Source organism: Cygnus atratus, chromosome 3 (genome assembly GCF_013377495.2).
Source record: "Cygnus atratus isolate AKBS03 ecotype Queensland, Australia chromosome 3, CAtr_DNAZoo_HiC_assembly, whole genome shotgun sequence".
Taxonomy (NCBI): domain Eukaryota; kingdom Metazoa; phylum Chordata; class Aves; order Anseriformes; family Anatidae; genus Cygnus; species Cygnus atratus.
Window position 1 is genome coordinate 104,531,942 of NC_066364.1, and position 144,179 is coordinate 104,676,120.

The 144,179-nt window shown below is 40.0% G+C and overlaps 3 protein-coding genes across 8 annotated transcripts; 2 read left to right on the forward strand and 1 right to left on the reverse strand.

The window, feature by feature from the left end:
* Positions 1-4,708: 4,708 nt before the first annotated feature.
* Positions 4,709-35,153, forward strand: PPP1R21 (protein phosphatase 1 regulatory subunit 21). Of its 6 annotated transcripts, none has more exons than XM_035565218.2 (22): positions 4,709-4,818; positions 7,535-7,603; positions 7,968-8,114; positions 9,215-9,316; positions 9,992-10,156; positions 10,248-10,306; positions 12,719-12,813; positions 14,808-14,860; positions 16,994-17,143; positions 20,184-20,285; positions 20,361-20,449; positions 21,140-21,276; positions 21,846-21,938; positions 23,518-23,645; positions 23,994-24,146; positions 24,942-25,034; positions 25,811-26,044; positions 27,545-27,580; positions 28,776-28,892; positions 29,749-29,847; positions 32,102-32,230; positions 33,982-35,153. In XM_035565218.2, the coding sequence occupies exons 1-22, from the start codon at positions 4,762-4,764 to the stop codon at positions 34,009-34,011; spliced, it is 2,337 nt and encodes a 778-aa protein (XP_035421111.1). In that variant the 5' UTR covers positions 4,709-4,761; the 3' UTR covers positions 34,012-35,153. The 6 variants fall into 6 exon arrangements, with proteins under 6 accessions (XP_035421111.1, XP_035421101.1, XP_035421138.1 ...); XM_035565228.2 differs by lacking the exon at positions 4,709-4,818 and adding an exon at positions 5,173-5,257; XM_050709384.1 differs by lacking the exon at positions 4,709-4,818 and adding an exon at positions 6,402-6,546.
* An 8,451-nt stretch (positions 35,154-43,604) lies between these two features.
* STON1 (stonin 1) lies at positions 43,605-86,632 on the forward strand. The gene is made up of 12 exons (XM_050709831.1): positions 43,605-43,825; positions 54,579-56,545; positions 64,938-65,140; positions 74,772-74,924; positions 76,452-76,553; positions 76,863-76,986; positions 78,560-78,615; positions 79,846-79,939; positions 81,027-81,631; positions 83,106-83,399; positions 84,170-84,259; positions 86,214-86,632. Exons 2-12 carry the CDS (start codon positions 54,628-54,630, stop codon positions 86,319-86,321), a joined length of 3,747 nt encoding a protein of 1,248 aa, XP_050565788.1. The 5' UTR covers positions 43,605-43,825; positions 54,579-54,627; the 3' UTR covers positions 86,322-86,632.
* A 5,398-nt stretch (positions 86,633-92,030) lies between these two features.
* On the reverse strand, positions 92,031-117,304 carry LHCGR (luteinizing hormone/choriogonadotropin receptor). The gene is made up of 11 exons (XM_035559626.1): positions 117,153-117,304; positions 109,600-109,671; positions 104,280-104,354; positions 103,063-103,137; positions 102,410-102,484; positions 102,244-102,321; positions 99,890-99,958; positions 98,989-99,063; positions 97,822-98,007; positions 95,315-95,395; positions 92,031-93,285 (listed from the first exon to the last, which is right to left on the reverse strand). Exons 1-11 carry the CDS (start codon positions 117,302-117,304, stop codon positions 92,031-92,033), a joined length of 2,193 nt encoding a protein of 730 aa, XP_035415519.1.
* Positions 117,305-144,179: the final 26,875 nt, after the last annotated feature.

The following is a 144,179-nucleotide window of genomic DNA, read 5'->3' on the forward strand; positions in this document are numbered from 1 at the left end:
TTCTTCAAGTTCACGTTTCCCATCCCTGCCTGTGATGAACAAATAACTGTTTATTACGCTCTCCTTTTGCATTCTGTGTTGTGCCTTCTCCTTGTGCTGTGTCAGTGATGAACCCTGCTCCCTTGTCCTCCATGCCTCTTCTCTCTCCACAAGAGTTTTGATGTACCAAAGACCTGGTTTTGGCTCATTCCAAAAGTCCAAATTATTTTTGGAGATGCCATATTTTTATAAGTGCTCATGAACAGCAACAGTTCAGATTAAAATATTCCCTAAACTACTAGTAAATCTGACAGATCTCTCTCCTTTCTCTGCTCACGTGTCTGTCTCTGCAGGATTTAGAAAATTAAGACAAAGCCATGCCATCTTTGCTATGGTTAACAGCTCCTGGTTTGCTGATGTCACTCACATGGGGGAGTAGGGCCTGTTTCCAAAGGCTTGCAGGTCTTTGTCCACAACTAGTATACAGGAAAGACTGTTGACTTCTCACTTCACAGTCTTCATAATGCTCCTTCTCAATTCTTTTATCTTTCTCTATGAAACTGGTTAATTTGGCTCTCTGGAAATAATGTACATTGTCTTTATTTTTCTTTTTCCAGTAAATGTGCAAGACTCTAGAATTCGAGTGCAGGTGGTCTTATTTGTTAAACTTTTGTTATGTTTGTCAATCCATACTGATATCCTTCCTTCAAGGCTCTTTTCACAGAATCGCAGAATCGCAGAACCCTCTAGGTTGGAAGAGACCTCCAAGATCACCTAGTCCAACCTCTGGCCTAACACAAACAAGTCCTCCACTAAACCATATCACTAAGCTCTAAATTTTAACCGTCTTTTAAAGACCTCCAGGGATGGTGACTCAACGCCAGGACAAGAGGCAATAGGAACAAAGAGGAACACAGGAGGTTCTGTCTGAGCACCAGGAAGCACTTCTTATTGTGCAGGTGATGGCCCACTGGAACAGGCTGCCCAGAGATGTTGTGGAGTTTCTCTCCTTGGAGATGTTCAAAAGCAACCTGGACGTGGTCCTGGGCAACCTGCTCAAGGTGTCCCTGCCTGAGCAGGAGGGCCTGGCCAGATGGCCTCCAGAGGCCCCTTCCGACTTTAACCTTCCTGTGATCCTGAGAAATAACAGTATGGATTTGCTGTGAGGACACGAAAGTTGTTGCTGTTGCACCAAGGGCTGGTATGGGCCGTACTGCAGCGGAACCAATCTCCAGGGAGAAGGCTGAAGCATGTGAAGAAAACTTGCACAAGCTGCAAAGTGAGCTTGGAATGATCACAGGCAGCTGCTTGCTCAGTTTTTCCATCTTCTTGCTCTCAGTAACTTCTTCCTATGCAAAGACAGCACTCCCCCAGCCATGCACACACCCTGGAGTTGACTCAAGCTACTTATCCTATGGGCTGGGAAGGGACGCAAGAGACAGAGGGATTTGTTTTCACTGCTATTTTTAAATGCTACATAAACACTGAAATTATGATAATGAAGACTACAAATAATGAAAAAAAATGTTCTTTGAAGTGCATTTCTGTACATTTAAAAATTTTTTTTAGTACTTGGCTCTTTTTTATTTTAGCAGAATAATCAGATTTTGAGAGGTGAAATGTTATAATATAACAAAAGGCTTGCTACAGAGTCATCATGAGAAATAATGAGTGCATATCGTGAGCACATATCCTGCTGTTCATACTTGCCGTTGCTAAGATAACAGAAACAAAACACCAGTTTAGGGTGTTTGCAGCTTCCGAGGATGTGGTTTTTGCATTTCTTGTGATAGTCTGATGACTGAAGATGGCTCCCTTCCAATCATTTTTGAATTTTTTCCAGATCTTAGAAACCCTTTTGTTGTGAATACTTGTAAGCATGCAAGGGATGGCAACAAAGTTTATTTTCCCAAAGCACAGAAAACATCCTGGATGACTGAAAATATATTCTTTGTTTGTTTCTCTGTCTGCACCTATTCACAGGATATGTGAGGTGCAAGTTATGATTAACCAGACAGCACTGTTTGAGCAGAGAAGGGAGGACAAATGAGCTTGAAAGGAGGACATACCAAAACAATCACTGTAATTCCTAAATTAATTATCTGTCTTGAGATACCACCTACAATTCAACACCCACTGGGCAGAGACGTAAGAAAAGGACAACCTCTGATCCACTGTATATTCTTTGCTCTCTATTTTCCCCAGTGAAGCCAACAAGACAAGCAAAAATGCCATGACCTTGGTAAGGTTTTTTTTGTTGTTGTTGTTCAACATGTCATGTTTCAGCTTGCATCAAATTCTGCTGGGTAATGTGTTCTTTTATTATGTGGGTGGACCTTGCAGAAGACAATATTTTGGGGGTTCTGTGGCAACCATGCCACACTGCTTGGCATTCCACTCAGCTGACCTCTCTTGCTCTGATCATCTGATGACAGGATCGGTCGGTCTTTTGCAGTCACGTACTAGGTCAATGACAGGCGAGCATCACTGCACCACACTGCAGCTACATGCACTGTGCACCTCTCTGGTGCAGGGGTTGGACAAGCTTGCTTTCTAGGCAGTGGGGAGTATTAAGAAAGTGCTTGAGAGGGAGCTTCACAGTAAAGCCACTTCCCCTTCTTACAGCTATGAAAAATAGCACCGCATTTGCACTGACAAATCAAAAGGATGAATCTGTAATTTACTGTAAGAAAGTAAAAAATTAAACCTTTTGTTACCTGTATGCTCAGTGAACGTTGACTCAACCTGTTTACCAGGCACCACCCCAGAACAGTGATAAATTACAACATTATATGTTGCTAACATTATATTGGACTCCAGGATCCATGAAAAGCTGGTTTAAAGGCAGGACTTTAAAATACAAGAGGCTGGCCTGGTGGTGCTCAAAATACATTGAAGTAGACCTGTTTCTGATGAGCCTAAAAATCCTGCAGTCAGCTGTCAGCCTTACAGCCTTTAAGCAGTAAGAGCACCGATCTTTTGATCCACTCAGTCTGCTTGTGTTTCAAGAAGCTGGCATGACCTTCTATGATAAATGTCCTGTATAACGTACATTTGGATCTGGCCATTCTAGATGGCTGCAGGTAAATAAAGTCCATGTTATTCCACCCTGAATACAGCTGCCCAGTCAGAATCGCTGTCGTAGTCAGTGTGGAAACAATTCACTCTGGTACAGCTATGCACTCTAACTCCCTCAGCATCCTTTCCCAGCTTTCATCTGTGAAACCCCTCTGCCAGCATGCACTGCACCAGATACAAGGAGAAAATGCTATCACAAAAGCATCTTTGAACACATGACAAAACAGGAGTACCGCGTTTTGCAGTGTATGCTCAAAGCAATTCAGTCTAACATTTCATGAAAGATACATCCTAGAGAATCAAACCTCAAAACACAGGCTTAGAATCAATTTTAAATGTTTTTAATAATTTTCCAGTATAAAAATTACCATGCTGACATGTGAAGACATACCATGTGAGGTGGGCTATTATTAACCCCGGTATGCTGAACAGCAATTGCAGTGTACTTCCAAGTACTTTCTTAGGAACTTCTGTAGGGAATACAAAATGGAGTAGAAGGAATAGACTATCATGGCTCTACCGTTAAAAATTAGAGCTTCCTTATTCCAGTATAGCTATTTAAGCTCATTTGGTCATGCAGAACAGCATCAAGATCATTTGGATGAATAGTGATAACACGTATTTTGCTTTTGCCCCTTTTTAGACTTTCTAAAAATGTGCAGTCTCTGTTCCTGGCAATATGGGTCAGCGATACATCCTCCAACCTAAGAACTCCTCTGGAGATACAAACGTATGTGCTAATCTACCTGTCATGTCCTATTTGTGTTTGCCACCTCTGCTACTGTGATAAGGAAAACAATAGCAAACACCATCAAAGCTACAGACTAAGACAAAGGATTAGCTTCCATTGTAGGTGGCTACTTCTTACTTCAGGGAAACAAAGAGAAAAGGAGGTGAAAAACCAATGATTTAGCATCCCTTGCACTACCTGCGACCGAGGAAGGACTATGAAGACATTGTGCTAGAATTCAGCAGAAAAAAAACCAACCATAGATACTATTGAAGCTAAACAAAAATTATAAATTGTTTTTACATTGCTATCCTAGACTAGGAAGCCCTTAACCTGCAAATGACCAGATGCTCAACATATGCTGTTTAAGTATCATTAATGTTTTGCCTCATTATTTTTTTCCTTACACACCTGATCTCAATTGTTTAAAAAAAAAAAATCTTTATTGGATGGGCATGTCACAACCAAATACACCAACTACAATGTCTTCAGATTCTGCCTGGTAAGTGCTTATGGTGTATACACGTTTAAATGTACAGCAAACGTACGGGAAAAAGAAAATAGGAGATAATTAGTGTACTAGTGGGGAAGCTGCAGGGAGGCTGTTGAACAAAGGGTCCTGGCAGCCAGCTGAGGTGGCAGTGACCCCCCTCAACGCCCTAACGACTGCCCCAAAATGGCGCCCGCGCCCCCTGGCGCCTTCCCGCCCGCCGGCGCCGCAGCTTCGCGCTGCAGCTTTCTGTCCGCGGCGGCGCTCCGTAGCGACGAGCCCGCGCAGGGCGCATCACTAGTTGCCATGCCAACCGCGCCCGCCCCCCCCGTGCCGCCATCTTGGAAGTTGCGTCGAGATGGCGGCGCCGCCGGCCGAAGCCCCGCCTCCCCCGCCCCGCGCGGCCGTCAGGGGGCGGCGTGCTGACGTCACCGCGCCCAACCCGGAAGCGCGTCCGCCCGTCCGTCCTTCCTGCGGCGGGGCGATGGCGGCGGCGGAGCTGCCGGGGAAGTACCAGAAGCTGGCCCAGGAGTACTCCAAGGTGCCGCCGCCGCCGCCTCGCGGGGGGCCGGGCCCGTTCCTGGGGCTGGGGCTGGGGCTGGGGCTGGGGGTGCGCGGGGCTGCGGGCGGGGGGGCGAGGCGGTGTCGCAGCCACAGGGTGCGGAGGCTCCTGTCCCACAGCACGGCGCTTTTCCTTCTAGTACGTGCAAGATGCTTAATCCAGAGCTCTTTTGTATTTGGTCACTGAAAAGAAGATGGGGCCGTTGGTCTTGAATGGCACAGTTCTCCTACCGCCTTGGGAAGGAAAGCCAGCGCTTAATTTTTGTATGTTCCAACCGTCAAAGAGCTTGGCGTGAGATACTGACCATGTCTGACAGCTTTCCTTGGGTTACAGAACGAGGCGTCGTCAAATACTCTTTCCCCTTAGAGCTGCTATAAAAGACTAGATGGAATCTAAAGTGTTCACAGCTGTATATTTTGTAAGTGCTTCCACATGTTAAGAAAACCCAACTTAAGAGTTGTTTCTGTCACTGTTTTTGTCTGTTCTTGTTGCTTTCTCCACTGGTCCTCCTGTACCTTGGACATTAATTTATGGCTCAGGATAAGGTAACTGAGGACTTTTCTGCTTGATTCCTGGATGACACTTTGAAACATGGACCTTTTACTATAGCTTTTGAATGTTCCAGCTAACAGATCCTCTCTTTTGTTATCACGTTGTGCAAAAGCATTCTCTGAACTTCATTTTGCAGCTGTCAGTTGCAATGCTTCATTGGTTCCTCACGGGAACTATTTTTTTGGTCTCATCCTGTTTCTTGTGGAGCAGCCCCAGGACATTGTGGGATCACCTTTGTAGTTAACTCTTTCATGCGAATAATCAGTTGTTGAATTGACAGGTTATTGTGTGCAGGTGGAAAAGGAGAGTGGTCCTATCAAGCTCTTTACCAGTTCACTAATGGTGCTATGGAAGCCACGGAACGGGGCAGATGAGCGCTCAATAGATATAGGAAGCGACAAGGGAAGTACCTGGCAAAGGATCACTTTCCTTCTTGGTTCAGAGCAGTCCAGAAGGGTTTGTGGCTTCAGAAACTTTTCTTCCCTTTGAGTTGCAGCTTCTTACTCTTTCACGCACCTCTCATGGAAGCAGGACTCAAAAAGCTCTTTCAACTTGTGCATCATGCTTCAGCTTGGATATCTTGGTGCAGCACGATTGAGATAGTTCATTCTGTTTTATCACTGCACCCGACATGTTCCTGCGTTAGTAGCTGTGGTGAAAAAAAAGGAATAGAAAGCTGCTGCGCTGCTTTTTCTTGCTGGGGGCAGCCTGTGCTTGGAAATCTGTGATGCTCTTGAAAGTTTCTTCTCTTGCCTTTGTGATGTCTGAGCAGCACAATGGGAATACTGCAGGGCGAATCCTGTCTTTAGTGATGCCAATTGCCTTTTGACCTTTTGAAATATATTGAAATATATTGAAATAGATATATATTGAATATATAAAACGATATATTGTTGCTGTTTTACATTGAATCTTGCTTTTTATCCTTCTGCCAGACTGTACAAGCCCCTTTAATTTGTATCTGCAGCAGCTGGAATCAAACATGTCAGATGAATACAGACTACCACTGCAGAAACTGGGGCTCAAGCAATCATCAAGAAATGGAGAGATGGGACTGTTGGTGGCCTTAGTGCTGCAGAGTAGAGGTACTCTGTAAAGTGACTGGCAAATGGGTGTCCTGACTGGCACTTTTCACCTTAGTGATTTTTAGCTCAGGTTTGTGAACTTCATAATTAAGTCTGAGAGGGCTTTTCCTTGTATGCTTTTTAGATGTTTTCCTGAGGCTTCTGTCAAGGCATTGTCAGGATTATCTGCTGCTTCTGGTAATAGGTATTCTTCTTGAATTGAAACAGATTTTGACTTCATTCTGAGCTTTGCTTGTGTTCCAGAGCCAGTCACGAACAGTTCTGGGGAGAACAGGGAAGAGGCAGAAGTAGCAATAGACACAGACACAGACACAGATTTCTAGGTTGGAAGAGACCTCAAGATCATCGAGTCCAACCTCCGACCTAACACTAAGTACTCCACTAAACCATATCACTAAGCTCTACATCTAAACGTCTTTTAAAGACCTCCAGGGATGGCGACTCCACCACCTCCCTGGGCAGCCCGTTCCAATGCTTAATAACCCTTTCGGTAAAGAAGTACTTCCTAACATCCAACCTAAAACTCCCCTGGCGCAACTTTCGCCCATTCCCCCTCGTCCTGTCACCAGGCACGTGGGAGAACAGACCAACCCCCACCTCACTACAGCCTCCTTTAAGGTAACTGTAGAGAGCGATAAGGTCGCCCCTGAGCCTCCTCTTCTCCAGGCTGAACAAGCCCAGCTCCCTCAGCCGCTCCTCGTAAGACTTGTTCTCCAGAGAATCTCCAATGTATCTGAGTAAGAAGTTGTGACTTTGCTGTAACTGTTCACAGTTCTTGAAACCTTAACTGTATTTGAGTTGTTCATTTTCAAAAGAGTTATTAAGTTTTACTTGATCCAAGAAGTTCAGCTGGTTAAATAATGTCTTGTTTCTTGGCAGTTCAGAATATGAAACTAATACTTTTTTCAACCTGATAACTACCTGCTTCAACAGAATTCTTTAAGAAGCACATCTAGTGCTGTCATGACTGTATACAATGTTTTCTGCACATTCTAGTGAATTGCTTTTTGTTGTTTTTTTGTCTTGCTTAGTTACTGGCATCTTTTTTTTTTTTCCAGCTTCGAGCTCAGAACCAAGTACTGAAAAAAGGGGTTGTAGATGAGCAAGCGAACTCTGCTGCTCTGAAGGTAATCCCCAGAAAATGCTCATGTCAGATGTATTAAGCTGTGACAAAATAGTTAAAAGGAAGGTTTTTTAACTCAGTGTTGTGATTAAGAGAATGAAGGAGGAAACTGATTCAGTTAAGAATTTCTGTTCTGCAGCTACTGTGGTGATTGTTCTGTGTAGGTACTCACTTTGTAAAAGTAGAAAGTTGCTTCTTAATTCTTCTGTTTTTTTTTTTTAGCTTATAAGAAATTCTTTATGCCTCATCAGTGTCCAAATACTGAAGAAAGTAATTTTTTTTAATGAGTGCTTATGATACTTTTTAATAAAAGCATGTATGAAAGTAAGTGTGACAGCTTTAAAATCTATTTTTTTATGGTCACTCAGGAGCAACTGAAGTTGAAGGATCAATCACTGAGAAAACTGCAACAAGAAATGGACAGCTTGACCTTTCGAAATCAGCAACTTGCCAAGCGGGTGGAGTTACTTCAAGATGAACTTGCATTAAGTGAAGCTAGAGGCAAAAAGAACAAGGTATATGCTAAAGGCAAACTATTTGCTTAGCAGATGTCTATTACTGACTTGTCACTGTTTTATCCTGTTTTCTAGCAGCAGTTATGTTGCATCACGTCTTTAGATTAATGTTTTTTTTCAGAACTTAAAAAAAAAAAGTAGATTTTTCTTCTAAATGCATTTTGGCCATTCTGTTCTTTTATTTCATTTTATGTAACTTGCAGCTTCACTAGATGGATTTCCAAGTTTTGAAGGGCCTCAGCCTGGCTTGAGTAGGCTCTCAAACCATTGCCTCCAACTTTTCTTACTTGTTCAATTGTTAGAATGCGTAGTTCTCTATTATTTTAAGATGTTTGTATTACCTTTTAGATATGTTCTGTTTAGTTTTAGCTCTAGGGCCTCACTGAGTACATTCTTTTGAACATAGGCCTACTAATTCAATGTCATCCTTACTTATGAGAATTGCCACTGGGAGACCAAGTAAATCACATACAGAACTACTTAAATTAAGTTTCTGCTAGATGATCTGCATCAGATCAGTCTTTTTAGAAGGAGGGGAATGTACCACAGTATTTCTGGTATTCTAGTTCATAGATGTTGTGTTCTCCGGTGCTGCCTGCCATTATCCAGTGGCAGGCTGTAGAATGCTTCTTGTGATTATCCCTGGTGTGACCATACCAGCTTACACATGGACACCTGGTGCAGGACAGTGAGCCTTTTACTTGGTTCCAGGACCTGTGTATGCCTTTGTGTGTGGGGGTTAATATTGCCAACTGCTTGGAATCATGAAGGATTTAAATAATGTCAAATGGGAACCTGCCCACACTAACCATCTTGTGTGTGTGAATGTGAAGTCTGAGTAGAGGCTTCCTTAGCCCTTATTAAATCAGTGTTCTACCGCTGTACAATAACAACAGTGCAAAGGAAAAAGTGCTGCTTTTAAGCTAATGCTGTGCGCAATACGTGTATCTTTAGATATTTCAGTTTAAGATGCATATTAATGTGCTCCTACTGGGAATTAGTGACCGGGAAATGTTTTCATACACTTGGGGTTGTGCTTTAGGATACCTCCGCATACTTGGGGATAATGCATCTACCTGGTTTTTTTTTTTTTTTTTTAGAAAAGTGCAGAATCTTCATCTCAGTTGAGTCAAGAGCAGAAAAGCGTCTTCAATGAAGATCTTCAGAAGAAGATAGAAGAGAACGAACGACTGCATATACTTGTGAGTAAAATCTTTTAGTCTTTTTTTCTACTTGAGAAAACTAGTCAGAGAAAGATGAAGAAAATACACCTGAATACTAGTGGGTTTAGAGGTTTAATTACATGCAAAACAGCAGATTAGATCAGCCACTGTTGTTTACAAGTATGTTCCCCTGCAAAATGAGAAAGTATCCTGACTTCAGATTCTGAAGACAGTGTGTTGAATATATTATATTATATACGTTCTTCTCACTTAAATTTTTAACTTTTTGTGACAGCTAATCTACTGAAAGTAGTCATGCTTGGTACTGTGTTGGAAGCTTTTTAGTTCACTAACAGTTTACAATTTGCTTTAAAGTGTAAAATGTTTTCTGCAAATTACCATAATCAAGTCAAGAATGTACTTCACTTTGGTTTAGAAAACTTCAGCAAAAAGCCTTGTGGTTCATGTTTAATTTCCCCAAATTACACCATTAATATTTTAAGTATTTGATATTGCAGGCCTGTAATAAACACAAAGTACTTTGTTTCTGAATCTCTTTTTTCCCTGTAAATAACAGTATAAAATTTCTACTTGTCTGAGAATTAGTATGTATGTGTTTTGAACCTGGAGTGGCTAATTACATTAGTGTAATTCATAGGACTAGGTTCCGTAGTAAAATGAAACTTTAATATAAGATCGCTTTTCTTATTTTAGTTCTTTGAAGCAGACGAGCAGCACAAACGCTTAGAAGCAGAACTGAGAACTAGACTTGAAGTTTTGGAAACTGATGCTGCCCAGCATCAGGCTGTGGTGGACAGTTTAACAAGGAAATACACAGATACTATAGAAAAGCTGCAGAATGATAAAGCCAAATTGGAAGTAAGGAGCTTTTCTGTTACTTGACAAGTTTAAAAATGAAATGTTTTCCTGTGTCAGTATTTACATTGTGAGATTATTTTCTTGCATAAAGATCAAGTCTCAGACACTAGAAAGAGAAGCTAAGGACTGTAGGCTTCGAACCGAAGAATGGTAAGTGTTTTAAGTTAATATAATGAAAATTTGCTTTAAAGAAATGACTGCTGGATTGCTTTTAAAGAGTAATAATGTTTTTAAAAAAAAGTTGATAAAACTCAAAATATGGGGCAGTAGCACATTAACATCAACACCATGCAGGTCTGACCCATTTTTCTTCTGCTGCGTATGTAACTAGACAATCAGTTCCGGAGTCAGCTCTCACTAAGAGCAGTTCTATCTGCCAAGCTATTTTAAGTAGCTGCGAAGCTGATGAATGATTTGAAAAATTTCTTTGTCATGGAACATTATAAAATGTAAAGAAATCACTGAACTTCTATGAAACAGAGATAGGAGTTTGCAAAAATGGCGGGTGGGGTGGGGGGGGAAGGCAGGGAGCCAATGGGTTGGGGCTTGGTGAAGTTATGCCAAGACAACCAGCTGAAGAGTTTCAAGAATCCTCTCTCTCTTCCCACCCCCCAGTGCCTTTTGAGCAATAGCTTTTGCTATTGGTATTTGCAGGTAAAACACTCAGCTAGAATATTTGAAGTTTTTTGCTCAAGGATTCTATTGTTAGTTTTGGAATGCTTTCATTGTTTTCAAGACAAGTTGTAGAAAACTGAAGAAGCTGAGGACTGCAGGCCAAATCAAGTTAAGGTGTACTTCTCTGAAGTTCACTATTAAGGTGCATTTTTTAAAAATTTGCAGTATGGATCTTTGATGTAAAGGATAAATGCACAGTAAATGGTCAGATGAAAAGTTCCTTCTTTCAAATGGTAATCTTGAAAAATACTTGAATTCATTAACTCAACTCTAATGAAGATCAGAGTTTCACTGAGAATGTGACTTGTAAAAGAGGGTGAAAGCTATGTTTTGCTGTTACTTGCTTTTTTGTGGCGTTTAAGAAAATGTAGTCTTAATCTGCTGCTATTTAATTTAAAGCACATCTGTCATTTTTTACGATGACTGCAAAATTACTGTCGTAAGAAATTGTCCCTACCATTTAAGAAGGGTGGCTTTTTAAAAACAAAGCCTGACACTTACTGATTTTTGGTATTTAAAATTAAGATATAATGAACACTAGACAGAGGATGTCGTTATGAAAGTACTGTTCTTCTGTTTTCCCAAGCTTTTTGGCAGAAGGGATCCATTTGCCTTTTAAATCCAAGCTTTATTCTAGAAAGCAAGGGTTGGACTAGATGTTCTTAGCCGTCTTTTCCAACCTGAATGATTCTGTGAAGGGCATACAAGACTTGACAGCATGCATGCCTTGAAAATTTAAAGGATAGAATGTAAAACAAAATATATCAAATTACTTACTATCCATTCCTTTATAGTACAAAAAGGAAAAATATGTACTGCAACTTATCTGAGTTTTTCTATCATGCCCTATTCCACTGCAGTTTATGCTGTGCAGTTTCTATGCGATTTTGGGGCTGCTCTTTAAGAAAAATCTTAGTTCGTGTGTGTGAGCTACTTACTGGGCAGTTTCTCAATATCATACTTGTCTATTTGGATACTTCTTCCCTGTCAGTCCTGATTAATGATTAAATTCCATGTATTTGAATACTTTTTTTAAGAGGAAAAAATAAAGAGCTATCACTTTGACACTTTCCTCCCACCCTCCAGTATGTGTGCAGGAGTAATAGATGTCAAACTAGAAACAAAACAGTGAAGATTTTGAGGGTCGCAGTTGGGTAAGGTGTAGAATTTAGTCTGAAAATCAATATGCAGTATAAATTAAAAAAAAAAAATATGTGCTGGAATATTTTACTACTACTACCTTTAATATACAGATGAACAGTAATAATTCAGATTCACATCTGTGTATGCAATCAGATGTAAGTGAAGCACATCTAAGTAAAAATAACTTAAGAATGCATCAGAAACAACTGCCAAACCTTGTGTGGACAGGTGGTATCATAACAATGCTCAAATACAGGACTTTGGCTTTTGAGGTGTTTCTAATTATGATGCGACAACTTAGTGAATTATCAGCAACTTGGTATGAAATACCATATCAGGTATAAAGTAACTAACATAAAGGCCTTCTTGCGTTCCCCATTCAAGTTCCAGCAGAAAAGAATACTTTTCTTATAGCTTACGCAATAAATGTGGACCTGGAAAATAATGTAAAGATTATAAAGAAAATTGAGTTTGGAACCCAATTTGAGTTTGAGCTAATTGAGAATGGAACTTAAGATTTACAACATTTTCTTGCATCTTTCAATGCGTTTGTTAGTGACTAAAATACATTGTTGTAGTCTAAATATGACACAGGAGAAAGAAGACAAGATAGGAGTCATCCTAACATCTAGAAAGACAGATACCTGTACACTCAAGGGTTGCTTAGGGTGAGCTAAGGTGGTGGTGATACAGATCAAATTTTAAAGGTTTACATTGAATGTGTGTGCTTTTTTGTTTATTTAGTCAGCAACAGTTAAAGAATCTTCAAGCAGCTTTGGGCAGTAGACTGGAAGAATCTCTATGCATAATCAGTGAAAAAGTACCTTTTAATGACACAAGTACGTATTGCCTTGTCTGGATTTTTTAGTCCTCTTGTTTAATTTTATAATTTTAGGTACCCATGTGGAGGAAATGCTCTTTAAGAATTAAAATGCATTAGATGTAAGAAATTTTGGACATCTAAGCAGATACCTCGAGCTAAATGTAATATATATTCATGTTGCTAGTCACCTTTCATTCAGTGATCTTAAATATATATACTTAAAATTTGGTATTTTATGTAAAGTGAAAATTAAAAACTTTAAAAAGCCTTTGAGTAACTTAACACTTGTCTTACTTAGTGTTGACAGAATATTGTGAAAGATGAGGAAACACTGTCAACTTACCAGTTTCTCCACAAAGCTGCCTTTAGGTACTCATCTCAAAGAATGATATTTTTGTTGGGGTAAATTTAAGAGTTACAGTAAGTTGGGAATAAACTAGTGGCTGCAGTAATACTGACTCAATGAGGCACTGCATAAATAATGTTGTGTACTTAGTGGAAAGCCTGTCAGTATGTCGCATCTCTGGTCAGAGAACACCTAGACTACAACTTACTTATTGTTTATCTTGGACTTACCTTTTCATGAAAGAAAGTACTCTGATTTTGGGACAGGGACTTTAACCTGAAGGAGTGCTTTGGTACCAGAATCAGTCAGTATATGCAAGATCAGTGCTGTTTTTGAATAGACTCAATATGAGGTTGCACTTGGGTAGGGAGTGTGTACTATTCTAGCAGTAATCTTAATGTTTTGGACAGCCTTACATTCTGTAAAAGCTGATCTGGCTGGTTGCTACAGGGGTGAGCCATCCAGGTTCTCCACTGGGTTGGCAGTACAGTGAGTCTTGGCTTGGAAAAAACAGAGCTCCTTAGGAAATGTTGACCCTCATACAGCATATTATGCTTAGATAGCAGTGCTTTGAGTTGATAATCCTTATTTACCTCCTTGCCTCTTACAAGTAAAGATCTTTGCCTGCTGTCTGCTTCTTGCTTATACTTCTCTGGCTGACATCTACAGGTGGTTATACTTCTAGCAAAAACTCTGTACGTAATTTCTCAGCTCGCTCAGCTGCCATGATCACGTAGTACACTTTTGCTTGTGTAGAAAACAGTGCGGAAGTGGAAAGCTCTTTAGTGACAGAATAGCGAGAGAAAGTCAGGAAATGATTGTGTACTATGGATTCCAAATATCTTGCTATTGGCTCTGTAGTTGGTTTTAAATGTAACTAGTAGCTGGCTTCAGTTTCAGCAACAGATTACTTGATTATCAAGTGTGATTTCAAGAACAAGAAGATAAAGACCAACTTTCTTAATCCCTTCCTTACAGGTAGTAGCATTCAGTAATTTCAAATAGTGATTTTTAAAGAGTAAGAAGTTGAATTTTTTATGACAGCTTAGATAGTGGTGCTTATTGCACTTAATTGAGAATGTGCATGTTCCTTTTTAAATACGTAAGACTTTGTAAGCTGTTCTCTGGGTTCCAATTTTTGTCTGAATAATCATCCCACGTGCTCTGTAACTGAAACAAAGGCTGAAATATATGGGGAGTAGAACTTATTCTGAACAATCAACAAATTGTGTACATAGAGGAGCTCTTTAAAGAAAATACATTGATCTTGTTTGACAGTTGCTGGGATGTAACTGAAATTTCAAATTAGTCTTGGATTCTATAAGGATTTTTTTTAAAGACTTCACTCTTGTGTAGTGAAGAATATTGTTCTTCTGGGCAAGAAGATTGTACTGTTTGCTATCAAATTTAGGGTGTTCAGATAGTTAAACTAGATTGATAATCTGAGGCAAGTATAGGAAGACTTCCTGTTTAGTCATAGTAATGGTTCTTAACTGAGGATGGCTAGTCCAACCTCATTACGTCCATTGTTCTAATGTTTATAGTTATTACTTACATAAACTCTACTATTACTGCAGTGAGTTTATTTAAATCACTGTATATCAGTAAGTTTTTTTAAATAAAACATGATTTAATACGTATGCATCTCAATTTTTGTTCTGTAGGATCAAATCGGTATAATGCTCTGAACATACCATTACACAACAGAAGATATCAGGTAAGTATTTTTTGACTTTGTATGTAAAGAAGTAACTTTCTACACAGATACTGAACGAAAACAATTGTTTCAGCAACCTAAAATGGCAGAAGATAGACTATCTTTCTTATTATTGTGGTACTTCAAGAAAATTTCTGTCCACAAAGCTTCTGCACTTCTTAAAGACAGTCTGTACTCTTATATGCAATAAGTCATCTGCTTATCTTACTCTGACCTAGAGCTAGTCCATTGACTCCCAGTTGGTGATTGTTGTTAAGTATTAATAAAGTGACATCTTTATAGAAAGAATGGCAAAAGTGCCTATATAGTTCTTATTAAAGATAAATACTTGAAATACTGTTTTACTATGTAAACCAGCAGTAAGTTAGAACCTGAACATTTCATTTTTAAAGTTAAATCTATCTTAGTTTAGAGGATTTAATCTTTTTTGGAAAAAAGGTAGCTTTGATATCTTTAGTTTCCCTCAAATTCAGCTTCTTTGGTCACATCACAAGCTCTGAAAAATGTTTTCATTTGTAAGTTGGTGTATACTAGATAATATATTAATATTATTTGTCATACGTTGTAATCTTTTGAAGGAATAAATGTTGTAATTCTGAGAGCTTTAGTTCACTCCCATTTTATGGGATATTTCTGACCAAAACACAGCCCAATTACCCTTATTAATTTAAATACTACTAAACTTGAAATACACAGTTTCAGTTCATTACTGTAACTTCATCAACTTCCTTGGGAATGCAACTTCGTATTAAAAAGTGAAAACTAGTTTTCTGTGAATATCTAAGAGTATTGGGATTTTTACTGGAGTAAATCACGTACCTTGGTGCAGTCAGTATTTTTCTGCTGTGCTATTAGTGAGGGTAGGTCCCTCAGTGCACAGTATTTTCGCTTTGCTTGTATGGTATATCTAGAACCTTCAAGGTAGTGCATTCGGATGTCACTAGAAAAGTTTCAAATAGCTGCTTTCTCTTTTCTTCATAAGTATGTCTATAGGAGACCTTGTTCCTTATGTCTGTTGTGAGAGTTGGTGACCTAGTGTCCAATTTTGTGATGGAAATAGTCTTAATTTGGCCTGTTGCTGAGTACTAGAAAAAAAAATCTGAATAACTTCATGCAGAGTTTATCCCTTTACTGTTGCCTGGTAGCACTCTGTCAGCCAGCTTCATGCTTCAAGATCTGCAGTCTTGAAAATGTTCCAGGACAGATTTTTATGACTGGCTCTGCCAGTGGAGGCAAAACGCTACTGTATTAACACAGGCTGCAATGTAAAGGACAGCAAAACAGTAGTATTGTCTGTTTTCCTTTCTTGCATAGATAATTAAGATACACAAACTGAGTATAATGACTATTAATTATTTGCAGCTATCCCTGATCCACAGTTGAGATTCACTTCATTTGACACTTGAACTATTAGCAATACGTCTCTGAAGGATAACTCATTCTTGGCTGAAATGTCACTTTACCCTTATTCTGTACTCCATATTCACAACAGAATAAGGTTTTCTTCTCCATTGCCTTTGCATTTTCAAAATGCCCCATTTTTGATTTGTTTCTCGGATATCTTCCAATTGCACTGAAGCTAAAGAACACCCTCATGCAAGCAGCAGCTCAGTTCTGTACAGGTGGGAGAACTGCATTGCTAATTAGAGAAGCAGACACCTTTTATTCTTGGAGAGAACCCCAGAATAAAATACTTGTTTTCTTTAGTACTTAAGTTTCCTTCCAGATAGTTGTCACAAATTCCTTGCTTTCATCACAGTGAAAGAACTGAGCTGTGGTCAGCTATCAGTCTATTGATCTTGAAGTATTTATTTCAAAGATTGCTTGTGTAGTTGTGACAACCTCTTAAGTGTTCTTGTGGCCTGTAGTTTGAGAAATACAGCAAAAGCAAGCATCATCTGTTGTATGGAATACAAACACTTCAATGAACAAAAACGTGCGTTTCGGAATGGAATTGTAGTTTATAAATTCACTTTTAAAGTTTATAAGTGGATAATTGCTGTTATGTGTCTTATGCTGAACTAGTGGCAGGAAAGAAGTCAGCATTTTTTTCTTGTGTCTAACCACCGAATATTTTTCACGTTTAAATAGGTACGCGTCAAATGCAATCACTTCTATAACTTGTCTTTACAGCTCAAGCTGCGAGACCTTGCTGGCCAGGCACTGTCTTTTGTTCAAGAGCTTGTAACAGCTCTTTTGAACTTTCATACATACACTGAGCAGAAGGTCCAGATCTTTCCCATTGATTCTGCAACAGACACTATATCACCATTAAATCAGAAGGTAAAGCTTACTGATTTCAGCTGTAAGTATATTCAGTTACGTAGACTTTACTGAGTGAATAATCTTAGTCATTGAAACTTCTACCTCCTTTACTGAATGCTGTAAATGTGTTTCTGACAGGTAGCTTTTCCTGCATGAGAGGTCTTTTCTGTTGGGTAAATTGTCGGAATATGGGGAAAGGGCTAGTTGCAGAGAATCATTTTCCCCTGTGCCTTTGTTAGAAGTATGATAGGCAAATCAAAGTTTTGCTTTTTAAATGCCAAATTAAAGTGTATTCATTAGTTAATGTAAAAATGCACTGTGTAGCATGGGAGATAAGAAGACAGAAGGTCTTGTGTTTGAAGTGTGTAACTATGATGTGAAATAAACTGGATGTAAATTAGGTTTACAAAGGTGAGAACTTGGACTCTGCTTGTCAAATATCAACTTTATAATCTGATTTTGGGCTATTTATGTAAAGACCCCTCCTGTAAGTGTGCTGAAGCTTGAAGTCTGATGAAAAGCATGTTGAAATTATTGAGAAATGTGACCTGGCTCTTCTTATGCAACTCCATGGGAAGATTCTTTTATTTTATTTTTCCTTTAGGGTGTCATTCAGAGTTCTCAAGTTGGACCTTTTGAATTTTACCTTCTATGCTATGAAACATAGAAGATAATACTGCGCACAAGTGTTTGTGCAGGGAGTTCATATGTGGGCGCTATGGAATAAAAATTGCTTTAACGTCTGACTTGTTGACTTTACAGTGTCAGTGGACAAACGTGCTTTAAAGTTGGTAGCTAGATGACCTAGTATTTTGTGGTTCAGATGAAAATCTCAATTTACTGGTTTGCATGGCTCAGACTTAATTTAGAGATGGATGTTATTTTCCGTATATTGAATGGCTGCGTAGTACCTATATAAGCAATGTTAAACTGTCATAAAACTTTCCTGTTCTTGGGAGGACATCCTTCAGCCTCTTTGGAGGCAACAAATATGCTTATGTGGGTGTTCTTCTGGAGAAATCCTGTTACATTTACCTTCTCAGTTTTTTCACGTATTTAAATCAAGAATGAAGTTTTTCAGAGTTTCAGCATAGCTCTTGGTTTGAAAACAGTATTTTCTTGCTCCTGCCACTAGCAACACTCAAAACGGCATATCCTTCTTGTGAAGGCCATGTAGTTTTGTTATCTTCCAAGTTTTCTGGGGCAGGAACTGTCTTTGGCCTAACAGTGATTGGATTCTATAAACACTATTGCAGTTTACAGTAGGCCAATAAAATCAGGTTTCATAGACATCACTTCTCATGCATGTTTTTTCTTAATGTCCTAACTAATGGTTCTTTGTTTTTCAGCAAAGTGCTTTCACACAGCTGAAACATGCAACTTAATCAGAACTGTAATTTGATTCTCCTTTTCTGATGATGGATTCAGTTCAGGCTTTGTTTGTCGTCATAATTGTTTTCTTGCAGCCTGCCTCTGTTCCTGTATATTTATAACCTAAATGTTTCAGTGCATTCTACCTTACAGCTTTTGCTGTGATTTTTTTTCCAGCAGCAAAATGTCTTTTTTGCACTTCTTGAAGCTGCTCTTGGTCCTATATCTTTGATTAACTTATCTGTTTGGCAGATAATTCTCAGTGTGATCTTAGCTCCTCCACTGAGTGTTTCAAAAACCTCCCCATAATGCAGTAGAGAAAATGAGACAAGTGTCATGTAGTGGCTTAGCACACTTGTGCTGATTTATTTTTCCCCAACTCCAGGTCTTGTCTGGCGCTTTCAAGCTCTTTTCCACACCAAACACTCAAAGTAGATGTGGACAATTCTCTTCCAGGTTCAAGTATTTGTTTTCTCTTTAAGTATTGGATTGCTGGGTTCTACTGGGGCTTCAGCATCGTGCCAGATAACTCCAGTCCTCTCTCTTGCAACAAGGCAGGAGCGTTCTGCATGTGGCTCTTCCTCCTTAGATTTAGGAATTCTCCTTAATTCCATCCAGACATATGCATGTATGAATGAGAGCTTCGCATCTCTCTTCTTGTTAACACTGTGTTACTGCAGCATAATAATAGCAAAAAAAAAAAAATTACTAAAGTTTCTTGTACCCTACTTGCCTGGGATCTTTAGCTACTACTGTAGTATAAATAATCAAAGGTGAAGGTGTCTTTTGTGGGATAAATTAAAAAAAAAAACACAGTATCACTTTTTGATTGCCTATGTCAATCTGTGGAAAAGGTTTTTGTAATTCTGTGGTGTTTATAGTCACATTTATAAATGTTAACAGTACCACGAGTGTTCATTTTGAAGAGTTTAAGTTTGAATGCCTTTGTTTCCAGGCTTTTTTTGAAGGAGAAATTATCCATAAAATTAATATAAGTAATTTTTAGGAAAGTCAGGCAGTTCTTTGACACCCGTGTTTCAAAACTGCTCTAACTTGACATAGTTCCTGAAAGCAGCAGTTCTCCCTTTGCTTAATTACTCCTCCATCCTCCATACTTTGTATTGACAGAAGTATACTTTTCCCCATGTGTCAAACTGGACTGTGAACAGATAAAAATTAAAATATATTTCTCTTGCTGTCAGTTTTAACTCAGTTTAGTTCTTCAATACTTTGCACAGCATGTTCAAATAAATGCTTGTGCACAGGATGAGGGCTGACAGGTGAACAGCTGGGAGGAAGGTAGGACAGTTTGTTTTGGTGGCTTAATGGGTGCATGGATCTAGCCTTAATTTGGTGTAATTGAATAAATAATGAAAGTGTTTATAGCCAAAAAAGCAGGAGTTTGGTGTGCTGTGCATGGCAGTTAAAGGGAGATACAGGGTACTGTGGCAAAGTCCTGGATGGGGTTTTGCCTGGATTTCCAATATAGTTTTCACTATTTTTCACTTTCCCTCAAGGTATGTGTTTGTGTGCCCTGTAAGAAGAGGGGGCTGTACACTTTACTGTTTTGTTAATGATGTTTTGGGGATCATTTCAAGTTACAGGTACTTTGTAAAGTGTAAATTGTTATCTTAACATAGTTTGAGAGCCTTCACCAAGCACCATTTTAAAATCTCTCTGTGCTTAGTTCTCACAGTATCTTCATGAAAATGCTTTGTATGTTCGCCCTCTGGAGGAAGGAATGCTTCACTTGTTTGAGAGTATTACTGAAGATACTGTGACAGTCCTGGTAAGATTTATGATTTTCATCATTGAAAAAGATCTTTACAGAGCAAAAATACCAATTTGTTATCTTTCTTTCCAGGAAACAGCTGTGAAATTGAAGGCCTTCTCAGAACATTTAGCTTCATACTTATGCTTTTTAAGAAAGATTCTTCCTTATCAGTTAAAAAGGTACTTTTGATTTAATAGATCAAAATAAAGGGTCACTATGTCAGATTTGCAGCATTGGCAACATCTACAACTCAATATTAAGTCAGTCCTTAATGCACCTTGGATTTAAAAGCGGAACTTTCTTCTTTGCCTGCTGTTTTTTGAGCCTTTAGGTTATGCTTTTTCCATCTGTGCATTAGATCTAAAACCATATACCTTAAAATTTTTATCCCCTCACAGATGAAGCTCTAATACAAGCTGCACAGACCTTTAATGTTCTTTAATCATGTTACTCAGTAGCACTGATACTATTCAGATGTTACGCACTTAAACTGTTAATCTTTGGACAGGCTCAAGAAATTATTTGTCATGCAGCAATTATAGCAATTTAGTAAAACTTGGTCAGATGTACATTCCTTCTGCAGTGAAAATATTTGTTCATGAGTCGTTGAAAAGGAAGGCGAATTATCAGTGCAAAGGAATACTTAAAAAATAGGTTTGGCTTAAGGAAGAAGGAAAAGCTTTTTATGCTTTCTTTGTACCTTTGCTAAGTTACTCTGATAAGTTAACCTTTCTAAAATAAATTCCCAGTTTATTGTTGCTTTGGATTGGGGATGTAGAGAGTACTAGCTGTCTACCCCCAAAAATACTGATCTTTTTTAAAGATACTTACTCATTTGTGTTTTTTTTAAAAAAATCATATATTCCTAGTTTGGAAGAAGAGTGTGAGTCTTCTCTTTGCACAGCTGCTTTAAGAGCTAGAAATATGGAACTACACAGAGACATGAAAAGGTTGACTGCTGTCTTTGAGAAGCTACACACGTATATTAGTCTTCTTGCTTTACCAAGTAAGTGCCAGTTTTGGCTCACTTGCATTGAGGCTGGGATGTACTAGTATTCCTTTTGGGCCAGTTTTTTAAATAAATAAACACTTCCTAGATACAGGAAGAACAAGATTGTGGCTACTCTTTAGGTACAGTCTAAACTATGGGGCAAATGAGTTCCGCAGAATGCTGTGTCATATTGGACCCTCTTTTATCCTGTCTGGGAGTGTGTGCTGTAGGGTATTTCTTTAATGCTCAGCACTCTTCCATCTGGATAGACATGGACACAGTGCAGGCCTTAAAATTACACTATAATCCCATGTACCGCATTTTAGTTGCAGTTCACTGTAGAGGAGAAGAAATGGTTGTAGGTTTTTTATCATACTATTGACACTGGGTCATTTGTTGTCTCTTAATCATGAATTTGTTAATAACCTGCATTTTATATAGTGTATGTATATGTTTAATATTAAAGGAAGAGGTAATTCAAGCAAATATATTTTCAGTAGGTGAACGTTAGGTGACTTTCAAAGATATTTTTTTCATTGGTGACTGAATGCTAAGGTTTTTTCCCTTTTGACATGGTACTTTAGGCACAAAACCAGAAGGACTACTTCGAACAAATTACAACTCAGTGTTTACAAGCATTGCAGCAAGTCTTCGTGGATCTCATGACATTTTAAAAGGTGAGACTGCAGAAGTAGTGGTTGTTTTCAGCTTTGTTTCTTTGTTGATTCCTTACAATTTTTATGTTGATTACTTTTTTTTTTTAACATGACTATATAACCAAAGTTTATGAAGAAGACACTTTCAAAATTAAAGCAGAACTTCCTGCTTGTAAATGGCTTTTCTTTTATCAACAGGTTGTGGATATGCTGGATTTTTAGTGGAGTGCTTCTCGGTTGCTGGATTTTTAGTGGAGTGCTGTTTGGTTAATTCTCAGGGAGTTTTAAAACATATGTTTAGTCCATGCAAATTCATATATCCAATAGCTTCTGTACTATGTAGCTGTTTGTAGGGAGAGTAATTAGTATAGTTGAATTGTTTTGATACCAGTCAGCTGTATAAACATTAAGGTCTTATTTTAAACAAAATGTATGTTTTTGTTCAGTCAGTTAGCAGTAATGTCAGTAGCACTGACCCATTTTACAGGGTCCTGTTTTAAAAAATTGGTAATATTAGAGACTTGTAGACTTGAGACTTGTAGAGACCTCAAACAACATGAGGTACTACTATGCCAGAGAGTATTGTAGCATAGATAAGTTTTTTGATACATACTCTAGGTATAGTTGCTGTAATGTAATCTCAATACAACTTAATAAAAATAAAGAAGACAGAAAAAGTACTGAGGTTTTCAGAACTCTGTAGTTAGCAGTAGAGATATATGCAATGTCTCATGCTCACATACTCGAGAATTCTTGATTTGTAGTTTCTCTTTACCCTCCTTTTATAACTCAAACAGTTCTCCAATTGCTTAAACTTGCCTCAAGTTAAAATTTCTGGTGCTGATGACCTGGGATTTCTCCCTTTTGTAGCAAAAGTACTTGATTGTAAAATAGCTGTGAAATGTTTACTTGTGAAATGCTTGTTCATTTTAACTACACCATGATTGAGAACGTCTGTTTTACATGATAAATACTTGAGTTTTTTATTTTGATATTGTTGAAATTTATTAGAGTATGGAAGCTAATATTTCTGTGTAAATTACTTTCAAAAAAATGTGTGTAGTGGATTTGTTTTTGTTTTTCTCTCTCAGAAGACTCTTCTGTTAATTTTACCTAAAAGAGCTTCAGATTATAGGAAGAGATATTCTGAATTTTTAATAGACTTCTAGGTTTGCTCTGACAGAATTAAAATACCCTACCCTTCTAAGTCATGTAAGCTTAAGACTCAGATACTGAACATTATTAGTAATTATATCTTTAATGCCCTGATGTAAATATGTGGAAGTGGGAAGTACGCTTTGGAAATCAAATGCCATGTTCAGTGGGAGTTTGGCTCCTCTGTATAGTTGTGATTTTGGGGATGCAGAACACAAATATACCCCTTTATTCTGCCTTCTGTAACAGACGTAACTGTTCCCTCTGGTCTTAAACAGTTGTGTAAGGCAGTCTACTGAAAAACTAGAAGCATCCAAAGTAAACACTTGTACAACTCACTTAAAGAGGGGAAAATTTTTCAAAACCCAAGGTCATTAGCTGAATTTGGAGATGGTTGCTTGAATAGACAAAAACATAATTGACATAAGTGTTTTTCTCTTTCTAGACATTTCCAAGCACTACAGTCAGAAAGCTACATTAGAACAAGACATTCCAACTGTCACACAGAAACTCATAACTACAAATGACTGTATTTTGTCCTCTGTTGTGTCTTTAACAAATGGAATGGGCAAGGTAATGGAAACTTTTGTCTTAATATAATGCTGTAACTTGAGCGTTTTTTTAATAAAATAAAAATTTTATTAGAGAAATCTGGTTGTACCTCTGATACTATTAACTATATGGTACAGGCTTAATGAAAGGTACTTTCAGGACATATGTTTAGAAACTATGTGTAATAAGAGTAGATATTGTAAAGAGGATGGTTAGTAAGGTCCAAGCTATGTGGAAGAGCCTGTAGCTTCTTTAAATTTCTTCTTGTGAAGTTCAGTTTCACTAAATGCTGTCTTTCTCATGAATGAGTTTTTTCTCTAAGTCATTCTGTTCAACTTAATTCGAAAAGTGACTTCTCTTTATGTCTAGATTGCCTCGTTCTTTAGCAACAACTTGGATCATTTCACTGCTTTGTTAAGCTATGGCCCAAAAGGAGGAACAGAGTTCATCAGCCCTCTTTCAGCTGAGTGTATGTTGCAGTACAAGAAAAAGGCAGTTGCTTACATGAAGTCTTTGAAGAAGGTTGGTTCAGTTAGCATGCTTGCACAGGGAAAGCATAATTTAGTTGCTATTCAATTATGTCAAAGAGAATACAGACCATTGGTTTCCAGTATTTGGAATGGATTTTTCTCAAGGAGAGTTTTTGGCTGAGGAGAATGGGATTTATACAGCAGTAATACTATTGAAGTGATTAGATCATAGTTGTTCTCAAAATTGACAGTATGTGTTGATTCTGTTGTTAACCAGTTCCAAAAGTAGTATCTGCACTAAGACTCTGAGACTGATAACTACTTATTTAAACTTCCTCCCATATTCACCAAGAATATGGAGTGAGTGACATCATTTTTATACTTGTATTCACTGGAAGACAGTGGGAGATCAAAAAAAGGAAAACAACAAAAATAAACAAAACTAAAAAACAGCTGAAAAGTAGGTATAGAGAAAATATCCTGAACCAAAAGACTGAATACCACCAGATCTCCCTGCTGTTCCCATTATAGTTAAAAAATAAGTTACGATGTACTTCATGGTGAAGTGATTTATTGAGAACCCTTATGTTGTGATACCTAAGTGGACCTCAGATACATTTGATCACCAAGTAGCACACAAGTAAAAGGTGCTCAGAGAACTTTGTATGCATTTTTGGGGAAGGAAGGCAATAGTTTTCTTTGATTTTGAACCATTGTTTCTACTGTCTGGTATAAATATTTAGAAAATACTTTTCTTCCCTCTAGTAAAGTAAGAAGGGCAATAAGAAAATAAATGTAGAATACTTACTCTGATCTATTGTGAAACATGTTTTCTATCCTTTCACAGCCTTGTGCAGATTCAGTGCCTTATGAAGAGGCTTTAGCCAATCGCAGAGTTCTTCTGAGTTCCACGGAAAGTAGAGAAGGTCTTGCACAACAGGTATTCTGGTATAAATTGTACTGATGTCTAATAATAAATGTTGTAAAGGAAAGTAGTATTGAATAGTCTACATATGTGTGTATGTGGTTGTTTGTACATGAAAACACATACTGAGTCATAAAATAACTACAGATGTCTCACTGATCATTTTGAGAGTAAAAGATCAGTGCAAACTGGAATATTCATTTCTAATTTTATGTACTGTCTTGAGTGTTTTTTGACTATGCACTGGTTAACAACGATTTATCAGTATATTAATAGATTACAGTTCTATCATTCTTGAAGTGTGTGTTTTTCCTTTTCTGGAAGATAAGGCAGAGGGAGACTAAATGGTATTTAAAAGGCCTTAGACGGTCTGCCCACCTCTTTATGAGTGGGACTTGCTAATTTGAAGTACTGACTAAAACTTCTCTTACTAGCTTGAATGTTCAGGCTGTTCTTGTGTTAGTGTCCTTGAACTTTTGTAAAAGAAAAAGACTTGTGTTTTTTGTAGTGGCCCATGTTCAGAGTCTATTATTTGAGATGAGCTGATGTTGAATAGAAATGTGTGGAGTGAAAGGTTACATGCTGTTCCATAGCTTTTCTTATTTGGACAAGTTGGGGGGTGTTTGTGCATGTCATAGATGATCACAGTTCAACCTACAGAAAGCAGCCTACTGCTTTGTTATTCACTAGCTCATTTGTGTTATGATTTGAAATAATTCTCTCTTTAAACGACTCCTGGGCCGTGTTTTTTCTGCGTTCGTTAATGTGAACTGTGAACTTCCATCCTAAAGGTCCAGCAGAGTTTAGAAAAAATTGCAAAACTTGAACAAGAAAAAGAACACTGGATGTTGGAGGCCCAGCTAGCTAAAATAAAACTAGAGAAAGAAAACCAAAAACTGAAGAACTCTCTTACTGGATATTTAGCTGAAACTGTACAAGAACGTTCTGTTTTGCCAAATGTAACTGAACAAAAGGAGGAAACAACAGAAAAGAGTCAGAGGGAACCTATTAAAAGTACTAGTCTGGTAAGTGACTTTTTTCCTTCAATGGGTGAAAAATACATTTTAGTTGGTAGTAGTACTAAGTACTATTTGATCAGTGAAACATTAATAATGAAAGTTGTTTGGTGTTGAAATCATGCAGTCATGCTTGGGTTCATTATGTTTGCGAAGTGGCTTGCTGATACTTTGTTCAGATTTTGGCATTTCTTGGCTTTTGAGACTTTCTTTGCTATTTAGTATAATAGAGGCATTCTTGTGGTTCTGTATTTCTGTGACTGAGGGGGAAATGATAGGTATTAACATATTATAGATATGTTAAAGCAATCAGAAGTAGGTAACTAGTATTTTTAAAAGAGCTGAAAGACTTACTACAGGTCCATGTAGTATAACTTAAAGTTAACTTGAAGTCATTCAAGTTTCCAGTATTCTCTGGATCATTAATTTTACACAACCTGCATAGGTTCATACATCTTGGGTTCATCGATTGCTTTTGGATATGGCATGCATTGTGTGTTGTTTTTTCTGTGTTGGTAAATAGCTTTTTGCTGTTTATTATGAATATTTTAAAAGGGTTGCCCTTTCCTCTGAGTTGCTGCTTCCGCAGTGGTATTAACAGGGCTGCCGTCTGTAAGACATGAAATAATCTATTAAGATGAGCATTCAATAGAATTTGTGTTTTTTTTCTTCACTGCTTTCCTGCTCCAGGATAAAAAAAGACCAGTGGGTTGTTTTCTGTAGAATCACTTAGGTTGGAAAAGGCCTTTAACATCATCAAGTCCAACCAGTTTTGGAATTACCTGTTTTGAAGTAAACCGACGTGTTAAGTTTTTGATCTTATATTTTATCCTTTAGGAGTTTGAGGAGATTTTTTTCTAGCCACAGTGCTTGATGTGAATGATAGGTCAGCATAACAAAAATATTGTTCGTAGACGCAAATCTATATAGTCCTGTTCGGGTCAGGAAAAAAAAAATCTGACTCCGTATGAAAATATTCTTACATTAAACTAGTTAATCACATACATCCCTTGGCTAGAGTTCTGTCAGGGCTTTACACTAAGCTGTCAATGAAATTTATTAGTCAAACTGCAAAGAAAGGAATTCATCAGGTACTCAAAAAATCCAAGATAAATTTCCTTTCTCTTGAAATTTCCTTTTCCTTTTTTCCTTTTTCTTAGATTTCCTTTTTCTTGTGTAATTTAGACACCTTAGTACATTGAAATATTGCTTTTTCATGTGCGTATGATGCAAGTAGTTGCATAATCAGATAAGCTAGCTGCGTCTTGTTGTTTTCATTGCTCATTCCATGTGTACGTCCTGAGATAAGGGATACTTAATACTTGGAGAATTGGTGTCACCTTTAATTCTGTTCAAGGCATTCCTGTATATTGTGGTTTATTTTATGTTACATGTGGAAATTCTTAAATTTAATTTTAACTGTTTCAAGATTGTTTTATTAAAGTCCTTTTATGACAGGTACCTATTTCTGCAATCCTCACTTCATATGTATTTTCTTCAATGTTTTAGGTTGGGATGTTGACTATAACTACTGATAATGAGAAGGTAATCCATTTTGAATGTTATCCAATTATATATGGTAAATATTTAAAGTTAATTGTTAACCTTATTCCAAAGGTGTAATTAAATATCAAGAATAACGTAAAATAATGGCATGAATCACTCAGGTAGTCTGTGTACCATATCTTCAAGCTTCTGAGAGCATGTATATATTTTTTTGTTCTGTAGAGTGAACCATAGCTTTTATTTGTGTAAGTGGCCTGGAACAGTAGGAGCTGTAGTCTAGGTCAGTTCTCTGTAGTTTCAGTAAGAGTACAGAGATCAATGCTTTCCTTAGGAACCCTAAGTGGATTCCAGGCCTCAATTCTTAATTTCCTGAGAAGGGGCTTAAGCTGGGAGTGGTTTAGGAAAAGTCATTGGCTGTAGCATCGGTGTTTAGCAGGCTATCCCAAACCAGAGGTTATACTGAAAGAAACATAGGGCTAGCTGTCAGACCAAATACTAACTCTTCCTTTAGCACTGCTATAGCATAACGCTTGCCACAGCAAGAACTTGAGAGTAAGATTCAGTGCTTTGGCTTTCTGCTCCTGCAGGGAACTGCCATGTAGTTTAGTTTGCTCCATCTTGTTTTTTTTTTTCCCTGAAGGAACGATTAAAATGGGGGTGGGAGTCAGGTAATAACTGATACCAGTTCTTAAAAGCTGCTGCATAGTACTGAACTTGGAGGTATTGAGAAATCATATGAAAGCTGCTCCTGAGTTATAAACCACCACTTCACCAAAAAAAACACACACACAAAAAAAAACCACCTTCGTGTCTAAATGAACTTCTGGAACATGCACCATTCTGAGAGTTTGTGAGCTTCTGAAACTTAGTTATGTGGATGAATTCTTCCTTGCTGGGAAAAAACAGTAAGTGCTTAGTATTTTTTTTTAAGGTGGTAGAGTGAGTTTACTTCTGCAGTGTTTTTTATCTTCGTCGGAGACTTGGTATGTTAAATCAAGCAAACCTCTTGCATCCTCGGACATTACGTTGTCCTTAGAGGAAATACGACACTAAGTAGGCATTGTCAGTTGATCTGACCTCTAATTTGTCTTTTGTGGTTTGGGGAATTTAATGCTTTTGGATATATTGGGCATCAGGAGGGAAGAAGTCAGTAGAGAAGACTATGTTGCGATGCACTGTGAAGTATTCAGTCTATTAAACTTAATTATGTCTGTTTCAATTTTTGATTTACCAGGCTCCAGATGTTGAGTCTCGTGAAGACTTAATAAAAAAACATTATATGGCAAGGATAGCAGAACTTACATCTCATCTACAGCTTGCTGACAGCAAATCAGTACACTTTCATGCTGAGGTGAGCATACAGGCAGTGTTTGTACTGAAAATTGCTTTTTGAATTTTCCATAAACAAGTGTTAAATATATAGTACATCATATCTGAGAAAAATTTGTTCCTGGAATACGTTTTCATCTGTGGTCTTGTATGCGTAACAATGGATAGTATAGACAGACTTTTTTTTTAAAAAAAAAAAAAGGCTTTTATTAGTGTTTTCTTTGTTGCATTAAGGATTACAATGTGTATCATGTATTGGTCTGCTCCTATAAGGTGAAATGGCTGGTATTAGTTACCAGGCTATTTTTGACTTCATCTTAAAATAATGCTGATATCATTTAAAAAAAAATACTTGAACATATAATGAAGTGATAAAGATAACTCTCCTGAGAAGCTGTACTTAAAATTAAGAATTAACAAAATAATTCATAGTCTCTTTAGATTCCTCTTTTCTTTTCAAATCATTAAGTAATTCTTCTTGAACATAGTGGCTGTTTTGATTTGTAGAATTAACCAAAACATCTTAAAATTAGTTTTTTAATAGTAGATGACATAGTAAACCATCTTTCTATGATACTTGAGCAATGTATGAAGTGAGTTGTGTTTTTTTATGAAATATTTTCCTAGCAATAATGTGATAAAAATAAAGTTTAGACAAGTGGTAATATAGTAATTCTGTAAAATTAAAAAAAGTTTAATGTTAACTATTTAGTTATCTTTGTATTAAAAAATGTACACAGATTCTGATTAATATCCAAATATGTAAGGTTTCCAGAAAGATGGAAACATTCAAAGCATTCAGTTAAAGATGACACAAGACAATACTGTAGAGCTAACTTTCTTCCCTTCTACCCTCCTTATCCTGCTTGAATTGACAGTGTCGAGCACTTGCCAAACGACTGTCTTTAGCGGAGAAGTCCAAGGAATCACTCATGGAAGAATTGAAACTAGCTAGTCAAAACATCAGTAGATTACAGGCAAGTAAAATATTAAATGACGTAATAGATGTATTTGTATAGTTAATTGTGTGTAAGAGGAAGGTGAAGGAGAAAAAGACCACCAAGCATGGTCCTGCCTCTTCTAGGTTCTTAGTAAGAGATGTAAAAACTAATGGTATGTAGAGAAAAGAAGTAATACACTTCAAATCCACGTATAAAGTTGAAGTGAAATATCCTTGCAAAGAAAAGGTGGTGGTAGCCAAGCCTGTGTTTTAGCACATTTGATGTCAAGGCCCTTTTATCAAAATGTGTTTTCTGTATGTCTAAATGCAGAGTTGTATGGCATATTTCAGTGTCTCGTTTCCCTCTGTGAGGGGAGGGTTAATTAATGTACGGGCAGTACTTGCATCCATTTTTTCCTCTCCTAGTGTCTTCTACTCCTTACATTATTAAGTGTGATACTGGCGAGGCTGATTCCATATTAGTTCATTTAACTTAAACAGGACTAGGAAAATGATGAAAGTGCAGTCTCCTAGATGAAACATAGAATCCTTAATCCACTGTAGCACCTGGGACTGAAAATCTTAGAAAAGCCTCTGTCATTTTTTGTGGGTGGATATCTTAATATTAAGCGAGGTAATCTTTAACTTGTTGTTGTTGTTAACAATAAGATGATAAACTGTTACAGCAGATTGCTTGTGAACTTAGCCTTTTGTCCTTCCCCTCCACACCACTGAGAAAGGAGGCAATAGTGAAAGAAAATTATTATAATTCATCTCACAAATTCTTCACTTTTCTTCATATTTAGTTCGTATCTTTATTGTTCACCAGCCTGAGATGGTGAGTGCCTAAAATACAATGAATACGAATGATAGGCGTTTGAAAGAACTGTTCATGAACCAAAAGTGCTGTCTTGATTTGTTCCTTTAGCCAATTCCACAATTAATATCCAACGTAGCATGAGATGTTAATCTCCAATTATATCATCATCAAAAAAAAAAGTAGGCACACCACTGATAATGTTTAGTAGTCTGTATAACGGTGAATCTTATTTTTGGACCTTTCCAATCTAACAAATTCTTTGAAAGCAATCTGGCCTACTCCTGGGTCAGAGCAGATACCATTTGGATCAAGTTGTTGAGTCAGGACATCCTTGTTGGCCTTCTCCCACAGTTCCTCAGCTTCCGAAGCATCGGTCTGTTCTTTGCTCTGAGGAGGTTGTCCTTGATCATTCAACTCCTCTTGGCCCTATTAACTATCACTTCCAGGGCAGTTCTCCCATGAACCTTGCCCAGCAAACCTTGAGAAGGAATTCAGAAAAGTAGATTTTGTCTAAGGTTGCTGTAATTCTACTATTCATCTTGCTTGCTTCTCTCTGGATCTTAAATTCCACTAATTCATGGTTGCTGCAGCCAGAGCTACCGCTGGCATTCACATCCCCGACCAGCTTTTCCTTACTTCTGAGTAACAGGTTCAGCAGAGAGCCTTTCTTATGTCTGTTGATCGCTGGTATCAGGAAATCCTTTACAACACTAAAAACTCCTGAATTGCAAGCATCCCACCTTCTCCTTCCAGGAGATAGCAGCGTGGTTAAAATTCCTCATGAGGATTAGGGTCTTGGTAGTGAGATTAAGTACTTGTATCAGATGCCTACCGCATTACCCTTGTTATTGTGCGATTCCTGCTTATAAGATCTTAACTGTGTTTTAACCACTCTTTCACATAGCGTGATTCTTTGGCTTCCCATCCTGTCCCTCCTAAAGAGTCTGTATCCATTCATTGGTGTGTTCTAGTAATGCACAGTATCCTCCTATGTTTTTAAGGCCAGAAAGATCGCTCTGCAACTGCACGTGAGTTGCTGATGCCTTCAGTTTCATGTGCTGCATGTGTTCATGTACAGGCAGTATTCTAATCCTAAAGATTTTACCTGTGTCTTGGTTGGAAGCGATGCTGGAAAATCTAGCTGTTCAGCTTTTATGTAAGCTATACAAAGCTGAAAAAAACATAAAGGAAACTAAACAAAATTACAGGGGAAAGACCGTGCATAAATCTTGAGGTGAAAGGAAGTAACTACTGACTTTTTTTGTCAAGTGTTATTTTTCAATGGTTTAATTGCAATTTGTGATTCATTTATGTAATTTCAGTGGTTTAAGTGCGCATATTAATTGCACATATCTAGCATCAAAAGTGTAGATTACTAAGTGGAGATAGTGACAACTGGCAAAGCAGACATTTTCTAATATTGATCAAAGGCTTCAAGTTGTGGACTTTTTTCTGTTTTTTCTCCTAATAGGATGAATTGATGACAACAAAGAGAAGCTATGAGGATCAGTTAAGTATGATGAGTGACCATCTATGCAGTATGAATGAGACCTTAACTAAACAAAGGGACGAAATTGATACACTAAAAATGACTAGTAAGGTAAGTTGTCAAGTGTTGACAGTAGACACTGGCTAGTGGAGTTCTGTGGGTTGCATTTGGCATGCCTGTGGTAATACCCTTTCACAAATCTATCGACAAGCTGTAGTTCTTACTCTTGGCCAACTGGAAAGAAAACTCCAAACCTGGTCGTGCATATTTCCGGAAAGAAAATATTTTTGGAAATGTACATGTGTGAAAGAGCAGGCACTGTATATCACCGCTTCAGAGCGTACACATTTAAAGTGTACCCTGTGAAAGATCAGCACTTTTTTTTAATCTGGTGAAAATGAAACTATTTGCAATACCATCTAATGATATAGGATGTTTATGATAATGCCCTGTGCTCCTGTCCTGGCAATTGTTCTTTTTCCTCTGCTTTATTTCCATATTCTAGTTGGTCTGTTTTTTTCATGTGGGAGTGAAAAAGTTGCCACTTAAATTCTTCTGTGAACTTTCTCAAAAGTCACACATACATTTCTTCCTAGAACCTTCAGGGTAGGATATACCGTAGTTTAAGCACTGACTGTTCAACAGCAGGCTACTATAATTTTCATCATAAAGTAGAAAAACTTGCTTCTGGTAAATGGATAAACTCCTTGCTTGGAAAAAGAAATGTATATTGTGAAGGTCGTTATCCTTCACTCGTTTGGCTGTGAAACAAATAATGCGGGATTATTTGTGGAATTAATTGTGGAATGCATGGAAGCAGGTTTCACTGAGATGTGTGCGTGAAGATCTATGTTTTGATTAGACACCCCATGACAGTGATTTTTATATGTAGACTTCCTCCACGTTTTCCTTCAGATGTTTGAGCATTTTGGCTTGACATTGTGCTCTTTAAGGTTACTTTTTTTTGTATATAAGGCCTTGTTGCTTCTAGAAGGAAGCTCTATATACTGACCATATCACTTCATGTTTTTATAAAATGTTTGGTGGAATTTTTAACCTGTCATAATTTTAAAACTTGAAGGGGTACTCTGTCTGTAAGGAAGTACGTCATAATGTCATAACAGTAGATACACTTTTTTGCATTTTGGATGCTATCAAATGTAGAAACCAAACTGCATCACTTTCATTTCAACTGAATTAAGCCATTAGAAAAACAAATGTTATCCTAAGGAAATAAGAAAACAGAGAATTACCAGCAAGTACTACTGTACTTTTGTACTACTGTACAAAATTTTTAAGCTGTATGTTTGCATTGTGGAATTGCTGAAAGTCAAATGTAATGTGGTTGTTGCGAAATAAATCCTTTTCTAAGCTAAGAATACTCTGTGTAGACTAAGCTGAAGTCAAATTTGTTTTGGAACAAAATGTTAGGATGGAGAATCAATTTAATTTGAGGCAATTATCGTATAAGGCTTATATACTTGAAATATCACTGAAGGACAAATTATGATTTAACTTGCCCTCGGTGTCCTTACAATGTTAATGGTGCTAATATAACTGAATGTTGTGGGACATAAATCAAATGTCTCATTTTCCATAGGTTTCAATTAAAGTAAGGTACTGTTGTACTTGTTTGAAAGCTCTGGTGCATTTTTCCTCTATTATGCCTGTAAGGAGAGAGGGATTTTCAAAGCAAGCAGTTGCAGGCTTCCATTATTAACACTGGACTGTTTATTCCCAGTCTTACGGTGCTTCCTTGCTTGCCGTAGCTATAAACTATTAGACCTCGGGTTTTATATGTTGTCTGTATACTATTCTTATCTGAACTATATACTGTATTCACTGTTTTCTTCTTGTTGCAGGGAAACTCTAAAAAGAACAAAAATCGATAGTTCCTGGCTCAACTGTCCATGGAGGCTGCTGCTGAACAGAATGCAGATATTGAACATTCATTGTCCAGTTCCTGCTTGTTGCAGCAGGCAGGGGTGGTATTTGATCTAGTAAAAATGGGATTGGTGCTGTAAATGGCTTTAAAATACTTAGAATTTCTAACAGAACTTCATGTTGTTGTATCTAAACCGGGATGCATACACTCTGTGGATAATTTATATAGTAATTACCTTCAGTTTTTACTGTGCACTTTTTAAAACTGGGTTTTAATTTCATGTAATAACTACAGCTTTTGTATATTTTTCAAATAGATTATGCATTAACAAATTTGGTATCAGTACAGTAGTTGTCTATTCTTGAGTTATGTTAAACTGTCAACACATGTACATTCAGTTACTTGTTAAGTTTAGAAGTTATTTTTGAGAATTTGGCCATGTAAGCTGTGCAGCTACTGTAAATGTATTCCTGTTCTCAGCCCTTTTGAATTAATTGGAATTGTGGCTTTAAATGATTTCTATAAAATCACACAAGCAAATGGGATCATTCTTAATTTAGATTGCAATAGTTCAAACTTTCTGCTTGTATTTGGCACTTTGAATTTTTGAAATAAAGAGCACAAATAGCTGAACTGGGATACTTCTATGAAATTGTTTTTAAGCCCTTATTTAGGCATTTTGTTTACATGTATATGTACTGGTTGAAATAGCTGTTTAAATTTAGAGGACAATGTGATCGTATATTCCTTCACTCTTTTGGGGCAAATTGTGTGTAGAATAGAACAGCTTACTGTGCTCTCTTATGGTAACGAATATGAAATACATAGAAAATTTAAACACTGAATTTGGAAAAAGTCTTTCATGGAATTAAATCCTGATAGATTGACTGGGGATATGCACATGGCTTTTCTTGTGTTTTGGGAAGTTTGTGAACTTTAGGCCTTTCCTAATTTTTTTTAAGTGAAGTCCAATACCAAAAGTTTTCATGGCATTGACTTTTTTTAAAACAGATGCTGTGCTGCTCACACTTTACACTGATCTTCTGTTTCATAAATTGCATTATGGCACTTGTCCCATAAGGGTTCACTCTGATATCAACTGTGTCGGTGTTATTAATATGCAACAATAAAATCAACTAGACAAAAACAGTGTGACTCTTTCTTAATTCTGGCTATGCCATAAGCCACATGCCAAAGCAGATAGCTTTAAGTGTTTTAAATAGGGTTGGAAGCTAACTGCTTTCTGCCAGATTTTTTTTTTTGAAGCTGCCTTCTCTGAGGAATTCGATCTGTCAGTTAAGGTACTAATTTAGTTATCTTTAATTTTATGAATCAAATTGATGAACTTCTTACTGATGCTACTACTTACAGTGAATACATTCAGAAAAAGACATAAGTAAAAATATGCTTTGAAGATTGTTTCAGGGCTTAATAGAAAGTTAAATATGTTATCCTCAGCTGTTTTTGCAACCAAAACCAGTGTTATCACTCTTATTTTCATCAAAAATGCTAAACACAGCATCAGAAGAAAACTAACGCTATCCCAGCCAAAGCCATACAGTATATTAAAAGTTTCAGCTTCTAATGCTGCAATGCAAGTTACTATTGAAACTACCCAACTCACATGTACTTATCTGCTAACTAGTTAGTTCTGAATCAGCTTCTGAATATCTATAACTATAGATGTTTAACACCTATACTGTAATTGAACCGTTCTGCTATTAAAAAGCTGAATGCTCTTTTAAGCATTGCAGTAGAGAATTAATCTTAGAGACAAAGTTTTCAACAAATATGAATTTGAACTATTTTGTCTATACAAAATGGCCTGTGTATTATGGGAACACAAATTGGAAACTGTACTAATATTGAAATAAGGCCAAAATATTAACTTGTAAAACAGTATTGTTAGGTGGAAATCAGAAGTTGTCCCAGTGTTACCACATTCATATTTAATGATTTTGTTACTTATATAAATATCCATCTGTGATTTAACCACTGATAACTGATTTAAAATAACTAATATTTAAATGGTGTTCACAATGTCTTGCTAATTCCTTTGGATTCAATATTAAACAGCTTAGTGCTTCAGTGATATGGGTGCCAGAAACATCAGACCTAGATCACAACTAGATGTGGTCTGGTAGCACTCAAGAGCAGCATCTGTATTAGAACTGAAACACTTCACTCCCTTGCTTGCTGAAATGTATTTGCTATTTTTACAGGGTGTTTTTCCTTTTTACCAAGCTAGCTTCACTTTCTCCTTTTGTACTTGTAATCCTGTTGCTGTTTCCACTCCAGCTTCCATCACTGACTTGAGTTGAACTTTTTTGTGGGGAGGGGTCTTTGACCCAGCATGGTTCCTTGATGCTGACTTCAGGCACAGCAGGAGCCAGTCACTGTTCAACTACGCTCCCCATACCTTCAAAGAGGGGATTTGCTGAGACATCCAAGGGATCAGTTGTGAACAGGAGAGAAAATCAACTTTATAACCGCATAGCACCTATGATATTACTATTTTCTGGATTGGTTGAGCCAAATAAACCCTTTTTATTATATAAATACAACAGTGTATTAAACTTTGGAAAATCATCTGGCCATATAAACTGGGCAAACTTGTTGTTCTTTAGTGCAGTATGTAAAGGTAATTTGAAACTACTATCTTAGCAACAGCAGGCTCATGATAAAAATGGAGTTTATTACAGTAAAAACACATAACAGCTAATTGCTCCTTCCTACAAAAGCTAGATGCTACTCTATTTAAAAACAAACAAAAACTTGTCGTGCGTTTTTTGCTTTGGTTACTATTTGCACTATTACTCAGCAGTGACTTAAATCAATGCTAATTTAAAAGAGGCTCTGTTTGCCCTAATTCTTGAATACTTTCTTTTTTAAATTTGAATTATGAGAATTAGAAACTTGTTTTAACTACACCCATCTGCAGAACTGCTAGCTTAATGACAGATGGGGACAGAAGAGAGCTTCTGGAGACCTTTAGAAACCAAGATGTATTTGGGTTATGAAATCTGCCACATGGAAACTTGCCTAGGGGCAATTTCTCATTGTTTGCCTTTGTTGTATGTGTAGGCAGCCTCAACCACATCAATGCTAATTCTGAATCACTGGGGTTCTTCCACAAACTTTCAGTACAAATACAGCGCTGCTATACCCAGGTTGAGCAGCGAAATAAGCGTATGATTCTCGTTGGGCTTAATTTGCATGTCAAGCTGCTATGCTGACAACACTAAAACAATGTAAAAAGTTAAATTTTTAATGTATAAAATGGCAGAGATAACCACAGAAATCAGCTTATATGCGCTGGTTTTAACTTATTCACATGGCAAAGTCAAAAGCCTCATAAACTGATGAGGTCTTATGCAATGAAGCAGCCGTGGAAATCCAGGCCTGGTGCTGAAACTATTTATGGTCTTCCATAAGCAACACAGGTTGGTGCTGGGAAGAGTTTTAACCACAAAATTAAAGAGTCCAGGGTGGAATTTCCAGTCACTTTAAGCTCTACCAGTTGTTATTCATTAATTCCTTTGGAAGGAGTAAATGCAAAGCACTTTATTTAAGGAAGACTTTTTACTGAAGTTACCAGGTTGAAAAAATCTGACCTGAGAACTCAATGCAGTTTCATCAACTGTAGTCACTGGTATAAGGAATTAGCTGTAGTACTGGACCTCCTTACGTGCCTTCTACTTAGAGACTTTCAGATCAGGTATAGTGCATACAATGTCTGTCACAGCAAATACCTGAGGAGAGGAGGTATCAGTTTCACTGATTTTCTTTTAGTATCTGGAAAGTCTGGTTTATGTTCAGTCCCAACAAGGGCACAAAGCCAAGTTTCTCTTAGATTGTCAGTCTAGCCCAGGTGGTCATGAGCATTTCAAGCCAACGAGCACCAAATCTCAAACAGAAGGAACAAAATGAGTATGCTATATTTCTATAACTAATTTATATGTGGTGAATACATGGTAATTAAACAGTGAATATACTAAACTTGTGAGGTTTTTTTAGGAGCAATAGAGGTAAGTGAAAACTGAATTTATTAAATAAGGGAAGGAGACAAATTTTTCTCTAATTTTTGCACTTTGGCTTGAATTCTCAGGAAGGACTTTTATGGAAATTTGTTGCAAAAATAGAAGGCAAACTAGTAGAGCAAAGAGTTAAAAATAAGTCTACAAATGAGTGCTTTTCTATTTCCATTCAATAGTATTTGGTTCTAGCCACATAAGAACTGACAGGTTTCACTTTTGTCAAAACAGTAAATATTTTACAAAAAGGTTAATATACTGCAAATCACATTGAGATCAGCATAAATATAGTTAGCAATATAAACTGTTAGCATTATAAAATGTTGAATTAATTTAATAACTGCCTGTAGCAATATGTAATACTGTATCCTCATGTCAAATTTCAGATTGTATTTACAGTAGAAATAGTTTTAATGGTTCTAATTTGTTCTGCATATGCTATTCATTAAAGTGAAATTGTATTAAGTACGTTTAAATCTCAGCATCTTTTTTTTTTTTTTACTGCTTGTATTTATATTGCACTGAATTATTTAGGGAGAAGGTGAAAATGGTTGCAGAATTTACTGAAGAACAGTCTTGTTTTGGAAATGAATCCTAAATATTAGAATACTTGTCTCTTTGATTATGTTATTTTGCAAAAAACAAAAACATTCATGTGCACACAGAGACATGGTGAAGTTCAGTGATGGACATGGTACCAAGAAACTGGTTTGCTGCAGTGAGGGGCTGGAGCACTGTCACTTCTCTCCTCTTCTAAATCTTCTGTCTCTCTGTGGTTTATCAGCATAAAGCAAAACTGAGGTCTCTCAGTCACTAAAACCAGCAGGTTTGTACGTATCTCAGCAAAAGAAAAATTTGATATATTTTTAGACAAATGCTGACCTTGATAAGGAGATACAAAAAATTAATACTCTTCCCGCCTAAAATGAAAACCATTAGAAAGGGGTAATGTAGAAACTACGAGCAAAACCTTTACTGAATGTTGTAAAAGAGTAAATAAGAGTCCTGAGGACTCCTTTTGATGAATGTATGTCTAAATTCCCTGTTTTTTGGGGGAAGATATGAGGTATCAATCTTCCTTTTCGTGTTGCTGAGGCATTGGGCGTGCTCTGAGAGAGACAGGAGAGTCATTGGGATGGAATTCCAGAGGGGAAGAAAGATGCTGAGATCAGGTTCTGGCACCCCCAGGGCCCTATGCTGTGATGGAGGGTGGCATGCCAAGCTACACAACCCAGCACTTGCCAGTGATGAAGCTGCTGCTTCGTCATCTGAGCCTGGGGGCCTTGTGCTGGCAGTACTGAAGAAAAACATTTGAAGACAGAAAAATAAAAATGCAACCATTCTCTCTGGCTTGCAAATTACATATTAAATTACGATGGAAAAAACTTCAGGCTATCAGAAGAAAAGATAACCTTTTCTCTCCCCAGTCATATCTACATATTTATCATTGATGTTTTAATGAGATATATTCAATATAAATATCACGTAGAATTATAGAATTATAGAATATCCCAAGTTGGAAGTGACCCACAAGGATCATCCAGTCCAACTCCTGGATCCAAACAGGACCACCCAAAAAATAGACCATGTGTCTGAGAGCGTTGTCCAAATGCTTGAACTCTGTCAGGCTCAGTGCTGTGGCCATCTCCCTGGGGAGACTTTTTCTGTGCCTGACCACCCTCTGGGTGCAGAACCTTTCCCTAACACCCAGCCTGACCCTCCCCTGTCCCAGCTCCATGCCGTTCCCTCGGGTCCTGTCGCTGTCCCCAGAGAGCAGAGCTCAGCGCCTGCCCCTCCGCTCCCCTTGTGAGGGAGCTGCAGGCCGCCATGAGGCCTCCCCTCAGCCTGCTCTGCTCTGGGTTGAAATGCTGATTTTACATTCCATTTTCTGTAATAGGACTTTGATGGTATCACTCAATTTATGATCTTTAGTAGGTCTATGACTTGAACAGAAAGGGAGTCCATTGATAAAAAGAAGACTGAGCAATAGTGAAGGTATAAGTAGTTTTTTTGCTCCTTAAAGGAAACTCACACCATCATTTTAAGGCCAATCCTCAAACCCTGCCTCCATGAAACTCCACCATCCCTTACACGTCATTGAGATGGAAGTAAGAACAAGAGCAAGATTCTATCAGAAGCTGGTAGGTAACAAGCCATCAGGTTATGTATTATAAATATAAATTCATTGGGAGCATAATTTTGCCAACTAGTATTTTTCCTGGTTTGAAACAATCAACACTCACGAAGAAAGAGCTGGCTAACTGTATGAGGCATTGTTTATTATTATTAAGATAATAAAAATTGATCTAAAACTAAACAAAATAAAAAACGAGAATAGCATTTTATTTTCTTAGCAGAATTCTTGTAATTGTAATGGCATTAAACTAACAGATAAATTTATTTGTAGGGAAAACTGTACATTTCCATTGCAACTGCAGACATTCAGAATATTTCCCCTGAATACAGCAAAAGATCAGGATTGCTTGGTTTTCAGAGAAGATATTAGGACAAATGAAAGTAATTTACAAAAGGGCGCCTCTCCTTAATCTCTTTAAAATGCAAGAGAAAGTTCAGCAGCACTGAAAAGCAGAGATGCTAAAATGAACACAATGCCTTATAAAGAAATTTGGATACATTACACAAGAAACTGGAATTTACTGCTGTAAGCGAGCTGTCACTGACCTTGATAGCTTTGCATACATGGAATTAGCGTATCTGCAGTCACCCTTTCATCCCACCCATTCTGTCCATGATTCCTGTCCTTTTTGGAGCATGGTACCTCTGGTAAGCGCAATCTAGAAACACTCCATGTAATGGCTGAGAAGGAATTTGTATTACTTATGGTAATATGACAATTATCCTGTTGGTAATTAAGCCAATTTCCAAGCCTTGTTCTGCATTTCTTTGACAGATCTCCTCTCTCCAGAGAGACTTTGAAGCAGAAGATAACCTGTCCTCTCTTGGAGTTGGGACCTATTTTCTCTGAGAGGTAAAGGTCACTGCAGAGGGTAAACAGAGGGCAAGACCTGCCCTGGACATGGTCTTCCAACATTGCAGCTTGGTCTTTCCCTAGCTCTATAGGTTTTTAGGAAGACTTGGCAATTTTGATGGCCTACCTTGAAGAAAATCAAAGAATCATAGAATCATTAGGGTTGGAAAAGACCTCGAAGATCATCTGGTCCAACCATCACCCTACTACCAATGTCACCCACTAAACTATGTCCCTAAGCACCATGTCCAACCTTTCCTTAAACACCCCCAGGGATGGTGACACCACCACCTCCATGGGCAACCCATTCCAATGCCTGACTGCTCTTTCTGAGAAGAAATGTCTCCTCATTTCTAACTTGAACCTCCCTTGGTGCAGCTTGAGGCAATTCCCTCTAGTCCTGTCACTAGTTACCTTTGTGAGAAGAGGCCGACCCCCAGCTCCCCACACCTTCCTTTCAGGAAGTTGTAGAGAGCAATAAGGTCTCCCCTGAGCCTCCTCTTCTCCAGACCAAACAACCCCACTGCCCTCAGCCACTCCTCACAGGACTTGTGTTCCAGACCCCTCACCAGCTTCGTAGCCCTTCTCTGGACAGGCTGCAGGGCCTTGATGTCCTTCTTGTAGTGAGGAGCCCAAAACTGAACACAGTACTCGAGGTGCGGCCTCACCAGATCAGAGTACAGGGGGACAATCACCTCCCTGGTCAGGAAGCTAAGAACTCCGAGGATAAGTGGTCTAAAGCCTGAAATGTGTTGTTGAAAATGATGTCTTTCAGCGTTTATTGAAATCTTTGTTGCTGTGTGCGTATCAAAGTCACTGCTCATCCCACCTCATGCCCTTCAATTTGCTGGAGCCTGTCTCAATTCCATTTCTAGAAAAGCCTCATAAAACAATCTCACAAGCTTCTTACCACATGGAAAGTCAGCTCCTTGTCTCACCTAAGTTACGTGTCAGTGTCTCATATCCTTACCAGAGGCTGCCCACATGCTTACTCCAAGCCTGTTCCCTAGGAGGTCCCCATTTCTAAAACAATTGTAATTCATCTCTGAATCTCAGTCTCAGCAGCTTGCCCTTCCTTAGCTCCTCTTTGACTGCAATGTATCTTCTGCAGGGCAACATAAGCAGATTTCCCTCTAGTGGTGGATCACTTGTCACCTAACTGGTTGTGGTCATGAGTCTTTTCTCACAGTTACTGTCCCTGTGACAGCTACTCCACCAAAAAAGTTATTTCCCAAGGGTTGAGGGGCATACTCATTAAAACACAGGCACTTCTTTTCTTTTAGGTGTCTCTTTCCTGGGATGTATGTTCTAGACACCAAGAAATCCTTTGCCGTTTCTTTGACAGCACCTTCCCTTTTAGAGAGAGGAAAATTGATGCTACAGAGGAGAAAATGCCTATTTTACACAAATTGGAAAATCACTCTGGCTTAAGATTTTGCTAAGAAACCAGCAAGTTTATGCGTCTGATGTAAGCTAAATGGCTGCAGAGCTCTACCCATGCTTTTGAGCCAGCACAGTGCTACAAGGTAGCCATCTAGGAGGAATACACAGCTGAAGAGAGTGATCCTGGAGTCCTTGTCAGCAGTAGAAGCAAGAGGCTCCTCTACATGAAACTCTTGGAGAAGTCAGTTTAGAAAGGGAAGAATTGAAGCACTTCCCAGGAAAAGTTTTTTTGAGCTCTGTGGCCACCAGAGACATTCTCCCTGGTCTTCCACATCTTAACACCTAAGAAAACATCTAAGAAAAATTGGCACAGATATTACCATATTCTAACAATGGGTCTAGAAAGTAACTGTTTTAAATTCATGATATATGTTAGAACAAGCACTTGCTTTTCCCCTATTGAAAAGGTTCCCCTATTCTTTGAAATTTGGTATATGCTGGAGAGTTAAATAAAGTAGAATTTCTGTAATTTCACCAACAGTCCTGCTTAAAACCATAAAGTTTTGCAGACTTGATGGTTCACTGGTTAGCACACATATTGTAAACTTGGGAAAGGGCAGGAAATGAAACAAGGTTAGGCTGTAAGTGCAGCTGAATGGCTCCCATGGTCTTGCTGTTCAGCAGATCCACTTCTGCTGTTTGAATTTCAAGATAAGAGGAAATTGCTCGAAAGAATTTCTGGGATGTGAGCAGCACAAGAGGGAAATTATTTTGCACCTTTGAAAGATGTGACCTTGAGGGCAGTGTTTGGTGCCACTGGAAAAGAGAGTGTGCTTGTTGCCAGCAGCTGCGGTGGAATCCGGTCCGCACCGCCTGCTTAACGCATCCCCGTCCCTTCTCAAAGTTTATCCAGAAGATGTGCTCAGGCATAAAACAGAAACGCAAGCACTCGGCTTGCTCATCTCAATGATTAAAACAACGTCCTTGCGATGGGAACACTATCCACTTTTTACAAAGACAATTGTTTTAAAGATAAATCCCAAGAGCTACCAGCTCTTCGACCGAGGCTCAGCCCAGCGGGATCCCGCCGCACGGCAAATGGCGGCCTTGCCAGGCGCCGCGGGGCCTGCGGGGGCGGCCGGGCCGGGCCGGGGCGGGGCGGTGAGGCGGAGCCTGGTCCCGGTCCCAGTCCCGGTCCCGGTCCCGGTCCTCTGTCGCCTCCTGCCCGGCCGGTGCCGGCTGTGTCTGCCGACAGCGGTGACTCCCTCCCGGGCGGGCCGGAGGCTGCCCCGCTCCCTGCCCGGGCGGCTGCAGCGGATGCCGCGGGTCGCCGGAGGGCAGCCGGGGCCGGCGGCGTCGCCGTCAGCAGCGGCGTTTTCCCGGTAGTTAAGGCGCAGCCGGTCGCTTGGAGCGGGGTAAGTGGGTGAGGTTCTCTGTTTTTTGGTTGAAGAACGGGATTTAATAAATACTGAGTTCTACCTTTATTTGTTTACCGACGGCGAAGTGGCGAGAAGGGGCTGGGTTTGCGCGGCGTGCCGGGGCGCAGAGCTGTGGGGCTGGGTACGGGCATCCCCCGAGTTCCCAGGACTTTCGCCTTGTTTAAGCAGGGAGCCAGGCCAGCGAGGATTTATTTTTTTTTTCCCGTGTGCTATTTGAAGCAAAATTAACTCCTGGAGCCTTTTCTCCTGTTTTCTAGTAATGCAGCTGGTGATGTTAAACTGTGTGTGTGTGCTCGCAGCGTTTGAAGTTATTGGTGCAGAAATTTCAGCAGGACACAGGGCTTTGGGAAAACAAACCAGCAGATCCAGCTGAAGAATGTGCCTTGCAGCGCTGGCACGTGTCTGAGCTGGTTAGACTGCACTCAGTATGTATAAATAAGCCCTCCGTGCAAACTCTGGAGATGCAATTCAAGCATAGTGTAGGTGACAAAGACTACAGAAAACTTTTGCTTTCTGGTTTTAACTAAGTATTCACGGAGAGGGGTCTCTTCAGTAAAGTTTTCATTCTTATTTTTTAAAAGATTTAGGTGTTCTGCTATTTGCGACAACTGAGAGCACCTCGTAAATGTGCTAGGAAAAATGCTGACTGGGGTGTTTTATTGAAGCACGCTAAAAGTTAGGTTATGAATGTCTACACTCGCATTCCTGGTTTGGGATGTTTTCTCACTGATGCAGAGTGCATCAGAAACCTGTTTTTTCTGCAAACAGGACTTAACTTTTTGGGGGAGAATGGTAACATCTGGATGGGGAAGGGAAAAGAAGTTTTAGAGCTTGAGGCTCTTACATATGAACTGTTCACCTTCCTGTTAGCTCCATTTTCCATGTCTGGAGGTCATGGCTTTTTTACATGTGTAATAAAAGCAGAAAGTTAGCCGAAGGCAAAACATCAAATAGTCTGCTTTACTGCAGTGAAAGTGTACCTACGGCAAGAAAACGTTATGAAAAAAAGCTTACCTACTTCCCTGACTACTTGTATGAGTAGCTATATGGGGAGCAGTGCTTAGCACCACACCATATAACTAGTCTGTAACTAGTTTAGAGCACAGAAGTAGTTTGTACTACTAGAGTTTGGCCACACCTTACACTTATACGTAACTGATGTTAGAGCTGTACCTTGCACTGTTGGGAAATTCTGGACAGACGCAGGTATTGGGTCCTTGTTTCATGATCTGAGCTGGTTATTCTCCTCCTTCCTCTCTCCTTTTGCACATACACTTATTTTCAATCCCTTCAAAAAATATTGGGGTGTATAAACTTAATGGGACAGCTTTTGGACGTTGCTACCCAAATCTAGATCTCTAAATAACAAATTAATGCAAGCTCTGAAGTTAATCCATGCATGAATGTTAACTCTGGCATCGTGCTTTTACCCTGTTGGGCAACTAAACTCCACCACAACCGCTCTCTCACTCCTCCTCAGAGGAAGTGGGGGAGAAAACACGATGGAAAAAGTCTCGAGGGTTGAGTTAAGGACAGGGAGATTGCTCACCAATTACTGCCATGGCCAAAACAAACTCAGTATAAGGAGATGAATATAATTTATTGCCTATCACTAGCAGACTAGAACAGTGAGGAACTAAAAACAACCTACAAACAGCTTCCCCCCATCCACCCTATCCTACCTTCTCCCCCTGAGCAGTCCAGAGGAATGGGGTGTAGGGTCAGTCCCTAACACTTCATCTCCGCTGCTCCTTCATGGTCACTCTCTGCCCCTGCTCCACGTGGGGTACCTCCCATGGGATGCCATCCTTCTGAACTGATCCTGTTGAGGATGCCCACAGGCAGCAGCTCTTCAAGCACTGCTCCAAACATGGGTCCATACCATGGGGTCCACATCTATCTTAGAGGTGCTTTTGGAGAGGAATCCAGATGAGGATTTTTGGGTAAGTGAATTAGGAATCGTACTTTCTGACATGACTGTCATCAGTAGCTATTAAAAATATTTCTATTCAATTAAGCAGTAAGGATTTAATTATGACATGCCTTGTTAGTATGAATATTCAGGCTTTGTGACAGGGAGAAACAGAATATCCTGCAGTTTAGGAGAGAATGGGCCTGTCAGAAAATGTTAGCAGTAGCTTCCATGCAGTACTTTTCATGTTAAGAGCTCTGCAAATTTTGTGTGGTGTGTTAATCTCTGGGAAGGTACTAGCACTTGTTTATTGGCCACTAAAACATGAGGTATGCTCATGCATAATATGAGCATGATGTAAATGCTGATGTAAAAACTGACTCTGAATATACCCCCCCATCCCTACATCCATCCTCCCCCCAAGTATACTGTGTGGTTCAGTGAATATGCTAAGAGTAGTATTTCAAATAGCTTCCCTGCTTCTTGTTATTCAGCGCTTACATTTGGGGAAGGAGGTTTTGAAGTATACTTTTTCATCATGTATTCATTGTGTCATTTCATCCATGGCTTCCCAGGGACACTACAAACACTAGCTGAGGACCAGTTTTAAATTTGTTTCTAAACATGGCCTGTTTAACATTTTGATATGCAATCTGTGTGCCAAGGCATTCAGGACTTTTTTGTTTTGTTTTGGTTTGGTTTTATTTTTCATCCAGAGGGCTGCATAATTCTAAAATAGGGTTGTTGATTTTAGAGAAATGACACAGCTGTACATGACTGCATTTCTGCTGCTCGGTAGCGTGTTATAAATCCCTGCCTCTGCTCATGGGGAGGAGTTTGGAAGTTAAACAAACTACTTGCTGAAGCCCTCTGCAGTTCTGCCATGACCAGAGCACTTGTGTGAGATGTTTGTGCATTCCTAATGATAACTCATTTCCCAAACACAGTTTAAGGATGCTTCAGTAAATTCAGTGACATGCCATTAGCTTGGTGACCTGCAGAAGTACTGTAAAAAAAAAAAAAAAAACCAACACATTTCTTTTCCAGGCCAGAGCACTGTGTTATGGTTTAAAGAAAAAAAAAAAAGGGAGGGGGGAACCAACAAAAAAGCCTTCCATGCAGTAAAATGTCAGCTACTGTCAATAAACAGTTTACATGAGTCTCTTCTGTAACTGCTCGCTGGCTCCCCAAAATTTGCCTGCGGAGCACGAGTTGTGCAGTCGCTATGGCAATGCTGGAGAGGGGACTGGATGGCAGCAGGAACTTCAGCTTCTTCTCCCCTGTTTATCCTCTAATTGGGGTGATTTTTTTTTTGTATAGAGAAGAGAGGCCCCATGGAGGGGTGTGCTGTATAAAGGAGACAAGCAAGCATGTGCATGAAGTGAATTAAAGATGATTTATATATCTCATCTAAATGGACAATGGAAAGAAAGAAAACAAGTGATGAAGAGAATGCTTACTAGTTACCGTACTGATTTGATCAAACTTGTTTTTATGTCTTCTAGGAAAAGAGAGTTTTTTTCTATTAAAGGTGTTTGCTTTTACATGGATTTCCATTTTGGGGTTCTTATGGCTTAACGCTGTTCTCAGCCAACTTAGCAGAAATACTCCTACCGCTTCTGACAGTGGATGCTGTCCTGTTGAATGTTTCCCTTCTGATCACCTGTTTGTCAGCGAGTGGGGCATGAGCATGGGGATGGCCCGTACCGTGTGCTCAGGTATGTACCTGAAGTCCAAGGATGCACAGAAGTGTGTGCTACCAAAAGTATACGTTAGTGAGACCTGGCCTTTCCAGCGCCTCTGTTCATGGGTACCCTTCCTGAGTCTTCTGAAGGAACCAACTGAGAAGTGAGAACCATTAATGGACCCAAGAGAGATGCTTAGACTTGTTTTGAATATTGACAGTTGCCATTCTTGTGGCTAGATGATAAATCAGAGCCTTTAATAAAAAGGCTAGATGATAAATCAGAGATTAGCCTTTTTTTTTTTTTTTGTCATTCTCATTACCTTTTAATTGTAAAGAACAGGGTTAGTCATAAGTCTATGGTTTTGGATCTTTCTTAAACACCAGTCCAGAATTGGTGGTGTGGTACAGTGCAAGATATGATCACCTTTCCTCAAAAACAGAAGAGTTCAGTGTAGCTGTGGATTGGGAAAACTTTTTTTTTCTTTATGTTAGAATCCTCATTGTAAGCCTGTGATTCTTGGATGCTTTGTTGGTGGAGATGGGCTTCTTACTGACTTCTCTGTGCTGCTGCAGTCATTGATTTACGTGTTTTATAATGTATCTGCAGGCTGAAGGAGTATTCCTGTTTTTCTAGAGTGCCATCTTCACGTTAAAACTGGTGTGCCCTGCAGCCGTGCATTTAGTTGGATCAGTGAGCAAGCTCGTGTGACTCACCCTGGCTGCGTGACCACAGGAGCAAGGAGGGAGGCTGTGGGCATCGTGGCTTACAGCATACGGGGAGATCAACTTAAGCTGATCACATTACGCTCAAGGGCAGTCATGCATGTGGTTTTGTTGTCTTTTTGAAGCAGCTTCTGCAATTACTTCACGTTTGAATGCTAGGGAAGGTCTGTTAGGGTGGATCCAGGCATGAGGAGTTCATTCACAGCACCTACTGGTTAAGGTTGGGGTAGTTATTCCATGGCAAAATTGAAAATGCCTTTGAATAGCTTTGCTAAATTTTCATACAACTTCTCTCTTCAACTTCCTGAGCAGGGGAAGTGGAGAAGGAGGCACTGATCTCTTCTCCCTGGTAACCCGTGATAGGACACAAGGAAATGGCATAAAGCAGTGCCACGGGAGGTTCAGACGGGACATTAGGAAACATGTCTTTACTGTGATGGTCGTCAGACACTGGAACAGGCTTCCTAGTGAGGTGGTTGATGCCCTGTGCCTGTCGGTGTTCAAGGGGCATTTGGATAATGCCCTTATTAATGTGCCTTAATTTTTGGTTAGTCCTGAAGTGGTTGGGCAGTTGGACTCGGTGATCTTTGAAGATCGATAATGCACTTCCAAGTAAATTATTCTGTTCAATATAAACTGGAAGGTCACTGTCTAGCCTTGTTCTGTAGTGAGCAAGAAGAGCTGCTTCTCTGGGGGAAACCCTCTTCAGTAACAGCCGTGCAGCCTGTAGTAGATATTAGAGATGAGAATCTGGCAGCACTGTTGCTTTTTTCATTTTATTTTGAAAGCTTGCTGTAGGTTTTCCCTCGTGTGCGAATTTACTATTTGTTTGCAGCTTTTTAAGGCATGAGACATGACTCAGAGGTGCAGAGAAGCAGGTGCTCCACTGAGCACCGTTGTACAGAATTTGTCCTGAGTGCTGGATGCTCTTCAGGGACAGCGCATTTGGGCCAATATATGGACTTGACATTGTAATAACCTAATAACCTCTTACCCTTCTATGTTTGCTGCAATGTTTGTATGTTGGGTGCCTTTTTTCCCCAGCATAGACAATGTCCAGATGTGAGATTTGCTTTATTCCCATTGCAAGTATAAGCCCTGCTGGACACAGGCAGCATTGTGCTGATGCTATTAATCATAGAGTGGCTCGGGTTGGAAGGGACCTTAAAGATCATCTAGTTCCAACCCCCAATTAAAAATGTTAATTTTTTCACACTTGTGTGTGCAGTATCAGCAGCTGGATCTGTCAGCTGTGCGTGACTCAGGACAGAGCAAGTTACTCCTGCCTCGCATGGAGGTTGTGCTCCTGGCGCAAGGAGTTTGGAATCCCACATGAACAGCTTCTCCCAGCTGCGCCCATGCTCTGCGGAGCCAACGCTGTAAATACAAGTTCACGTTACGCTTTGAAGTCTGTGTGTATTTTTGACTCTTAGGCCAATGACTTATTTTCTAAAAGTAATGAAATGAGTGATGCAGTGGAAGACTTCACGTATATATCCAAAACGCAAATGAAAGCCAATTTTTCACAGTCAGTTTTGTCATTTGCTTGTGTGTGTTTCACATGTATAGATTGTAGATGTTTTTTTTTCTCCGTCTAGGAGACGTAGAGCAGAGTTAAATAAAAGTGCAGCCATATGTAGTCTCAAAATTTGAGGCAAATCAGCATAAATCAAGCAACGTTTTACATAGAAGGTGTTCTTCATTTTTTTCTTTGTGTAGTTAAGTAATAAACTATATGGTGATAAAGGAATATGGCTGTAAAACTGAGAGATACGTTTGCCATATTTTACTTGGATATTACAAGGACTTACAAATGTTTAGGTTATTTCATATACCATATGTGCTTTATTGCTTAAACTGCAGAGAATTTGTACTTCCCTGTGAAACCATTACGCTTTATGGCAAAATGCTTTAAGAATCGTCTGCGTATTTATACAATAAACAGTAACAACTCATATGGTGTCATTATGGGACAGCTTTACTGCGGCATGCATAGTATGGAGAGTTTTGCATTAGATTTCTAGTTAGCATGTGGAGAGTGGATGATGATGTTCCTGGAAATATCATTTACATGCGTTAATGTATGGGGGCCATAGTCTCTCTGGCAGGGCAGAAATAAAACTGCCAGGTGTTGTCCACAAATGGAGCAGCTTGTGCCAAGAGTTCAGCTGGTTTTGAAGGGTTTATTTAACCGTTTTGTTACAGTGTGTGTAGGTATATGTGCATTGCTAAATCTGCTTTTTTTTTTTTTTTTTTGAGCTTGAACCAATGTGCAATGTTGACATCTGCCTAGTAAGATCCCACCATGGAAGTAGCGTGCCTAAGAGATGTGCTCAGGTGTTACAAAGAGAACTTACTTAAAGATTGTATATAGTCTAATGCTTTTGAAGGCACGATAGTCTCTGGAGCTAGAGAGGTGACAATGAATGTATTTATGTAATTATGCTTCTCTGTGTATTTTGGAATATGAATACACTCTATCAAACATTACCTTCACTTACTCTATGTTTTGCAAAAGGGTCTTGTTTCCCTTTTATTCCCTGTTAACTGACCCCTCTCCTCTTCAATATTTTTAAAAGGAAAATAAGGAAAGGAAAAACAAACATAAAACCAGGAGGCAATCCTGTGAAAGCAAGTCAGCTCAGGTTGCGAGCTGCCGTTGTGGGAGCTATGCTCTGATGGAGACTGCCCTGCAACCAGCCCCTTCATGTTTAAATCCACAGGGATGCGCTTGAAGGTTTTACCTGGTGCCAGAAGCTGGGAAGACCTTGGGACTGAGATGCTCAGGGGGTTCACTAGCAGCTGCATGACCCCCAGTGTTTTTCAGCCTGCAGACAGCCCAGGCGGTCTGGGTTCTGTGATGTGCTGGGCTGTGGACAGCACTGGCTCACGTGCTGGTTCTTCCCTGCTGTAAGGGAGGTGATGAGAAGCTGCTCCATCGGGGTGGTGGAGACACAACCAGAGGATGTCACCATCCTCAACTAGCTGAGGAGCAAGGTGTATCTGGATTAAAAATACCATAGTCGATACCTTCAATTGCACCTTGCAGCAAGTACGTTATTACCCTTTCGCTTCAGGAACAGATAGCGGCATCCCCCCGCAAGGCACAGAAGCTGAGTAGTATTTTAGCTGCAGATTTGATCTGGGATTTTAGAAGCAGCAAAGGACCTGGTAATAGCTGCAGCCTATAAAATCTCTCAATAATAGGGTAGGAATCCTCTTCCTTACATCCTCGAGGTATCAAAATGAAGAAGTTACAGCTGCAACTTCTGTTCATTAAATACCGAGGGACTGAGTTAATTTGCTAAATGCAAAGATTGTTTTCAGGCAGAACACGATGGGTTGAGCTGAGTCGCAGCTCTTGAGTTCGCTGCAGTCAAATTAAAGATCAGCTGATGTTTCAGCCAGCTTTTTGTTTGTGTTTTTAATATTCTAAAAATGGTATTTCCTGTCACATATCTGAAGGACATACCACACGTGCTTGTAATTTAGATGTTATGGGCTGCATAGCGTACGTGGTCAGAGAGATCAATGGCATCTTGTATCGTTTTCCTGTTACCTAAAGTATTTGGGTTATGCTTACCTGGGTCCCAAGGGAGGTTTTTGGAACCAAACGACATCTATTTTACTGCCTAATTTTAATGCCTTTTAAAGGAGGAATGTGCTAATTCTTAAGAAGGAATTTGAAGCACTTTTTAGAACAAAAGAGGACTTGAGAGACAGGATTAATTTATTGTGTCGTACAGATGTAAAAGCATCCGAGAACAAACTACATAAAGTAGGTAAGACTATAAATGTGTGTTTTTCTTGTAAGTACTAGATGAATGGTGCTGCCTGTAACAGAGGAGAGGGTGCATTTCATCATATTAGCATGACATTACAAAAATAGCTTTTAAAGATCCGTTTGGATTTTTTCTCCACTCCCAGTAGTTGCTTTCGGTAATTAGTGAGCAATAGCAGTGGAATTGCTATCTATTTCAACACTTGCTTCTTGCCTGTGTTTTTTTTTTGTTTGTTTGTTTTTAATATCAGTATCTTTTTTTTTTAAATACATTCCTGAACAAGTAATAAAAGGTGAAAGCTGCAGTTTTTGACAGGTACATGAATGATATTGTAACTGCAGATGAGAGCTCCATCTGCCAAAGTGTTTCCCTTCGTAGACATTTATTGACTGAGGTTAAGTATATAGCAGTTACATTTCAAACATCTTTATGAGTGTGTTTTGTAACAGAAAAAACATGCTGAATAATCTGCAACATCACATTTTAAAAAGGCTGAATAGCAACAGAGGCTGGAAAAAAAATAGTTCAACATCTGGAAATAATAAAGGGCACTGAAAAACTTCACTTGAAATGTGAAAGGGAAATGCACTGGAAAATGAATATTTTTTCCTGTAAACAAGGTTTGCAAATGTTCCTGTTTTATGTTTTCTTCCTCTTCTGCACGATCTCAAGTTTTTGTGATTTGCCCCTTCAGTGTTGCAGCAGCGAGACAGGAAGGCTGTGCTTTGTCAGGCTCCTGACTGCACCGTCACTTCCGTTCAGCTACATCCATGGAGCCCAGGCAGCAAGAAGGTCTCTCAGTCTCCTTGCTCAGCGTGGTTTTTCACCCTCAATATTTTTCTCTGGCTGGCAGTCACTTGTCTTTCATAAATGCCAGATGGGGATGGAGCAAGCCTGAAAACATCGAAACTTCCTGCTTGCAGAAGCAGTCAGTAAATACTGCAGAGGGGACAGAAGAGAAGGCTGTGAAATAGGAAGAAAACATGATGACCAAATATGAGACCAAAGAGCTTTGATTTTTCTTTCCACTGCCGCACTTGATTTTGATGAAGTGACTGAGTGGGCGAAGGATACAGTAGTAGTTTTGTGTCTGAGCTGTGATTGTCCTTTGTAACTTGTTTGTTCATTTTCTCCTTCTCTTTTTTAAGTGGGGAGGAGAATACTTATAAAATAACTAGCATAGTGCAAATATTTTTCTTGAACAAAAAGGTTGAGAGTTCAGAAAAATAATGAAGGACCAAAGGGTCCATGCCAAGCCCTTGTTTGTTCAACAGCGGGGTGAGTGTCTTGTGTCAGTTTATGATGCTTTCTTAAAGGCTATAAGCTGGCCAAGAAATAAGGGAGAAGTTTTGAAAAATAATGACTCGTAGGATAAGATTCCACTTGGCTGAAGTTTGTCATCTCTAGAAACAGACTGTTCTCTAAACGCTGCAGATGAGGAATGGCTTTTGTGGTTACATGATTATATGCGTACATCCTTGCTGTGCAATTAAGAAATGGCTTGACTATGGCTGTTTGAGCATGAGGGAGAATGGCTCTAAGTTATTGTTATCTAACCGTAATTAACAGAGTAGTATGTGTGCAGGTGGTTTTGTGCACATGAACTCTGCCTTCCTTGTGCTTTCCGGCAAATGCGAACACACTCTAACACAATAAGAATACTGTTTTTCAAATGAACGATGTTTATGTGGGCCCTGTGGTGCTTCATTGTACTGGATTTCTCTGCAGTCAACAGCAATTTATTTCTCACTTCTGCATTAGTCGGGAGCAGTGGGGAGGAGAACTTTGTGGATGACATATCTTGCATAAGGATACAATGAGCATTTACATTTCAGTGCATGGTTTAGAACAACAAAGGCAAGACAATTATTTACTGGTTACAGTCTTGCTCAGAGGACATCTAGCTGTGCAATTCACCAAAGTTACTCTGTTTGATAAGTGCATTAATTCGTTTGAAGCCTGGTGCTTTTTCCAGGACACCAGCCAATTCAGTGCTTGGCAGATGCATATGTTGTTACTTACTTGGCTTTGACTTGTGCTTCAACAGCTTGTATCTCCTCCAGATTCTTACAGTCTACCCTTCAACAGGGGACGCACTGCTCATCCTTATAGCTACCTCTTGCTTGTTTATAAGCCATTCCACCCCTCCTCTAACTTTACTGTGACATGTCTGATCTCTGAAAGCATAACTCAGAGGCCTCTGAAGAGAACAGAGACGTGTAACACACAAAGTACATTTGACTGAGTAACAGTTTTAAACTGAAAGAGGGTAAGTTTAGGTTAGATAAAGGAAAGAAATTTTTTACTGTGAAGGTGATAAAGCACCAGGCCAGGTTGCCTAGAGAAACTGTGGATGCCTCATCCCTGGAAGTATTCAAGGCCAGGTTGGTTGGTTGGGGCTTTGAGCAACCTGGTCTAGTGGGTGGCATCTCTATCCATGGCAGGGGGTTGGAACTAGATGATCTTTAAGGTCCCTTCCAATCTAAAACACTCTGTGATTCTATATGATTTGAAACTGCATGCAAATTTTAAGCTTTGTGTGGTTTGAGTATTGTAAGGGTTGGGTTTCTTGGTTTTGTCTTTCAATAGAATTGATTTCTGATTGTGTCTGTTCTTTCTTTATAGATGCTTTGAGGGTGATATATCTGTGAGTGCTTCAGGTTTCTCCTACAAGATGTGTTCCACAAATCCAACCAATTGGGTTACCTTCGATGACGAGCCACTCTTCCAGTCACCTCAGAAATTGGTTGATAATCACAGCAGTTGTAAAGCAAATGGCCTTAAACTCAATCTTTCTAACGTGCATGAATGTTCAAGTCGATCATCTTCTACAGGCAGTACTCCACTCTCGTCTCCTGTAGTTGACTTCTACCTAAGCCCTGGGCCCCCCTGTAACTCTCCACTGACCACACCAACCAGAGACTACCCAGGCAATCCGTGCATCCAGAACCCTGGGATTCATATCCTGTATCCTATTCCTGAATGGCCATCAAATGTTAACCTTCCGTCACCTGGGGTTTGCTCTTCCCTCGCCTTGCAGAAATCCAGCAGCCTTCCTTTGACTAATGACAATCCAGTTAAGACTTCGTTCTCCAAATCAACAGATGAGGGAAACCCTGATCTGCAAGGAGGTGACAAGTCAGGAGAGTCGTTGACACTGGGGCGCTTCCCCCACTTCCAGAGTGACTGTGGCTTTTCCAGTCCCTTTTGGAGGGAAGGATGCTTACTCAGCACGTCACCAGCTAATGTTAACACGTGCAGGAAGGACAAAGCGATTAACAAAGGCATTTGTCATTCTAAAGAAAAAGAGGTTTACCATGATCAGAAGAGCCTTACCCAGGGCTCCTTCAGCTACATCTGTGAGAGGCTCGAACACCTGCAGGCTGATGGCTCTGACACTGTGGGAAGCTTACCCATCTCCAGTGCTCACGCGTGGCACAAGCAGTCCCCAGCTGTTCCTCACGGCCTGTTCAGGAGCCGGAAAGCTGATGGATGGCCATTCATGCTGCGCATTCCTGAAAAGAAGAACATGATGTCATCTCGGCAATGGGGTCCTATTTACCTGAGGGTTCTTGCAGGAGGTGTGTTGCAGATGTACTATGAAAAGGGCCTTGAGAAACCTTTCAGAGAATTCCAGCTGCAGCCACACTGTAAGCTATCTGAACCCAAACTAGAGAGCTATAATGTTTCAGGAAAAATCCATACGGTGAAGATTGAGTGTGTCTCTTACACAGAGAAAAGGAAGTATCATCCCAAAGTAGAAGTGATCCATGAGCCGGAGGTTGAGCAGATGTTAAAGTTAGGAACCACGGATTATAATGACTTCACTGATTTCATTGTAACAGTTGAGGAAGAGCTTATGAAACTTCCTACCATTTCTAAGCAAAGGAGAAATTATGAAGAACAAGAAATGACTCTAGAAATAGTGGATAACTTCTGGGGGAAAATCACTAAAGCAGAAGGAAAGCTTGTAGAAAGTGCTGTCGTCACACACATTTATTGTTTGTGTTTTGTGAATGGAAATACTGACTGCTTTCTAACTCTGAACGACCTGGAACTCCAGAAGAGGGATGAGCATTACTTTGAGAAGGATGTGGAGAAGAAATGGATCAATATTCTTGATTGCTATTTCCATAGCTGTGTCAAAACGCAGGAATTTGAGCAATCACGAATTATTAAGTTTATACCCCCTGATGCCTATAGGCTGGAGCTAATGCGTTTCAGGACACAGTATCAAGGAGAAGACCTTCCGTTTTCTGTGAAGGCTGCAGTAGTGGTTCAGGGGGCATATGTAGAACTTCAGGCTTTTATAAATATGTCTTCAGCTACAACACGTTTACCCTCTGTGAAATACTGTGAAAATGTTATGATACGCTTTCCAGTTCCTGTTCAGTGGGTCAAAGCACTTTGGACCATGAACCTCCAAAGGCAGAAGTCCCTAAAATCAAAAATGAATCGAAGAACATGCCTTGGTTCTTTACATGAGATTGAATCTGATCCCGTAATACAAGTCTCGGTTGGAACAGCGAAATATGAAAGTGCCTACAGGGCTGTTGTGTGGAAGATAGACAGGCTTCCAGATAAAAACTCAAGTAAATAATTTGCGCTATAAATTGATGGGTTTGGGTACGCGTCTTCTCAGGATTTTGCCCTGTTTTATGCTTCTGTGCCTCCATCAGCTTCAGTACTTCTGATTTGTGTCTATATTGGTGGTATTGGTGGAAGCTGGACTAACCTTTCAGAAAAAATAGCCTTAATTTTTTTTTTCAAGGGCATTTTCCTAATTCAATGGAGGCAGATGGATTACTGTCACTAATCTTAAGGGTGCAGTAGTGTGGAAGTGGATCTCATCGTTCTGAGTAAACCTCAAGCCTATAGTAAAAAATAGATGGGAGGGTTTATGCTTCACAGGTTTGTGCTGGACAGTGTGGGGACGGGAGGCAAATGCTGGTAGATGAAATGATTTGTTCTCCCAGTGTCATACAGTTAATAGAAAAGGTGGTACTGGAACTGTTGTGTCCTGGATTTCTAGCATCTTTCGAAAAACGGTGGGTATGATATATAACTAGAAGGTGCTGTGGTCAAACTTGTAGCAACTTGACTGTGCTTCTGCAAAGGCTGTTATCTACTGCCTCTTTATGGGTTTGTGTATTGAGATGGTATGTTCATGGCAATAACTGCACTGCCAAAAATGCCTCCCACTTTATTCCTGTTTCTCTGTGGTGCTAATACCTCTTTAGATACTTGCTGCAGTAAAGCCAGTTAAGTTTATAGTCATGCACATGGGAATTGCTAATTTTTCTCTAAGCAAAATAGTTGGTTTATATTAACTGATGGAAAGACAATTTTGGAGGGCAGGAAAATATAAATATATGGTTTTAAAATTCCTGTTTTCAATCATGTTTAATCATGTTCAATCATTACTAGGCCATGTCATCTTTTTCTAAAGGCATGCAAGATCTTGACAAAAGTATCACTCTGGTTTAAGTTCTGTAGGGTGAAGGCACTTGATCCTTTTCTTGGATAGGCATTTTATGCATGTGAGACTTTGGGGATCTGTGTGAGACAAGGGCATCTATTAAAGTATTTGCCTAAAACATCTGCAAAATCTGTACTTTTAAAAAGGCAGTAGGTGCATAGTATTTACAAATAGCTTGGGCTAGTCATGTAACATCCTGACTGTCTGGACAAACTACCACTTTAAAATGTCCAGAAGAGATTCAGTCTTTGAATTCCTGGTTTCAGGTATGCTCGTACTAATCTGACATGTCCACTCACTACTTCCGACAGCTAGACGTGTGAGCAGGTGAGACTTTGCATTCAAAGCAATTAAACACTGCCACACCCCCCAACAAGCAAACAAAACCTCCTGTGGATTACTTTCTTCTCATTTTTAACTACCTGTAAATTATATTAAATCTGCTTGGTAGTTTAAGATTTTTTTTTTACAGTTTCATATTTGATTCATATTTGAATATATTGAATATATATATATTTGAATACATATTTGATTCATATTCTGATTGTTGCTTATGTCACTGAAGTGTCAGATTGAAAGAAAAACTGAAGCAGGAGCAAATGAAAAAGGAATACTATCCTGAGCCTAGGTATGAACTAGATTGCTTTTGGTATTAAAATGCCATTCCAGAGAGTCTGGCATCTAATGTGGTGTTTGTGAGAGTATGTGGTGTTTGTGAGAGTATGAATTACTGCATGCCTGCTGGCAGAGTACAATGAATCTTTTTACTAGTGATACTGCGTGGAAGTAGCAGTGCCTTCCGTGTTGTACATTGGGTCTTGTTTAGGCGATGAGGTCTTTTGAACCTCGAGCAGTTTTGCTTTTCAGTTTCTTTTGATCTGCACAGTGCGAGAGAGGGCACAAATGCTGCAGTGGTCAGATTCAGAAAGGACATTGTGTTAACACCATCTTGGTTCTTCCCCTTCCTTTGCTTTGGAAGAAGCTGTGGTTGGCCTTTAGCTATGGCCAATGCCGTACGTTTTTTCCTGGTTCCCCCCAAATTGTTGGTTATTTGGAGAAGAGCCCTATACTTTGCATGCTGCTTGCTACCTTGGTATGTCATGTTCTGCTCAATGGTGGGGGCAGAAGAGGCGCAGCAGCAGCGGCTGGACTAATGCAAGGCAGGAAGCTGAGCCAGAAGTGATGGTGGGGGTGTGCTTTCTCAAGACTTACGGGACTGCCTGTGTGGGTTGCTTTTAATATTTTTTGCTCTTTAAGTACTGAAGGGCTGCAGTGAGGTCTCCCTGGAACCTTCTCTTCTCCAAGCTGAACATTCCCCAGCTCTCTGAGCTTCTCTTCATAGGAGAGGTGCTCCAGCCCTTTAAACATCTTTACGGCCCTCCTCTGGACCCAGGACGCAGTTGGCCTTCTGGGCTGCAAGTGCGCACTGCAGGCTCATGTCGATCTTTTTGTCCACCAGAACCCCCAAGTCCTTCTCTGCAGGGCTGCTCTCAGTGACTTCTTCTCCCAGTCTGTACTCATGTCTGGTATCACCCTCACCCAGGTGCAGCACCTTGCACTTGGACTTACTGAACCTCTTTAGGTTCACGTGGGCTCAATTCTCAAGCTTGTCCTTGTCCCTTTGGATGGCGTCCTTTCCTTCTGTTGTATCGACTGCACCACTCAGCTTGGTGTCATCTGCAAACTTGCTGAGGGTGCACTCGATCCCACTGTCAATGTCGTTCCTAAAGATATTAAACAGCACCTGAGTTATGAAACAGCACAGTCCTGAGTTGGACTCCTGAGGGACACTGCTAGTCACCAGCCTTCACCTGGACACGGAGCCATTGGTTATAACTCTCTGGTTACAGCCATCCAGTCAATTCCTTATCTACCAAATAGTCTACCCTTCAAATCCATCTCTCTCCAGTTTAGAGATAAGGATATTGTGTGGGGCCGTGTCAAAGGCCTTATGGAAGTCCAGGTAGGTGACATGGGTTGGTCTTCCCTTGCCGACTGATGCAGTCACTCCATCACAGAAGGCCACCAGACTGGTCATGCATGATTTGCCCTTGGTGAAGCCATGCTGGCTGTCTCGGATCACCTCCTTGTCCTGCACGTGCCTTAACATTGCTTCCAGGAGGATCTGTTCTGTGATCTTGCCAGGCACAGAGGTGAGGCTCATCAGTCTGTAGTTTCCTGGGTTTTCCTTTCTGCCCTTGTTAAAAATGGGAGTGGTGTTTCCTTTTTCCAGCCACCAGGGACTTCACCTGACTGCCAGGACTTTCCAAATATGATGGAGAAAGGCTTCGCAACTACTTCAGCCAGCTCCTTCAGAACCCTGGGTTCTATGTCATTGGGCCCCATAGACTTGTACCTGTTCGGTGTCATCAGGTGGTCTTGAACCTGCTCTTCATTTACAGTGGGAAGGACTTTGCTCCCCCAGCCACAGCCTAGAGGTTCAGGGACTCAAGATATGAGAAGGCTGACTGGCAGTAAGTTAAAGAACTTGTTGAATACCTCAGCCTCCTCCATGATTGTTGTTACCAGTTCTCCCTTCTCATTTACCAGTGGGGGTACACTCTCCTTGGTCTGTCTTTTCTGGCCAATGTACCTATAGAATCCCTTCCTGTTATTTTTGCGTAATAAGCCCAGCCAGCTTGCTGTCCAGAGCACTCTTTCCCCACCTGGCCAGGTGCGTCCGAGATCACAGAACCCAAAACCCTGAGCCTGGCACCAGCCACATAGCCAGTTGTTCACCTATCTGTTCATCTCCTTCTTGGGTCCCAGTCTGCCGCTGGGAGGACAGAGGAGAGCACAGTTCATTCATCTTAAGATTTGTTGTGCACAATTAAACTCAGATTTATGTTGTTTGAAAGTAAGAACTATTTTTTTTTTGGTGGCATTCTACATCAGCTTAAACTTCTGACGGTTGAATAATTCCTCTGGCTGATATATGAAAAATCATCTATATCCTTGAAATGCTCATGTGTTTGATGAAGCATTTCAGTAGAATTACTGCCTGGTCAATTTTAAAAGCCTTTAACCAAATATTCTGCACACACTTAAGCTTTAAAAAATAAAACTGTCCTAAGTTGTGGCAAAAATCTTAAGACAGTCAAACTAATAGAAATATGTAAACATTCATAATACTTTTATTGGAAGGAGAAAAAATATGCTGAGGCTTTTGCTTTCAAAAAGCCTTTATTCAAGGCTTAGAAAAAATAAGGGGAGGGAGAGGGGAAGGAAAGGTTATCTATTGTTTATAGGTTGAAATATGTTAGTATCCACTGGATCTTTTAAACTGCTTCCTTGGAAGAGTGCTGGCCATGCCAAGTCTATGTCGGCTGTGAGATACCCCAGATTTTTAAAAGCTGCCTGTGCTTATTCAGATACATAAATGGAGAGTTTGGAGCCTGAGTGTTAGTATTAATTAAAAAAAAAAAAAAAAGTTTAGAAGGCTTGGAGTTTGAAGAATTGCTCAAATGAAGTTTCTGCAAATCGTGTGAATATATACTTTGTGAAAGCAGGACTTACAATGTTCTGCACTTACATATATAATGATTTCAGCACAGTATTGCCTCCAGTCTTTGCGCTGGAGAAGCTACGCATGTGTGCTGCCTGGAGGAGCTGGGGAGACATTAGTCTTGTAATCACTACGTTTTAATCTCTTGCTGTGCAAATTTGCACCCTGTGGTGTTTCCTGCAATGCCACCTCAGATAAGGTTGCTTGAATGCTACTCATACAGGTGATTGAGTGCTAAATAGTGTGAGTAAAGGCAGCAAAGTTAGGTTATTAATTTTTTGTGAAGTGCTGTCTGAATGCTAGGTGATGGTTTGAATCTCATTTCATAGCATGGTGGTTTTTTTTGTTGTTTGTTCTTCAAAGGAAGGGAGCAAGAATTTAGAACATCTTTGGGTTTGCCAGATCGTCACATGTGAAATAGGGATAGACTTAGGTGTCTCAATTCCAAAAAGTTGTAACAAGTTGCCTAGACACCTAAGACTCGTGTTTTCTGTCTCCTAAGGTAGCCATTAAAAGCTCAGTTATCTCCCTAAATTGTCCAGTTACCTTTCAGGAGTGATTCGGTTCCATCAGGCCAGATGGTCAATGTCTCCATGATACCTGAAAGGGTACATTTTGGATAGCTAGCTAGCCTTGCGTCTGCATAATATGCTAACAATAAAGCTCATGTCTTAGCTTTCACTGGGCAACTGTAAAGACGTACATCCTGCCTGCTGTAGCCAACTCATCTTTCTGCATTTTCTTTGGTTCTGGCCAACATCTCACTTATTCAGCATTGCTGGTTTTGTTGTCGTTGACGTTGGTTGTTTGTTTTGGAAAAAGTCTTACACATGCAACCTCTCTTTCTTCTAACTCCAGTGTAGCACAAGGCTGGGAAGCAATAGTTTTGTGGAGCAGAGGTAACAAACACTAGCTGGTTTTAGGAGAAAACTAAGGCAATGCTCACCATCTCTTGAAGTGTTGGGTAGTCATGTTGTTGTCTGACAGCTGGTGGGAAGGGGTTGCTACATACTCCTACCATGGCCCTGTGGTGGGCAGAGGAACTTATTTGCAAGTGAAGTGGTGAGTGCCTCTGGCATTGATCTTGTGCGGGAGGTAGATGGGCTGGGAGGAGTTCTGTGTTTTGGGGGTAGCTAAAAGGGTTCAGGGGAGGCTGCTCCAGAGGACCCAGGGCAGTAGCCTAATCCAGATCCCAAAACTATCATCTCTGCTTTTACAGGCTACCTCTGAGAGGAAAGAAAGGGTCCAGAACTTACCAGATCCCAACACTAAGACATTGAGTGCTCTGCCTCTCACAGTGTATGTTAGCTGGAATGTAAGCCCAGAGGGCTTTTTAAGTGTTAGGTGATACCTGAACCATAACTATGCCATGTCTAACAGAGACCCTCTAGCAGCAGGCCATGAGGAATGGCTCATTTATGCCTTCATCTGCGATCAAGTGGGCATCTGCCGTGAGACATTTACCATCAGATAGCTGTCCAGGAGAATGCCAAGCAATTTTGTGGTTTCCCATTCTTGGAAGACAAAATACTTTTCCAAACAATTCCCATCACTACTCATTTCTTCATAGGCCTCCCTCCCACAGCAGGAAGATGCTGAATTTGATCTCCAAAAGTCCCTAGATGTGTACAGCCTTTTCCTTCTACCACAAATGGACTCCAAACAAGATGCTGCTGGACAAAACCTTTCTCCTCAGATCCTTGGTCAGCCATAGCCCTAGAGGCTGAGAGAAACCCTCTTCTTACCATGTGCCATCTAGTGTTACGACTGCTGCTATTTTGCCTAGGGTCGAGTTGCTGCCTGTGCAGTATGACGCACACTTTTGTAATGAAACCTGGGGGATTTCATAGCCAGTGGCTGATACTCTCCCATGGTGCAAGATAACATCTGCTGTGTATATAGAATTATTTTCTGAAATCTGGTTCAGATCTCTTAACATTAAAAATAGTTACAGAAGAAACATTTAGGATAAGGACTGAATGCTGTATATGCTGGAAGCAAGCCTGCAGTGGATGCTTGTAAACCAGCCACTTAGAGAGTCCAGACAGTGCAGGAATGCACTTGTCCAGTGGCAGACATAGTCTTGTCTGAAGTGGTGGCTGTAACAATGCTGCTGTGTTTGTGTGGCTTTGGGTGAACTGACAGAAAAACACTTGCAGTCAGCAAATATCTCTTAAATTGTTGATTATTGTTATTATATGTGGAGGAGAAAAAGAGTTAGAGATTCTGTCCCCCTCACACCATCTGAAGTTCAGGGGCTGACAATCCAAAGGAGATTTCTCATTCCTTTTTCCCCATTCCTCACCTTTTCTTCCAGGCAGTCAAATTTTAACTGTTGTTGAACAAAGGAAGGAAGAGAGAGGAGATTTTTAATTATATTAATAATACTTTAGTAGCCAATACAAAAAAGTAAAAAGGTTGTTTTAGTGAGTATGTTTAAGACAAACATGAATTTCATGCTTTTTAACCCTGGATTGTTGGGGGCCTTTTAACTTCCTTCCCGAGTTGGGATGAAATCTGGAGGGCAGTTTATTGAATTAAACTTTGTTCTGGTGAACTCAGGGACCAGTATATTTGACAGAACTCTATCCATCAAAAGCAATCAAACGTAAATTACTTTCTAAAATTGCAAATGGCCTGGCTTGGGCAGGCTTTGAGGCAGGTTGTGGGGGAAATTCAGACAAGGTGCTGCTGCATATGTAGCTTCCAACTGCCATGCAAGAGGATGTGCCCAGCCCAAGACTCCTAGGAGCATTGGAGATGATGTGGCTGCTGTAGGGAAACTGCTGCAAGTTCAGCTACTTCTTATGGAAGGACTTTATTATTATTATTTTTTGTCTTGCCAAATGCCTGTGAGCATTTGAGTATGGAATGTTACGTGGATGATTCCTATGGGATAGATAAAGCTCAGTGTATGTTAGCCCCATCTTTAGCATTTTCTTCATTTGGATGCAAAATTGATTCCTGCCACTGGAGAAAGTAAGAATGGGACACTTTTGCCTGAACTTTGAGATGCCATTTAATATAATGGATAAAAAATATATTCTGCCAGGCTTGCCTTCAGCAAAATATGGCCTATCCTTTCTCTGCTTTTCTTTGCCTGCAGCCAAATGGTAGTTTGTTTATGCTGATGCTTAAAATCCTGGAGAGGAGGGGAAACACGAAATTGCTACTTTTTTGCCCTGAAGAATTTGGAGATGCAGATGTGATAGAAAGGGTTCTTTTCGTTCTATTATGCTGCTTTCATGCAGTGATTCTGCTGACGTTTCTTTGGAAGGCAGGCATTTCACCCTGGTGTTCCTGTGGGCCAGGTGAAGGAGCAATGGTTTTCCATGCCATTTCCACATTATAACGGGACAGTTACTTCAGCAGTACTTTCTTTTAGAAGAAGCAGGGTTATGTTCTTTTCCCAAAGCAGAAACAAAGCTAGGAAGGGAATCCAGGTAGCCTGTATCTTGGCAGCTGGGATGTACCTTGTTTGAGCTGCAGTCTGAGCCATACCTTTATCTTCCTGCTGTAGACAGACTGTAATGATGTTACACAAGATAATGCTAGCTCTTGAAAGGAACACCCCAGGAAAATTCCTACAGCAGAGAGCCCTGGTTGTACACAGGGAGGCATCTGTGTCTTGGCTAAGCTGGGGTCTTCCAGTTTTTATTTTTCTATAACAGTAAAGTAAGAAATATATTCTGAAGTGAAAACTGAGATTCTTTCCTAATAGTCTGAATTTAGCAGCCATTTCCCTACATTTGTACTACTCTTTTCTTGATCAGAAGCTGAGATCTACTAAATCACTTGTAAATTAATTTGTAAAACTACAATCATTGTGGAAAGTGTGCTGAAGTAGCAAAAGATGATAGAATAATGTACTATGTAACAGCTATGCATTAATAAAAGATAGAGCTGTGGTCTTCTGCCAGCAGACTAACCATGCATTATGAACAAAGCAAAAATAATTAACTGATTTTGTGCGTGTTTGTTGTGTTTTGTCTTTTCCAAGGTTCAGATCATCCACACAGCCTGTCTTACAAACTCGAGCTTGGATCAGACCAGGAAATACCTTCTGACTGGTACCCATTTGCTACTGTACAGTTTGTCATTCATGATACCTGTGCATCAGGAACAGAAGTCAAGTCACTGGGCTTAGAGAGTGATGTGCAGCCGCAGAAACATGTGATTCAGAAAGCTTTTTACAATTGCCAGGTATCCAGGGCTGTTTTTCCAAGTTTTTCCATCTCTTCCCCTACCCCACTCCCTCCATACAGTATGTACAAAGCAAATCTGCTTTGTATTCTAACCGTATCTTGCATGTGCTTGTGATAATGACTTCAAGCAAAAGAATCATTAAAAAATAATTCCTTGTCTCATCAAAGATGATGCTGGAAGACAAGTGCAGCCTTATTTTTCCTCGGTGAGCTATATTTGGGAGTAGTGGTTTTGAAATCTGTTCAGTCTGGAAATGTTTTGATTCTGTGTCAAAGCTCTTATTTGTGCCATTGCTGCAAATCACACTTTTAGTGCCCCCCGTTGTTTGCTAATTCTACCTGTTTTTTGTTTTCTAACTACAGGTTGAAATTGAAAAGAAGTGGATTAGGCTTGATGGAGAAGATCCAGATAAGGCTGGCAACTGCTTAATGCAGTGAAGGAGAACAGCGGGCATCATCACCATGATATTAGTAGGAATCAATTCACATTGGAAATTCTATTGTTAGAAAAAGCGCATTGATCGTGTTTATCCTAAACTAGGTCATCAAATATATTTTTAAGTCCTTATGGGTTTGTTGCTGCAAATCAGCACTCATTTGATTGGCTTGTGTTCAAGTCAGGTTCCCGTCGTGGGAAAAACAGGATGAGCAAAGTCTACTTGCAAAGATTTGCAGGATGCGAGCACTTACTTGACTGATTGTAATATATTTTTTTTCCTGTTGCATATCTCTGACTTGGGAATGATCTCATAGTCCATATTGAAACCTAATGACACTGCTCAGAGAGTTCATGTCACTTGGACATACAATGCTCAGCAATACAAATTGCCAGAGCACTTATGCGCAGACCAGCATATGTGTAAGGTCCAGCAGGACCAATTACAGTTTTTTTTAGTGGCGTTTGAAAATCTATGTCCTGCGTGTTTTTGTTCTCCTCAATTTATGTGAACAAAACAAGCTGTAATATTATCTCTATGAGAGCCTCAACTAATGAGTTATAAACTGGGTGATTTCATTGGTAAAATGGGAAAAGTTCCTCAGCAATAATATTCCTCATTTTTCTGTGGCAGCGAGTGTTTCCTCCCCAGCACTTTTATAGGTTCACTCAAAGTAATCTCTTGGGGAAAAAAAAAAAAGAACATATGGCAGATGTGATTAAAATGTTTGTGCCAGCATCAGGCTTTTTTTTTTTCCATTGTTGCAGCAAGTGAGGGGGCATATTCTCATCAAGCGTAAATCGGTCCACTCCCATTTCATTTGATGAAGCTTTGATAATTTGCACCAGCCCACAGGCTGAAAAAATGGTGAGTTGCTACTGATTGTGCCTTTAGGATTTAGGGTCCAGATGTTGGTTTGGAAACTGCAGAAGCTGCTGCATTGCTGCTTTGAAGAACTTCAAGACAGAGGGCATTTTTTTTTTCATGCATGGAAAGTGAGGTATTTTCATCATGCTGCTGGCTCTAATGGCGTTTTTGAGGGGAAACAATGCAGGAATAGACTATTGCAAGGGAATTGAAAGTGTGACATTTTAGCAGGTAGCTACTAACCCTATATTAATGTGTTAACTTCCTATTATTGTAATTTAGGAAGGTTTTTTAGCATTTCCACATAGCCATTATCCCCTTAGTCATTTTATGCAGGCTGTAATTCCAGCTCTGTTAAAAAATCTGATAAATTAAAAAAATACTTGTGATAATTTTTTTCCTGCAGTTTTCCTAAAATTATCCTTACTTCAAACTGAAATTATTGGAGAATAAAAATACAGTAATACACTGTCTTACTTTATATTTTGCCACAGCTTGTAACTGTTTATATGAGCACTGTGTAAAAATACAGATAAATGTTATTCCCCGAAAGTAGAAAAATGTGGGATATGTACTGAGAAAATTACCAGTCTGAGGAAACAGAAGGCCATAATATGAACATAGTTCACCACAATAAACTTTTCCACGCATTTGGAAGCTGAGAATGAAATGCGTAATAGATTCTATAGTAAGTCCTGGGGGCAGGTTTTTATGGGTATTACATTGCCAAAGCCTCAAATAGACTATTATGGTATTTTGTCTTCTCTATATATCCTTTTTATTAGCAGGTTATATTATCATAAATCTAAGCAAGCATTTGAGTACAGTAGGTATCCAAATATGTCTCAGATGCTGCATCCTCCATCCCTGTTCTGACTTTAGTAGCCATTAGCACCTTCAAGTCATGTTTGGTTTGTTTTTATTCACATTCAATTTCAGTTTGTTTACTTCTCAGCTAAACTGAGTGGCACAGTCAATAGTAGAGCAAAATGTTCATGCTTGGCATCACGGCAGAGCTCTGCAATTCACTTAAGTCCGTGGTTATACCAGAGCTGTAAAGCAGCATTTTAATTCATCTTTCTTGGTAGTGAGTCCACATGGTGCAAATGATCATTCAGCCTTACTGAACTTGTTAACATAAAAAGATCAAGCTACAACTTTATCTGTGTAGCACAATCTTGGATTTCCATCTGAGGCTTGCCAGACTCTGTTATTTTAATAAGAATTGGATCAGGATCACAGGGAATCCATTCCACAGAAATACTCCTGTATTGGAAGAAAGCTACTCTGTTTAATGCATAGCTTTCAATTTAAACCTGACAATTAGTGAAGCCTGAGGCTGAATAATTACCCTGTTCAGTTTCAAACTGCTGTTTGTATACCTTGCTGTCAGAATATTTAAAAATATGAGGCACTTTCATTAAAGAAAGTTTGGATTGTCTGACTTCCCCCCTCATCAATTCTAACTTCCTATTCTACTGCAACCTGCTAAAGCAGAAACACCCTGGCTTCCCCTTTATAATATTTCTTCTGCATTCTCTGATGCCGTTGAGTATAACCAATTGAATGAATGTTCTCTGTATTTAAGACTTATTTGCTAACATTTTCTATGAACACTATAACAGGCGATAGTGAGTAAACATACTGGTTTTTATTCTTTAGAAATCTGGGCAGTAAGTCATCTAACTGTATTCTGGGAGATGAGGAACAGTTGCTAAAATGTGTGCTCAGTGTCCAGCTGGCAGAAGGACTGGGGCTTTAAATAGCCCATGAGGTACATTGGCATCATACGAGGAACCAGGTTTCACGCATATCTGTTCTCTGCATGTCCACAGCTAGCACCTGCACTCACTGAAAGTCTTCCAACTGCTTAGGTCACATAAGATGCTGACACTTCACTAACATTTACTGCAGGGCAGTATTTAGATATTATCTGTATTTCCTTCACAAAGGAGAAGCACAGTTGGTGTGTTCTAAATTTTAAGTGTAAATCAATGAGAACGGCTATTTTCAAAGTGTTTATTTACAAAGTGTTGTATTTGCTCAAACTGACAAACTTTCTTTGCATTAATCTTTCTTATGCTAGTTGTGTTAGTGTAGGTAAATTGTATTTGATGTAATTTTGGATTCAAACACCCATTGAAGTCAATGGAAGTCTTTTAACTGACAAAATGGGATCTGCATCAAAGCCTCTAAGAATAAAGGAGAGTGGGAAAAAAAGAAGAAAGGAAGAATAGTTGTAACGGGCAGGAAAAAAAAAACACTGTAGAAGATTCTTGATGCTAGTAAATAAGCAATCTTCAATGCTTGCTTACTGCAACCAGAAGAGAGCACAAAAGCAAGGACAGGAGGTGTTACTGGATGTCAAAGCTGAAGCCTTGCAGTGACTGGGAATGATGCTCTGGCTGCCTTTGTGCAGCAGCTCTTGAGAAATGAGGATGATGGTGCACTCCATTGAACGTGATGCCAAGCCATGGTCATCCTTATGCTCTGTGCTTTTTTCCAGACTCAATATTAGTTGTCCAGAAGTACTCTGCATCTGAAAACGTGTGTTCACATGTTGCATTTAGCTGCATTTATTTTACTTGACAGACTTCTTAGCTGCCGTATTGGTGTCCACATCATTTTACATTTATTTGTCTTTTTGTTGACTAAACACAGTAATTAACTGCTGCAGTTAGTAATTCTTAGCTGTAATTTTGATAACTCTGAAGCAGTGCTGTTATTCTTAATGGAAAATATTTTATTTTTGTCTGTATAAATATAAGCAGATCATGCTGATCATCTTGTAATAACACTTTGTAGATTACATATTGATTAGAAAAATAAAATTGTATTTCAAACTAGCAGTTTCTTGTCCCCTCATTAAAAAATTATCAAGCTCATTTTACATTTACTGTAATTAACTGGTTGATCTTGTACCACCAAGTATTGCAGTTTATTACAAAAAATAATTCTGTGTGTATGAATGGGGGACATCACTCTTAGCCTTAAATAATGCTGGTCACAGAAAGCTGAACATACAAGATTAAAAGCAGGAACTTTGGTATCATCCTGATGATGTGCAGAGGTATGTTACTGCTGTAACCTAGTTGGACTGCTCTCTAATGTGGGACCTTCTTTTCTCCATTCATCTGTAATGTTGACTCAATTTTACCTCCTAAATGTAAACATTGACACCAAACTTTAGAAGAGATCAGAAATGGAGGGAGCAATCCACTGTCTCAAGCAAAAACACAAAAGGTTATTTTAGCCCCCTTTGGGGAAAGTCATAGCGTGCAAATGAAAAACGTCTCCACAGAGCCATGAGAACTATTCACTGATTTTTTTTTTTTTTTTTTTTTTTTTTTGCTGCTGATTATGTAGTTAATACTGTTAAAGGGGATGTGCAATGCTTGCATCACTTCAGGTAGATCTGTTCAGTAGACTTTGGAGGAGGAGGGAAAAAAAAAAGTGAAACGATGCATATTGTCAAGTATTAGGAGAGCAGGAATCCCACAATGTTTGCTCTGGAAGGGAAGCCCAAGGAAAATGATCCTTGAGCAATGGGTCCTCACATAAATGCTTCCAAGACTCGACACAGCAGTGCAGCTTAATCTTCATGTGTCTGTCATTCTTCAGTAGAGTTGACTTGGTATCAATTAGGCAACGCACAAGAAAATGTTACTGCCAGACTGTGCTTGAATCACCTGTTTCTAATTCATGTGCCTGACTGATTTTAGCAGTAGCAAATTGTTGGTGCTGCAAAAAAGTGCTGCTGGTGTAAAGGGCTTCTGTGGTTGCTCAGATTTATCCCTCTAAACTATTAAATGCAAAGTTAGACATAGCAAACTGGGCTTGAGCAAAACATGCCGTTCTTCCTTTACTTAACTTCACACTCAAACTGCTGGATTTCAGCAATCATCTGCCCAACTGCTGGATTAAAACCGTTGAGGAACCATCTGCTCAACTCTAAAACTCCCAGCAGCCAATTCAGATAATAATGTTCCAGGCGCCTCCACCTACAGCCTCCCACCGCACCCTGACTCCGTGTGGTTCTGAACATGCGTGTAGCTAGTGCCTCTTCATCCTGCTCATCTCTTAGGCACAGGAGTGTGGAGCTGGGGAGCCCAAGAGCAGGACTGGAGCTTTTCTTGGGGACAGAGGGAGGGAGGTTGAATATTTAGGAGAGGCAAGGTTTATTTCATCCTTAATTAGGCTTAATCACGCTACAAAAATCTCTGGGTGTATCAAGGAGCAGAGCTGTACAGAGCTATTCAGTGTATTCAATTCATCGGCAGTGCCTTTTTTATACAGCAGTTGTGCAGGTCAGAGCCCTTTTTGTGCTCCCCTATGTCGTGAAAGTTTGTCATTAAATTAAACTAAGGGTCAGCTTTTTCTACAGTTCCTCTGAAGTTGTTTAAATCAGGTAAAAAGGGAGGCATTTGAGGAAACAAGAGTCACACATGATAAATGGGAGAGGTCCATTTATTAAACGTGTCCCAGTGTTACCTGTCTGAGAACTCCAAAAGAAATGATGGAGCTTGTAACAAAATCACACTATTTATAAAATTGGTTATGATACTACAGTGCCATATATATAAGAATCAACCGCTGAAAACAAAGGCAGTGTGTTACAGAGAATAGCTTTAAAATGAAATTATAGGTCTGACCACGTCGAGGCATTTGCATAGGGACTGCCCAGATCCTGCAACCACTTCCTTCTAAGAGTGATTACATTTACTTGGTAAGAAGGGCAAGATGGTAGTTGTAAAATAATGCCTTAAGAAAGAATTGTGTAGACCTGTGGTTATTTATGTTCCTCTACAGCAGCAATACTAGATTTTAACAGGAGAGGGCATTCACTACCAAGCATCTGAGTTGGCTGAGGGCTCTCCGTTTCTAGAGGTAAGGCATTTGAAAATGGTATTTTTTTTAAATGATTAATAAAGGTTCATCATCCAAAAATAAATCTTCTCCAGACATCATGTACCAAGAGGAGTATAAATAATTACAAATTAAAACCTGTCCAGTAAATGAATGCTTGAGGTGCCCTTAAGCAGCACTACCCCAAATGCTGACAAAACCCTGAAAAATCAAGAGTGTCTGAATAGCATACTAATGTGTTTGATAACCTGACTTCTAAAACACTTGTGAGTTGTTAAAGAAACTGCAATGAGGAGACCTGGACTGGAAGCTGAACTGAGGCTGAAGTAAATGTCCATGCTGACACACCCAAAGTAACCTGACCTCTATCTGAGAGCTGAGAAATCCTTTGGTATCAAGCTCCCCAAACTCCCTCTCTTTTTGAAGTTAGGCATACAAATTTTTCCAATGTCAAGGAAGTTTGTAACTCCCTGATAAATGAGGGGTCATACATAGTGGGAAACTCATTTATGTATGTTCTTTCTGCATTTTTCTACCTTTCTAAAATTGCTGTACAGTAGGCTGGCATATAGATGGCTATGTGTCAGGTTTATCTGTCTCATGAATAAGTTGCAGCCAGCTGCAGGATCACCATCTGCAACCTTCAGTGCCCAGTGAAATCCTAAAGGCTGAAAGTTCTTCCTGCTATTTCTTTTAACACGACAGGACTGATCAGACAGGAGGAAGAATAATGAATCTCCTGTTATGCACTATCCCAGATAGTTTCAAATGAATGATGCACTTTAAAAATACATACTATTATTTAAATTACTCTATGAGCAAAGCAACATGGCTTGCCTTTTTCTTGTGGTGATGCAGGGCACACAGAACAGCTGAATATGTAATTGTTACTTAATTCAAGATCTAGACAGTGTCATTAAATATTTTTGTTGCAGAGCAAAATTACTTCAATAGCAAATTGCATTTGTTCTTTGTCTCACTTGCAGAAATACAACTTACAATATGATTATGGATGTTGCTTCCTTTTTTTGCTGTAGTTGTAGGTGTTAGTCTAGCTATAAAATTAAGGGTCTGCCAGTATTTTCATTAAAATCTTTTCATTCTTCAGGTTGTGTAAGCTAGCCTTAAAATCTAACGCTTAAAGGGTGAGTCTTCTCTTCACAAGTCAGACAGCACTGTATCTACATAGCAACCTAAAAATAGAAAAAGAAAGGAAAAAAAGATACTTCTAGGTTCTCAGAATCAGGAGAAAAACACTGATGTATGCATAGATGGAATGCGTATAAAGGCCAGAATATATATTCTCCTACATATATGATAATAAAGAACATTTTTCCAGATGAGTAACTGTTAAATTGGTAAATCTCTGTATTAACATATGAGCAGATTGCTGCAAATGTAAGCAATAATTTGTGTAGTTGTACCAGATTGCTGCTACTTAACTGGAAGCTTCAGCTATCTCCCTGTTTATGAGGTAAGAAAGACTTCCCAGTTTTACAGCAAGGTAATATGCTTTTCCAACCAGCTTTCCTAGGTATATTTTTGCATTACAGGGGCAACTGTAGTTCTCTTCCTTTCTGTTCTCAGGACAAAGCCTCTTTTCCTCCATGTACAAAACCTGAGGTTTCAGACTGCTTCAGGTTGTGCTAGTGCTCAGGATCCAAACTGGGTGCCTCAGTTGCCTTGTACACTTGCACAGGGCCTCATCCTTCTTCGGCCTCCGGAGCTGAAAGAAGAAACTTGGGTTTAGTAACCAATACTCAGTTGTGTCCCAGTGTGGCCATCCACAGTGTGTTTCAGGCACAAGGAGGAAAAAGGGAGCACAATGGGAGCAGGGGCAAGCATGGGGTTTTGAATACACTTTCTTCTCCAGTTTGTGCTCTGAATAATAAGTTTGTAGCTTTTCTATAACATGTTTCATCAGGCTATGGAGCAATTTTACAATAGCATCACTTTTTGCAGGCAAGGAAATTGAGAGAAAGAGCAGCAAGGTGAGCTGCTCTAGGCCACCAAAGAGGGTTTAGACAAAAGCCATAGTCTCTGTGGTGCTTTTGTGCTGGTGCTTCAGCTATTGGGCCACATCACCTTTTCTCTTGAGATCACCGAGTTCCTACTAGACATATAGTTCCTTTAGAGCTCTTAGTTGCACATTACTCAGAGACCACCAATATTACAATCTGAATATTGCCCACAGAATCTGTACTTTCTGAAAAAGGGAAATTTCCAGTTGAAGAATTTTTGTGGAAACTTACTAATTATTTCAAAGAAATAAAACAAAAGCGTTATGTACGTTTCAGGGGGAATTAACCTGCCTGCCTGGATCATCAAGGAGACTGTTTTTTGACAGGTTTGTGGCCCACTTGGACTTGTCCTGTGCCTCCAGGTGGATGTTTGTCATTCACAAGGCTCTGCTGAGGCCCTACAGCTTGGAAACGCAGCGGGCTGGGACTGACACTGGCAGTGCAAGGTTGAGTATAAGGAGACTGGTTTTAAATGGGATGGAAACAAGAGGTTTTACACTTCCAAGTGATTTTTCACAGGTTCCATGGCATGATAACCTTCCAACAACTTCATCTTCAATAAAAAACAAACAAATAAATAAAATAATAATAATAAAAAGTATGACTCTTCCTCTGTATTAATAATTGTCTTAGGGATTCATTTAATTTTCCTTCTCTACACATTAGCAAAACACAATGTGTTTCTTTAGGTAAGTGGAAGCAACCCTTGTATTCTGTTCTGGTAAGGCCGCACCTTGAGTACTGTGTTCAGTTTTGGGCTCCTCACTGCAAGAAGGACATCGAGGCCCTGGAGCATGTCCAGAGAAGGGCTACGAAGCTGGTGAGGGGTCTGGAACACAAGTCCTGTGAGGGGTGGCTGAGGGCAGTGGGGTTGTTTAGTCTGGAGAAGAGGAGGCTCAGGGGAGACCTCATTGCTCTCTGCAACTACCTGAAAGGAAGGTGTGGGGAGCTGGGGGTCGGCCTCTTCTCCCAGATAACCAGTGATAGGACTAGAGGGAATAGCCTCAAGTTGTGCCAGGGGAGGTTCAAGTTGGAAATGAGGAGACATTTCTTCTCAGAAAGAGCAGTCAGGCATTGGAACGGGTTGCCCATGGAGGTGGTGGAGTCACCATCCCTGGGGGTGTTTAAGGAAAGGTTGGATGTGGTGCTTAGGGACATGCTTTAGTGGGTGACATTGGTAGTAGGATGATACAACCATCGGATGATCAAACAGACAGATGATCTTGTAGGTCTTTTCCAACCCTAATGATTGCAGGATTCTATGATTGCTCTGAGCATCCCTCACTACCTTCTCCCACACTGTATTACTGGGAGACTATCAACATTATGAGCCAAGAGCACTGGCAAACCCACAAAACCCTCCCCACCCACCCTCCCAAGAGGCCTGATAAACAACTGCCAAGTGGCACAGCCTCACAGAACTGCAATTTTGCCCCAGGCCCCCAACCCCGCGCCATGCCGTGGCAGTACCCCCGCGGCCCGCCTACAGCCCGGGCCCGCCGCCCCCAGGCCGCGCCGCCATGGCAACGGCGCCTTAAGGCGTGCGGGCGGGCCAGGGGCAGCCGCCGCCATGGCTCACGGCAACCCCGTGGTGAGGGCTCGCAGCGGGGGCCGGGGCCGGGGCCTGGCGGCGGCTCCGAGCAGGAGGACGGGACGGGGCAGGGCTGGGCAGGCCAGGGGCCAGGGAAACGGCGGCTCCGGGCCGGGGGAGAGAAGGGGTTGACCTTGGGGTCCGTGCTCCTGTCTCTGTTCTTTGCTAAATTGGAAGTCGAGTTTGCATTTTACGGTTGTTTCGTAGAGTTTTTAACCTAATATATAGTGCAATAAATACTTGTCCTTGCTATACAGCTGTGCATGATGCAAAGTTTCTTGGCCGTCTTGGGGAGAGGAATAGGCCTGTTGAAAGCAAAGTGGTCTAAGTTCTGCTCTTATGCACTAAAAGTGAAGGCCAAGCATTTGACATACATGCTAGTCAGCATCTTTTTGTAGTGGGACAAGTCTCCTTTTTTCCCTGTTCCTAGTCCTGAAATGGGCAGGGGAAGATCCCAGAGATCTCTAAGCTCCGATAAGAAGTCACACATAAGGTCATTTTAGAGTAGTTAAAATTGTTCTGATTGCTTTTCACAAAAAGCATAACATGTTACTACTTAGTAACTTTGAAAAGAATGGTTATTTCCTGCAGTGTAGAATAACTGTATGGTAGTAAAACGTTTATTTGTTGTTAAATTAGAAAAATGAAAGTTAAAATCCGGGTGTCCTAGCTTCCAAGGTTTCCTAAAAATCTTAAATTTCATCTTTCACCTTTTATTAGCAGGCTGTTGTGGTGGTGATGATAGTCATAGTTAGTAAGCCTTAAATTGCCAGAAGCTTGTTATCCTCTCTTTCGATCTGAATGGATAAATCTTGAAGCTGGTATGTGGTTGTGTCTGTTGTCTGGCTCTGAGTGGAGAACTAGGATCCACTTACATGGATGAACTAATAAAATGTTGTGTTAAGAGTCCTGTTGTAATATAAGATGAATTATGTATGTGTATGTATAATGTAGCATTAAAATTTCCACACCTAAACTACTATACAGCATCAGACTATTGTCACAAAGGGATTTTTTTTTTGCAGGTTTCTTATGTTATGCTTCTGTTAAAACTGGCACATCTCATTTTTAGTAGCTTGTACTGTTGGTTGCTCCTCAAGATAGAGGCTATGATGCTGCGTACTAGAATGATACTGAGCAGTAAAGGTTAATTTTAAACTGGCACTCCAAACATGCTAGGTTTGAAAACACACCACAGCAGTTGCTTTTTCTAACGTTTCTAGGATTTCTTAAGCATTTCTGTAGCCACAGAAGCCATTAATTTGAGGCTCAAATCCAGTATTTTTTTCCAGGAATGTCTTGTTAGTTCTACAGATTTAAGGGAATGACTGGACTTGTGTAACTGGTAGATTCACAGACCTTTGCATTTGACAGAGTATTTAGTGTATTACACTGATTGATCTGTGGTGTTCAGTTTGCAACAGTTCAGTTCAGTTTGCAGCCACATTAGACGTGTATGTTATCATTTCAAGTGACTTAATGTTCATATTAACTTGAAAATGTTTATTTTTTAAAATTTACATACAGCTTAAACTCTACAAGTCTGTTATTGAAGATGTGATTGAAAGTGTTCGGGAACTCTTTGCTGAAGAGGGTGTAGATGAACAGGTTTTGAAAGACTTGAAGCAGGTTTGTTGGCTTCCCTTGCCTTAATAAAAATTGTATGTATATGTAAATGTACATATTTATATTTGGAGATGACATACCTATCTGTTTCTTGGCCCTCTAAAACATGTAAACTTTAGCCCTAACTTAGAATTACAAGTATTCTGTGAATGTTGTATTGGCTGCTGGAAGTCAAAATCTAGTAGTGAGTGTAGCCAGGCTTGTTGGATAGAACCAGTTTACCCTTGGAAGAGCTGGGAATACCTGATTATCATATTAGATGTGGTTTGATTTTAAAGTTGATGTCTGTTGACCTTAATATTCTCTCTGCAGCTTTGGGAAACCAAGGTGATGCAGTCTAAAGCAACAGAAGGCTTCTTCAGACATAGCCACCATTCTTCACAGTTCACCTTGCAGTTGCCACACACTTTTCATCGTGTTTTGCAGGCTTCATCAGGTCAGATGTTGCAAATGCAGTTTAAGAATAGCTCAGTGTTTCAAGAATCTTTTGGAAGACCTGAAGTTGCTGGAATGATCTTGTTTTGCAATGCTTGTGTATATATCTAGCATGATGGGGAACAGTACGTATCTGAAAGCAAAATTTGACCAGTAAAGGACAAATTAAACTTTGATAAACTAATGCAGGTATGTCTAGATGCACTTGATCTGCCATTTATTTCCAGCAGGGAAACGTGAAGAGAGTTTTAGTCTTCTTGTCTGTAGTCCAGGCCCTTCAATTGGAAATTCATCAAAAGTGTTAAGCATTTCACTTCACACTTAATGTGTGGCATGATATGTGCTGAGGGTTGTACAACGTGTTTGTGCCCTGGAGCTCTGCTGTCATGGTGGAGTTGAACCTGGTTCAGCATTTCTTAAAATTCAAGCCCTTGCTCAATCAGAAGAGTGCAAGTGTTGGGAGGGTTTTTTGGTCTGTCTTTCAGTACTCCTAAAAGCAGTATTCACGGTGCGCAGAATTATTTGACTTTCATACAGGCTTATACATCAGGACATATTCTTCTCAGTTAAGTCCAGCTGACCACTGTGCTAATGTTATGGTAGAACGTAACGCTCAACTGAGGCTTCTCTGAGTGTGAAAGGACATGAGGAACTTCCCCATGAAGAAAAAAAAAATCATACGTGATGATTTAATGAAAATCTATGTCATAGTATATATGCTGATGGAGAACATTTAAAGGATGGGCAGGTACCTTTTCATCTACTTACTGTTTTTACAGTCTTCATATTTGGACTGTTTTTGGAGACAGATGTTTTACCTTATTCCATGCAGTTAAAGGGGATTTATTTTGGGGCTTGTTTGCTATTGGAAGCTTTATATTTAATGAACTTTATTTACCTTGTTATTCCTAACTTTTGGAAGGGCAGCTGATGCTAAGGCATACCAGACTCTGTTAAAGCCACCTAACTTCTTATTTTTGTTTCTAATAAGATTTGAATTGTCCTATGGCTAGAGGTTTTCAAAGTAGTTAGGGCTACCTAAATTCTTTTCTTCTTGAAGCTTGCAAAAGCTTTCTGTTCGGTTTGTCTTCCCTCAGTGAAGTATGTAATGCTTTTGAAAACCCATCCTACAGTTCCTGCTATTATCACCATTGGACTTACGCTAGAGTGGAAAACCGCTTAAATATTTTCCTGTTGTTGACAAGGCAGTGCATTTTACGTGTGTTTGTAGTCATATTAATAAATAGAAATGGCGTGCTTAGATTTTACAGTACAACTTATTAAGCAGATCAAATAGATAAATATTTAAAACAACAAAAACTCCAAGACCAACTTTTAACAGAATGCAAGTTTTACAGATTCAGGGTATAACCCCTGCCCTGAGTACAGCATAAGCTTTGAAGCAACATAAAAGGAAGTATATTCAGTAGCCTTATCTAGATGTGCTTACGTATTGTTGATCTAATGAGTCTGAGCTGAAGTTAAGATTGCTTTAGTTTCAGGACTGCATGCTAAATTACTGAATGATCAACAGTTTCTGAGATGCACATGTTTTTGTAATTTTTTTAAAATAGCTTCCTTAGTCATCCCAGCTGGCAGAGGTTTACAGCATTTCACGGCAGCAGGCCTGGTAGGTAGCTGCAGTGAATTCTTATTTCCATTTTGATTATTCTGATTTTTAAAATGATTAAGTTTGTCAGTTTTTCACAGGCTTGAGGGGATGCAAATATTAAGGGTTTCTTTTCTTTTTATTTTATTTTTTCTTTTTGGTGTATGGGTGCTTTAGGACAATATTTAGGGACTGAAAAAGTTAGCATTTCTCCTGACAGTTATATCTGTAGAACATGGTATAGTTGGCAAGGGACCAGGAGTCAGCTGTGGATTCTCCCTCAGCAGAGGAAACTGTATGTTTGATTTTTTTTTTTTTTTTTTTATTTGATGAAAACCATACAAAAGCTAAGAGTTCACAGAAGGAGCGCTCAAACTCTGCTACTGCTGTGTGAGCAGAGGAAGAAAAAACAGTTGGTTTTGCAAGCAGTGCAGCCAGAAGAGTGTTGGAAAATGTGGCTGCATGAACTTAGCCCAGAGGTTGGAAGAAGTGGAAATGTACATGTAGGCATCATTTTTATTTTTATTACTGGATGTTAAAATAATGTGTGGTTGGGAAATGCCAGCACTAATGAAGTTGGAAGCAGTGTTATCTGTGAGGCATAGAAATCATCCAGATGAAAGTGAGTGTTTCTGGGGTGATAGGTTCTGAACTGTTGGTATAGCAGAGTTGGGTGTGGGGGAGAAGGATGTATTGTAAGAGCTTGATGAATCTGTTGAGTGCCTCCTGAGCCTCCAGCCAACTACCTTGCCAAGCTGAAACATAATATTGGGAAGGTATTTGTCTAACATGCAAGTTCCCCGACTTTAAATTTGGGTTTCCCAGGAACAGCTAGTTTGAAAGGGTATCTTATATTCAACTCTTTCCAGGAGAAAAAAAAAAAGAATGATGTGAAGTGTCTTCAAGGGCCTAGGCAAGGAGTCAGTACTGTGTGGAATAATGCATAAGCTTAGGTAAAAGTGGCTTTGAGTGGAAGAGTATCATTTTGGATGGTGTGTTCTTTGAGGGGCTACAGGAAAGTTCTTAATGAAAAGAGGATGTGATAACTGGAGAATATAAAGCACTTGGGGCCAATCATCATCCTTGCAATTACAAAATACTCTTTATCTGCCTATACATCAAAAGTCTGAAGCAACTCTTCAGTAGAGATGATCGCAAAGGGGCCCCTTTCTGGGTATGTTAAATGTGACATTTAGGGCCCTAAGAGAATAAGGTATGCACTGCTACTTAACAAAGTTCTTGTGTATCTAGGGTGCTTCACGACCAGGTGCAACTCTTACTCTCCCTTCGGGTATTGCTTATCCTATACACGTACCAGCTGGAATGACACTACAGACAACATCTGGTAAGGTTAAAGAGGAGACGTAACACATTACAGTGCATTCATTGACTGTATGTGAATATTGAAAGATAGTTCTAAGTGCAGTAGATAAAACACATGTGAAGTATAGGTGGGTGGAGCCACTTACCCTCTTCCTTTGTAGTGTGTAATTACTGCATGGAGGAAGTAATTACGTTGATTAGTTGGTGTGTCACTTGTGTACACTTGCAACGTTAGTTAATGTGGGCTGCCAGGGGATGCCATTTTTTTTTGTTTTACAGCTGCTGGCAAATGTGTTCCTTTGTCAGTCCGGGCATAGATACCTCCTTGCCCTGTATGAGGGGTAGTCTTTCCATGTTTTAAACTGACAAAGACATTCTGGTGCTTCAGAATCAAACTGATTATATATACAAATAAAATGTAACCACCCATCACCCTTTTTGCTCACCCTCTTTTGCTGATGAAATTGGCCGTACAAAAACTTGTTCGTATTGGTTGGAGTTTGATGAATGGATGGCTTATTTCAGTCATAGATTGACTTTTTCCTTAAACAGCTGTTCTTTTTTTAAGCAGTAATGTCCTAGATGTCTATTTCAGGTATAACTTCTAAGGTTTTGAATGCTGTAGGCTAATATCAATGACTGTATGTGTAAGCAAATGTGTGGAGTAAAGAATAATTAAATTAATTTGGCAAACTAGCTCTGGCATCTTAATTCTAACACTGATGATAATAATTAAGGATTCAGTATTTGGAGTTCTCTTTGTACAAGGAGAAGACAGATAAACTAGGAGTCTTATGTTTAAGACTGTATCTGTATTTTAGTGGGGATGCCCTTAAAAGAAAAAACTGTCCATGGAGATGAGGAACAGTTTACTGTTTCATCTTGTACTCCTTTGTTTCTGAAATGACATGTTAACAAATTTAAAGCAAGGTGTTTTCTTACTCCTAACTGGCTGAAAGTGTGCTTGGGAAAGTACTACTTTGTAAACATCCTTTTTCTCCGTAGTTTGCCTGACTATTTGCTCTTGGCTGTTACTGGTAACAGGACTCTGGCCTAGATGGATCTGTAGTTCAACTCGCTGAAGCAGCTTTTCATCCTTCTCTTTGTAGGGCAGCTTTATAAGGTAAATGTTCCTGTCATGGTTACGCAGGGCCGAGGAGGTGCAAATATTCTGCAACTTCCTATTCAGCAGATATTTCAGTCGGTTGGGCAACCTTCAATTCTGCACGCCAATGTGGCCAGTGTTGCACCGGTGAACGTACCTTCTGTCCAGCCAACTGCCGACATGTTGCGAACTCAGAAGACTGCTGTCCAACAGACCGTGGCAGTTCAACAGAGTGCCACGGAAAATAAACCCCTAGAGAACTCTACCAGTACTGCGTTGGTTCAGCAGCCTACGGAGAGTCAGCAGCAAATTGCACCTAATGCAGTGCTGAATCAGCATGAAGAATCTACAGAGAAATCCCAGCATGGCAGCCTTCATACACCTGTGTTTAATTCAGAATCCTCTGAAGTGTTTTCTCCTTCTGAATTTGTTGAGGCAAACAACTCAAGCAGTGTGCTGCTGGACGTGGAGGGGCAGTTAGACACTGAGCCTCAGGAATCACTACAACAGCAGGTGTCTGATGATATCATTGAGATGATTATCATGGGCAAAGGTTTGGATGATAACACTGGTTTGAAAGATGAGGACACCATTGCTCCCACTGGCAAGGTAGGACCTTTTTATTTCTTATCTGGTGAAAATACAGCTGTTGTAGATGGTTGTTTGAAGAACAAGTGTTTTAAGAGATGTGATCAAAGACGTCTGTAAGTAGTACCTATGAATGATGATAAAAATCTTCATTTTAAGGTTCATTCTTGAGCTTGTTTTGAAGAGCATTTAGCTGACTGCTTATTTTTATATTTAAAGTTTTGGTTGCAAACGTTGTTGAAATATTTGGATTGAATACAATGTCAATCTGAAAAACGCTGTAGGTGTGTTGGATAGATACAATGCATTCACAGATTTATAGACTATTTTTTGAGATAATTGGTTTTTGCCTCTGAGCAAGCATGAACGATGGTTTGAGAACTACCGTGTCATTTTGATGCTGAATTTGTGTGTGGATACTGGCCAGTTGTAAAATTGCTTTTGGATTGTCAACAGGGATTAATTTTAACTCATAACATGTGAAGAGCAATTAACTTATATTGAGAGCCCATACTGAGTATGAAAAGTCAGATTCCGTAAGTGAAAATCTGCTGGAAAGAAACATATTTCCTTGGGAAGAAAGTCCTGACAAGCTAGAATTCAGCTAGAGCTCTGTGGAAAACTTAAAAATGATTTTATTGAACAAGCCTCTGTTCTGACTTCATCAAATCTATGTTCCAGAAATCGTTTGCAAATATAACTTGAGGCTGGTGTGCTCATTTTGAATTGTAGTGCTTATATGATATAGAGGCAAATTTATTAAATACAAATTTAATAACAGTAATGGAAAATGACTGTAAATAGAAAGCATCTTATGTTGCTCATCTACACTTGGGCAGGATGATGAAGACTGTCTGTAGGAAGAATGGAAGATCAAAAAAGTGTTAACTTTCTTGAATTAGAAAGTGTACGTGGATGTGAATGTAGTGCTCCAATAAAGATTTAATGAGAAACCTAAGATCACTGAAAGCTTAAAGCTCTTTTATGCTCCTGTGAACTCTCTGTTTTGGAATTCTAATGCTTTTATGAAAGGTAACTTGAAGTACTGAGGTATTTATTCTCAGCTTTTTATATTGTATTTAAACAAAGCACTTTGATTTGAGGGACAGAAATGGATTCATCTTTTTACTTCAAAAATAAGAAATAGTTTTTAAGTTACTGGAATTTCTATTTTAAAGAAAATTCTAGAGGCCAGTTTGAACATCATTTTCTAAAGAAGTCACGTACAATAGTGTTTAAAGAAAAGTCTAAGAAAATGTATTTCTGTATTACTGAGGGAATGAATATTTGACATGGATTCCATTCAAGGTGGGTGTAAAAACAAGATTTTTCAAACATACTCAGGGTTTACAAGTAGTCCAGGATTTGAAACTCCCACTTAAGTGCCCTGAATCTTGTTGCTTTATTAAACAAAAATCTCAGGCTTTGTACTGAACAATGAAAGCTATGTGGCGTTAACTTACAAGCCATCTCTGGTCTTTTTTATTGTTGTCAGCTGGAACCTACTGTGCAGGTGGAATCTAATTTACGATCAGAGAAGGATATCTGCAGTGACATTGAAGGCATAATTCAGCTAGATGGAACCGGTGATGCTTCTCCCAAGGAAGAAATACCACACACAAAGGATACAGAAGAGAATGAATTCATTGGTATTATTGAATCAGAGGATCTAAAAATTCTGGAGGATGAGGATGAAGGAGAGGATGAAGAAGGTGACAGTATTTCAAACGTGGATTCTAGCAGCAGTAGCTGTGATAATGAAGAGCCCCAAATAGATATTGTTGAGGAGGTAATTTACTTTCAAGCCTTGTGAAGCACGTTACAATACCGTATCTACCTTGAATACTGAATTGTTGGACCCAGAACAGCTCCTGCTAAGTTTAATGCAGAGAGCGTAGTTAGGTTACATGTCTCTCTCAAGAGGAGATGCCACTGAGGAATTATTAGAGGGCTCATTATGAGGAGCATGAACAAATGAATGAGATCATTTGTTTATTGGATCACTTAAAATACTTAATCGCCAGCATTAAATTCTATGGTGAAACCCTGACCTCGGTGGAATTGAGTTCTTTTAAGTAAGATCCGGATACAAATCTAGTTGTATTATTCCTTCTGAAGAACCACAGGGGATTAGACAGAGAACAGCACGATAGAAGTGTAGCACTTTTCATTTATTTATTTTATTTTTTTATTTAAAACAAATGAAATTTTGGGTCCTTAATGTTCCCAAGAGAATTAACTTACAGAGTCTGGACAGTTGATGAGCATTCCAGTTATTGGGGTCAGCTTTGGCATTTAGGAGTTCTGCTTTATTTTGACCTTTTTTTTTTTTTTGTGGTGGTTGTGGTGGTTTGTTTTTGTTGTTTGCTTTGGGGGGATGTTTTTGAGAACATAAGCATGTAAAGATGCTTTGAAGTGAGCTTTGCGGACCATAGCTTCTAAGTCTTGATTTTTTTGGTGTTAACCTTTATTGTTCTGGTTGTGTTTAATGCCAAGTTATTCAACGCTATTTTTGCAAGAATGTATAAAATACTTCTTAAATGCATTTTTAAACTCTAGGACCCATTAAATTCTGATGATGATGTCAGTGAACAGGATGTTCCAGACTTGTTTGACACAGATAACGTGATAGTTTGTCAGTATGACAAGGTACAGTATGTAGTTTTATCTTTGTCCCGTAATCGTTATAAATAGTATCTTCAGCAAATCCATATCTGGACTGCTGTCAGTATCTTTTAAAGAAAAACAAATGCTGTAATAATTGAGTGTTTAAATGATGTGCTTAGCTGACAGTACTCTGAAGACTTATATGCTATTTTCTGAAATGAGGACAATCGAAGGGCTCATAAAGAAAAAGAGTAAGGGGCTGAATCTTTCAAAATTAAGACTTGTAAAGCTGTAAAAGCTTATGCATTTCCTTAATTTTTTAAGTTACCTGAACAGCTTCATGGATGTATACATGCATCTTTGGCCGTGAATTAAGACTTTTGAAATAGAGAATAGGAAAAGGTGTGTGTACTATCTTTTGTCTTTGAAGTGCTTCCTGAAAGACTTTACTACCAGAATCCTGTTACTGAAAAGCCAAACAGTCACTAAAGGCCATTTTGTCCTGCTTTATTTTAATGTTTAAAATTTAACCTTATTTTGAATTCTCAGAGATCAGATTAAGTACTAGGTATGTTTTGGGCACTTGCATGTTTATATCTTAAAAGTTGACAAAACAAAGTGCGCATCTTATTTTGAAAGCAAACGTGGAAAAATACGTCTAATAGTTTCCAAAAAAAGTGACTTTGCTTTTGTGCTCTCAGAAGAGACTAGTGATAATTTTTTTGCGTGTTCAACTAGGTCTGCCTTAAAGGGGTCTGTGCTTTAGGAAACAGTGGGCTGCTGAGAAAATTGTCTTTACTCAAGTGTAACAGATTGAATGTTTCTGAAGCTTGTTATTTTTGGAGAATGTAGCTGCAGGGATGTGTGTGGAAAATGCATCTGAAATTGAGCTACAGTGTGTATTGTATTGAAAAGTTGCACAAAATTTTGAAACATCGTAACTTAGTTTGATGCTATGGATGCTACAGGTAGTGAATGTTGCTATTTATAGCAAGTTTTGTCTGTAATGAGTTGAAAAAAAATCTTTTAAAAGCTAGTAAGTCCAATTCTGGACTTGTCTATGGGAAATTTTAATATCGGATGTCGCAGAAAATTGATAGTTAGAGAAGTTGGGGGAAATGCTGGTAACTTCCCCTTTCTACATAGATTTAATAAAAACAAGTAGATCTAGTAGAAAGTAGATGGAAATAGTTACCTGTTAAATTATATAGTTATCTATAAAAGAATGCTGAAGGCAAAATGATTATTGTCTTTAATTCTTTTCCCCTTATTTCCTGAATCTGGAAATAGGCTGATGCTTAAAACCCAAGGAATTGTTAGAGATGTTTAAGATTCCTTCTTTTAGCGTTAAACATAAAGTTTCTGTAGTATAGGTTGTTTTGCAGGACTTAGAAAAAATGTGCATATTATTTCTTTACTGTTTTGTATGGCAGTATTTGCTTTTGAGCAATGTTTTCATGTTTTTAGCCTTATCCTTACATGCCTTTGTATGCAGTATTGCTTTGTCATGCATATGGGAAAAGGAAATGACTGCATTTCAGTTAAACCATACATATTTGCAAGGTGCAGTGTATTTTCGGAGTGGTACAATAATCAAATTGCTTCATTATTATCTTGTTTTCCAGCCAGCGTAAGGTTTCACACAGCTACCTTTGCCTTGGGGGGGATGTGGGTGAGGGTGTAAGAGGGATGTTTTACGTAATTAGTGTTTTTAAAGGGAGGTGGGAAAACTTGAATGTGACAAGAGTAAGACTCAGGAAGTTGTTCCCTTGAGAGGCCAAAGAATCTGGTATATACAACTGAAATCTGCTGCCTCTATTGAATATTTGTGCTAGGTTCAGGGAAAGTGTCTTGCATGTTTTGAGCTATCAGAATTTTAAAGGAAAAACAAGTTTTTTAAACCAAGTTATGCTTAAAAGTTCTTTTTTTATTATGGTCTAATTTCTTGTTTTGGGGGGGTGGGGTGGGGGGTTGTGTGATTTAATTCTTTCATCAGATACATCGAAGTAAGAACAAATGGAAGTTCTACTTAAAGGATGGAGTGATGTCCTTTGAGGGTAAGGACTATGTTTTTGCAAAAGCCATTGGAGATGCAGAGTGGTGATGCCTCACCGAAGAATGTACTTTAGAACTGTGGCCTTATTCCCTTACTATCTGTGAAACAACTGGACTTCCTATTTTGTCATTTAAAAGAAAGACTGAATTTGCAGAATATGTAAAATGTGTTCTTAATACATGCAACTTAAAACACTGTATTGTTTCCTGTTCATTTGTCTTTGCTGTTTTCTGATTATTTCATTACTTTTCCACTAAAGAAGCATTGTTGGAGTGAATAGCTGTAAAGACTAGAACATTGACTGTGTTAGCAATTCAAGGAAGTCATGGAATACTAAATGACTGTATTTAAGTAAACTTCAATTCCATTGGTTTTGTTTCTTTTTTTTTTTTAATAAGAGCTGAAATATGACTTGAAATCTAAAACTACACAGTTGTAAGTGATATTTATTTTCAAAGACTGAGTTCCAAAAAAAAAAAAAAGCTTAATATCTGTACAAGCCTGAAACTTGTGGCTATTTCAGCTGTGTAGTTTTCCCTACTTTCCTTCCTATCCCTTGCTTTTTTGTTGTTAACCTTGTGTGTTGGTTTTTTTTTTTTTGGCTTCAGCTTAAAGGCAGGCACTTTATATGCAAGTCAGCAAATGGGGACAGAAGACCCTTCAGCTCAATATATGAGAACTGTTATTGTTTATTCTATACCTTCTATGTCTGCTGAGACGCAATGAATAGTGTGATTTAACATTAGAATGTGATTTATTTTCACTGTCAATGTGAAGTCATTTAACTTCAGTTCTGTGCGTATCCACTGCCTTCTATGACTACAGACCAGTAGGCTGTGAATGATACAAATTGTGCATAATAATAAAATGTCATCTCATATACATTTCTAGCAGTGAGTTTTTTTTGTCTTCCCTAAATCTAACTTTGCTTAGAGAAACGTGTAGAAGTCACGCCTGTGACAATAGCTCACCCTGCCGTGGGAATTGCATTCCCAGCAGTCTTGAGCATTTTCTTCTTGTTTCTTCCTCTAAAATAGAGATCAAAAAGAAGTTATATCGTTTTAGGCCCAGGCCCCTGCCCTTCATAGCTGTAGCTTTCTCCTAATTCGCTCCTGTTCCTTGTAGGGCAATATCACAAGTTAAAGGGCTGACTCAGAAGAGGATCATCCCGCTACAGGGGCAGGTGCGTCTCATGGGGTCTGGCAACCCTCTCTCCTGGCTGCATCTGCTGAAGGAAGACAGCATGACATGCTTTGGTCCTCTCTACTCCCTGGGAGGCTGCCAAAACCTTGAGAAGAGATGGAAAGTAAAGGAGAGAGTTGGAGAGAACATGGGGAACAAGGGAAGAAAACCAACCGTTGTTCATCATGGTAGAAACCTTTGTGCTGATAGCATTGAGATGATTCCTTCAGGCGGTATGTGTTTAACTACCTTTTGAGTTTACTGCATGTTCTTTTGGACTTACCTGCTACTGTCCACTCTCTAAGAAGGAACACTGAACTAGAAGGCCTGAGTGTGGCATTTCTTTTGTCTTTTTATGGATATTGCGGGTGGTATGCGAAGAGTTGTGTATCCAGAATAGTTTAAATGTTATGGCGTATAATTTTTTTTTCCTGTTCAGGTGACTTGTGGCTGGACTGATGCTACACTTCAGACCCATGAATGTGCAGGAAATGTAGCTCTTCCCACATGATAGATGCTTGTAGATTTCAGTACTTTTACAGGCTCTGAAGTGTTCATGCTACAGAAATGCATAGGTTATGACCTGTGGTACCAACTTCAACTTGGCAGCACAGGTATCATTAGAATAATCTAATTCTGTCCCCCCCCCCCCCCCCCGGCCATGGGCAGGGACACCTTCCACTAGATCAGGTTGCTCAAAGCCCATCCAACCCAGCTTTGAACACTTGCAGGGAGGGGATGTCAACAATTTCTCTGTGCAGCCTGGTCCAGTGTCTTACCACCCTCACAGTAAAGAATTTCTTCCTGTTATCTAATCTAAACCTACCCTCTTTTAGTTTAAAGTTATTACCCTTTGTTGTATCACTACACTCCCTGATAAAGAGTCCCTCTTTGACTTTCTTGTAGGTCCTGTTGAGGTACTGAAAGGCCACTCTAAGGTCTCCCCAGAGCCTTCTCTTCTCTGGTCTGAAAAAGACTGGAAGCAGAGGTAGTGCAGCACAGGACAGTTTTAAAGCACAGTTTTAAAGATGGGCAGCTGCTTCTTCTGTGCCTTTCTGCTTGTGTTGTTAAAGACTGCTTCTACATGAAGGTGAGGAGTCAGTTCTCAGCACCCTTATGGCGCCTGTTCATCTGTGAATGGGTGCTGAGATGTGCAGGATAAACATTGGAGTAGGAAATGATTTTTTCTTCTATCTCATCTAAACTTTCCCAATTTGTCATTATTATATGTGTTCTATCTGTTACCCTAATCTGCTTTTGTATTCAGTTCTTGAAACATTTCTCATACTTTAATGTTTTTGCATGGGATTTTTGTTTGTTTTTTGACACTTGCTGCAAACTGTGCAGTCCACGTATGATGTTCACTATATAAATTACTCATCAGGAATTAAAAGTATATTTTTAATACTATCTTCCCAAACTTCTTTTAAGATTTATGAGTTGGTGATGTTTTTTCATCCACTTTTTGCTTTTCCTGGACCACATGTACCAAGAGCTATTAAAATAAAAAAGGACTGTTTACTATCTTTCATCCTGAAGCTTTGCTGACTGTGTGTGTGTGTATGTATGTGTATATATATATATGTGTATATATATATATCTGTTATTTCTGGCTAAAGCTGACCTGAATCAAAAGGGATACTGAAGACAGCTTAGCTATGCCACTGAGCATTCCCTTAATTTTCATTCAGTTGCATTTTCTAAACCGGTATGTTCTTTATATGAAGAAACCTTAATATGGAGTCCATCTTCCTGAGTTATCAAATATATGAATTTTATGGATTAAAGTAGGGTTTTGCTGTTGCTATCACAACCTTTGACATATGTGAGAAAATGGCTACTAAATATGTATCATTGCCAGTTTTCTAGCTCCTGCTAAGCTGCTCTGCAGATATTCCTTGGGAGTGTCTGCAGTGGTTTTCCTGGTGCAGAGCTATAGCCTGTCTGTGTGGGCTGCTTGTACTGCCGCACAAGGGTGTGCTTCCATTTTCCTTCATCCAACCACGTAAGAATTGCTCTTTGTTTCCAGTGTTCTTGAATGAACATTAGCAAAGACATACAGCTTTGAATGAAATATTTACAGCTAACTAAAAATACCAGAAGTTAGGAATTTTTATACTGGAAAAAACTGTTCATTATTAAAATGTAATCTCAGTTGGCTAATTACTTTAGTCCATGCCTTGAGGAGTAATCAGATCGGAGTGGTTTTGATCTTAATAATTTATCATATTAATGCTTTTGATTGACACTACAAAGAGTTTAAAACAAGAGTTTAAACAAAGAGTTTAGCAAACTCTTTGCTGCAGATAGGATGAAGTGTGTAATACCAGTTATGGCCATTGACGGTACTTCAGTAAATGGCTGTCTAAAACTTTACACTACAAAGAAGGGAAGTTTACCAAGAACAATAAGATAGAATAGCATGTAGCTTGTATGTGAATCTAAATCTTTATTAAAGTGTTGCTTGCTCATTTCTGTGTATTGAAAAATTTGACATATATAAGTGAGCTTTCATCCTGTTGAAATGCAATTTAAGTAAATCAGCTGATGCCCACTCAAGACATTGTTTTGCCTTGTCCTATGTTTTTTTTTCCCCTAGTGTTTTTTCCAGTCCCTTTTTTAGGTAAATATCCTGCAGTAGGCCCATTTCTTCATCTGCTAAGCTCAGCATCTGGTACATATAGAGGTATCTCGCATGGAATTCCTACTGATTGCTAAACAGAGTTGTAACAGACTCCTTCACTTCTGTATCTTACTTTATTCCCCGTGTGTGTCAACTGCTCATGAGTACAGTTATGCTTGTGCACAGACCTGCTGTACTGACTGAAATCATGGCATTAAGCTGAAGGTAAGGGAGGGTCAGAGATGTTATTTCTAATTAACGCAATTATAAGCTAGTGCTAAACCATTCAATACCACAAAGAATCACTGTCATTGATGTGAAGCAAATTTAATTTGCAGTGCTGTGTTGTGGCAACAAGAGGTACGCTTTGGAACACAAATTTTCATACTGTAGCTGTCACAGACTTGAAAGAAAAGGTAAGGGGTTTAAAGTGATTATAACAAACACATTTTCTTACACATCACAGTCTACACTTTCAGTGGCCATCAAGAGCTGTTGGACTGGGCCTGTTCTGGTGTAAGCGCAGACGTTATGGTGCTGCATTTTTCTGCTGACTGCAGGGGAGGTGCATATTATACCATCTGGGGATCTGCCTTCAGGTATTGTGGGTATCATCTACAGAATGTGATCTAAGACACTAAAACTTTGATTACAAGCCCAGATAAAACACATTTACTTTACCTTCTGTGAAACAAACTGCCATATGTAGGTCTCAAGCTACCAGATTGGTTTGATGACACTGTAATCCACACCTCCTATTAGAGAAAGTGAATCCAATCTGTCAAGAATAAGTAACCCAAGAAGAGGCTTGAGCTGCAGCCTCTGCAGCTGTTGCATCTCTTTCTGTCCACAGAACTGTGAGCTTTCCTTGCGGAGCCCATAACTGAGCCCCTTTGTAATGCTGCAGTAACAAAGGAATGCTCGATTCTTATTTGAATTAGGAATGCAGCCACAAATCTGGATCTCCTTAGCGTCAGACAATGCGTGGTGGAAAATGAAAAAACATTTCAATGGAAAAACAGTCACTGAAAGTAACTACTTTGCTTTATCAGCTGAGAATGGAGTTGGAATGTGAGTGCTGAGGAGTCCCCAGAGCATCCTGAATGCCACTGGCACCAGTGACACTGAAGGGAGGGCAGATGTAAATAATCCATGAGATTGCCCCTGGAGAGAAAACAAGCAGCAGCTATTTGCCTGTGCAGGCAGCAGCTATCCTGCTGCTGAGAGGGGGCCTTCACAGTTTGTGATTCATATGTGTGTATGTATGATATACAAAATACAGTACTTGGTGTTCTGCAGCTATTGCATCGCTTTCAATTTCCAGATCATGCATGGCTGCATATGGGTTATTTTTTATTTTATTTTAAAGTAAATGACTTACAAGCTCTAACTGAGATCTAATGTAATCTGTGAAATTGCTAGTAACAGAGGTTCAGCAGGTCAACTCCTCCTTGGTGACATCTTTACAACGCTGCTTGATGAACGCTGTTCTTTAACTGGGTGTATGTGGCTGTGTAATTGGAAGTTTCTGTTGATGAAATGGAGGGAGGCGTCTAGTCTAGTGCCCTTTCTTTAACCCAACAATGCCAGCATAGCTAATAGGAGTAGAAAAAGAAGGCACAAAAGGTAGCAGACAGGCTTTAAATACCACAGGGAAGCAGATTTGGAAAGAAAGGAGGCAGACTGCAGTCACTGCAGTACACATTAACTTCAAGAGCACCTTGACTACTGGACTCCCCCAGTTCCCCTGAAGCAGTGTTTCACCTAATAATCACCTTTCATACCTATCATTACAGCAGAAGAAAAGGGAAAATACCGCTTTGAACCTCAGAACAGTGTTGTTGCATAAGAATTATTGACTTGTGTTTTTATTTATTGTGAGATGTTTAAGATACCGTAAGATAATCCCTGGTCACTGAAATAATTACAGCCAGCACTGTGAGGTGCTGCATCTACTGGCGCTCCAGTTGACTTTTTTTTGTAGGGCGCCGTGTCTTGTACGGCTTTTCTAGTGCTGACAGAAACAGCAGCGCTTGTGAGGCCTTGCTGGGGCCTGGGGCTGAGCTGCCATTTTTGCAGTTGGAGGCATAAGCAGAGAAATAGTTCATCCGGTAAAGCTCCGCTCGGCTCTTACAGCAGCCAAGCTTGCTCATCAGCAGAAAGAAATCCCTTTGAAATGCTTTGGTGAAAATGGCGTACAGAAACGGGTTTGCGCAGGAGTTGACTGGGTAAAATAAAACCAACAAGATCTTGGAGTTTGTCACTGTGATGAGAGGCACCTTAAAGGCAGCGGAGATGGCAAAGAAGGAAATAGGGGCCATGCAGGTGAAATCTGTGAAGATGAGTATGGCCATTCTCTTGGCAACTTTGGTATCTTTATTGGCAGCTACCAGCTCCGGGTTCTGGACAGCTATGTATATCTTGATGTAACAAGCACAAATGACAATGAAGGCTACAACATTGAGCACCAAGATGAGCAGTATGTAGGCTTGGGAAAGACCCGTTTCGATATCCATGGGCAAACAAATGCTGACCTTCATGTAGCTGCTGACCCCCAGCAGTGGCAGCACCGCAATCAGGATGGAGAATACCCAGCCACCAAGCATGATCGGCACAGCGTGCCGCAGCCGCAGCTTGCGGTCCAGCTGCATGGCATAGGTGATTGTGTGCCATCTCTCGATGGTAATCACCGTCAGCGTGTACACGGACAGCTCGCTCGCAAAGACGGTGAAGAAGCCAGCAGTACTGCAGCCGCTGCCGGTTTGCCAGTCTATGGCGTGGTTGTAGTACTGGCCGCTCGTCTGGGCATCGACCGAAGCGATGAGCAGCAAGTAGAGTCCCATGCAAAAGTCAGCAAAGGAGAGGTTGCACATGAGGAAGCGGGGAACTGTGAGCTTGTAATGGCTGGTTATGAGGACGAGGAGCACAGTGAAATTGCCAGCAATGGCAAGGATGTTTATGAACCAGATGAGAACCCTGAGGAAGCTGTACCCCAGGATGTCTTCACAGGGATTAAACGCGTCTGGTTCTGGAGTGCATGTCAGTATCTTAGGCTGACAAAAGTCATACTCGAACTCAAAGCCGGTCATTTCACTGTCATCAAACATGTCTGAGTAGCTGTAAGGAAAAGTTTCTTCATCTGCTGCAAGCGCGTACATGTTCTTTTCTGCTGGCCACAGCGATGTGTTGTAAGAGTCATCTCTGTAGCTATTAAAATAACAACCCCCCCAAATAAAAGTGAACTATTTGTTACATGTTGCTCACACTCTTGTATAAAAATACAACAAATGAGTTGTTTTAAAACACTTCTTAGATTTGTTTCTACAGGATATTTACATACAATGAAGCCCTGTAAGGATGCTTTTAGTTTAGGTAGCATATTTGGAGAGCCACAGAAGTCACGGTTACATCCATAGGAATGCTTTCTTATACAATTTACCAATTTGTAAGTATTTTATCTTGATTGCCCTGTAATTGAGCCATCTTTCTCATGATGCCAGTAGAGTGCAGTTCAAATGATAGGAGCACTTCTGTTGATGGACTATAGGCTTGATGCATAAAGCTTTATCAGATAGTTAAAGAACCAAACTAAAATAACATAAGGATATTAGTTCTGCTCCTTTGCCTCTCTTAGGAAATGTACTTACTCAACAAAGTCCTGAGACTATGTATGGCTTTGGAAGTGTTGAGGAATTTGATCACAGTATTATAAAGTGAGGATTAGCAGCTGTGCGTGGTTAACAAGATAGAGTAGTATGTCAATAGCTAGGAATATATGAAGTCTAGACTGGAAAAACGCCTAACTATAAATATCTTTAGGTGTTTAAAACAGATCTGTAATCTCTAGGTCATCAATAGCGTGGGGATAAGCCTTCCAAAGAAGGTACATTTTAAAAGTAAGCACCGTTCCTTCTGATTCCCAGCCAGAACAGCTATTGATTTCACAACTCCCCAGTCATCCTAACCATGAGTGTTCGATGGACAAACACTCAGTCTGCAATGTGAGACGTGGAAAGCATCTCCACTGAGAACAACTCTTTGTAAAATTCATAGGTTTGGGACAACTTAGATTCAAGCTTAAACTTCTGCATCTACTGAAGCCTGTAAGTTAAACTGTTTTTCTGGAGCAGGGTCATAACTGGCAAATGAAGCTGGGCCGCTTTTCAGCTATTCATGTTGGGTAAATATGTTCCCAGTCTTGTTATCCTACCCCTTCTTTCCTTACATGAAAAAATGCTCCATGTCTTGCGTTTACTTGCCTGGCTTAAACTGGAAGAGTGGGAAATATGTTTGAATTTACTTATTAATTAAAAATAATTGTGATTCTCTGAGAGTCCATGTAAATGTGCTGCAGCTGTGGCTTTACAAAGGACTGAATAAAACCCAACAGCAAGTGTAGGAAGACTCACCAATCAGCAAATGAGATACTGTCCAAGGAAATCTCTATCCCCATGGATCAATCACATTTCAGCTGTATTGGATGTGTTGGCATTTTGTTTTTCAAGACTTTGCAATGATTTCACCCCATGTTAGGGCTAAAGAGAGGTCCCAAGGTTTCCTCCCATTTAGCAGGAGAGGGATGGATAGTTCCATAGTCCATAAACTTTCCATGAAATACTGTTTTTAGTGCTTATTACATCCAACACAGCCAACACAACAGTTTTGATGTTTGCCTTTCTCCCTGTCCCACTGGATGCTGGTCATACAGAACTATGATGATATGAAAAGACACATTTAGAAGAGGTAAACAAATTGCATGGGCTTACCCAAACTTCTAACTCAGGGACTCTCTTTGTACCATGAAAATCTATGGCCCAAATGATGATGTGCAATCTTCTAGTTATTCTATAGATAGGCAAGAAATATTAACAATGGCAGCTTTTATTTGGATCAAATAACCCTACAATTATCTCTGGGACTGAAAAGTCTCCAAGTAGGCCGTTAACTTTGTTAAATATTTAATCAGTGTTTCGATGGTCTTTCAAGAATTTAGAAGAGAAGCTGGAGTGAGTAAAGCCCATGAAATTATGTTTTTTTTTTTTTTTTTTTTTTTTTGCCCTTTTGAACATCAAAATCACAAATTTTGGTTTAATGATAGTAAAATTACCATTGTGCAACTTGTAAGGGTGACTGAATTGAAAAGAAAAAAACATGCTGTTCTAGAAAAAAAAAGAGTAGCAGGAGGGGAGGGTCCAAATTTGCTATTTCCAGCTTCTGTATGCAGAGCGGTACTTACAATATTTCCCTAGTTGGTTTCCTCATTGTGCTTTCACACTGTTTGGAGAAGTTTTCAAAAATGGAAAGCAAGGAATTTTGTCTGAAACAAGGATGGAAAAGAAAGGTGAGTTTCAGTCTGGATTTTGGCCAAATTCTCATCTTCCTTGCAATTGATCTTCATAGACATGTAAGGTAAGCTGGAATTGGGCTCACACAGTGGAGACATTCATGCAGATCTCTGAAAGCAGGGAGGGGAAGGTCTAAAATGTTGTGACAGTGGGCAATAACTCATTGGGGGTATAAGGATGGACTTTCAGCTTGTTTATTGTTTATGATTTACTCATAGTAGTGAAATAACACGAGCTGTAAGTAACAGAAATGTTTTGCCTTATGATATACTGTATGGTAATGGGCCACTTTCTCCACCAGTACAAACAGCAGCAGTTAGGCTGCTTCTAGAGAAGTGCATCTACTAACAAATGCTTGGAAGCTTACTTTGAAAAGAACAAATTGAGAGACCACATACTTGGCAAAATCTCTGGTTTTGAGGCTTTTAAAGTTATGGGCCCAGTACTCTACTGTGTAGCCTTAGGAGAATCAAGCACATGGAAACTTCCAGAAAGTGTTATGTATAACAAAAGAAATAATGTTTTAAGATACCATTCTTAGTCCAAATGTGATGCTTACAAATAAGTTGCTTTTCCTGTAATTTTTTGAAGATGTGTTATAGCCGGTTGTGTTTTCCCCCATTCAGCCCAGAAATCCCAAGAATATTTGGTGTGAGGACTTCATTTGCCTGATGTCTGTGACTTAGGCGGACCTGTTTGTGAGGTCAGATATACTTAAGACCTTGTCACCATGTCTCACTGCTAACACAGTGCAGTCCACAGGTGGTAAAGAATGGGATATGAAGGAACGGGCAGGCGCAGTAAAAATGCATGAGACAGGATGACCACATATAGAGTTCAGGGCAAGGTAAGGGGTTAGAAGGAGACAGAAACAGGCTGCATTGCACAGTCATAAGAATACATAACCACAAGAAGAGTCTTCCCTGGTTAAACTGGAAGGTCTCAGTCTCTGTGGTCTCCTGCTGTCATCAGTAAATGACAAGGGAAACAGAGATGTGCCTCTCATTCCTTTATAGCTGCAGACGACATAGAAAATAATAGCCTGTTGCTTGTATGAGTTTTTCCAGAGGTCAAGGCTGTGCAGATATGTAACACATCAGCAGTCACCTGAACACTTTTGATGCCAGTTAGGAGCACAGTCTAGTTTCCTGATTTGCAGGTTTGATTTTTCAAAGTTGACTTACGAAAACAGTCCCTGAATATAAGAAAGTGACTTCCTAGAGCACCTCTATTTTTATAGAGCATGATGATATGTTACAAGGCCAAGCATCTGAAAATTAATAAACATGAGAAACACAGTTATCTTTGCAACTTTACTTTGGTCCCTTTTCGCATATGTGCAATGGTAATTTTAAAGTCAGAATGAATAAAACATTTTTTGTCCCAGAGTTGCCTCTGCGTACAACACACTGAGAGACTTGCACAGGGACTGAATCAGCGTTTGGTAGTGATGGAAACACTTGACTATAGGATCTTTGCTTTATTCTTGTAGAAGTGGAAACCACTTATTAAAATAAGGAGAAAGCATAGCATTACCCCTAATTTTACCCTGAAGATTTGGATTCTGTTCCTGTCCTTGCAATACAGCCCTCATGTGACCATCTGCAGGTCACGCTAATCAGGCACACCACAAACGGCTGCTCAGTACGTCTTTACTGCAGACTTCATGTGGGATAGGTGAGAATCGTGGAATCCTCACAGCTGCAACTAAACTCATTTGGAGTTGCTTTTGCTGACTACAGCCAACTGAGAGTTGATTTCTTTGAAGCAAAAATACTGAAAATTTAACTCCAGTTGTCTCAAATTGACTGTGCCAAATTAGTGGATGGGAAATGCTCTCTGTGCCACAGTTTCCAGCTGTAAAGTAGGGAGAACAATGCTGTCTACTGTCATCTGAAAGGCCTGGTACTAAGCTGAGTGTAGCTTCTTTCTGCTGGCTTGTGTCAGGTCCTTATTTCAGTGAGAAACTGAAAGCTTGCCTTTTCTACAAGATCCTCTTGGTACCTGCATGAAATAAACTGCATAGCTAAAGGCTGCAGGTTTTTTTTTCTTTCTTTTTTTTTTTTTTTTTTTAGGACAAAGTGCTCTTGATGGTAGTGTATCTTCCAACTGCCAGAAGGTTTTTTTTTACTGAGATGTCAAGAAAAATACAAGCTTTCAGCAGACTTAGAGTAATGTTCCTGCTGGCAGATCATGGATGAAACATATTTCTCCAATAACAGGAGTAGAAATGCCTCTCCTGGACTTAGGGATCTGCTGTTTGGAGTGAGGCCTTGCTACATTCCACAGCTTCCTTGCCACTGGAGCAAGGATAATCCAACCCTGCCAGCTAAACAAAGCAGGACTGCCATTCTGGAGTTTCTGAAGTCCTGCAAAACAGTGTGCTATTTGGACTTACTTTTCTGTCCTCAGGTTTCGAAAAGCACAGCAGTGGCTGGGATACGTTAGAACGGCTTCCAGAAGACTGCTGAACTTATCCAGAGTTGGCAGTCTCTTCAGTGAGTATGATGATGTTGCATTTAGGACCTGAATGGCCTCGAGCCCGTAACTAGGCAGGGACTCCAGTGCCGTTGAAGATATATCCCTACAAAACAGAGAGCACTCTTGTTTCTTTTCATACAGATAAAAGCGCCACCAAAGTGTGAAGATAGATAGCAGTGACTCAGTTTTTTCATGAAGGCCTACATCCACAAAGCCACCCAATATCCATCTCAGAGATGTAGGGTGTGATATGGCAGTGTGTTTCCCTGCAACCCAGCAGTCCCAGACAGGCAAGGGGCTGGCTTTATCCTGGTGGAAATCAAAACCTACCACGTCAGGCCTTGTTCTAGATGTTTTAATTAAACGGTTAATAACCAAAACACACAAAAGAGTCTCCCATTCTTGCGAAGACAAACGTCAGTAGTTTGGCTTAGAGTAATTTCAGAGGGGCTGCTTGCTTGCATGAGAAAAGGCCTGTTACATGACTGAACACTGTCAGAGTGAGGCCATTAAACAGGGAAAAAAAGCTACGATTACGTGAGCGATGCTAGTAATGCTCTGAACTGCAAGTCACCAATAAGAGGAATGCAATGGCATATGTGGCACAGAGAGCTATTTACAGAGCTACCCGTTGGGTTTTATTGCATGTTGCTTCAGCCAATGCAGCCCTCTAGTATGTACTCGACTAATAAAGCATGAGAAGGATACGTTTTATTCAGCATTGGCTTATAGCATGTGATCAACTTATTCACTTTTATAACCAAATTCTAAAATAATACATTGTAAAAACATACACATCCTACCAAAATACAAGTTACTTAGTAATGTCAGGATAGACACACAGAGAGAGGATCAGTAGGATCTGACACAAATATAACTAAAGCCACCCAAATCCCTATGGGGCAGAGGCCCATGTTTGTTGTGGTGCTGACTTAGTCTTCTGCCCTGCAATTTCATGCCGTCTTACTGATATGTTTCCATTTTACACACAGAGGGTATCAGATCAAGTATGTAGTCCACTTAGCAAAGCACAGTTAATGGGGGACATCTACGCAACTAGATAAAGGAGGGGTTTGATGCTTACAGGACATCTGGCCCCGTGGCCCCTCTCAGGGCATCATTGTGTATCCGTCTGAGGTTTCTGTTGTCCTTCAGAATTCTGTGGAATGAAACATCAAGTCTTTATATCTGCATTTTGAAATAACTTCTATTTCCATTATTTCTTCTCATCTATTTCCTCTCAATCCTTCTTCCTGTCACAGTGGTGGTTGTGCATTCGTATTTCTCCAACCTTCCCTCCACTGATGCCATCAGACTGTTAGCATCTACACTTAATTCTGATCATTTCCAATTTCTTCTGACTTAAACCAGGAACAGCCATTCTGGTTCCTTCACTGCAGCAGCAGTGTACAAAAATACAACAAAAAAATTGCCAAAACCATGAGGCTAGTCCCAGGGTGTGTGCAACTGATTTTAAAACTACTGACATTTCCAGGTGTAAGATGCAGTTTCCTGAGTCTGGTCTACAGGTTCAAGCTTTCCACTGCTGCTGCTAAATTTAGGAATTTATTAAATTTTACTTAAAAAAAAGAAGAGCTTTTCTCATAAAAACTGCAGCTTTCTAAGGGATAGTGTTTCAGGAAAAGCAGTAAATGGCACAGGATTGACAACTGAGTCTCAACGACACTGATATATTGACTTTTCTAATGGGTATCATGAAATTTAAGACAGGCAGTTAAGATGAATGAAGAGCTTGTGACTGCATTTGAGCTATTACCTAATAATCTACTAATCTACTATTATCTAAAATAGTAAGGTTTAGCTGAACTTCTAAGGTTCAGCTAGACAGAGTGTTAGACAATCTTGTCTAGGCCCTGCTTTTACTATGAAAGGTTGGACAAGATGATCTCTGAGGTCCCTTCCAACTTGGGTTCTTGTACAATTCTATGGCTCTTTAAATTGCCGAGGAAGGGAAACATACTCACAGTTGATTCAGCTTGGTCCCATTGAAGGCATGGCTGTGGATATCTTCAAATCCATTTTTATACAGTTTGCTGAAGATTAAGAAAAATGTGTAAGGAAAAATATTTGGGAAAAGATGAGATTATGTTATTGTACTATGGATTTCAAAACTTAACACTGTATTCATTTTAAGGATTAGAGGGTCTGGCTTATAAAGAATATAGGTAACTATGGCATGACTGCCATTAGCTCTGAAATTAGCATAAAATTGAAGCTTAAGTTCCCTAAGTGCCTTCCTGTTTAGGTGTTTAAGAGCAAGGAGCACGGTGCCCACCTTGGAGTGAGACCCAGAATCAAGACATTATTCCAGGTAAACCCTTGGCACAAAGACAACAACCTACAGGCAGAAGACCTGGATTTTGTGGTTTAAGTAGGTAAAGATGCAAAGCTGCAAGAGTCAGAGAAGTGTCAGATGGAAAGCTCATGTAAAGCCCAGAGGGTACTGCTGGATCGCGGTTCCTCTATGGACAGACCAATCTTCCAGCAGCCCAAGTGAGAGCTTTGCAGAGAAACAGGGGTGGGTGATGCATCATCCAGCAGTCAGTGAGTCACCCAAAGTAGTGCTGCCAGACCAGAACAGTGCTGTGGAAACCTCACTGTTCTCTGCACTGCACAGGGACACTTGCGGCCAGCCCTGGGTTTTTGATTCCCACTCTGGGGCCAGGTACCAAATGGCTGGACCCTGCTCTACCTAAAATCTGGCTACTTTCCTTCATTAGGAGATCTAATCTGTGGGTCTGTTTTCACAGAGAAAAAGCCATTTGTGATTTTAACTTATTTTTTCAGTATCATTTGTATATAATAATTTGTATGTTTTTTTTTTTCTTTAATATTAAGTCCTCATACAAAATGTGGTGCTGTTTAAAGAGGATCCTTTATCTCTACAAAAGTTTTCTTGTTCTTTTTTCCACTTGTTTTCAGGAGAGCAGAAACTAGGGCTATGAACCTGCTCCCAAGAAAAGCTGCAAGTGTAGAGCGTGCCTGGCTACATTTGATGTGAGGAGTCTGTCTTGGCACGATGCTGAAATTAGTGATTTCCTTAAAAAACACAACCATGTGTAGTATTGATTCCCTGTCCTCATGAAACACTAACAGTTGGAAAGCCTACATTAGCTATTTGTAATGCAAAGTATTACCGCAAGCTAAATGTACACACTCACAGATAACTTGCGCTTCACTAGACCATGCTGCAACAATTGGAATTATTTCAGCTAATTGCAGTTAATTACAAGGGGTGGAGTTAAAGTGTAGATCTACAATTAGAAAGCTGCTGATAAGGTAATACTTTTCTTCTCCTATCACAAAAGAACAAGAGAAAAATGACTGTTAGCTCTTTCCTGGCTGTGAGTTAGACTCTCTTCCATTTAATACAGTTTAGGGTTGCAGTAAAAAAAAAAAAGAAGCATCTTTCTCCATCTCTAGCATGTTTGTTTTCTTGTACCATTAACAGAATCATCATTTTGCTGGAGTTATTTTGTGAACTTACTAACAGGAAAACGGCCCATAAGATAAAATGATGCCCTCAACTAAGCCATTGCTCATCTCTAACATCAGGTAGTAGTTAGTTGTCTTCGGTCACATTTATGCTTAGTTCTTCTAACACTTTCTGAAGATATTGGTCAATACATCACATTTGTGTTTAAATTACTGTTGTGCTGGCACATCAGCCTGATGAAGGGCTTAAGCCAACCAGCTGCAGTACTTGCTCATGCAAGCTCCAGCTCATTTGCAGCAACAAATATTCATGGAGAATTGCGCAGGTGTTTTGGAGCACACACATGTCACAAGACACGGCTCCACATTTGGATTTATGCTGCGTTTTAAATATCACTCTGGTCTGCAAAGGTTGGTGTTATTTGCTTCCAGACTGGTGTATGTGCTACGAGGTGAAGGAAGCAGCCTGCTGCTGCTCTCTATTGCTCTGCTGGGCCTTCCTCAGCCCTGAATTTCAGCCACATCCTGCTGAAAAGTAGTACAGTCTGTGATTTGGGCTATTTCTACATTTATTGTGGAAGTTTTTGTGGGGACAGGGGTACTGCAAAATCCCTACATGGCTCCTGCTGTGCTGGCAGATAACTTTTCTCCTTGGCTTTCAGCGGCTCTTTGCCTTCCTTGGACGGAGCATCTCAGCATTAAACTCACCTGTCTTGCAGGCAGCTGTAGCACTGAATCCAGTTTGCTAAAAGGAAAGTCTTGGTGTGAAGACAATACAGACATACGGGGCTTAATTTCAAGATTCTTATAAAGTGGAGTTACTCTCCTCAAACAGCTGTATTATCCTCACAGAAGGAACTGGCTCTAACATTGTTTTACTCACAGTGTCAGTGATTCATTGTTCATCCCCTGGAAAGCATTTTGCGGTATGGTTGTCATACGCAAGTTATCACAGAGCTCCCTTTGAGAGGAAAAAAAAAGTTATTTGTCAGTGATACAGGAATGAGATGGAAAGACTCACAGCTGGGCTAGGGTGGGTCTTCACTTACAAGATAAAATGAGCTTCTGATGAGAAGATCTGTGTCAGATCTGGAAATTCTCTTATTCCAGTGTTACAAATGCTCCTAGAGAAAAGCATGATTTACAGGGGAAAAAGTTACCAGGCCAAAATGCAAGGAGAAGCCAATCCTGCAGGTATGAGCTTAACAATGCATTAAAATATGAGTGGCAAATATCGTAATTTTTAATTAGGCTCCAACTGTGTTTGTAAGATCTGTAAAAACTGTGTGTAGCATTCTCAGGCAGTATCCTGGAGAAGCAGCATGGACCTCTTGACATTAAGTGCAAGGAAGAGATTTTAGTTACCCCTTTTGTGTGGTGTCATCTCTAAATGAAAACTTTGCTTTAGAAATAAACACTTAGCAGAACTAATTGGCAGACTTTACGGTTGTTTTGTCTGTTACTGCTATACCTTGTGTTCATTTAACTAATTATTTTATTACATTTATTTTTATTTAACTCACTATTAGTTAACTGCACATTAAAACTATTGTATATGATGTACGAACTTGTGTATTATAAGGCATGAAAAATTTATTTTTTTTCCTTAAACTGCCTTCTGTGGTTTGTCCATTCCTTCACAAAACAAACAAACAAACAAAAAAAAGAACACAAACAGAAAAGAAACAGAATGCTTTCTTACAAGTATTTTAGCCTTGGAAGGTTTCTGAATGCTCCGTCCTCGATGTGCAGCAGATTTTTCGTGTTCAGAATTAATCTGTGATGAGGGAAATATATGTCAGTGTTGTATTGTTACGCACCTGGAGGGACTTGAATTTCGCTAGCAATTGGCCTTGTCAGAATCTGACACGTGCAGACTATGACAGAAGATTCTCATGCTGCAAACAGACTTTCTAGAAATATGCTACAAGTACGTTTTGAAGCAGTATTGATAACAAAATCAGGTTATAACTGTTAGGTAGCCAGAAAAAGATAATGTCTCCTTCAGGATTCAAACGTTGTCTTGTTAGTCTCCTGTAGCTCTTTAATGGTCTTACTTAACTTTCTTGTTTTGGCAGCCAGGTAAATGACAAGCTATCCATACCTTGTAGGTGAATGCATGAGGTCAGATCTTTCATTTCTTAACTATACCTATTGATACTAGTGGAAATTAGACACAGTAAGAGGTGGACAAATCTGTGTCTGTTGCTCATGTGAGCAAGTAATTTGCTTCAATGGAATTCACATATAAGCGGAAAAAAACCACGCAAATTTGTCCTCACTCAGTTGCACCATTTTAAAGCCACTCGCTGATCATGCTGTGGGAAAAAGGCAGTAATGAGATATTGAATCAAATGTATAGTTTCCAATGTCACTAAATATTTTGGAGCAGTCTCCTAGCCATTGCTTTAACTCACACACTCTCTCAGGTGCCTCTGCTAGGGACATCAAGCTTAAAATCACTACATGTTCCGTTTGAGTAATATTTCTGAGCTCAAAAGAAGAGCTGCATACTAAGCAGACATATTTAAATACTGTAGGGCTTTGAAAACTGCATCTTCAAAAAGAAAATGTTTTTCTCTTCTGTTGTTTTCTTGAATGATTTCTCCCCTTAGAAAGCTTGACACTGCTGGTAGAAGTAGACACAGCGCTCCCATCCTGTCACTGTGTTCACTGAAAGCAACAGGACTTCATACACACGGATCAATTTGCATGATCTAGATCTCCAAGGCTAGACCTTACAGACTGCTCACTATTTTATATGGTACTTTGGAGGGAAACATTTGTCATCATAGACCTCATCCAACACCAGCTGAAGGAACATAGGATGATTTGGTCCAGGGATACTTTTCTGTAGACTGTTTACTCCTTGATGATACTAAATCACAACATGGCTGCCTTTTTTTCACAGAGACTTACATTTCAGACAAAGCAGGAAGGCTGTCAAATGCGCTTGCTTCTATTCTCTCTAGGGAGTCGCTCTGAGAGATTTCGCTGTAATGAAAAAGGCAGACGCAAAGCAATATATTAACAGAAGAGATACCAGAAATCCAAGTTTCCACTTTATGTTTGCTTCTTTTATATATGGTTATTTACCCCCCCCCCCCCCCCATGCCCCAATTCTTGTTTTGCAGCAGTCGCCATGCCTCACCTCCAAAATCCTAGGCAGTAGGGTCTGAGAGAGAGAAGCATTATTCTGTCTTGGCAAAAGGTTATGCCAACCATTTGGAATAAGAATCTACAGGGCAGCCAATCTCCATTTCCTCAGCAAATTGTAGGTAAGGTAGTGACTGAGGACTGAACTAATGCAAACACAGTAGTCAGCCCAAGCCTGTAAGCCTTTCGCTCCTACCATTGGTTCCACTTAGTGAATTTATTTTCATGGACAAAGATGTAGATAACGTTCACAGAGCTTCATAGACTGCTATTAAATCAGGGTCATGGTCATCTAATCCACAGATGTAGAGACACTCAAATACATGAATATGCATTCAGTGCACTTTACGAATAATTTTTGGATTTAAGTGCCATTTTCATTACATACATGGAAATTGAATGCAAGTGCCTCTTTTCCATCATTACACAGACCAACATGACTGTTTTTGTAGGCATTATACAATTTTGACATACCAATGCCCCTGTTCCATACATGTAGTTAAGAATAACCAATGTTGGATACAGGGAAAATAAATCCAGTTCTTTGCTTGCCAAATGCCTGCTAGATTAAGATTCATCTATATTATATATAAATAAATATATATTATTGTATATATATAATATATACAATATACTATATATTTAATATTATAGAATCATAGAAAAATTAAGGTTGGAAAAGACCTTCAAGATCATCTGATCCAACCATTCCCCTACCACCAGTGTCACCCACTAAACCATGTCCCTAAGCACCACGTCCAACCTTTCCTTGAACACCCCCAGGGACGGTGACTCCACCACTTCCCTGGGCAACCTGTCCCAATGCCTGACCACTCTTTCTAAGAAGGAATGTGTCCTAATTGTTTTAACTGTTGAAGAGTAGTGCTCTGTCCAATTCTTTAATTGTTGAAGAGTAGGGGCATGACGTTTCCATTTTTCCACTCACCACGGAAATCGCCTGACTGCCAGGACTTTTCAGCTATGATGGAGAGAGGCTTGGCAACTCCATCAGCCAGTTCCCTCAGGACCCTGGTATTCATGTCATCAGGTCCCACAGACTTGTACCTGTTTAGATTCATCAGGTGGTCTCGAATGTGCTCTTCACTTACAGTGGGTGGGACTTTGATCCCCCAGCCTCCATCTATGGGTTCAGGGAAATGAAAGACTTGGGAAGCCCGTCTACCAGTGCAGACGGAAGCAAAGAAGTTGCTGAGTAACTAAGCCTTCTCCATGTCTGTCGTTACCAATTACTCAGATATAGAAACTCACTTTTAATATAAGAAATTAGCCACCTATAATCGCTTACACACTAATATTTTCACCCCTTGGTCTATTTTAACAAATGTTAAAGGAGCATGGTGGCCCTTGGGGACTCTTCCTGTCACCCCAATGCAGCAGCCCGAAGGAAGCTGGGTCCTCTCTTGTGCTCTTCCTCGAGGCTCTGTGCAGAAGGGCTGCCACCTCTCACACAAGGGCTGGCGGGTGGGAAAGAAGCACTCACACAACCCCCGAGAATCGGCAAGAGTTCTTTATTGCCGGGTGTTTGGTGGCTCCAAGCTAATGCTTGGGGTGGAGCCTGAGATATGACGAGTAGGGAGCTCACCGGGCCCTGCTGCATAGCTGTCGGTGTTCTCTGATGGCACAGAGCAAAGACCTGCCGGAGAAGTCCCACGTCTGATGTGGCCGAGGTGGATCCACTTCCATGGCTTCCTCCGCCTCTTCTTGTGGACCCACTTCCATGGGCTCCACAGTGTTAGGCAGGAGGACAAGCCAGTCCTTGCCTGGGACTGCCCACACAGGATGCCTTCCATCAGGAATATTTTCAGGCCAGGGTGCCGGACCAGGGGGTCTTCCAGTTCCACGTTTAGGCCCCATGCCGCTGTCCAGTTCATTTCTAGGCATGGATTCAACGCTGCCGTCTGTTTTACAGCCATGGCTGGGTCCCACGCTGTATTCTGGCCGATAGGCACGCCTCTGCTCCCCACGGCTCTCTGCCTCACGCTCCCACCTTTGCTCCATACCACCACTGCACCACTGGTTAGGCCCAGGCCCCCTGTCACTGTATGTTTGAGGGGCTGGCCTGTTCCCCGCATCGCTGCGGTGCCAATGATACCACTGATACGTGTCTGTGGGCCGGGCACCAGACGTCCCCCAGGCACTGGTGTCTTTTGTGCCGGAGGTGCTTTCCCTCTGCCCATGACACATTTTCCTCTCGTTAGCTGCCATCCTTCTCGGTGCTTCCTCAGACCGCTTCGCTGTCCTCACACTGAGGAGGACTGCCGCTTGCCTTGCTCCTTTCTCTAGCCTTCTTCCTGCCACGTACGCTGGCACTCAGAGGACCAAGTACCTGAGCAAGTGGTGGGCCAGCTGCAGGGGTCCTGTTTTACAGGGCGCGGGGCAGTGGTGGCCACTGTGACCTCAGCAAGCCCCTGTGATGCCCAACATGAGTGGCCCAAAGGCAGCTGTGCTGGGAGCAGCCTGGAAGATGCCCTCACATGGAGGAAGGAGGAGGGTTGGGGTGCTGAGGGCCCCTTTTCTAGGGCTGGCTCCTCCAGGCCATTTGGCTTGCCAGAGAGAAAGGCTGCCCCATGCAATCCTGCCTCAACCCATTTTTCTTCAGATCTCCAAGGGTTAGAATCTCTTGTTAACAAAAGAAATTACATGTACTGGATTATTTCATGTATTGTTTACAGATGTTGTGAATTTTCCTCTGGATCTATTAATATTCTCAACTTAACTATGTAAACATCTGCAAATCTCATTACAAAGCTGTTTTCCTTTCCTTTGCGTTAGGAGGCTACTCAAATTCAGCTCTAATGCTGTTCTTTCCGGTACTATATTCTGCATATATATTCTATGTATTAATTATATATTAAATATATAATAATTGTTATATATTATATAATTATATATTAAATATACAATTAATATATTCTAGATATAATATATATGTTCATCTGCATATGTAGGAGAAAGGTCTTCAAAATGTTTTTTCTTGACAGAACTGACTGGTATAGCACATAAACTAAACCTAAGATTATACTCTGTCAACAACAACAAAAAATATTTTCTAAACAACTGAAACACATCTATAAAATCAGATTCATTATTATCACAGACCTGAAAACTATCTTATTTGAATTGCAATTATAAGAAAACAATTCCTATTGATGTTGCTATAAATACCCTTAGACTATTTTTTTCCATTTGTAGTAGCAAAGGGTAATGCATACAAGAAATCATATATTAAGTATGTATATATTTCTTACAGAAATATTAATGTTTTTTTTTCATAATCAGAATTCAGTGAGATTGATATTTTTGGTAGTGCAATGTTTATTCATGAATGAAGATGGATGTAAAACAAGAGGCCTGGTGAGCACCTGATCCTAAGAGACTCAGGGGCTTAGCTCATGCACTGGGAGGGATCAGTGACTACTTGCAATACTTAAAACGAAAAAATTTTTCAAGTTCAGGGTCTGAATCATGAAACCCCAGATCCCATGCTCCTTCCATGAGATCCTTCCTACTTGCCACTGGCTTCCCATTTACATATGTCTGAGAGAGTTATAGCAGTGATAATAATTTATCATCTGATTTGCAGTTGGTGATGAGTTGCCAAATAGATGATTTAGAGATTTGTAATTTAAAAATATGCAATTTTGAAAATAACACTAAATCTCAATAAAATTATGAAGTGTTCTATAGCTTTACATCAGACAAATACATTGATTTCTATGCTGTTTATTTGGAGAGATGTATTAAAAGGACACAAAGAAATCAATTAAATTCTCTTATGGAACGAAAAATGTCAATGAACAAAACATTCTTTATAAAGAATGGGTTATGCATACAGCTTGGGAAAATTTAGCATCAAATCATAAAGGCAGGAGAACCTTTTTAGATTTAAGTCGATCTCCCATCTAAAAATGGTAAGGTCTCATTAATCGTTCAGATGTAAGTGAATGCAAGAATACAGTGCCATTAGATTGTACTGTAATACTTCATTGTAGTTGAATAGATAGGGACATAGTTTAGTTTGTTTTCTCTTGCTAGAGTTACAGAAACACAGGAATTTATAATTTGGCCAAAATTGTTTAACCAATGAGCACTAAAAGCTAAACCAGATCAACTGAGTCTATTTAGATGTTTGCATTACCCTCATCCTTCTAGTCTGCCTTCAGGAATGCACCATGAAAGGGTTTCCTATTTTCTCTCTTTCCTGGATAACAGATTATGTAAATCTAACATATATTTTAATAGCTGATAAACTATGTGCTTTTTATAGGTGAAGATAATTCTAAAAAGCACACCTAGAATAGAAAGCACCATTACCTGTGCTGCTGCTTTTAGATTCTGGGGGAGTTCATTCCCCTGTTCTGGATTGCACTGGTGTGGCATCAGCTGTCCTTCAGTGAACACCCCATGCAGATAAATAAAAAAATAATAAGTAATGGAGACCCAAACCTGCCATCTTTCGGTTGCAATAATGACAGAAATAAGGGTGAGACTAGTCAGCCGAGCCTTCTGCTTGGAGTCCTTGATATAAAACAGATACAAAGCCAAGGGAGGGGAAGCATCACGTGCAAAGTTACAGTGCTTGTAAACTGTAACTTCTAAAAAGAGGATCAGTCCTACTGATTCCCTGCCTCGCTTACCTCGCAGTGCGTAACGGCAAAAAAATCTTATTTGAGTAGTTCATAAACGTATAATCACAGAATACCATAGCTATCATTGCAGCACTAACATTTTATGACAGAAATCTCCTCTACAAATCAAAAGTGCCTATCATCAGTTATCAAACTGAATCCAGTTCTCTCTGACATGATTAATGCTTCATTATGTGATGTTAAACAACTGTTAAAAAGCATACCTTTTCAAATAACCTTTTACATACTGCTGATAAGAAATTATTGGCCTATAAAAATAGCTTATTCTTCCCCTGCAGTTTTTTTCAGCAAAAGTGGTTTTTAGCAACACATTTTTACATTATTGTAAAAAGACATTATTTGTGATGGAGGTTTATGACAGAACTTCTAGCAAGACATTAAGGAAAAGTCAATGGAAAATGTTGTGAACTTACATGATGAAGGCATCTCTAAGTCCTTCAAATGCATGTGATGGGATTACTTTTACAGGAAGATGAGTAAACGATCTGAAAAAAAAAGAAAAGAGGGAGGAAAGGATTGTAAGGCATGGGTTTTCCTTGTTTACAGATTGTACACTGTGCAGAGAAACAGTAAAGCTTCAAGTCACTTTATTTTGCCTACGGTTCTTTGTACCTCTAGGGCTTGATCCCTTTACCATTGATTTCAGTTAAACAAATTTGAGGGCTATTGTGTCAGTTCCTTAACAGCATAAATTTGAGATTTAGCTTGGTCAAATTGTGATAATAATCATAAACTTTTAGAAAAAAAATATAGCCTTATGAAAATGGGCTTTTATATTCACAGTCAAATGAAGCTAGAGGCCATCTGGAGCTATTTCCTCAGAAAAATGTGGCTTTAATGTAAAGCTTCCTCTATGAAACAGTGTTTGTTTGCATTCTTTGGACCATGCTTTTCTCTCCATAATACTGCTGTAATGTTGTGGTGTGGCATCACGAATTCATCGGAAAGCCTCTGGCTATGTGCAAGTGCTAGAAAAGATCCAAATTGGGCCTGATGTGTTTTATGTATTTATTTTAAATTGCAGCACTATGATTTGCTGATTGAAAGCAAGTGTGCACTTTCCTTTTTAAATTGTTTAATTACTCTCACTGAGATGTTAATGACACTGTGGGAGGTAGATCTGTATTTTACCATCCTATTCCACATCTGAATTGTAGTCCTTTTAGCAGCCAATTTATACCGCCATGACCGCACTCTCCCTGATAATAGCAATAGGAAAATATTTAACATATTTCAAGACACTACCTCTGTGCAAACAGATACTTGCTCTCTTTTGCTTTTTAATTACAGATATCTAGTCAGAGACATTTGTTTCCCATCCTTAAAAACACCCTGTCAAGGTTTTTTGACTGAACTGTTTCTGTGCTTCTCAAAAAAAAAATTTTTTTTCCTAATTTTGTTGTCATAATCCTTTATATGAAGACAATTAAAAATGTTTAAGAACTTAAAGTTCACTATAGTGCCAGGCTGTCACACATATTTATGTCTTGGGATTACCAATCTAGATGTACTCCGGAGACTGGCACCAATTCCTTGCTATAGTCCAATATGATCTTTGGCAAATCATTTAGTTTTCTTACACCATGATTCCCTGTCAGTAAACTGGGAATAACAACGCTTCCCTATCATATAGCAATGTTGTAAGAATATGTATGTTTTTGACCCCACTGGGATTGGGCCATACTGGTCTCTATAGGCGTATGCTGGCAGGTTGTGTTGTGTGTGTGCAGGAGCTGTGCTTAAATCAGAATTGAAGCTAAGTCGTATGTCTTGAGAAATGTATTTGTCCCTTGGGGGACAGAAGTGTGCAGAGAATCCTGCAGCAGGGATCGATAGGCTGAGCCAACAGGAAAACACCTTTGGGAAGAAGTAAAAAGTAGAAGCTGAGAAATTGCTCGTCTGTAGCCTTGGCAGCAAGAACCTCTTTATAGCTGTACCATCAGCTAGAGCTGCTTGGAAAACAAAACATACCTTTTTGTGAGTGTCTACACACACAAAAAAAGCAAAAACCCCTACAGTTCCTGTCCCCCTGCCTGCAGAAAATCTTTGGCACCAGTGTTCCTCGCTTAGCTACCTCAGCTATGGAATTCAATTTAAGTGGGATAAATCAGCACTTCAGCTGTAACTTTAACTGTAGTTAAACTGCACGACAGCACTTAATCCATTCTGTATTTCAACATAAATATATATATATTTTAAATTCTTGTGAGTTCACCTTGATAGCTGAAACCGTGAACTCAACTGCATTGACATTACCTCATCCCATTGACGGTCTCACAAAACAGCTAGAACAAAGGAAGAAGGCAATTCATAATCAGATATCTCTTAATCCTCGAAATACTGGTGTAGCACAGAGATAGTTCCATGTCAGTAAAGGTATCCTAAATTCACCAAAAAGGTGTAAAATGTTTTCACCCTCTTCTTGACTGCTTTACCTTTGTAGCTTGCATCTCAAACCCTGCCTGTGTTAAAGGGAAATATATGATGTCTCTTTCTAAACTCTATAAACATTTTGAAGATCCATTAGCTGCTCACCAAAATCCAGACTGTGTACATGTATAAGCATTTAGGTTAATAGAGTTTTGACTGTTTGGTGCATGTTTAATTCTTTCTGAAGCCCAGAATAAAGCAAGGCCTTATCTCCTATGCTGAAGTCTCTGCTATTGAACATGACTGATGTTTTTGATAGCACACAGTGCAACCCAGGCAGGTACTGGCAGGAATTAAATATCGATTTCTTTCTGATAGCACTCAGATTGTGATACTCAGATGTGACCAGTTATTTGTCTCTCAGAGCTGGGAAGCTTTTGACAAAAAGAAAGAACAAAGTGGGTTTTACAAAGCTTTTATATATCTAACTTTCCCATGCTACTAGCCGACTTCCATAGCCTTTGAAAGGAGGGCTACATCCATTTTTAATACAACTTATGAACACCAGTTTGAAAGAGTGTTGTTAAAGGATGAACTTTCGTACTTTTAAGAAAAATTGATTGGTATGTTTCTTTCATATTTAATACACAATAATTCATGGATACTTCTTGCATTCAGTGGCTGACAATACTGCAACTTCAGATAATCAACAGGCATTTCATCCTTGGGACTTGCATCCAGTCAATGTGTACAGAAGGGAGTGGGGAGACAGCCAACCATTTAGGCATTGAGCAGTGCCTAGCATGTCTGTAAATCAAGCTGGGTTTTCTAGGCAGTAAGGTTTGAAATTGCCAGGCTAAATACATGTAAGACTGTCAAATGACATTGGGAGTTACAGGAATTGTGCATAGATTGACCAAATTCTTTTCTTGCTTGGTACCTAAAATACCATCCAGCATTTGTTTCCTTTGTTGTTGTTCTGAAATCATACATTTAGAGTGGATTTTTCATAAGGATGGTTACCTTCTTGTTAATAGGAATACCAGGACCAGTAGGGACGATGAGAGGCATACAAAGAGCAAACCACCTGTTTCCCCTGCTGTAAACATGTAGAGGTACCACTTAAGAGCTCTTTGGTAAATTCTTGTGGAGTGGTCTGTTCCAAAGATACCCTGGCATAAACCCACTGTCATACTTTTTTTATTAATTCTGGGATATAATAGAATCAACTTGACTCTGCAATTTTTATCTGCTAAAAGATAAACTTCTACTCGAGCACTACCACATAGACTCAAACTCCAAGAGAAGCTTTGGGAGGTCTAGGTGCCCAAACACCACACAACCACCTGCAGTTCTCTTGAAGAGGATTCAAAGCCCAACTCACTCACACTGCTGAAGAAAATCCCTGCATTACGGACACTGGCCTTTGGAAAAGAGTGCTTAGCTGCACATCAAAAATAAATAAATAAATACATAAAGAACACAGGCTTTCATTGCAATAGGTATGAATGTTACTGCAGCTGGGTTGGCAGATATATGGTTGCATCACTATTTTGTAGGATTACCCAGAATTGTAATGCCACAAGGGTAGATTCTTGCTAAGAGTGGCAAACATTTTATTCTGTGGTGTCCTTGAAGTTAGAAGAATTGAGAGTATTGATTGATTGAAAATAAGACTGAAAGCCCACCATTTTCCCAGGATTTTTATCAGATTCTGGGGGCAATGTAAAGCACTGACATTGATTTTTAAAGCCCTGTAGATTGGGCACTATCTACCTGAAATGAGAGCTATGAGCTGGATGTACCACATGAACAGTAAAAGAGTACTCTTAGCCACGTTGTGATGTGTGACACATTATCTCCTACCAAAGACATTTTGTTCCTGATACTGAATTCCACTGTTGATCCTTAAAAAGCCAAGTATGTCCACAGTGAAGACATGGTAGAACTGTCTACTTACTCAGCTTTTTCCCCAAAACTTTGGATTGAGTGCCTGATAATAACCATGTGCCACTCGCTCTAATGCAGCAGCCCTGCATGCAGGGGAACACAGTCCGGCAAAGCAAGGTAAACTTCACTATGAAACAAGGTTTCCGAAGGGGCAGAAATGTATTAGGTATCCAATGCCCTTTAACGTACAGCTGGGGTTGGGTGCCTGGCCATTTAGACTTTCTTAAACAAGCAAAAGGATGTAGATGCACCATGAAGCTTCAAATGAAGAAAACATATGTTTTGTTTCAGTGGTGTATTAAAGGTTATTTTTCTGCTGAGACTAAGCAGACACATAGCTGCTATAGCCAACATGGCATACAGAGGTGTCTGGATAACGGAGTTTCTCTAGTGTTTGCCTAATGCCCAAATTAAAAACATGAGCTTGAGAAAAATATGATCAATTCACAAACATATAAAACACATAATTCTGCAACCTTTTGGCACTCTAATCATTTTAAAAATCTTTCAGTGATAATATGACATGGCAGGTCTGGTAAATAAAACCTGTTGAAATTTCCCTACAAGATATATGTTTGAGCTGTAAAACAATATCGAAAGTACATTTGAAAGCGGATTGTTACAGCATCAGGGCTTGAATTACTTGGGTATAGTGGCGTTATGTACTGGCGTTTATTTTCTTGACTGACCATAGTAGCAAGTAGGACTTCTCTGAGGTCTAGTTTCTATGGTACAGTGGCACCAAAGTACGAACATGGGCACCCCAGGCACTGTGCTGGAACAACAGGGATCAGCATTTTTTTTCCAAAATTATTGCAAGCGCTTGCAAGCACTATTCTTGGAACTAGATGATCTTTAAGGTCCCTCACAACCCAAACCATTCTTGATTCTATGATATACCATGACTACTCTGGTGCACCCAGGTACAAATGTGACTATGAGGGGATAAAAGTAACTTCCTCTTGCTTTGCCTCTCATATACAGAGCTGGGCAGGGGGAGAAGAGAGCTAAAGACATACTGGTATAGTATGGAAAGACAGAGTTAGGAAAATGACAAAGCTGGGAAAGACATGCCACAAAAAAGCAAGAGAGGGAAAAACAACACCCAAGTGGATAAGAAAATACTAGTATGAAAATCAAAGTAAGAGGTGAGAGTAAAATAAAGGAGGTGGAATAATAACTAAAAAAAAGAGTCAGAATACATGTACACATATATGGTTAGAGACTGCATTTATTATTACAGTTTTGTAACTGTATGATAAACTGTATGCTATTAAAAAAAAAAAAAGTAAAAAAAAAAGTCAAAGTAATGGAAATTCAGTAGTGTATTTCCAGGTTCAGTATAAATTAGGTGGGATGTGGCCTGAAGTGGGATGTGGAAGCAGAAGCCACAGCAGCTGGAGAACTTAAAGGCAGAGATGATAAAATACCTAATGGTGCTCACTGTGTGCTGGGCTGCTGCTGGCACAGCGTAGTCTTTCAGGAGAGCTGTTGGCCACACCTAAGTGAGGTGACCATTTGCCCCTGATTTCTCCTGTTATATTTGTGGTGTCACATCCATCCTACTGACAGTGGGTGGCATGGGAGTGACTTGCTTGGTGTCTCACTCCTGGCATAGGCAGCAGGAGGGATTTACATCGCATTGAGTTTTGCTTTCTAGCTGGGGTCCCATTAACTTACTAAGCAGTGAGTGTTTGGTCTGTGGGAGTGTTAAACTGTGGGGTGGGGATTTTAACTCAGAGGGGAGGGGTGCCCTATGACAGTGTGTCCCATTTGACGTTCATGCACTTCTGGAGCAGATGCAGCAGGAGGACATGCAGCCGATGGCTGGGATCCAGCCCTTTTTGCCAGACCCTTCTGGACATAAAGGACATTTCCAGGAGCTAGACATGTCTGCAAATGCAGACTGAAAGAGAGAGGATTTTTTTTTTTTTAATGTCTGAGTATAATATTTCTTTCAGAGGAGCACTGAGCAGAATTGTGGTTGAACTCTTATCTGACTGTACAGTTGGCTTCTGCAGCCAGCCTAATAGTTGTACTCTGCAAACAACTGCAAAGTTGTTATAGTAAAGGTTAAAGGGAAAAATTCTTCCATTATCTCTGTCTATCATCCACCCTGTTGATCCGAGTGAAATATAACTGAAAGTGGCCATAGACCTGTTACCTGTCTTAACCTGGATCACTGAGGTGGGGATGTGGTTTCTTCTTGGAGTGACAGATAGAAAAAAAGATAAAGAGTAAATCAAAAAAAGAAAGAGAAAAATCACACACATTTAGAGCTTTTGATAACCTCTCTGGGCTGTGATGTGACTACAGACAGATGTGCAGCATACTAATGAATGCACTAAAGCCCTGCAAAAACTGCCCTCCCCATCTGCTTCTGCTGCAGCTGGGATCTTGGATGTGACTGATCCCTTGCCCACTCCATGTGTGCTACAAATGCCATGAAAGCAATGTACTTGTTGCAAGAGGTATGGAGAATTTCTCCAGCACCCATTGGCTCTGCTTACTCTGACACCAGAGTAACGCAGGCAAATGGGTTGGAAACAAACTCAGGACAGAGATGTTTCTAAAAACTGACTTTGGAGGAACGATTCACGTGGCTCTAAAGTAACAAAAATTAGCATTTCTTGCGCATATCAATTCTCAAGCTACGGAGAAAGGAAAGAGAAGATCAGGGACAGCATCATCCCTGGGGAATTTCAAGAGCATATGAAATTTACAAACAAATCAGATGAAAATGTAAAACAATGGCTTTGTTTCCAAAAGGGGCACAATAAGAAAAATCCAACCAAGGAATCCTAGAAACAGCAACTATCTTATCTGTTGTTCCTCTAATCCCGTATTTTGACGCCATGATTGTTTAGATAAGTGCTGCAATTGGGCTTGTAAACTGTACAACAATGCTCAAATACTTACAAATATCATGTATTTGGTCTGCTCTGCTAGATTGTGAGCTCGGAGCATGGTGCCAGAGCGGGGCGAGGGGGTCCCCGTGACTCCCTTTTGTTACAATTCTGCCCTAATTCCCAGGAGTGCGTTAGGCAGAAAGATGCTATGGACCACTTCACAGAGAGCCCAAGAGCTGTCAGAGCCCATGGCAGCTTTTTGACTGCTAGGGCTGAGAACAGATTAGCCACTGACTTGTCCATGAGTCGGACTTCAGAAAGTTGCAACACTTGCTGATGGTGTGTTGGATCGCAGAAGCGAGCACTGCTAGGGTTTTGCTGCTGTACCACAGAGGCCTTTGAATTGCACAAGCTTTGAGAGAAGAGGCTGCGAGAAGACAGGCAGATTTGTGAAGAAAAAAAAAAAGAAAAAGAAAAAAAAAAGAAAAAAAAAAGATAAAGAAGACAGAACTGAAGGAAGGTTTAAGAGCAGATTTCATCCTTTTAATCCAGTTCCTTTAAAGTTTTTCTGGCTGGTTTTGGAACACGCAAACCAGCTTTTGCCATAGGAGGAGGATAAATACAGCAAGTTCAGACAACTGCACCGCCACTGCACCTTTTGCAGGCTGCCAAAAGACCCGCACCGCCCCGGACACAGACCCCGGCTCCCCTCCAGCCTTCAGACCCCGCGGGTTAGCCCCATCCCGAGGCGTGGCGGTGCGGGGCGAGCCCCCCTGCGCGCACCCCGCGGTACTTACGCGCGGGCGGGCGCGGGGCGCGCCCCGGGCGGCGGCGGGGGGCAGCGCAGGGCGGCCTGGCTGCAGGCGCAGCGGTGCGGGCAGCGGCCCCCCGCCGCTCCGGGCGGCGGCAGCAGCAGCAGCAGCAGCAGGGGCAGCAGCGGGGGCACCATGCCGGCCGCACCGTGACCGCTCCGCGCCTCGCTCTGCCCGCAGCCCGCGGCCGCCAGACCCCCCCCGAGCCTCCCGTCCCCGCCCCGGGGCGGGCTCGCAGCCCGGGGGCGAGCGGCGTGAGGGGGATGCTTCGGGATGCGGGTGCCCGGTGGGAGCTCGCTTCGGGTTGGAGTCCGTAGCGGGGTCTTCCCGGACAGCTCCCGCTCGGCTGCGGTGCCCGGGACCCCCGTTTGTCAGGGTGTGAACTGCTCCGAAAGGTGGTGTCCAAAAACACGGTGCTCTCCCCTTAGCCGGGTGAATGCTTGGTGTGCAGATACAGCAGCCTCGTTAGTGGGTGGCAGTGACTGGGGTACCAACGTCTCTGGAAACACTCTTATGACTCCATGCACAGTTGCTTTATCACTGATAAAGGTTTGTAATTTGCCTGTCGAGTGATCAAAGAGAGGTATTTCAGGGTGCATGACTTGGTGCTTTGTGATCACTTACACACTCTGAGTGGATGAAGTAATCGTGCCCAGGACTAGATATCTCTGCAAAGGTCTGTTCATTTGTAATAATAATTATTTTCACATAATTATCACTATTGCTGTTGTTATTTTTTACTGCTGCTATAGCTTGTAGAAGCTATAGCCAGAAATCAGGACCCTATTCATGGCAAGTGATGGAGAAACTCACAAAACATGACAATTGCTCCCCAGAGAAGGACTTGCAAACCAAGTATAAGGGTCTGGGAACATCATCAAAAGCTACCTTATCTAGGGGTGCCTTCAAGGAAAGGTCAAAGAATAAAGGAGGGATTAACCAGCATGACATGGGTTTTGCCTGAGACGATTCTTTGAATTGTTGCTTTGTAATCATGGAATCGGATAACAAAGACTTCTAGAGGTTCTGGCATTTGGGCTCAAAATGTGAGACAGAAAGTAGGGCATGTGAGACGTGCAAGGTCCTGGGTATCCCCGTATTCTCAGTGGGGGCTGGGGGCAGGATATGGTTAGCGAGCACTGAGCAGCTCCCCTGGACTTGCTCCAACATCATCTCCTGTGTTCACCTGGGCTGGGAAATAGAACCAAACTTTAGGTGGCAGGGTAGGGTGACAAAGCCCAGCTCTGCTGTTCCTCTTGAGAGTGCCACCATCCGCTCAACCTTTTCTTCTTCGGAGTCACCTACTCCATTTTAGTTGATAGTGATACCAGGTTTATTCTGACCTTACGATGGTTATGAAGTGCACTCCATCACTTCACTCTGCCGTGCTTGGAATACTCTTTTTCTCCACCACTACAGCAGAGTTATTCTGGTAGATGGTCTACCTAATTCCAGCTAGCACATGCCTTTATATTGATCTGTCCTACTCCCCCCACTCCCTGTCACCTTTGAAATCCAGGGAAGTGGCGGGGTTATGAAAGCAGGGGACTGACTGAGTTGAGTAAGGACCTGCACATGTGAAGGTCCTTGAGGTCTTCCCAAATGGTACTGCTAACCCTTTCCTGACACTCTGAGCTCCTGCTGTCATTAGCAGATGTCTGGGATCTTGTAGCTCGGTTTCCTATGGAAAGAGAAATCAGTGAGGAAAAGTCTGGGTATATTCTTTTGTTATTTAAACGTGAATTGTATAAATACATCGATTTGGGAAGGACATAGCGAGAGGACAAGTGAGAAGGTCCCTTCTCAAGATGCTACCTGCCAATCCAGTTCTTCTTCCTGAATCATCTGTACTCAGACTTGATAGTAGGAACCAAATTCCATACTGCCAAATAGTGCATCTGTCCACGAACCTGCCTCTACTCCAAGCTGGGAAGAGTGTGTGGAGCAGCACTGCCGCACTGCTGGGTGACACCTTGACACCTACCATCCCTCTTTGCTTGGCAGGTGCTGCAGGATCTGCAGGATCTGCATTATCTCCAATATTTGGTGGTTTGCAGAATTTTTCTGATGCTCAGATGTATTCAGGGATATTGTTAACAAGGGTGCTGCAGTGGTGTGTGGCATTGGAGTGCTGTGCCTGCCAGGAGTGGTGGCAGTGCTGGGCACGTGTCACACCTGGGGAGACACGGCAGCACCAATGTTCATGTTGGGATGGCAGCTTGCATGGACTGAACCAGCTTGGATCTAGCCGTTTTGGGTAAAGGATGTTTCCTAGCCGGTGGTGGTTGTGGGGCAGTGTTCAGTCTGCCCTCAGACACATGCCGCAGGTGTCGGACCGGATCAAGATTCATTTTATCTCTGAGACTTCCCTTCCCTTGCCAGCAAATTTGTCAGAGAATGGGAGAGCATCACAATTAGCTACGTAATTATAAATCAGCTTGTTTTTTATGCATCCTTATGCTCATGTGTGTACAGAGTATATATCCTGACATCACCTGCAAGAAACATTTAATAATCCACAACAATTATACATCCTTAATTCTATTCAGCCCACTGATCTGCATTCAGCCCACTAATTTACCTAAGCTGTAAGAGGGAATCTTGTACACATTGTAGTAAGAAGCAAATCCTCCCCCCCCCACCCTGCACCCACGAATACCCATCCCTGAGACTCCAGCCTTGAGTTAATATCCATCCAAAATTAATTAGTCATTATGCATAAACTTAGGTGTGTATACATATGGTGTTCACATAAATTCACAGATGCAGGCATAGCAGCAGTTCATGTATGGATGAACCTTACATAGCTCTGTAACTACACGTACAAATAGTTATACACAGCTATATAGCCATAACAAATGTCACTAGATATATTTCACAGTTCAGGGAACCATCTTTGTTCTGGCAGTAATTAAGAAGGAGCTTAACTTTGATGATGTGTTGAAGTTTCACTGAAGTTCCAGGGAATTAAAGATATTATAAAGATATGGTTGATGTTATTCCTCTGCCCAAACACTGGCATAACCAGGAATAGCTTTACACATGTTGGAGAGCTTTTCTGAATCCTTGTCTCAAGGCCGCTTTGCAGAAGTGTGCGTGAGCCCTTCTGCACACAGAAATCGTACAAGTGATAACAGCCAGGAGGGCAACAGCTGGAGGTTGTAGGTTTGTGCTGTGTGGGCAAAAAATGTAAATAGGAAAATCCCACAGTCCTTATTCCACCCAATCTCCCCTTGATCTCAAATGTCGGGTTGATGGAGCAAGGACTGAGAGATTTGGCTCCAAGGAACTGTTGCAAGATATGACATCTTACAGTAGGTCTCAGACCTGCTGACCCACTTTCCTCCAGAGCAACTCGTAGCTTGCAGAAGTTGTAGATCCAATTTAGGCCAGTTTTTCTAATTTACTATCTTTTCCTCTCTTTCTCCATTTGCTAACCTTAACATGCCTTTTTACATTTCCTCAGAGAAGCAGTGCCAGTGGAATACTCGTGTAGAAAAAAATGCTTTTGAGATACAGAACACAGCTAATTACGGCACTACAATTAGTTGAACACCCTTAACAGAGTCTGGGGGGGGAAATGATAGTGCAGCATCTGCTGTACCATATGCTTTTCTAGTTTCCAGAAGATAACAGTGGGCATGTAGACTGCGACGGATTGTGCTCTCTGCCTGAAGAGCAGAGCACACTACAGATGCTCCAGTATTTCTTCAGCCTGAACTTGGTTAGAAATGTATGATGTTGCATATATCTGTCATGATGAATTATGCTTTCTTGGCTTAAGACTCTATTATGCAGACAGACTTATGATGATGCAATGCTAATTTATATTCCATTGTTCATGAGTGCATACTTTATCCCGAGAGGAGATATCTTAGCAAGAATAGTTTAGAGGTAACAGGCAGTACAGTGTTGCATGAGTTTGTGCTTGGCTCTGAGGTGCTTCTCACTGCCCACTGAATTACCATATAAAAGAGAAGAACTGCTTCTTTCTGCATATTTTTTCCCCACTATGGTATTGGAAAACTGAAGTGGTCTTCTGTGCACTGTTCAGTGAACTATCTTTACTTTGTCCAAAACATCACAGAATAGTCCTTGTAGCCCTGTTAATATACTTCTCAACATACCAAACTATGCTCTAACTACAGTTAAAGTAGATCTGACAATGGTTCAGCCAGCTTAGTCAAACTCTGCTTCAAATTTAATACCACCCTTCTGCTCCTTCCTGTTATTCTATTTATCATGCTTTCAAATATTTCACTTTCTTTTGCCTTAACCAGGCCCAGAACTCCAAAACAAAATGCATTTGTAATGGCATTATTAAAAAGTATGTCAGTATAGCCACAAAGCAGCAAACAGTAACTGAATTTGGACCACGACCATGCTCCTATGTAGTGATTAATAGAAGACTTTGTTTATAGAAAGCTGGTCTCTGTTGTTTAGCCAATTACTTAATGATTGATTCTCTCTTCCCAGTTTGACAGTGTTGTGCTGGGCAAAGGTTTAGCGGAGTTTAGGGAATAGGATTATTCTCACTTGGGCCATAGCGTTCCTTCTCTGGCCGATGCATGCGTTGAGTTTTACTTATCTTTAACTGTACCTGAACACACAGTTGTAGGTTTTAAATGAGGCAGGTGTGGCTCCTTGTTCACAAGAATGAGTGCATGAATTGGGATAAACCTGAACAAGCAGTCCATGGACTTATACATGTGCATTATAAAGCTAAAACTTAAAGGGTGGATAAGGTTTGTAATATTATAAGTTGTAAGCTTTATCCACTGGATGACAAAACCAGTGTTTTTTGATCCAGTAATCCATACATCAGTTGGATCATAAATTCAATAATCAAGTACAGTGTGGTTTTGGAGCCCCTCTTCTGCAGACTTTCTTTCACGTTCTTTTTCATCTTTTGGCTGCTTATGTTGTCTCTAAATGTCAAAAGAGGGTAATACAGCCATTCACAATCAGACCTGTTACTGATTCTTCTCTCACTTTTAGCATTCATTAAGCACTGATTTAAAAACTATTTTATAAAACATGAAAGCCATCACGAGGAATGAAGGAAGCCCTGCGCTTCTGAATACGTTTGATGCTTGCCCCATTGAATTCAGGAAGAAGGGATTATTAAAAAGACAAAAGCTGTATCTGTGTCAGGAGCTTAAACACACTCCAAGGGAAACAAAATCTGTTGTGCTTAGCTGCTGTAATTTAAGAGCCAAATTTTCCTCTCATTTCTAATGGCATAAATTTGAATTTGATTGACTCTGGATTAACACTGTTGCAAATGAGATAAAAATATGACTTCAGAAGTTCATAAGATAAGAAGCAGCTTTGCACTCAACCTCGTTCACTGTCTACATGTGTGCTCCTACTGACTGTGTGCTTTGGCATCTCAGCCTGGTAATAAATCTATGGCACATTTGATCTCTTTTTAATGGTCCTTATCAGAATGAGTATTTTTGATTCTAATACTAGATGTGGTCAAATTGGTGAAATTCCACTGAGAAATTCCACTTCGTCATTCCCATGATATTTGAATACTGCATGCTCCTGAGATTTTAGTCCAAGTATTTCATGAACTTTCATGTTCAAAAGGGATTGCAATTGCATTTAGTTTCTATTGCTAAATAATACAAGCTAGTTTGTGTTGTTCTGACAATGTGGGGATTGATAACAGAGTCTAAAGAGATTGCAGTGATTTCAATAATTAAATATCAGTTTAATAGTTAATACAGATTTATTATACAAAAATGACAGCTCACAATCTGTTAATTAAAAAAGAAAAAAAAAAAAACCTGCCCACACTGTATGGACTGAAAAATACCCTTTTTTTTGGGTAAAAATTACGTAGTGGATTGGAAAGTGGTTAATGCATTTTTCTGAGTTTTCATTAAAGTAGAATTTCTTGAGACAGACAGATAGACAAATATATGTAAATGTATAAGGGAAAAATAAATCCAAATCTTAGTGTTCATTTCAAAACAGAATATTGTTAGCCATCCTCAGCTTGTTCACTTTCTTACCTCTTCTGCTGACACCCAATAGGGTTACATTATTTCAAGGTCAGTATTTCCAAGGGTGATTCTTTCCAAGGGTGCAGGACGCTGTGTAATTGGCCATCAGTCAGAAAATGCTTTTATACTGATAAAGCATGTAGGAATGTTTTCTACTTGTCCTGACACGACTTACAAAATATACAGCTTTTCTTCCCAACTCAACATCAAATCAATGGAATTTGTCAAGTGTTCGGGTAATGAGCTAGAGCAGGCTGTATGTTTTTGGAGGATCTGTGTGTGTGTTACACTGTGAGGCCAAAATACAGAAAAACAAGTGTTTTCAACCGTCTTGACAACCAGACCATCCCCCTGAATATACAGTGCTTAGTAGCCTTAGAGAAGAAAGATTATTCTGTAAACCCATTTAATGATTACTGGCACCAATACTAGAAAAATGAAAGACATCTTGATTTGCACCAACATTAAGTGAGATCAGAATCAAAGTCTAAGTGACAGGCACTGCCAATTTATTTGTGGTTACTCCTCTTTTTTCAGTAAGTGCCTCACTGGTATAAATAAAGTTAGTGTAATGACTGGGAAAGGCACATGAGGTGTCTGACCCCAGTTCTTCCATGTCTTTCCTGGGTTCAGCTGTGAGGTTTTTTTTTTTTTTTTTTTTTTTTTTCCTCCCCCAAAGTCAATAGTATCACCTGATGATGAAGAGCTGGAGCAGACATCAAACTTCTCTGCCTAGCTTTTAGCTACCTGATCTCCCCAGCAGCACCCATCTCCACAGTTTGGCATGTAAGCTTCTTGAAAAGCTCATGGGGAAAAATCAGCAAAAGTGATCACAAATTACACAAACTTAATAAAAAGCCACCCAGAGCAAGGAACTTGGTGCACTTGTGTGGATATGAAGCCCAGTTCACACCAGAGTGTGTTTGCTCGAGGCAACCAGCTGCATCCATTCAGGATCCTGAGTTGCAAATCTCTACATCTACCATTTAAAAGCAAGGAACTCTAATGAGCTTGCTCTTTTCTTTTAAAGAGTTTGCATAGAGAGAAGAAATGCTGCTGCTTACAAAATGAAGGGAGCCTGGGTCTAGTGCCTTTCTTGCTCTAAGACGATTTGGATTCATGCCTATCACCTTCCAGATGAGCAGTAAAAATCCTGGCTAGGGCTTGATCACCTGCAAGCTGCTGCCTTGAGCTGTACAGAAAGGAATGCAAAAGGTAATTCTCCTTTTGTGGTTTAAGTTGCTAGAACTTTTGTCTGTTTTTTTTTTTTTTTTCCCTCTCCCTGTAACTTCTGACTCAGATTAGCTGAGAATTCTTCACTGATGTGGCATTATTGTTATTTCTAGTGTTTATTATTGTTAACATCCTTTTGAGATCTATATTCAAACAGTTATGCCTGGAACACTTCTTCACAATTTTTGCGTGTGCCTGAAATGGAAATTCCAGATATTTATTAACTTAAGGGTGAAAAAATACCCTTCCTCCTAAATCTCTACATTCTCTTTTCCAGCTCTTTCCTTTAGTTTCTCAGAGTTTGCACACTTGGAACTCATAGCTTCTTGTACAGACCTTCTTTCCTTCCTCTTGGTTAATGCCAAATAATAGCTTCATCACTTGCTCTAGGGTTACCTTCCATGAAGTGCCCTCACATAATTGCTTCCGCTAATTAGTGGGTAGCTGGTGTGATGGGTAGGTGTTGTGTGCGTATCCAAAGGGTTTTGATTCTCAGTCCATGGAAGTCAATTGCAAAACTTTGCCAGTATAGGATTGCTATAGCTGTAGAGTATTATCATAACATCTCTTTAATGATTTGTTATTGGTACTATTCCCAAAATATTTAAGTGAGTTAAAGAGCAACAAGAGCAAGCACAGCCACCTCCTCCAGCTGCTTCAGCCCAGGACCACTCCTGTCAGGATGCTAGAGCCCAGCCTGATTTCCAGGGACCTGGGGTCTCTGCCTAGGCTGGGGAACGTGGCTGATGCTGTCCTGTTTGCAGGTTCAGCTGGTAGCAAAGCTGAGCACCTGTCCCAGAGACACATGTACTCTGCCCCCCTCCCCAGCCCCTCCACCACAGCTGGCACCAGGCTCAATGGCTGTGACCTGTGGCCCTGCTCCAGCTCCCAGTGCAGAGCCCTCACTTGCACCAGTCCGTCCCAGTAGGTGCTTTGGAAATAAACACTGCTCCCACCTGGGTGGCAGGGAGTAGAAGACACTCGCTTGCTCCGGTAGCTGGCACCACCGACTGGGGTGCCCTTCTCCAACAAGACTCCAGTGGCTGGCACTGAAGTTCACTCACCCACATCAGGTCTCACCAGTAGCTGGCACTTAACCCTTGCAGCTCATGTATACACACAAGAGAGAGTTCAAATAGGCAGAGAGAGACAGAGTTAGGAAAAGGATTTAATGAGAGAAAGATATAAGACCAGGCAGACTGCAGTGATCAGATGCAGGAGTTGGAACAATGTACTGCCCAGGCCTGTTTTATATGAGACTGACCCTTTTATTCTCTTTACTATCTATCCCCCCTCTTTGTTCCTCCTCTTGCCCCTTCTCCTTGCACATCCCTATGGGTTTACAGAACTCTAGTTCCTGCACCCTCCCAATTCACAATCTTATCAGCTGCAAGGTCCATCCTTTTTGGAAGAGATGACTGCAGCTTGTTAGCTCAGAAGTTAGTATGATTGGGAGGTCTGTTTCTTGTGATTGTTTCCCACCTTAGAAGTCCTCCATCAGACAACCCTTCTGAAATAAACCGTCCTACATTCTCACCTGCTCTCATAAATCAGTGTGAGTGACGAGACTTGGTTCCCATCACTGCCTCCCTTTCTTATTATCCCTTCTTGCCTTGGAAAAGGTCCTTGACCAGACATTCCTAAGGGAGCGCTTTCCTTCTATGTACCGTTCTATCTGTGTTTATTAGATATATGTTAGAAAGCTAAGGCAAACTGCTTTGTGTTGGTGTTTTAATGGGCCGGTGTTGAGCCAGGCTGGAGGGGCGGTGGGTGCCACTAGAGGGGGCTCGGGCCATGCAAAGTCACCATGCACTGCCAGGCACAGCAGATGTCAGAAGGCAATTGACTACTCCTCATTAGGCTATGCTCTTGCTTGTTGTTCCACTAAGTTTAGCATACACTGGACAAAATGAACATTTTCTTTCAGCCTTATCAGTGCCAGCGTCTTCTTTTAATACCAGCATAAAAAGTATAAAAGTGAATCCTTGGGTAATGGCTCATGTCACCAAAGCCCAATGAACTGGGGAAGGGCCACAGATGGCATCTTGGCCAATCATTTCTGATTATTTATTTATTTATTTGGATTTGGATTCACCATCTACTTTTATATATAAATTTGGGATGGTTCACTGACCTCCTCCCACGTACAACCTCTGAGATGTCCCTCCTCTGATGTGCTCCTTGACCCTTGGCTTCGTCTGAATGTAAGAAGTTACTGTTTCCCCTCACAAACGCTATCTTTGCATTCATGCCAACAGAGCTTGCCTTGGCCTGTTTCAGCTCATTTCAGTCCCATTGCTTCTTCTGTGCCCCTGCCAGCTCAAATTCCCAGAAGAACAAGTCTCTGAATCCAGCAGGGCTTTTCCAATATGCTTGCTGCTAGGCCTACTGCAAGTGGGCACTGCTACCCTGACATATTTGTCATCCAGGCATCCACAGGAGTTTTTTTTGCTCACTGTTTCCAGACTCCTCCTTTCTTACTGCTTTAGGTGCTAGCTTCTTCTGGCCACATTCCCCAGAAACCAAAGACTGCACCAGCTGTAGGTCTAATGCAGTCTCTGCCATGCTTCTTGTGGGCTCACCTTTGCATAGAAGTGTAATTTTTCTTTTTTTTTTTTTTTTGTGAAGGGGAGCTGGAAAGGATTTAGGCTTAGCCAGCCAGCAGTTTTTGCATGCCCAGATCAAGCACCCTTTGGCTCAACTCTCCCATCTCCACCTCGCTCCTTCTTGGCTTAGATTAAATGTTGGGTTCTACATATGGTTGCTAGAGAGAGGAGAGCATTTTCCAGAGGAAAAAATGAAGCAGAAGAATATGGATGAGTGAGAGAAATATCAAAGTCATTTCTTGGTGCTTCCTCTACTTACCCTTTTCAGGTACCACTTTTTCAGGTGTACTATGCCCCTTCCTAAGGGCAGGCTGGCCACAGGATCCTAAACATTCTTTGTTGTAATGAGGGCACTTCTTAGTGTGTCTGCTGGATATGGGACTAGGTGATACCACTGTGAGGAGTCAGTTGCTTTAATCATATTCTCTGGCTGTTTTAGCTTAAAATAAACAGGAACAGAGTGCACTGCTTGTGAGTTCATATGTAATTGCTGCAGCCCTAGAGATGAAATTCATTCAACACGTCTCTTGTTTGTGAAAAATACAATGTAGAGGTCAAGATAGTCCTTTTCCACACCTTTCCTCATTATTTTTGAGCTGTGTGTTGTTTAAAAGAGTAGCTGAGAAATTGGGAAAAAAAATATTGAATAATCTCTTAAAAAAAAAAAAAAAAGAAAAAATAAAAAGATTTGTGTGCTTTGAAATCTTCATTTAAAAAAATACTGAATTGTAAAAGGAGAAAACATTCAATACTCCTCATGTATCCATGAGCCCTTTGTTCTGCTAGAGTAAGGACCTCAGAATGGAAATAAATGCAAATATTTTAATTAGTGATGAATCAAAACTAACGGAGAGGAGTGATTTGGATTCTAAACTATTTCAGATTTATGAGTATTTACTAAAAGAGAGGAGTATTCAAACAACAGGAAGTGATCGCCTATTTTGTTCATCCCTGATGTCTTGTAAATCTTTCATTTACTGAGGTGATATGAATGTGAGCAATCTCCCTAAAAACACGTTGAGCATCCTCATAGGACTGAAGTTAGTTGGATGTATTAATTCCACTGAATTTAAAGGACAAATGATGTGAGTAAAGCTACTTGTGTGTGTGTGCATGTGTGTGTGGGTCTATGGAGTAATGGCTACTGTCCTACAAAGACCAGCTAAGTAAACAGTTGTTGAGGCTGCTGAATGACATAGGTGTGTCTCTCATCTTCTATCCCTTGCTTCTACCTAGACAGAGCAGTCAAATACAGCTTTTATAACCCAGTTCATTCTCTACCTTCAGTTACTCTAAGTTTACTTAGCTGTGGCAGGGCAAAACTTGTCCCAGGGGTAGTTATACATCACTCTTTGGATAGGATTTACTTAGAAAGAATAACGATGCAATTTAAATGTGCAAAAGACAGCTGTTTGAATTGTGGGTGGCCAAGGAAACTTCATTTTGAGCAGTTACTTTTTCAGAGAATACTGTTATAAGCAACAAGCCTGGTGTCAACCCACATCTAACCAGGTTGTCCTCATGCCAAAGTTGAGGCAGATGGCTTGCAAGAAATGGCTTGCAGGCTTGGGAATGAAAAAGATCGGTAGAAATCTTATTGTTTTGGGAATGCTCAGTCTTGTTTCTGAAATTGTATGCTGGAAGAGAAATACGAATTCTCAGAAAACAATATGCTTTGAGAGGATGATAGGTCTGAGGCTCTCCAGTCCACTTGGGATTTCATGGGAGAGCTGTACTTCATCACAGGGGACCCAAATGCAGTGTTATTTTTCTCATTCCACATACAAAACATGTAAAGGATGTGTAAAGACCCATCTGCCACCTTTCAAATTCAGATAAGGTACACCTGATCTGATACATTTCCCAAAGGACATTTCATGTGAGATCCTCATTCCTGTAGATGACAACTGTGGATGGCAGTATGGTCAAATCTGTGAGTTGACCAGAGGTTGTAATTGCTTGTATTTAAGTCATGGTCTGAGTGTCATCCATGCTGGGAGACGCATGGGGAAAATGCTAAGCATAGTTCCGTCTTACTGGAATAAATAGCATTTGCTAGCCCAATCCATAGGTTTATTTGAAATGGAAGAATATATTTTGATGTCCAATGACAGTAAAGTTACATCCAAATGAAAATTGGGTCCAAATTCAGTACTTAATTTCCTCTGTACTTTCTCTATTTATCAATACTAAAGCTGTATAATAAGATACAAACACTATAGCTTGGGGCCGGTCATTACATACATACATCGGACTTTTCAAAGAGCGAGAAACGCACAGAGCAGAAATGTGAAAACATCACATAAAAGATGAATGACTAATTTTTTATAACTTGCACCATTGCACCATTTACTCTCTGAAATATAACTGTGATCCTGTTGCTATTCAAATTAGTGGTCTCAGGACCTACCGTAAAGATCCCGTTTTTATAACTAGAAGAGCAAGGTGTTCCTGAAAACAGAAATCTTCCTAGTGTGAATCTACTGTTTCTACAATGCTGCTGGGTTAAATCCAACATAACCAATGCATAAGCAGAGGAAAAGCCAATAGCAAACTATATATAGTACTTTTACATTTACTGCTTTCAGTACTTTCCAGTCCTTAAAGCATCCCTCTTAATAGGACAGTATTTTCAGAAATGAAGAGCACCTAGAAGCTGAGTCACACGCCTAAAGGCACACTGGGTGTCCATGTGTTGATGATTCAATTACTGGTCCGTTCTTCTTTTCCAAGGGTAACTAGCAATTTCTAGGTGAGCTGGTACTTTTGATGCTCAGCTCTGAACCTGCAGGCACAGAAATGATATGTCAAGGATAACCTCAGTAGCTGTATCTGCTGCAGTCCATTCAGGTCTTCAGAGTAGCCTTTTCATTCACCTGATTCTTACGTTCTCAACTTCCCAGTCTGCTTTTTGGATTAAGAACGAGTGTCTGCAGTAGTAATCTCTTGCAAAGTATCTTCTGTGTGTACATCAGAATGTCCTGTAGTATCAAAATGTATAAATAAGAAAGAGTTCTGCATCTTAACCTCCTCTGTTCTCTTAATTGAGTCTTGACACTTTCAACGGAAAAACTTTGGAGCGAAGGCACAAGTGAGACCACACTTATACATTATGCTTTAGTCTTACTGCTCTTTTAGTAAGAAAAATCTCAACACAGTGATCTTCTTGTACGGCAATATTTGTTATATCAAAACTTAAAATATATCTTAATCCGTTCTAAAATTCACTACAAGGAAAGATCTTGTCATAATGCAAAAGTTTTACAGTTCCGTCTTTTTAATTCTTTTCATAAAGACTCCACAGTTTAACATGCCTTAATTATTGGAAAGCAGGAATGGATTGCATAAACTTGTGATGAATATTGTCTTAGCAAATTCAATCTGATTTAATGGTTTAAGCCGAAAAAATCTGCATAGCTAATGAAACTCATTAACTTAGAATTAATATACGATGTCTAGTCATACAGCTTGAAACTAAAGTGATGTTAGTAATGTGTTGATTATTATTAGTACTCAAGGTAATAAGGCTTGCTAGATGATTAAATGTAAATACGTAGTAGAAAAAAAAGTTTCAGGTTAATAAACAACTTCCAATACAAAAATACCCCATGACAATAAAGTGAAATCAAGGAATGTTAATTGTACAAGTAGAAGTTCAGAAGTGTGGAGAATGCACAGGTCTGCTGAAAGTGGGTGAAAAACATCCTCCCTTTTACTTTCCTTCGATTTGCTAATGATTTCTTTATGATCCATGTTACACTTGTGCCTAGGAACATTCAGTGTGGGCTGCAGACCTAGAGTACCAAGGTGCTGTACAAAGAGATCTTGGTGAGCACTTGGAAGTACAGAAGGGAAATAATAGGCAGAGGTGTTAGGCAGAGAAGAGATTGTTTGGGAGTCAGTGCCTGTGTGTGAGAACAGCTTAACTCTAGCTGTGACTTGTTTTTGTCCTGCACACCTTGCAGAGAAGTCTTAGGATGGGATTTCAAGGTGGACCACATAGTGGCTTTTGGTGTTGTATAGGGAACTCCCCCTTTAGGATAGGGGATATACTGGAGAAAGTATGGAAGTGCACACTTAAAAATGAAACGGTTTGCTGCTAGGAGCTGGTATCACTGACTTGCAAAGATGCAGAGCTTGCAGGTCACTAACATAAAAGAGAGAGCTGAAAAATAACCTCCATGTAGGAAACAAAGGGCCTCAAAACCAAACAGAAGTGATTAGTGTTTGATAGGATGGAGAGGTACTTAATAAAGTACCTGTGAGCATCCCATTGTCTGGAGGCTTAGTTTCTAGAATAACTTAGGACAGCTAAGGGATTGTCCTCATTGTACCAGCTTAAAATCATTGTAATGGGATTTCTCTGAAGTTTAGAGGTGCCACCATACTGTAGTGGCACTATAGACTTAGCCAGCACATCCCATCAGATGGCACTGGGGGGGGATGGTGGGACACAGCTCCTCATGCAGTCTGGGGATTCCCTGGGTGATGCTTGCTTCTGTTGCCTTGGTGCAACAGGCTGGCACTGGGGAAATGGGATAAAGCCAGAACAAAGAATCTGGCCTATAGGCTTCTGAGTGAATGCATTTAACCTCAGCCTGTAAATCTGGTTTTATCTCCAAAATAGATAGATTTCATGGTGTGTAAAAAGAGTAAAATTCTGACTGTAAAACTAATCTTCAGACTTTATAGTGCTGCTTATTGCATAAAATCATCAATTTAAACAGTTTCTTTTTTTCTTTTGATTTTCATAGTGTAAGAGTCAGATCAGAGTTGACTGAATAATTTCTTCATTCAGTTGCACTAATGTAAATAAATCAATGTACAAATCTGTTTTCATATAGCTTTGAGCAGAACTTGACCCAGAGAATCACCAGTTGACTCCACACTGGCAGACTCTTATGTTTTGTCTATGAATTAGGAGGAGCAGTATAAATCAAATCAACTTTATCTGTCAAGAAGTGGCCTGGGATTGTGTTGTCTGAAGCCTCATGTATTAGGAGTTGCTTCTCTTTGCAAGCTTGCTCAGGCTGTTTTTCAGGATGGAAGGTCCACACAGAGCTTATAGACAAGAGAGACTACTTTGGGGAAAGGCAGATACCTTCTTTGGGGTCTGGTCAGAGCTGCTAGATGCTAGCTTTGGCCAGCTGACCATTATGGCCAGTGTGCTGCAGTCTACAGCTCCCACTGGTCCGACAACTTGAAAGATCATGTGAACTTCCCTCATCTGCTTCAGCATGGAATCTGCAGTAAGCTTTACCTAGGTGGCCAAATCAAAATGAATGGCTACAATCTTTTTTTTCTGGCTGTACTCATAAAGTGAAGTGGAAACTTGCAGCAGAAAGGCAACAATGAGCATGTGCTGATGCAAACAGATGAATGTGCACGTTGTCCATTTGTTTCTCTGCTAGTAAACTACTTGTTTCCTGTTCTGTTACATCTCATTGTGTCTCCTAAAGGCTGCAGTGGCTGGGTCTCATCTCTCTGACTGTTGCCTTCCTGCTGTCTGAAGATGTGGGTGGGGGTGGTTTTTTATTCTTTCCTTCTTTCTTTTTTTTTTTTTTCCTCTCCTCCCTTCATATCACTAGATTTTGGTTGGGATCATTTTGACCTGATTCTCTCCTTTGACTCCTCAGCACAAAGTTTTGCAATGCCTGTGGATTATAATCCTATCTCTGTTATGGCTGGTGAAGTCTCTGGATAGCCACAAGAAAAAGGCTATATTTAACTAAACTCTGAGCAACCATTCTTGCGCAACATTGCAGTATACTGCCACTCTTTCCACTATCTCTGGAGTTCTTCCCTGTAGGACAGCATCCCTATTTCCCCATAATTCATTATGATCCATGGCTGCCAGTAGCTAAACAGCATAAACATGGGTTCTCTAGACTCAACAGTAACGTTATCCTGCTCTGTAATCTCCATAATTTAGCAGGCAATCTGGTCTCTTTTGTATCATATAGATATGCTTCTTGCACATATATCATCTTTTTGAGGTGACAGTACTATCTTCCCAGATAATATGAATACATTCATGGGATGTTTCAGGAACTGATGTTTCTGTTTGCTCTGTTCTTTTATATAAGTGAAGAGTGACTCTTAGCTGGAGAGGGAGGTTCATCTTGGTGTGAACACAGATGACCCAGGTTGCTTGAGCATGTTGTGTGGCTCTGCCAGACACTTCAGTGCGGTTATCTTTGAATCTGTCATCTGAATTCTTTCTCTTTGTCAAATGAAGATTGTAATTCTTCTGTTGTACCATCCATTTATAATTTATAATGTCATGTTCTTTAAAGAAGCTACCACAATGTTGCCTTGGCCTCAGCTTTAATATTCTAGGTGCTGATATAAAAAAAAAAATAACGTGGCTTTCATACATTGTCACACGTCCTTCTTCTTGAAAGAGAAGAATGCCCAGCTCCTCTATGTCACTTTGTTTTGTATGGTCCCCACAAAGGCTCCAGTGGTGATCTTTATGCCATGTTGTTGGGGCTGCACACACAAAAGATCTTAAACATCATGTCTTAATTTTCAGTGGTCCTTGTGCAAATTCATACTTGTTCCACTGACTGCCTTAGTGATATTTCCAGTCACTGAAGTTGCAGTGTGGCTCTCTGTGGCATTGGGCTTGTGCTTTCTCCTCATATGGTGTGGCAGGAGAGCTGCTTCTGCCCAGGGGCAGAGAGGTGCTGCATGTGGTAACCCCCTTTGTGGAAGGGTATAATGCTAAATTGCCAGTGACTTTTTTTTCCTCTTTTCAATGAGTGTGGACTGGGACTTTCAAAGCAAGTGATGGTTTTCAGAGATCTGATCTGTCAACAAAGTATAGAAAACCAGGGCAGAGTGAGCAGAGAGGTCCAGAGCAGGAGGAAAGGAACATCTGTGAAACTGTGGCTGTCAAATGTTTCAAAATAAATTTTTAGAGGTTTGGAGATAATTACAGTCAATAAACCACTGCAAGTTAATGCTGGCTGAAGATCTGAGCTGCACTCCTTAATTAGGAGTCTCTTTGGTTAATGAGGATCTCTTCTTACTGACTGGCAAAACTACAGTGGTGAATGGAGCTTGCTCTTGATGTCAGTTTATTGTGGCAGGAGGAGTAACTCACTGGAGTCAGCGAAGTTAGTGTCTAATATCAATGCCTTATCTGACTCTCAGTTGTTGGCTTCATTCTCTGGCTTTGTTGCAAGCCAGATTTTGAGGAACAGGGAAAACACAACCAACATCATAAAATAAATAAATAAAATCCCCATGTCTTTAATTCTGAAGAACTTACGTTTTTAATTGCTCTTCCAGATACAACGTTGTCACTAAAATGTTGAAATTTGCTTTTCCTAATAAGCAGTGAAGCTACCCCAATAGCATTGTTCTTGCAATGGTCTGCCTTAGATGTATTGTGTTTAAAGGAGAAACCTTGCTTCACAGGCAGAATTTAAGTTATCTTTGAGCTTTGATTTTGCTCTGGGAATAGAGGAACTGAAGTGCTACCTGCTATCATTTTTCCCTCGTCCTTTATACAAACCTGCATAGAGCCCTTCCTTTGTTATGTGTTGTCTCTGACTTACGAACCGTTTATACAGGAAGGTAACAAAGAAAGAAAAATGGCTTGATGTCTCCCTTTCATCCTTCTTTCAATACCCAGATAATAGATGGGCATGTTTTGTTTAATTCTGGAAAGATTTAACCCACTGTAAAAATGTATATAATGCTTGAGGAGATCATGCAAACAACTGTGTTGACAGCTGTGATAAATAATGCCCAAATTCTTACTATCAGCTGGTTGGGTATTGATTTGTGTAAATACACACACACATAAACAAAAACAAAACCACAGAAGGCTCTGTCCAAAATCAGTTGCCTATAGAACAGTTTCCACTGCTGCAGGGATTATGTGGTTATGTAGTGCAGACTCTGTATAGAAATTCAGTTGAGATATTCCCATCAATTTGTTTTCTGTATTTATATGAAGGCATATAACTGACTCTGTGTTAGGAGTGAGTTATTTTACTTGGGTGCTATGGGCAGGGCTGGCCCTTGTTTGTCTGTGCACAAGAAGAGACAAAGGCTGACCAAGGTGGCCATGACAGGCAGCATACCTGTGCTCAGAAAATAGCAGGGTAACAACTCAGAAGCAGAAAATTCAGTAGTTAGAATTTTACTCCCTGCTTTTGGCTATTTGACACATCTGCAGCTTTCTGGCAAGTTGAATGTATTATTGTCAAAATGGAGACAGGCAGAGGTCTACCTGAAAACTTGACTCCTTGTATCCAAGTTGTAGAAGATCTGAGAAGTGTGGCTGTGGTTTACAGTAGTCATCTTATATTGTCAAACATAAAAAGATCTTTGACATGACTGACAGTTTAGATCTGTGTTTGTATGATATGAGCAAAAGAAGGCTTTGAGCACAGAATAGGTAAAACTAAATAATATTTAAAAAATTGCAATCTATAGAAAGTTTGTAGTTTTTGGTTGCAATCAATTAGATTTTCATGTTGGGAGTTTATTATCTATAGGGAAATAGATCCATGCCCTCACTAAAAATCCATATGCTCATCATGAACCTCCTGCTAATACCCACTACCCGAAACCCGCAGTGCATCATTTTGAGTTCTGTAGTAGGTGCAGGAATTAGCTTAGTTCTGCTTGCTTCCAAGGGAATGTGCTTCAGGGACAGATGAGAAAGCTCTGGCTTTTCTGCTGCAGGCAAATATGACTTGCACAGGGCACAAAAATTAAATGGCAAGGCAGGCTGACATACCATTCCTTTCTCTACTGTAAGGGGGAATGTAAAACTTTATGCTTGTGTTTGCGTGCTTTGTCGGCATTGAGGTTTTGTTTGCTAAAATTTAAGAAAGATAAAACACTAGCTGGGAGCTGGTATGTTTGAATTTTGTTTCTACAGAGTGAATGATTTTCTTAATGCAATGAAAGTTATGCTGTCATCCCTTGGTCACTCATTTATTGGCTGTCCAGATATTTGACATGGTGGAGGCTAGATGGTTCTCTGTGAGGAGTGGTGGTAAATGAATGCAGTGACTGGGCAGCTAGAACTGTGAGTTGTAGATAAAAATATTCCCAGCCTACTGGCATGCATGCAGTCTGACACCATGCATCAGGCAGCCTCATTGCAAGGCCTGGTGGCTGCCAAAAATTATCTGTTGTCACATCTCCGAGTCTATCTCAAGTTAGTCCTAGGAGTTACAGTGGCAGAAAGCTTAGCGTGATCTTCCCTAGGGTGACTTGTTTCCCAGGTTGTCTTCTCTGACCACTGGACAGGTGAGCACCTTGATCCCAGGGATGGGCAGAGCAGAATGCTTGCCAAGGGTGCTGCAAAAATCATCTAATGTACAGGATTTACTTTTTTTTGGTCCCTTTGGGGCATCCAAACTACACAAGGGGCAAGGTTTACTTTCTGCTTGCTGTGTAGAAAACATGTAGAATTCCCTGCTGCAGGAATTGCCTGAAGTCAGATACAAGAAAAAGTATAAATCCTGAATGTTTGATGCCCTTAATGTGATGTTCATTTTCATGTGCTGGAATTGGATTGGGAGAGTAATAATTCATATTTCAACCTGTCAAGTGATATGTTTTGGCAGCAAAGCTGCGTGAGTGGAGTACACAGTTGATGTATTACATCAAGTTTATACTTATTTCATGCAGGTGCCCCAAAGAGGATTTCCAGAGCACAGTTCTTGCCCAATAACAAAGGGTGTAGCAAGAGAACTCAGTCCCTTACAAGCAGTATTCACTTTGCTTTTGAGCATTTTACCATTTCTACTGCAAAGGGCAGTATAGCGGATGAAAGAGTCCAGCAAGCTCTCTCTCTCACTGATGTCTTCTCTAAGTAGTCGTAGCATTTTAGTTTAATTTACTGTATATTTTTTTTCCAGAAGAGATTATAAACTAGAGAGCATATTGACTGGAAGAAAATAACTGCTAATCTTCTGAAACTAATGTTTAATCAGTGATGGAAAGAAAGTAACTAAAAAGCTTCATCTGGCTAATTAAATAAAGCCGGTTATTCTTCTGGAAACAGTTAATGAACCTTAAGTAATATAATTATTTTCAGAATATTGAAAAAGGAAAAAAGTAATTACTTATTTAAGACTAAATAATTACAATGTATTCTTCACTATAAAAGGCTATACGTGGCAAAGACTAAACCACTATGCTCCTGATTCTTCATAAAAGGCTATTTTTTTCCTGAGTTACTACATTTGATATCTAGCTTGTACTGAATTTTCTTCTGATAATTTCCGGTGATCTCTAAGGGAACTTGACTCCCTTGGTGCCTCTTATTATTCTCATTTTTAGGGACTTACACTATTTGATTGCCTTTAAAATCAGCCATGATGGTATTTACAGTGCAGAGGGGATGAAGGGAAATGGTTCTGGTCACTGCAGTAACAGCTCTGAGCCTACGCCTGTGGTCTGGTCCATTACTGAAACACTGCTGAGACAAAGCAGCTTGGCTTCATGGACAGAAATCCTTCCTCCGTGCTGGAGTCCAAGTTTTCTGTAAAATATGTCACCTGTTTTCCATTTCAAGCTTGCAAAGGGGGAATTTCTATTAAAAAATGCTAGGCTCTAGTCTAATCCCTCCCTGTAAGTGTTTGGAGCTTCCATTCTGGGAGCAGGGTTGGCTTAATGCTGGGAATTTAAAAAAAAAAAAAAAAAAAAAAAAATCCTACCTAATTACATCCTAATAATTACTTTTTTTTTTTAACCACAGCAAAAACCCTGAAACTAGGAGGGAGCCTCACATAGAGCTTGTTATGCAAGTTGTGGAGTCCCAGCCAGCTCCAGACTTTTATTTATAAGGCTTTATAAGGGCCAGGCTAAATTTGGGGAAAAACAAAACAAACAACAACAACAAAAACAGTGCCTCTCAGGAGGGAAAGGGACAGGATTTCCACCTGCCTCCCTGAGTCTGACTCAGCTCACTTGCACTTTCAAGGACATCAGATGAAAACCATGGAGAGCAAAACATCCTCTTGTTTTCACTCCCTTCACTTATCTGAGTTATATTGAACATCCCATGCTACACACACTCACTGAATAGTCCTTTAGCTTTGTCAGGAGCAACCATCCTAAATGTGGATCCGACTTGTCTGATCATTGAAATAAACATCTCAGCTATTTAAAATTATATCTTACACTTGAGAGAGACATGCTGAGGACATGGAGAAACAAAAGATTTAATTAGGCTTTTAAAATGTGACACATCTATTATATATTCCATTACTGCTTTAAAAAAGTGTCTGTTTCTGTATAATAAATCTTCCTATAGTACTGCCATTTAATTAAATGGGTGTCAGCACTGGGAACAATTAAAATTAGTTTATGCAATTTCAGGGAAACCCTATAGCAAGATGCGCAAAATAGCATACAATAAAAAGAAAAATTAAACCCTTAGTGGGCTTAAGTTGCAGCATATAAGAAATTTGATAAAATGCATTTCAGGAAAGTAGGCAATTTTAGGGTGTAGCAGGTAGTCTGTTCTGCCTCAGAGGTACTAGCCCACGTTCCCTGGATTTTTGCCACTGGCAAAAGACCCTAGACGGATGCACGCCTTAGTACTGACAAGTGCAATTCATTCCTGAGAAAAGAGGTTTCTTTTAAAGCCTGAAATCGTAGTGAATTTCACCTAACAAATTATGCATAAATAGGGGGAAATGTCTCTCTGTTCCACAATTTTGAATAGTCTCTTAGCAGTGTCAATTAAGAGTCTCTTTTCTTGTGGAATTTAGTATCTAATACCTGAACTCTGCTCTGGTTTTAGGATATAATTATTATAGTAACATATGTAAGCAAACAACAGCATTTTTTTTTCTTATTTGGAACACAATATATATATTTTATTGCATTTCAACATTGAATTCAACACAGTTTTTACTGTGTTTCTCCCTCTGCCTTCATACAAATAAGCAGCCTTGAAATGAACATCAAAGCTAAATGGCATTGAATATAATGAAGCAGCATAGAGTCTAATGAAGCAAAATTGCTATGTAAACAGGGGTACTTTTATCTTGTTGGAATTTTTATGTCCTTGTATGTCTCTCAGCTACATTTTTGTAACCTGATTCTTAGGAAACGTCTGATATCTCTTTACGATTATTAACAGAGACCAAGACCAGCACTCTCATGTGTGCTTAGCAGGGTAGTGTGAAAGAAATAGCAAGGTTACTGTTTTAAAGCAAATGGTCATCATCCTCACCTTATTACAGAAGGTAGGCTATAAAACTCAGAAACATAGAAATGTCAATAGGTCTCCTAAGAACAACTGATTACGTACAGCCAAGGGTCAGGTGAAAGCATTGTTTGGAAGCTCCTTGTCTGTGAGCATACCAGCCCTTTCCTTACATCTTTTAATGTCTTTGTCCAGTGGCAATAACACAAGCAATAACAGCAAATATCATACAACTTCCTTTAGACTCCTTGTGATGAGAACCTTTCCAAAAGAAGAGTTTAAATTTTGTGTTGTAACATAAGGCATAGCAGGAAATTAGCTGACCTTCCTCTGCTGGGGAAGGGTAAAGGACCCTGCCACTTCCCTTACATCTGTTCTTCATCACCTTGGGCTGCTGCAGAATAAGAAAGTTCACGGTTCTTCCAGTGCAAAGAAAAGTAGATGTTAAAGATATCTCAAATATACTTTTTATCACCTTCTTTTGACTCTTTAAGTATTTGACTTACAAATACAATTTGTAAGTCAAATACTTAAATATATCTGACTCACACCTGAACAATTTCTTCTACTTCCTCATTGGCATGTACTTTTTGATCTTTTGTCCAATTGCTCAGAATTTAGCCTTTCAAGTTAATGTGCTACAGGCCTTTCTGTAGAAATAGAATTGAGCAGAAGCAGGTGAGTAAATGCTGCTATTTGGCCATGTTGAATATGGAAGGGTTTCTGAGATTACACTGATACTCTAGGTCCTTTTGAATTCCCCATGGCTCACTTAAAGTTCAAAACAGTTGATGGAAAGATTTTTTTTTCTAGAAAACAAATCATCCTAAACTGTCCTTTTCTCCTAATAGCTTCTTCATTTAAAATACCAACAGCTCTGCTGAAACTTAAAATTGTGTTAATTTTCCAAAATTTCTTGCTCCTGAAAGTATGTGATTCCACCTGTATCTGAGAATACATGAGAATTTTTGTGTCACTGAAGTACGTGAAGTACACTTGGAGCAGGAAGATCCTGGGAGAGCCTTTCCATGTTGAGGGCATATTTCAGTGTTGGTTCTGGTTGTTGAAAAGAATCTGAATTGGGTTCAGATGCTGTAAATGTTGGACTCTTATTCCTCTCATCCACAGTGTGCTGGGCTCAAAGCATCCCTCTCATCCCTCAGAAGAGCCAAAGTCACAAGAAATGTTAGGGGACTGTTTGATTCTGTGTTTGGCCCTGCCCAACTCCATCCAGAAGAAAGGAAGGGAAAACCTGGGCTGAGGTACCATTTTCCCCCCCCTTTCCTGACCATTTTGTCAGCTCTGCTTAAGAAGTATGCTTTGATTATCTGGGCTTTCTATCCCTCTCCTACAGGTTGTTAAGTCCGTAATCAGAAATTTAAGGGATTGGCTAGCTGGCCCAACTTCCAAATATCAAAAATCTCAAAGTAACGTAGCACATAACTGAAATCATATAAAGTCTGGGTATGAGAAATGAAGTTTCTGACACCTCACTTTCATTACAAAGATGGTAACAAGAATGGAAAATGTCATGAGAATAATTCATTTGTGTTTGGTCTTTTGTACCATAATTATCCAGTCCTCCTTGCTTTGGGCTCTTTTTCTCCAATTTAACTTTTGGAACAAGGTGGGTTTGGCTTTTAATAGCCTAATAAATAAAAGTAATAGCTTGTGATTTGTTTAATATTTTGAACTGAAAGGTCAAGTGTAGGAAGATTAAAAAGGTATTGGGGGAAATGCTCTCAGTAAAAGCCACCTCTTGCTGGAAGTAACACAATTTCTTAAGCAAGCATAAAATCAGTTTAAGAAGGCTCTGAGCCCAAATTAAAGCAGAAAGGAGAATATGTTAGTGTATAGACACTACCAGTTACAGTAGGACAAACAAAAAATCAGGCAGGGAAATCATACCCAGGATTTCCCATAGGGTCTCTGCAGCATGGATTATAATTTTAGTTTTGTAGCACATGTGGAAGTGTCTGGAAGTCAGTGGGACCGAAATAATGATTGAATTGCTCTTGATCCTACTCTTTGCAGTTTGACCTTTGGTAATTAAATTGTGGCTTCTAATAACCTTTTCAGGTAATTGATTGCCTGTGCTTTAAGTAACTGGCACTCCTTCTTGTGTATGGACCTTGAGTCAAGGGATTTAGTTCATATAACCACAATCCAGGCAGATACCTCCCTGCAGCAACAAGTCAAGCTTACTGCAAAGTTAGCCATCTGTGAGAGCAAGGTAGTAGTGTGTCTATAGGCATATAGTTGTCTGCTGAAGGTTTGTCAGCAAGCATTGTTGTCTTCTCATCTGTTTACTGAAAAACTATTCCTACTATGTGCATATAAACATGGGCTGAAGTTTGCATGGCCAAGCAAAGAGATGTACTTCTGAGATTAAGCATCCCAACTTTAAAGTAGAGAACATACAAGATTGACTTCTTCCCCCTTACCTCATGCATGAGGATCATAGAATGGCCAGGGTTGGAAGGGACCTCAAAGATCAATCAAAATGATAAAGCTATTAAACAATACTGGTCCCAGGACAGACCCCTGAGGGACACCACTCATCACCAGCCTCCTCCTGGACACAGAGCCATTGCCACCATTCTCTAGGTGTGACCTTCAAGCCAACTCTTTATCCACTGTGAATGGTCCACATCCTGTGAAAGGGCTGGTGAATTCCCCAAGTGCATGGAAATTATAGTATCATCATTATCACTGGCTGGAGCTCTGCTTGCAAAGTCCCAGATGAGACTGAATCATGGAGTATTTTATGAAGAGCTACCTGTTGCCAAACAGTCTTAAATTCCAACATCAGCCCACATCCCATCTCCCCTCCTCTCCCAGGTCTGTGGAGCCTGTTTCTCTTCCCTTTTCCATGATGGGGAGATGGTACAGAAGTTTAAGGGCTCTTTGTCCCTATCTTTTTCCCTGCTCTGAAAGTGCTGAGTTATAGAGGGCTCTGCTTTGCCCCACTTCTCTCTTTGAAAATGCTGCAGTATTGGTGGCAGAGAAAAGCAGCTCAAACCATTCAGTGCTGCTTGTAGGATACCTGAAATCATGTTATCTGTGCATTGTGAGAACTGGAGTCCCAAGACAGATCGGTCTTTCTTCTCACAGACACTGTGGTGAGTTTGCACACTTCTGTGGGGTCCTGGACAAGTACACTGTTCACTTTCGTCTGAAATAGGCTTGTTCCATCACAGAAAATTGCATCTGCAAAGATCTTGAAATATGCTGTTACTCTTTTAAAAATTATAATATGTAAGCCATCTTTTTATTTATTTTTAAGTGGGCATATGTTGAGGGTTTCTAATAGTGTGTTTGCTAATTTTGGTGAAAATGTGAGTGTGAGGATTATGGTCTGTGATGAAATTAACATCTAATTATACATTTGAAGATATCTACACCTTTAGAAGTTGAAGCTCTCACACTTCTGGTGAACCTGGAAGCAGAACTTGGCTGTACAGCACTGAAATCTTTAGAAGAGTTGTCTTCACCATTGCCACAGGTCAGATGGAGACCTAGGTGGAGTCTGACTAGGTGGTCCCATGAATAGCTGGAGGGCCATACTACCTGATGGCTACCTGATAACCACCTCTGGCTGTTTGGTACTAAAGGCATGATAATATCGAGTATAGTATTTTCTCTCAGTATTAAAAGTGGAAATATATTGTACCTATAATTATAGTTGTTTAACTTAAAAATATTGCTGTAACAGTGCTAGGTTGTTCTGACCTTCTGCCATGCAAAGAGAAAATGCTATTTAATACTTTTTTTTTTAGTTTCTTAATGGCATCTTTTTTTTTTTTTCCCTGGGATGTTCTGAGCAGTTAAACCAGCCCTCCCACAGAGAAGGATCATACTCTTCTTATTTAGTTGCAGAAAACATTTACCATATACTATGGAAAATCACACAATCAATCTTCATGCTAATCATTCTCTGCTGGAAGCTATTTACTACAAAAACTTCTGAAATTTTCTTACTAGCTGGAGAGCACAGAGTCACAGCAAAAAGAGTGATTCATTTATGTTTTAAAAAAAAGAGACAAAACTGAATATTTAGAGAAAAGTCTGAATATTTCAGATGAGATGGGTAAAAGGTGTAGAAAGAGACGGTCAGAAATTGTCTTCAGTGAGGCTTCTCCTTTAATCCATTCTCACCTAATCCTACCTGAAGTCACTTGCCTCAAGGTTAATTTGCTCCTGTGCTGCCATTTTGATGATGGACCTCTGATGATTTACATTGATCAAGTGTCACTGGGGTTTTGTTAGAGTCCTGATTTGCAGCAGCAGCCTGGGTGTGCCTGGCATGCAGCTCCCTTTGTGTTGAGAGCAGGGACTCTAAAGATGTTTTAAATACTATGCTGTCCATAGACATTGTGGTGAATTTTGCTCCTCTCATGTTGCACAGCTACAAAGCTAGCAGCTGACTACACAATTTAGTAATTACTAAAGTTCTGCTGAGTCCTAGAAACCTGCAATTTCAAGTTGTGTTCTGTATGAAATACACTTCATACTTTTATTTTCTTCTGTATTTCTAAATTCAGTTCTTACATCTAAATGTTTAGATCCCAGCTGCTGGTTGAATAGCTCATCCTATTCTTCTAGAAGAGGATGCTTCTGATGTAGTTATAAAATGTCTGGTGGCCACATCTGATATTCCACTGCTTCCCCAGAACATTGCAGTGTGCATGTGGAGGAAAAAAAGATAGGTCCCGTAGGATCCTTCTAGGATCCAGCTTGGATAAATATGATACAGATTTGCAAGCCAATTAATACCGAGAAGAAAAATCATCACCTACCACTTTACCAGTGTGCCGACATGCTACAACATGGCAGAAAAGGAACTGATAGGTTGTAAAAAGCTATTGTATCTCTGAAGCTTGTGGTAGATCCCTTAAGAACAGAAATGGGCAGTTATATCAGAACTGATCAGGGATCAAGTTATTCTGGAAAGGAAACTAATATTTGC

Bases quoted from the DNA above. Each gene is read 5' to 3' on its own strand.
- STON1 (XM_050709831.1), top strand. From the start codon at position 54,628: ATGTGTTCCACAAATCCAACCAATTGGGTTACCTTCGATGACGAGCCA. The intron at 74,925-76,451 runs GTGAGGGCTCGC...ATTTACATACAG, and splicing joins TGGCTCACGGCAACCCCGTG to CTTAAACTCTACAAGTCTGT. The intron at 76,987-78,559 runs GTCAGATGTTGC...TTTTTAAAATAG, and splicing joins TGTTTTGCAGGCTTCATCAG to CTTCCTTAGTCATCCCAGCT.
- LHCGR (XM_035559626.1), bottom strand. From the start codon at position 117,304: ATGGTGCCCCCGCTGCTGCCCCTGCTGCTGCTGCTGCTGCTGCCGCCG. The intron at 102,485-103,062 runs GTAAGAAAGCAT...GCTTTTCTCTAG, and splicing joins CTTCCAAGGCTAAAATACTT to GAGCATTTGTAACACTGGAA. The intron at 98,008-98,988 runs GTAAGCATCAAA...TCTGTTTTGTAG, and splicing joins GCCACGGGGCCAGATGTCCT to GGATATATCTTCAACGGCAC.
- PPP1R21 (XM_035565208.2), top strand. From the start codon at position 4,762: ATGGCGGCGGCGGAGCTGCCGGGGAAGTACCAGAAGCTGGCCCAGGAG. The intron at 8,115-9,214 runs GTATATGCTAAA...TTTTTTTTTTAG, and splicing joins CTAGAGGCAAAAAGAACAAG to AAAAGTGCAGAATCTTCATC. The intron at 23,646-23,993 runs GTAATGGAAACT...CTTTATGTCTAG, and splicing joins TAACAAATGGAATGGGCAAG to ATTGCCTCGTTCTTTAGCAA.